A 144179-nucleotide genomic window follows, 5' to 3' on the forward strand; every position below is an offset into this window, starting at 1 on the left:
ATCGTCAGATTCCCGTCTTTTTCACATTTAGCTTTGCGGCTGGACTCTGGGCCTCAGTGTCCTCATCTGCAATGTGAAGGAGTCAGGTGAAGTTATCTATCCCTAAGGTCCTTTCAAGCATGAATTTTGCATGACTAATTCATTGTAGAACACAACTAAAAGTTCTTTTGGAGCTTTTACTATATTGTTAGGAGTCATGCTGGGCAGCGAAGGCATCACATAGAAAGTTCAAGGAAGCACAACTGAGTAATGCCCATGTTTTGAGGTAGTGACCTCAATGAGTGGGAAAATGGCCTTTAGAGGTGTTTTAAGGAGAAACAGCCTGAAACATATTCTTGAATATTTTGGGATAGAGAAATACAAAATGGATGTGTCCTTTTAAATATTAAAGTACTTCAAGCACTTTTGCTGTGCATACCCACGGTGCAAGCTAGTTTGGACAGAGTCTCTGGCCTAGCCCTGCAAAATGTGGGGTTTGAGGTCGAAGCAGGTTTGGCTGCTAAGCCTGGACCCGAGCACCAGACCCTTACCTGGGAGGGCTGCGGTGAGACTGCCGCGAGTTCACCTGCACGCGGGCGGGCGCAGCGCGGCAGGCGGCGAGCACCTGCTCTTTCTCCGGCAGGTCTGGCCCGGCCTAGTGCGGAGGCCTCGGAGACCGCCCCTTCGCTTACTAGGGCAGCGCCCAGGAGAGGTGGCAGCCCAGGTGGCTCGGATGAGGGGCCAGGGGCCGGGACAGTACAGTGACGAGCTCTCTTAAGCCTTCTTCGAACTTCGGGGAGGTCTAATTCCTGCTGGCAGGCGGCAGCACTCTGGATGGTGCCTTGGGGTGGGCGTGAGGGCGGTGGCCTTCCCCAGCGGTGCCCACCGCCCAGCTCCGCCCCGCCCCGCCTCCCACCGGACTGCGTGCCTCAGCCGCCGATGCTCGCGTGCGGCCCGCAGTGGGCGCGCCTGGAGCAGAGCGCCCCGCGCCTGCCACCTGCGGGACCCGGCGGGGCGCGAACCCGTGAGGCGCGCGCGGCGGGCGCGGCAGCGGCGGCGACGGCGGCAGGAGGAGGGGCCCCGAGAGCGGCCGAAGGACGCCCCGTCCTCCAGCTGCTGCCACTTGACTGAGCCGGGCGCTGGCGAGGAGGCGGCGCCGCTGCCCTGGCGCTGGACAGCACTTGGCTCCTGACCTGGCCTCGGCTCGCGCTCGCCCTGTCGCCGCCCAGCGCCCGGAGCGCCCCGGGGACCGCCCGGCCATGTGTTGGGTAAGTGAACATCTGGGAGGGGGCAACCGCTGTGTGTCTGCGCGTACCAGTACCTGCTCGTCAGCTTTGTCCGCTGGATTTTTCGCTGGCAGACACCTGTGAGTTACAGGAGGCGTCTATTAAAGCAGACCCTTGTCGGCCAGCTGCCTCGGGATGGAGCCGCACGTCTCCGTTCCCTGATTGAGGAGAGCTAGCCCCCGCCCCTTCCACCTTGTTCTGAGCCCTCAGTGAAAAGCATTATGAGTTGCATTTCCACCCTCCATCCTACCTGGGGAGTGAATGAAGATTTTCAAGTAAAGATTTGCTTATGAACAGTTAATTGTATGCCAAGCTGTCAGGCTTATGCTCTGAATGGCATATGATGAGCAAAGTATTAGTTCTTGTGCTCTTAAGAGCTGTGGGAGGCTGAATCTTGAGGTGTATTCTGATGCAAATGGTAAAATAGTCGGAGTGTATGGATAAAATCCTTCAGCCATTAGCGAAGGGACCTGAGAAACAAGGCAGAACAACTGGAGTTGTTTCTCTTATGTTTCCAGTCTGCCCCCGCCCCATCCTTCACGGAAGTAAATGAACATTGAATTACAAACTAGTAAATGTTCTCATCAAACACTCCATCTTTTAAGATCTGGTGTATAGGGTATTTATCTTAAAGAAAGAAAATTTTAGTTAAGGATTCAGAGGAATAAGGAATCTACCTTTATTATAACAAAGTATAGAACACATCAAGATCAACACTTGAGTATACCTTTTTTTTCTTTGGTTGAGGTTGTGTTTCAAGTACCTGATAACAGCTATCATGTATAGATGGGAATTAACATTGCTTAGGTATTCTGCTTGACATATTCAGCAGAACGGTCTGGGAAAACGGTAACTTTAATTTTTAACTTCCTTGTTTTGCCATCAAACAAAAATTATTTAGGCCCACAAGCTTAAAGCAAAAGGGTACCTTAAAATCATAAGGCAACCTCCAATCCACTTTAGTATCCCTTCCATTGCACTCCTGACAAAACAGCCACATTTTGATGGACACTTCAGTGACAGGAAGCTCACTACATTTTGAGGTATCTCTCCTTTCTGTTATTGTTAGCAAAGCCTTGTTTACATTGAATTGGCACTGCTTCCTTGAACCTGTTTCTCATTAGTCTTACTTTTGCCAGTAGCCCCCCAACTTGTGAAATTACATGCAGATTTTTCAGAGGAGAAGATCTAAAGCTTTCATCCATCTAAAGAGAGTTCACGACTAAAAAACAGTTAAGAAATGAAAAGTCTAAAGTGGTACCACATGTACAGGACTTTTGTCTCCTTTACTTGACAGCCTTTCAGATCCCTGAGCCTGAGCGTCCTCATCTGTAAAATGGGATGATAATATATATACTCTACCCATAGGATTATTGTGAGGATGAAATGAGATAATCTTCATAAAGTACTTAGTGTAGTTGTCTAGAAGTCAGTAAATGTTATCTTCACTAAATAGTAATCACTTTTATGTTTCTTTCCTTACCTAAGAACCTCCTTATGTTAAAGATTCTTAGCCCCAAATCGAATTCAATAATTCAATCTAATCTGAACACTGCAGACTGCAGTGGGTTCTTATCTCCAGACGAAATCATCTAATAATTATACAATTAAAAATGTCTTGAATTTGAACATATTTTTTCTTTTGTCTTGTATTACTTTAAGCCTCTCTCCAGTTTCTAGTTTGCTAGCTATGTTTTAATCTTGATTGTGGTATTCATCATGTTAATTCTACCTTCTGGTTTTGTGTCACCTGCACATTTAGTGAGTTTGTTGACTAGACATCCAAGTCATTGATAATATATGAGATAAGTCCTTTTGCTGGTTGACACATCTGGAAGCCTGTGGCACAATAGAAATGGTCCTGGACTTTTGGAGCTTGGTTTTGGAGCCTGACCCTGACACCACTAGCTTTGTGGCCTTGAGGAACTTCTATGTTAATAACATGAGATTAGTAACCTCTGCCTTTGAGGGTGCTTGTTAGAAGTGAGTGTACTGAAAGTGCCAAGTATAGTACTGGCTGGCAGTCTAGTTAGCTCCAGTCAATATTGCTGAGGCAAATGAATGAACTGCTGAACTCAGCACTGTCCTTCTTATTTATCAATTCTAGCCCATAGATCAGTCTTCTTCATAAGGACATTATGAGAAATTTTTTAATAAAACACCTTAGTAAAAGATATTGAGTATTCTCTGATCTATCACAAAAGTAAATGATGTTAGCATTAAAATGACTGATTCCTAGTGAACTGCTAGTTTCTAGAAATCCCCAATATTTTTCCCCCGTATGTTCCCTGTTTCTACTGATTAAATCTTGAATTTTGCCAGATATTGGTATTAAACTAACTTGTCTGTAATGCCTAGGAATTGTAATTCCATCCTTCAGTTTTGATTTTTTTAAAAAAAAAATTGGGAGAAAAATGTGTTTGCATCCTTAGCCTCTTGAGACCACAGTCCTTTTCCATGTTTTTCCAAAGATTGTCAGAATATTTCTATGCTCACAACTGTGGGTTTTTCCTAGAATATAATTCACCAGAATTTGAAGACATGAATTTTTTTAAAGTGACCTCTTCTGCTTGTTACAACTGGTTCTCTCTTAATGAGGTTTCTTCTGTCCTTTCAGCTAAAGATCATTTGCTTTTAGGAAAGCAAAACAGTTGCTGAGCAGTTCTGTTTTCTGTCTCTGATTAATTAATATACCATCTGCCCTTGCATTTGGGATTTTTTTTTTTTTTTAACTGGAGTGTGTTTTCCATAGCAAGGTATACTATGAACCACATAGCAGCCGTCAGTGGTGGAGAAATAAAACCAACCACGGCATTATAATATTGAAAGGTTGGGGAGTAATAACCCCAGTCAGTATCTGATCTGGGAAGAGCCTGTACTTTAAGAATTAATTTATTCTTTATAAATTAAGAGTGCGAAATTAAGGATGTTTCACAAGGGGCTGAAGGTAACAAATCAGTGAAGCCGGATGGGTGTCAGGTGCAAGGGAGTGACAATCTTGTGAACAGGACAGTGAATGCCCAGCTTACAACTAGTCCAATTCAGGACAGTTTAAACCTTGCATTGGCCAAATGAAACACTGGCCCAAATGAAACACAGGGCCTTTGCTTGTAAGTGCCCTGAAAGAGGTAGAACTATGTATAGTTTACTGTTTTATTTCCAACATCTAACACACATGAATATTTGATAAGTAGCCAAACTTTAATTAGCATTCATTAAGTGCCTCGAAGTGGGGAACTGTTCTGTGCCAAATAACAAAAGGAGAAATGACTACTGCCCTTGACGAATATTTAATCTCATTTCGGGGAGACAACATTTATAAATTGAATAGACTGGACATCAGTTCAAGAAGAGAATTCTGAGCAAGGTTTGGAGGAATTCCAGGAAGTCTGTACCAAGACGGGGCTTCCCCTCGCCTGGAAGATAGTACAGATTTGGTTTAAGCAGGGGAGGGGGGAAAGGTGCTGCATGGAGAAAAGGATGGCGGGGGGGCGGGGCAGGGGACGCAGGCGGCGTTTCACCATAAAGGAAAGCTAAGAGGAGAAAATGGGCGTGGGGAAGTGTGGCAAGGATAACAGCTTGATGGGAGAGAAAATTTCCTTGGATTAGTGAGAAATCCAATAGGTAAAAAAAAATGGGACTCTAAAACATGTATTAATTAAATGTACCTGTGCTCCCCCTCACTGCCCCTCCTCCAAGATAATGTACCCAGATTCTCTCAACCAGAGAGAAGAGGAACCCTATGACTCCTTAGGAGTATGGAGTGTGTATCATGAAAGAATTATTAAATTTTAAATAGCAAAACTTTCTGAATTCTCAGTCTTTCGACCTAGAATCTAGATGGATTTGGACACTGTTTTCCCATCACCACATAAAGATGTTTTTTTTTTTTTTAAGTAATCAAAATGACTTCTACTATTGCCTGTAATTTAATTCAGTGCATAGCACTTAACACCCTTAATTTATTATTTATGCCTCCTTGTTCTAAAATATTTGAAGTGGTTTCACTACATAACATAAAAACTAATCTAGAATTTGTAGGAAAGGAATAAAACTCTTCCTCTACCCTTTTAGATTCATTGGCTGGATCTGTTAATCAAACTAATAATAAATTAACAGGGAAAAAAACATTTAATTACCTATGTGTGCATCGGAGTTCACAAAGAAATGTTCAAGGAGACAGTTAGAATCGGGACCTTATATACTATCTTAACAAACGGTGATCAAGAGTGGAAGTGACTAGGAATAGGGGGTCTGCGGCTCCTGGCCTCAGGTTACATTATGGGGAGGTGACTAGGAAATGTATAATAAATAGGGTTGTTTAGTAAGGTTTGTCGCCAGGTGGTAAGAGTTGTCCCTGGAGTAGTTCTCTTCCTGGTATGGAAGAGGGAGAGACCTCTAGGAAGGGAAATTTATGCCCTTTTTTTTGGACAAAAAGAGGGAGGGAAGAGGGCTAATTAATCGCCTTAAGCTCAAAACAATCCTTATGCCAACGTGGCATATTTTGGGGTGGCAAACTCTGATCCCCTTCAAATTCCTTAATGACACTTGAGGTAAAGTTTAGTGACTCAGAAAAACATCAGTTAAGATAATTTGATCAATTAAAATGACTTAGTTTAGGTATTTTGGACCAACCTTGAGTTAGAAACTACTTATTAAAGTTTGGTTTGAGTAAGGCCTATGGTCACATCGCTGATTAAATCCCTGTATTCTTATCTAGTCGAAAGTCAATCAAAAAACTCCTTATGTCGAATCTACTGGTTTTTCTGACTTTTGAGCTCTAAATGACACAAGTTTGCTGTATGAGATATATTTCTATTCCTAGGCCCAGTGAAGTTCAAAGAAAACACAGTGAGTAAAGATTTTATGCACTGATTTTGAGTATAAAGTCATTTTGCTTAGTGGAGCCTTTTAAGCTTGTTTTTTTGTTTTGTTTTTTTTTTTAATGATATCAAGGTATTATTTTTTGTAAGAACCTTGGTCAGGTTCTTGGATGAACTACCAGTCTGCATTCAGAGAAATAAGAAAATGCTTGACAAAAAATAAGTTTACCAAATTCTAAAATCTGAAACAACTTTTCCTTTCTGGTACATATAGCTTTAGGATTAATAAAAAGCACACTACTCTGTATGTATAAAATGCTGCCTCCAAAGTGGATTTAAACTAGAATGTAAGATTCAAGAATATTTAGGTAAACCACAGATAATAAATATTGAGTTTATGATAGATATAGTAGTTGCTCAGCTTTTTAATATTTCTAATTTATTTGTAAACACTGACATTTTGGAGGCTATCTCCCATATCCCCTTATATATTTGTTCTTGGTTCTGATAGAATCCTGCATTAGTTCAACCCATCTAACTCAGCATTATGGTGGCTTCTTTTTTAATTCAGATATAACACAGTCTTGCTGACTATTTTTAGTTGCTAATTGAGTGTTATCACCTAGACTGTGATATGGGCCCAATGCTGTTCTCTCTCTTCACAAAATGGTTGAGTCTCATATTAGCATTAAATCTGGCCTTGAGGCAGCTGTGTATTGCACCAAATTACCAATTTGGCTTTTTAAAAGAGATATATTCTGATGATAAAAATAATATGTGCATTCGAAAAAATTTGGGAGAGAAAAACGTAGAGAAGAAATTTAAAGTATCTGTAATCACACCACCCAAAGAGAATCTCTATTGATGTTTTCCTATATTTTATTCTAATCTTTTAAAAATGTATATATTTTAAAAATTGGAATCATACATGTATATTATAGTTTCCTGCTTTTAAAAGTTAACTATCAATTCCGAAGACTTGGGTGAGTCTTCTAATCTTTTTCCAACTTTTCTACTGTATTTTTAGGAAGCAGACTCTAACATTTTCAATGTTTGGTGTAATTTCTTTAGCTAATGATAATTATACTTAAAATTATATTACAAGGCAGGTCGATAACAGTCTTAAAAATATTTTCAGTGAATGGAAATGTTGCAAGAAATTACTAGTTCAAATAAAAAAATATGTGAGTACACAGTACATGTTTTTAAACAGTTTTTTTTGTTACTAAAAGCCTGAGGTTTTGGTATGGATAAATAAACCATTTCATTAGTAATTTAAATAGTTAACATATGAGCATTTTCTCATGTTATTTAATATATTTTTTAAAACTTACTCATTTTTTTTTATCATCAACTACCCTAAAATTTAGTGGATTAAAATATTAAACATTAATTTCACAGTTTCTGTGGATCAGGAATCCAGGTACAGCTTAGCTGAATGCTGTGCTGCAAAACCTCTCACAATCAAGTTGTCAGTTGGCGCTGCAATCTTATCTAGAGACTTTACTGGGGGATGGTCTCATTCCTTGCAGTGTTGTACAGAGATCTGCCTCAATTTGCCACAGGGCTGCTAACAACATAGTAGTTGGCTCCTAGCAGAGTGAGAGGAGTGCAAGACGGAAGTCACAGTCTCTTCAAAACCTAATCTTGGAAGTGACATCCCATCGCTTTTGCTATACTCTATTGTTACAACTGAGTCATTAGTCCTACACTCCGGAAGAGAGTATTAAACAAGGATGGGGATTCCAGGAGGCAGGATTTATTGGAGGCCATTTCACAGGCTATCCACCATAGTTATTTAACAGTTCTATAATATTCCAGGACATAGATGTATGAGAAATCCTATTGTTGGCCATTTAGTTTATTTTCAGTTTTTATTATAAGACTTTCATGAAAATTTCTACATATAAATTTTGGTTTGCAACCCTGACCATTTCTTTATGATACGTTTCTGAAAATGGAATATTTGAGTTAGGGCTTTTAATATGAATTGCACTACTTTTGAACCAATTTGCACTAATATCTGTGTTAGAGAGTGGTCATTGCACCCCATCCCCTTTAAGACAATTATTCACGAATGAGTGTGAAGAACACATTTGTTCCATGATTAGGCAGCTTATTTGAATTAGCATATGTCATGAAATCTGAAAGGGAGGCAGTGTGATATAGCAGCAGGATCCCTAAAACCAGGGTCAAGAGATGTGCAACACTCAGTGCGGCTGGTTCTCATACCATGTCATCCAGGCCGCATGTTTCTCCAGGCTGGATATTTAACCTGCTTAAGTATACAGTTATATATCATTGTATGTTGTAAAGCAGTGGTCCCCAACATTTTTGGCACCAGGGCCCTGTGCTCCCATGAGAATCTAATGCCTGATGATCTGAGGTGGAGCCAAGGAGGTGATGCTAGTGCTTGGGAGCGGCTGCAAATACAAATGAAGCTTGCTTCCTCGCCTGCTGCTCACCCGTTGTGTGGCCAGGTTCCTAAGAGGCCACGGGCCTTACAGGTCCACGGCCTCGGGGTTGGGGATCCCTATTGTTGAGAAAAAATAATTCCTTTCTGTTGTATAAAATAATGAATATACTAGGGAAAAAGGAAAGGGAAAAATGGAAGTCAGAAGATATTCTAGATATAGATTATTTACTCTGAAAGCTCCAGACACTTGGTTAACATATGATTGCTCTCTTTGTAAGAATACAGGAATTTCTTTCTAATATCTAAACAAATTCTTTAAATCAATTAACATTTACTGAGGCCCTTCATTATGCTAGGCATATAGAAGTGAGATACAAAGATGAATAACAATTACTTACTACCCATCTTCTTTCAGAAAGAAAGTGGTATGGGCATGTTTCTGCCTGCAAGTCTATTGTGTTTGGGCACAGACTTGTGAACAAGGCAGAATGGGAAAAGTACAGTGACGGAGATAAATATGTTATAGAAACCAAGGGAGTGATAAAGGTAGAGAGAAGGCCTTTACACAGGAAGTGTACTTGAGATAGACACTTAAGAATCGGGAAGAACACGAGGGAGAAGGGAAAATTAGAAGCCCTTTTGAGGGAGAAAGCATTTTATGAAGTGGGAATCTATGGAATAAATAACTGGCTTAGCATATAAGGATGATTCGATCATGTCTTTCAGATTGCAGTGAGCTGAGACTGGGCATTCATTTTTGCATCAGTTTTGCTTTCATGTTCTGATTCAAGCTCAGATTCCTAGTTTCAACTACAGGATCTAAAGAATAGTCCAGTTGTAACAATCTAAAGACAATATTCTGGCATTGTTACCCAGTTCTCTCCCCCTACCCCCACCCTCCATTTAACAATAGTTGCTTAAGGAACTGGTTTCAGAATTTCAAAGAGCTTAATTCATGTGTCACGAGTACAGCTGTCATTTAGTTAGGACATGACATGACTAAGTGAGTATAGCGTATAAAGTTTAAATGTTTTTCAGTCTTAGTGGTTGGTAATGTGATCACGTTGATAAAAATTAATAGTTCCCGCCTCAACTTGTTGGTCAGAAGCTACTCTTCATTTTCCTGCAAGGATTTATATTACATTTATATTTATATTTCCTGCAAGGAGTTACTGCAGACTGAAGTTCAATATTCATAGTCATAAATAGGAGTGGTCAGGTGAGGCCAGACACGTACCCAGAGGAAAGCCCAGAAGGGCTGAGAACTGCTTGCTTGTTTCTCTTCTGGAGACCTGGCGGATGTAATAAATGGAATGAAGCATTGACACCTGACTAGATCTATCACCTGATTCTCACTGTTCAAAATCCTGTGACCATCAGAATTCTCAGATTATGATCCTTAATTACAATCTTAAAATATTCTAACTAAAGCACTTAAAATAATAATTTGATGTTAGTAGGTTTAGGGAGCAATCGAAGAGAAGGAAGGGAATAGCACTTACTGAACAGCATCCGTGTTCCAAGGCAGTTCTAGATGCTTAAATATAGAAGCTCACTTAATTTTTATGACCCATCTGAGGTAGATTCCCAGTTTACAGATGAAGTCATACCACACAGCTCTAATCAGGTTTATTAGAATCTCAAACATCCCTTCTCTTAATGTTATTTTCTTCACCTCTCTATTGAGAAAATTTGGCCCCCAGTGTGACCTGATGGTCATCCCGAGACTGCCCTGTTGGTGAGCCGCTGTGCACTGCCTGTGTTCTCTGTGCCTGAGGACGGAACTGCGTACTGTTTCCAGAGACTATACAGTAGTGCTCTTTAGTGGCACTTATTATTCATTTATTAAATAATTACTAAATATTTAATGTATATTTATATAACAGTTATTTAAATTAATTATTAAGTGCTCAACTAACCAAAATCATACTTACTGTATTTTGTAGCTTTTACTTTTTGGTGAGAGTATTAAATTTGAGTTCATTTCTGTTTGCCAGTTTAATGGGTATAACTTGATCCTGTTATGAATTTATTATAGTCTAAGTCACTGATTCTCAGTATTACCGGTACCAGACCTCTATTTAATGTCCAATCTTCATGGGTGCCCCCCTCCAGAAGAAAATATACTCCTAGTATCCATGATTAGAGAATAATGACAAACAAGCTATTAGGAACCATTATTTTTTTAAATGAATTGTTATATTTTTAATGAAATGGCATTTTTATTAATTGCATCTACATTGAACATTGAAAGATTATATATATGCATAAGGCTTTTTGAAAGACTACAACACGGTTGTTATTTAGAGATTTGCATTGATTCAGGGCTAAGGTCCATTTGAAGGCATAAATTGAGATATAAAACAACAGAATCCTATTTAAAGGCTTAGATTATGATATAAAGTAGGGCAACAGTAATAACCATTTCTGTTAATCTAGTACCTGAGACAGACTTTCAGGGATTTAGTGGACTGTTTATTTCCAGAGCACATTTTAGTCTTTTTTTTTTTAACTAGAGTTTTATGTTTGGATCTGACTCATATTCAAGTTATGGCTTTTTTTTTGTGGCACCTTTTTCTTGTGACACCTTCCCTGGCTTACTCACCAGACTCAATGTGATGACACCACATCCAGGATGGAGGACCACAGCTCCAAAATGAATTATATGGGCTGCAGTAAATTGCATCTTCTGTTTGAAGGCCCCAGTAGAAGACCCAGTAGTTGCCAGATCCATTTTTGAGGGAAGTGCCAGGACCTTGGCCTGACACTATATATTATATTTAGTGCTTTGAGGCTTCAAAGGAACATAATAAAAGGGGCTTTCTTTTCTTTTCTTTACGTATGACTGTGCTGTGTATGTATGTGTGTGTTGGGATTTGGGGAAACGGGAAAGTAGTGGTGGGAGGAAAAGCATCCTTATATTTAATTTTAGTTGGCAGTGGCATGAACAAATAGACACTTCACCTACTAGGACAAGGATGAAACAAATTAAGGACCCACTCTGGGCATCTACACTACTTATAGCCTAAGTTGTCATCTCATTCTCTATCTCCCTTTGATTTTATTTTGTTAAATACATTTCGAAAGCTCTTATGTTGATGGATGTTGGTCCTGAACACACAGTAGAGACTCAATAAAGACTGGCTGGATGGCTGTCACTGATAGCTATTTATGTATCTTAAGATTATATACGGAAGTATAAAAGGAATTAATTTTTAATATTTTTGAAAATTGTATTTTTAAACATTTTATATTTCTGTATTCGGCCAGTTAAAATGAAAAATGAGCCAAAATATTTTTTTTTTGGATTAAGATCCACCATTTAATGTATTATGCCTTCAACTGATAGTCACAGTAGCTTCCCAACCTGACAGGCGAATAATAGTTAAAGAACTAACTCAGTATAGCTAATTGCACGGTCCTAAGAAGGTCGGCCAATCATATAATCTGCTGAACTACTGACTTACAGTAATAGCGAACACTGTTGAAATTTTATTTCTTCATTATGAATCAGCTATCTTATTAGGGGAGACTGAAATTATAAAGCTTATTCTTCAGTGGTGTTCAAGCTGGAACTGCAGTCGCCTTTTAAGATGTCTACGAAGTATCTGAATAGCTGCTACTATGAACAGTGGTATCATAAGCTTTTTGTTTTGGGCTCTGACTTTCCTTTATGGATCACACTTCTTTATTCATGATAAATCTCAAAAGGCTTCTGTGGGATAGAAACCACAGAACTAAAATCTGATTAACAAAAATGTGGGGCAGTTTACTAGTCCTGTTCTGTCGAGGCAACTGCATCTTCTCTGAGCATGTGGTGAAGCAATTCCATTAGTTACCACATCAGTCAATTACCTAATGACATTAATATATCAACATCATTTTGCCTAAGATTGGGCCTGAAGGCCAGAGCTGACAGGTAGTCCTAGGACAGTGATCTATTTGGGAGTCTGGGAAGCTCTGGGCCATGATGTCCCTGCTGATGGAGACACCTCAAGGACTGGGGCAATGAGCAGAGAGTAGCAAGGGACCCTGGGTAGGAGCTACTTGGTTTTTATTGGTAAGAATTAACTTCATAACTATGAGTGGAGAGGGGGAAGTTTTGTAAATTCAGGAGGGGAGGAGGATGTTTAACACATAAGAACATAAGCTATGATTGGATAAAGGATTTTGGGAGAACCTGTTATTCCAAGAAGAGCCTAGAATTGGAGTAAGAGCTCCATGCTTGTCATGTGACCTCTCTGGATCAGTTGCCTCTGCAACTGGAAACAGCAGGCCTATCTGCCTATTTCCTCTATTTGTTGGAAGGAAGGAGATGGTAAACATAAATTCGTAAACTGAAGTGAGGAACAACTATAGAACAGTAGTCTTTTTATCCTTAATAAAAGGACTATGGCTAAACTAGATGAAGGTTGACAGTATAAATATTTTACTATCTAGATACTTTGAAGTCCTACAGACAAATATAGAGATGTGCTCAAACTAAACAAAGTGTGTAGGGGATGGAGTATTACAAATCTAGTTCTTTGGGTAAGATTGTATAGCCCTCTCCCCACTCCACTCCGCTTAGCTACTGTTAAGGACAAAGGATTCTCCCATTTAATTTCCAAATAGATTTCTCTTTTATTGTCATTCCAAATCAAAGCACTCTATAAGTTCCCAGAGGAAGTGAGAAATAAATAGTTAAAGCCCTTGAACTGGAAGTTATGGGTAGGAGGCGGCTTCTTGCTCTTCTGTAGGTCCAGAAGAATATGACCACCAAGTTGGGGCTGCTTTCTGGCCAGTGTAAGAACAAAGGAAAACAACATACTTATCACAGGAGGCATACGGGAGCTGGTCTGTGCTCTGTCTGGATGCTGCCCCGCCACTTAAGAGCTGGAATTTTAGACTGATTTTGAAATTTGCTGTGACAAATTCAAGAGGCAGCCTTTTTTAGGTATAACATTTCCTGGACTTACGTCTCCCAAAATGTTCTCAAAAACTGTATATTTTCATACACAGATGTTAAGGGTACAATTTGATGAGTTTTGACAAATGTATACACTCATGTAATCATTCCAATCAAGGTATAGAACATTTCCACTGCCCAGTAAGTTCTTTCATGTCCCCTTCCAAGCAGCCCTTACCACCTCCCACCCAAAGACAACCACTGTTATGATTTCCATCCATGAGTTAGTATTGTCTCTTCTTGAAATTCATATAAATATGATCAATCTTTAGTTTCTGGCTCAACATGTTTCTGAGAGTCATCCATGTTGCTGCACATATCAACAGTTCATTCTTATTGTCAAGTAGTATTCCATTTTATGGATATCCTCAATTTGTTTACTGATTTGCCTGTTGATGGACATTTGGGCTATTTCCACCTTCTGTGAAGAAAAGACATTAGTATACAAATTTTTTGCAGACATGTTTCCATTTGTCTTAGACAAATACCTAGAAATAAAAGCTTGGTCCACAGGGTTAAGTTCATGGTTAACTTTGTAAGAAACTGCCAAATTCTTTAAAGTGGTTGCACCATTTTCCACTGCCACCAGCAATATATGCAATCCACATCCTGACCAACACTAGGCATTGCTAGGCTTTTTAATTTTAGCAATCTTAGTGGGTGTGTGATGGTGTTGTTTTGTGGTTTTGAAAATATCTTTTTCATTTTTGATTTACATACAGTAAAACTGACTTTATTTCGGTGAACAGTTACATGAGTTTTAATATGTTACAGATTCACATAGCCACCACCAGTCAGGATGCAGAACAGTTCTGTCACCCAAAAGGGTTCCCTCCTGATCTGCTCTTTTGTAGTCACAATGTCCTGCCCTTAACCCCTGGTGGCCACACCTGTTGTCTGCTCATATAGTTTTGCCTTTTCCATAATGTTATATAGATAGAATCATGCAGTCTGTAAACTTTTGAAACCAGCATCTTTCAATCAGCATAATGCCTCTAAGAGTATCCGTATTGGTATCAATATCTTTGTTGTTTTCAACTTTTGGCAGTTATGAAACTGTGATAAACAAATGTACAAAGGTTATGTGAATACAAATTGTGTTGCTCTAGGGTAAATACCTAGGAGTCGGATTGTTGGGTCATGTGGCAAGTGGACGTTCTTACTTTATAAGAAACTGATCAACTGTTGTTCAGAGTGGCTGTGCTATTTTGCACTCACACTAGCAATGTATGAAAGTTCCAGTTGCTCTGCATACTCTCCAGCACTCTGTATTTTTTCTATTTTGCTCATTCTAGTAGATGTGTAGAGGTATCTCACCGTGGTTTTATTTTCCATTTCTCTAATGGCTGGCTAGTGATGTTGAATATCTTTTCATATACTTAGTTGCTATCCATAGGTGGTCTTGGGTGAAAAGTCTGTACAAATCATTTGTCCATTTAAAAACTTGGGTTGTTTTCTTACTGTTGAGTTTTGCTAGTCATTTATATATTCTAAATTTAGGTCATTTGTTGGATAAATGATTTACAAATATTTTCTCCCAATCTAGGGCTGGTTTTTTCATTTCCTTAACTGTGTTCTTCTCAAAGCAAAAGTTCTCAATTTTGATTTAGTCCATTTTTTTTTATGGTTCATGTTTTTAGTGTCATATCTGAGAACTCTTCACCTAACCCAAGATCATGACAATTTTGTCTTTTGAAAGTTTTATATAGTTTACATTTAGATTCATAATCACCTATGAGTTTTGTAAGGTATATAGGTCAATTTGAAGGGTGGGGGGCAGTATATGCACGTCCAATTGTTCCAATTCCATTTGATAAAAAAAAGACTATCCTTTTTGCATTGAATTATTTTTGCATGTTTGTCAAAAATTAGTTCACCATATTTTAGGGGTCTATTTCTGAATTCTATTCTGTTCTGTAGATTTGTGTGTCTAGGCTTTTGCCAGTATAGCACCATCTTGATTACCGTAGCTTTATAATCATTCTTAAAACTGGGTAATGCAAGCTTTGAACTTTGTTCTTTCTCAACATTGTTTTGGCCCTTCTAGTTTCTTTGCTTTTCATATATACAGTTTGGAATCTGCATGTCTACATAACAAATCCTGCTGGGATTTTTATGGGAATTTTAGAATCAGTTTTTTCAGTGTCTACAAAAAAGTTTCCTGGAATTGTGCTGAATATATATATAAATTTGGGCAAAAATGACATCTTAATAATATTGTCTTCCAGATCATGGACATTGTTTAGTTTCTTTTTCTCAGTAACAGTTTGTATTTTTCATGTACTGCATACACAACATACAATGTAGTTTTCGTTCATATATTTTGTTAAATTTATCCTTAAGTGTTCATATTTTTCTTGCTATTTCAAATGGCATTAATTTCATCTTCCAGTTACTGCCTAAGTATACAGAAATATACTTAGGCAGTAACTGGAAGATACTGCCTAAGTATACAGAAATATACTTAAGTATAGTTGATTTTGCTAAATTACTTCTAGTAATTTATATAACCCTTAGAATTTTCTACAGTCATGTCATCTGCAAATAAAGGCAGTTTTTTCTTCCTGACAGACTTTATGCTTTGTATTTCTTCCCTCCTTTCAGTACAATATTAAATTGAAATAGTGAAAATGAACTCTGTTGCCTCGTTCCCGTCACAGGGAGAGTTTTCAGTCTTTCACCGGGCGAAAGTTTTCAGTCTTTCACCATTAACATTAGCTTGAGTAAATCCCTCCCTGCTGCTAGTTTGCCACGTGATTTTATAATGATTTTTTTTTTAATCAAATGCTTTTTTCTGCATAAATTGAGAAGATCTCCTGGCTCTTTTTAATGTTAAAATAGTGAATTATAAATATTGATTTTTAAATGTTACATTGCATTTCTTGCATTCCTGGTATAAATCCCACTTCGTTATGCATTAACCATTTTATATTGCTGGATTCAGGTTGGCATTCTAAAAATTGATATCTGGGTCTATGTTCATGAGGGATATTGGCTTGTAAAGTTTCTTGAACTATCTGCTTGTTTTAACGGGATAACCTGACCTCATGTAGAATGAATAAGCAAGTGTTTCCTCTTTATTTTCTGTAGAGTTTGGAAGGGTATATTTTCCTAAAGTGTTTGAAAGAATTTAGAACTCTAATTGCAGCTATTTGGGCCTGGATGTTTTCGTTGTTTGTTTTGGAAAGGTTTAAGTGACAAATTCAATTCTTTAGTATAAGGCTATCAGACTTTCTATTTTTTTTTATGTACCAGTTCTGGTAATTTGGTATTGGTATAGAATTGTTCATAATATTCCTTTGTCTTTTAATGTATTAGGAAAAATGGAAAAATGTTCCATTTTTCACGTACATTTTGGTAATGTGTCCTCTCATTTTTCTTGATCAGACTAGATGGAGACTTAGGTATTTTATTAGATGTTTAAAGAACCAGCATTTGTTTCATTAATATTTCTCAATTGTTTGGCCCTTTTCTTTGCTTCATTGATTTCTGTTCATATCTTTATTATTTCCTTTCTTCTTCTGTGAGTCTAATTTACTTTTTCTAGCTTCTTAAAGTGAAAGCTAGATCACTGAATTAAACCTTCTATTACAAGCATTTAAATCTATAAATATTCCTCTAAGGTTTAACGATGCATTTCAAAAAATCTTAATATTTTGTGGTTTCTATTTAGTTGACAATGTATTTTAATTTCCTTGTGATTTCTTCATGGGTTATTTATAAATGGAATATTTAGTTTCCAAATAGTTGAGGTTTTTCTTGATATTTTATTATCATTTATTTCTAATTTAATCCTGTAGTGGCTGGGAAATATACACTAAGATTTCAAACCTTTGAAATCTGTTGAGACCATGTAGTTTTACCCCAGTGAGTGTTCTATAAGCACTTGACAAGAATATGTACCCTAGAGTTGTTGGGTGTAGTCTTCTATAATGTGAATTATCTCAGTTTGAATCAAAGTGTTGTTCAAAACTCGAATTCCTTGTTTTTTCCTTTGGATACTCTGTGACAGAGAATAATATTTGTATTTCTGCTTTTAGTTCTGTCAGCTTTTCCTTCATGTATGTTGAAGCTGTCATTTGTTATGTACACATTTATGACTGTCACGTCTTTCTCATTAACATATAAAATGCCCGTTTTTATTTCTGGTTTAATACTCCTAGTGTTGAAGTCTGCCTTGTCTGATATTCATATAATCACTGCAACCTTTTTGTTTCCTGTTTGCATGGTGTATCCTTTCTTTCTTGCATGCAAACTGTATATTTGTATTTAAAATACATCTCTTAGTTGGATCTTTTTAGCTAGATTTTACTTTTTAGAGCAGTTTTAGATTCACAGCAAAATTGAGCAGTAAGTACTTATCCCCTGCCCACCTACCTTTACCTCTCAGCCTCATCCACCATCAGCTTCACACCCAAGTGGTACCTTGTTACAGTCAGTGAACCTAACACTGACATATGATCAAAGTCTAGTTTACATTAGGGTTTACTCTTGGTCTTGTACATTGTGTGGGTTTTGACAAATGTAGAATGACATGCACCTACCAGTATAGTATCATACAGATTAATTCACTGCCCTAAAAATCCTGTGCTCCACCTATTCAATCCTCCCTAACCCGTGACAACCACTGAGCTTTTTACTGTCTCTAAAGTTTACCTTTTCCAGAATGTCATATAGCTGGCTTTTAAACTTGGTAATATGCATTTAAAGTCCCTCCTGTTCTTTTCAGTATTGAATAATATTCCATTGTCTAGACGTACCACTTTCCCTATTCACCTACTGAAGGACATTTTGGTTCTTCCAAGTTTTAGCAATTATATAATAAAAGTGCTATAAATGTCCATGTGTAGGTTTTTGTGTGGATATTTTTCAGCTTATTTGGGTAAATACCAAGGAGCATGATTGCTGGATCGTATGGTGAGAGTATGGTTAATTATATAAGAAACTGCCAAATTGTCTTCCAAAGTGGCTTTACCAGTTTGCATTCTCAATAGCAATGAATGAGAGTTCTGTTGTTCTATATCCTCATTAGCATTTGGTGTTTTGAATTTTCACCATTCTAATAGTTTGTAGTGGTATCTCACTGTTTTAATATGCAGTTCTTTATTATATAATGTTGAACATCTATGCTTTTTACCTTCTATGTCTTTGGTGAAGTGTCTGTTCAGATCTGTTGCCTGTTTTTTAATCAGTGTGTTTTCTTATTGAGTTTTAAGAGGTCTTTGTATATTTTGGATAACAGTCCTTTATTGAATGTGCTTTTGCAAATATTTTCTCCCAGTGTGTGGCTTGTCTTCTCATTTTCTTGACAGTGTCTACACTAAGCATAAGTTTTTAATTTTGATTAAGTCCAATTTATGAGTTCTTTCATGGATGCTTTTGGTGTTGTATTGAAAAGGTCATTGCCAAACTGAAGGTCATTTATATTTACCTAGACTTAACTCCCACATGTTATCTTCTAGGAGTCTTATAGTTTCATGATTTATATTTAGGTCTGTAATCCACTTTGAGTTAATTTTTGTGAAGGGTGTAAGGCTTGGGTTTTTAACATGTGGATGTCCAGTTGCTCTAGCACATGTTGAAAAGATTCTTTGCTCCATTGTATTACCTTTGGTCCTTTGTCAGAGATCAGGTGCCTATGTTTGTGTGGGTTGGATCTTATTTTTAACCAGTCTGCCTTTTAACTGAAATTTTTAGACTATTTCCTTTCAAATAATTTTTGATATGTATGGGTTTAAGTCAGCCACTTTGCCGTTTGTTTTCTAACCCTTTTTTTTTTTCCTTCCTTTTCTGCTGCCTTCTGGGTTAAATGTGTCTCACTCCTCATTGTTTTTGTCATATTTATCTTTTTTAGTGGTTTCTCTTCAATTTTGAAAAAATCTCTCATTTTTAAGATTACACATATCTAAGAATTTATGTTCAAGTTCACTAATCATTTCTTCTGCATGTCTAATAGCTAATACAGTGAGTTTTGCATTTTAGTTCTTGAATTTACTTTTTTGGGTGTTTTTGCAATTTCCATTTCTCTAATAAGATTCTCTATTCACACTTTGTGATCATTTTTCCTTTATGTTCATGAATATATTTAGTTGACTTAAAAATTACTATTAATTACCAAATGCTGGATCATTCTGGGTCTTTTTCTAATAACTGTTTTTTGTTTTGTTTTTGTTTTTGTTTTTGTTTTTGTTTTTTTGATCGTAGTGCACATTTTCCTGCTCCTTTGCATGGCTAGTAAATTTTGATCCTATGATAAGACATTGTGGATAATACCTTGTAGGAGTCTGGATTATGTCATCTTCCTTTCAATATACTTTTATTCTTTATTAGAATGAGCCTATTTGTTTGAACTTAGTCCAGTATGGCCCATGGAGCTAGCTGCCTGTTTTTATAAAGTTTTATTAGCATGTAGCCATTGCTCATTTGTTTACATATTGTCTATGGCTGGTTCTGCACAACAGCAGAGCTAAGTAGTTGTGACATAGTTCATACAGTTCACAAATCTAAATTCTGTACTCTGTAGCCCTTTAAGAAGTTTGCCAAGGCCTGCCAATACACTCCTGACTCCTAAGATGTCACATTTCTAGAGTAGCAGCTGGTTTTGAACTCCAAAGATTTCCCAGCACTAACTTCTGGTGACACCGTTCAGTTCTGATTCCCAAAGTAGGTCATCTTTTGCTAGGTCTTGCAGATCCTTTTCCTGTATATGAACATCTCAGACCTCAGAGAAGTACTCTGGATGAGACTCCATGCTAATTTCTGCCTCCCTCTCCACAGCTTTTTCTCTTGAACTCTTTTTAAATTCCTTCTGCTTCAGTAACCCAACCTCACCCTCTTCAGCTCAGCAAAACTGCTACTCTGCTTGGGCTCAACCTCCCCATGATAAAGCTGGAAGATACCCCGAGGCAGAAACTCAGGATGAGCAACTGTGGTGTCAACAGTCTGTGCTGCCTTCCTCTTGGGGATCTGTTGTGCTGTCTGTTGTGCAATGTCTGAAAATACATGCCAAAAGAGGAGGTCCTATGCAAAGTAACCTCACAGGGTGATCTGATCACAAATTCCTAACTGGGCAGGTCTTAGTGAGTAGTCAGGCCCTAGGTCTATAACTTTACAGAAAAGCTTATCTTTGCCTTAAGCTAGCCCATCCATTGTTTCTGTGCATCTAGGTTAACATACCTTTGAAATGCCCGCTTTCAGACCCCCTCCTTCTAAAGTGATCGAGAGCTCATCCAATCCTTGCTTCGCTTTCTCCCACCCTCGTGTCATCTTCCTTATGTTCCCTTCTTAATTTTAAATGCATAAAAGAAACTACAAAACTGTTATGGAGGGAGCATTTTAGATCTTGCTCCCTGGCATATGTCATTAGTTTGGTATAAACTCTAAGAAAAATTCTCTTACGGCAACACTGCCCACTTGTTTTGTCCAGGCTTAAAGTCGCTTTTGGTGAGAGGGCAAATCTGGCACTAGTTACTTCGTTATGGTAAGATAAAACTGCTTTTGCAAAATCAAAGATCCTAGAAAAGATTCTATTCATGGCTTTTTATATATCTGACACTCACTGAATTTTCTAAGTAATCATTTTCAGGTTAACTATGTCCAGTTTCCTTAATTATCCCTCATAGTACAAAACGGATACCATTTAAGTCATTACATGGTAGAGATGCACAACCAGGACAGTTCCTATCCTCAAAAAGTTCGGTCTAATAAACCAAACATCACACTCATCCCTTGTTTTTTGAAATCTCTGGATTACGGAACTAAAGGTAATTAAAAGCAGAAGGCTGGATTTCCTTTCTACTCCCCCGTATGCTTATTAGGAGTTGAAGAGGGGAACCAATGTAGTATTTAGGTAGAAATTGTAGAATTTACAGAAATCTAAAAAATATATAGCAGTTAAGAGCTGGGCAAAGGTCACCTTTTCTGAACTTCTTTAATTAGAAACTATTAAATAAATTAAATGGATGCTAGTTTTTACCTTCTTAAGATTAGTGATTTCAGAAATGTTATTTTATGAATTTTTAGAGCTTTATCTTTTACCCAAAAACTAATATATAATCAAGGACCATGTTCTCATTCATAGAGACTTTGCCTGTGCTTTCTTATGGCTAAACCTCCTTCCAGTAAACCAGCTCTATGTTCTAGTTAGCCTTAAGTCCTGTCTTAAGAAAAATTCATTCAGTGGTTAACACCCAGCTGGGAAGCTTAGAAGGTACCTCACAGGCACTGCACCCTACTTACCTCAAGAGAGAAACGTCCAAAGTTGACAACTGCCAGGAAGTAAGATCTGAAATGCTCCAGAGAATAACAGTTTGCAGTTTTGTTTGTGCATATGAAATTAAGGAGAGAATGTAAAGAAAATTATATAAGGGTGGGAGAAAGCCAGGTAGGAACTGGATTACAAGATTATGTGCATTCTTAAGGGTGGGCTACGCCTTGGGAGGGGTATTCTATAGTTTCAAAGATATGTTAACCTAGATGCACAAGAAAAATGAACAGGACTTGCTTAAAAACCTTTCACTAAAGAAGTTATAGGCCTGGGGCCTGACTACCCACCAAGTTAGAAATTTATGATTTATTACAGCACCCATTTTTCATCTACAATTCCCCGTTGTAGTTGTAAATCTAAAGGATGCACTGACTACCAACCTTTTCATGGGATAGTATGGTCTCAGCACTAGGAAGGTTCATGCCCAGGAAGTCTCAGTATTGATGTCACCCTCTGTTGAAACAGTGACCATTGGGGATGGAGCAAAACCATAACCATGGTGTCAACATAAGAATATCCAAACCAGTAGAGAATTTTTTAAAAAAATTTATTTGAGCCACATAACAGGATACACTTGAAAGCAAAATCTCAACAGACTGAGCGACTCTGTCAAACCTTGGCTGGAGAATAACTGTAGTTGCTTTTATGCATTTGAGATTAAGAACTAAAGCTTACACTAAGGTAGGAGAGAGCAAAGGGGGGATTGGATTACAGGTTAGTTAAGATTATATGCTCTTTTGAGGGTGGCTGTGCTTCAGAAGGAGGGGTGTGAAAGGCATTTCAAAGGTGTGTTAACCTAAATGCATAGAAACAATGAACAAGGTTTACTTAAACCTTTTAGTAAAGAAGTTATAGGCCTGGAGTGTGACCGTTCACCGTGACTTTTTAGGAATGTATAACTGCATCACCCTGTGAGGTTACTTTCCATAGAGCTAGCCCCTTTATTCATCCACAAAGGGATGTAGGTCGAGGCTGAGTTTTCCCAAAACAAAGGGCAGGTAAATGGAAGGCAGTCAGGTCTTACGGCCTTTATTGTGAAAAAAACATGATGGATCATTTCTATCTTTAACTAACATGATCTGAGTTTTGCCTCTTCTATTTTTCTGTATTTGGCATCTATAGGGTTTGCATAAGCCATGGAAAGAATATTAACAGTTATCTTTATACATGTTCAGTAATCATTAACAGTTGGACTATATAGAAAAAGCCAAAGAACAAGTATATCATGACTACGGTCATTAGCGACAGGTAAAGACAATCAAACAAAATGGATTCTGAGTTCAATATTATTCCATAGGTATGCAGGCCTTGTCAATGTCTTAGGATAGCTGTCTACCTCTGGTGTAAGTGGCTTCTGGTCCTCAAGGAGTCTTTGTAGAGAGGGTGTCCATTTGCAGTTGGGCACCGGATAAGGTCCCTTCCAATGAAGTTGGAGAGTGTCTTTTATTTGAGGTCCTTTCCAATAAAATCTCCAGGTGGCAGTCAATGATCTTTAAAAATCTTTGTCTCCTGGGAGCTTACTGTGAATGGAAGTGGTTACCAACTGGTGATTTCTCTCAAGTGACTATCAAACCTTGGCAGTAGTATAAGATGTCTCTTTTCAATAATGTCAGCTCATAAGTTTATCTAAATTCAGCTTAAATGCACTATGGTGATGCCAGGAAGAACCAAGCAGCCTTCTTGGGTTTTCCCACAGGCCAACTGTAACACTGTTTACCCATGAAATATACCCTAGATGTTTTTTCATCACTTATTTTCCAATGCTTCCCATAAAATATAACATGAAAGACAAATCTTTTGAGGTATTCCAGGGGCCCTTTTGGAACGCCGTAAAGTTATTCCTACATTATTGAGATTTTAATCCTTAAAAATCCCAATTTCTAATGGAAACTAAATAAGCAATTAGCGTTCTTTAGCTTGGCAGATTTATAAAGACATTTTATAATTTCTAGAAACATAGGCTCTTTTACTGGCAAATATATTTAAGACCTTTTATAATAACCTCTAGAAACATTTCATACATGGAAGTCAATTATTAACATGGACTTATTTTTGCAAAACCCAGGTAAAATAGAGATGTCTGTTTTATTTACTAAGGATTAATCTTAGATCACATGAACCTGAAAAGCATTTGAATTAGTTTCTATATTTTTCTGAGAAATTTAGAACACTCAATCCTTACAAGTACTTTCCTTTAAATTTATTTTAACAGTAACATCTGGAGGTAGAAAACTATCCCATATTTATAACACACATATATAGACAGAACAGTCAGATCCAAATTTTGTTTTGGAAGCCTTTTACAATTTATATCTTCCTTTGACAAGTCAAGTTCCAAATGACCTCCCTTTTAAAATAAGGGCAGCTATTTTTAATACCTCAGAGAATTTGGTTGACGCCTAAACGACATCATAAGTTGATCCAATTATTTACTTTTTTTGTAAATCCTTTTACATAGTTTTACTTTAGCTTAAGGGAGAAGGCTTTTTTGAGTTGAAACAGTCTCTAATAGTTTTCTTTCCCCCATTCATTCTAATTTTTAAGCTGGCTCTAATTGTGCACACAAAAAGAGAAGTATCAAAGGAGCCTCATCTAGGCCATCTTAGTATTAATGGGAGGCTGACTGTGGGGCTTGTCAGACTCAGAGACACAATTTCCCCTGTTAATTATGATATCTGTAGAGTCTGAACAAACTTCTGGGGGAAACGACCTTTACATGCACATCTCCAGATGAGCCAAATGTGGTGTGCATCCCTATAGGATTGCTTCGCTCCCTAGAGGAAATTTTTCCTCAGGCAACCCCCTCAAAATTCTAAGTCACCTAAAAATACCCAAGCAAGGGCCAGCGAGAGCTTACCAGATGCTGCCAGAACTGCCATACTATGCTAAGTAAATGTTGACATAAGAAACGTCCAATCTGTAAAAAGAACTTTTATAAGAGTTTGAGCCAAAACTGACGATAGTTGCTGAGGAGCAAGATCTCAGATGCTCTAAATAATAGTTTACAGCTTCTTTCATGCATTTGGAATTAAGGAGGGAACAGCTCAAGATATGTAGGTTCATGAGGTCCCAGGCACACGAAAATCTGGTTATGCTCGTTTCCCTTAACAGTATAGATCAGAGGTTGACAAAAATTTTCTATAAAGAGCCCCATGGTCTGTCACAACTACTTAACTCTGCTGTAAAAGTAGCCATAGATGATATGTAAACGAATGGACATGCCTATGTTCTATTAACTTTATTTTACAAAATAGGCAGCTAGAATATGGCCCAAAGACTAGTTGGCTGACCCCTGGTAACATCAATAAATCTAAGCTAGTAAAAGTTTTACTGTGTTTTCAGTTTGATAAAATTTTTAAGACCTTGAAAAAAAATGTCTATTTTGTAAATTGTTAAAAACTATAGCTACCTCACATTTCCTCCATGTGACCAAAGTGGTAAAAAGGTATGTTTAGGTAGCATGTTTGTACAGTATTTTGCATTCTGGATATTCAAAATAAAACTTCTCTTCTCTTGACAGATAAATACTATGTGTGAAGAGTGGTGAAAGGGAACACTGATTTCTGAAGTGGCTATTAAGTGGACAAATGCTCAGTGTTTACCAAAGATGCTGTTAAGTAGTCATTGCTACTTCTTTGCTTAAACTCAGTTAAAGCTCTTCATAACATGGGCTGCATGAAATCAAAGCAAACTTTCCCATTTCCTACTACAATTGAGAGTGACGACCGGCATGCAAGTGCAGAAAGCTTTATGTCAGAAGAGAGATTTCGACCTAGGATGCCTTCAGTTATCAATGAGGAAGTGAAGGAACCCTCAAAGCCCGAAATCGTGGTCTTCGAATTTGCACACCGCCTGTCCCAGCAAATCTTGAGTGATGCCTTGCAGCAGTGGGCAAACAATAACATCAAATACTATGACATTCCATTCATTGAGAGTGAAGGGCCTTGACACTGTAGGATGATGACACTTACTTGAACTGTGGATATAGCTGGTGCTAGTTTAAATACAGGAAAGAAAAGCAAAAAGTGCTGTGATCAAATGACTTCATCTGAATATAAAAATAAATCTATAATATCAAGAATGCAGGAATACCTAAAATGAAATGTGTTTTAAGCAGTTCTGTGGTAGCAGCAGTTTCTATTTGCTTGGTTTTGGATTTTAGTCATTGAAAGGGCTAAATGTAGGTCCTGTGGCACCACAGTAATCGGCTGTATGTCATACCACTTTCTTCTTGAGATAGCATCACCTATCTCAAAGAAAAAGGCCCCAAGTTTCCAAAGGTTTGAAGATACTCCTTTAAAATAACTATTTGTTCATTTACACCAAAACCCCCCCGAAATACGGAAAAAAATTTTTCTTGAAATGCCTTGGCAATGAATGGCATTCAAGCCATGGTGATTAACAGTGTCTGTCTTATTCACAGGGTCTTATTTATCAAAACTATATGTGTGAAGTATCCCTATTAACACAAATGATCAAAAAGCAAAAGGTCTACCATGAACCCTGTCCTTAAGAGTTATGCTTTTCATCTACAAAAATATCACCTAGAACCACAGGGCCCTAACTAACCACAGCTATTATTGCATGACTCAGACTTTGCGTATAAGGCATTTCACAAGATATAATTTATAGAAGTCATGGCATTAATGTTTATTTCATTGAATTAAGCCTAGTGATATATAACTACACAAGAAAACAGGTTTGGGTACCTTTTATAAACAGCAATCCAGTAAATTTTAAAACAAAAGAAGCCCTAGTTGGCAAGGCAGAAAGCAGAACTTGGCCTCAACGTTGAATGTGTATTAAGCTTTGTTGTCTCACAGATGCGGAAGGCTGGTATATGTATATTCATCCCCACTTTAATGACTAGTGGGGCAGTCACCAAATTACTGTGGGACCAGATGATGCATAAAGATTTATAGCTGTATTACAAAAGCTCAAACACTCCTCCAAGAGAGTACTTACGTTTTTTTATGAAAACAATGCCCTTAGGGCATTTACAGCCATATACAATACTATTTTCATAAATAAGGCTTGGAAGCTTTTTTTTTTTTTTTAAGAATTAAGTACTGTTTAAGATCGATGGTGACAAAATTAGGAGAGAGGAAAGAAGACACTAAGACATAACTTGTAGGAAAATTGGGACTGTCTTTAGAATTACCTTTTCATCAAGATTTGCTACACATTGGGTTTAACTGAAAAGGGAATTATATAAGCCCATGTGCATTAGATCCTGTACTGAGATAAAACAGACCCTTGTCATTGAAATCTAAAGGAAGGCAGAGAAAGGCTCGTGAGCTTTTTAATGAGATAAATATGTATTAGGCCTTTCAAGCAGGCAGAAATGCTACCTCTAATTTTAACAAATACTTTGACACTCACAATCCATTAGAATGAATTCTCCAAGTTACATGGGCAAAGAAAGCTCTTTGAAGTGAGTGATATGCCATCTTTCCATTGCCTTTGGACATGTGGTCATGCAACTTTCAATTCACCTAGACCCAGGATGTGTACTGTTCTTTTGTACTTGCCATCTTTGCAACTTAGAAAATAGAACCACAACCCCTGTTTATATAAAGGACCTGAAGTCATAAAGCTAAGAACAAAATTTCCTGAAACTGCAAAACACATTTCCAACATATGAAGAAAAATTTAGGTTTTTGAATGTACTGAGATAAAAGCCTGGATATTGCTATTTTTCATTCATTTATATCTCACGTTAGGAAACTTTTGCTTCAAAGTCATTTGCTGAAAGATATAATTAGGCATTAATACATATTATGGCAAGAACACAAAGCCATATAAAAGCAACACATCACACTAAAATTTTCAGCACACATAAGGACACAGACTACTGGGTTTTGGTTATATCTAAATATTTTAACTTTAGGTTCCTCCTTTGCCCTGGGCCCCTATTCCCTTGGGGCATAACAGGGATGCCTGCCAGATCCATATCTAGCTAGAAGTCTAAACTGTTGCTACCCTCTGCAGCACTATGGCGTACAGTTCTGCTACCAAGCACCACCCCCTTCACTCCTGAATCATTTAAACATACCTTGTGACATACAGAGACTTATCTTGAAAATGTATGCTGCATTATATGTCAAACCATAGATAAGAAACTACAAAGCTTGTATAATAAATGTGTTAGTGGATAAACCAGCTTAGGAGCAGGCAGGAGAAAGAGCTACAATAAGACTTGTACTGCACATGGTAGTTATCAAGACATAGTTTGGCCTTGATGACGAGATAAATACGAACATCTTTGACAGGATATTTTGGCTTCTTTCATACCTTCATATTTAAATATTAGATTTACTTCACTTTAAAGGTCTTACATGAACAATAAAAGAATAGAAGGACTATTTGAGGGAGGAAAAATATAAAACAAGATTAGCTACTAGAAAAGGAAACATTTGTTCCAACTTCATCACAACTCTGATGAAATAAGAATAATGGCCAAATAGTAAGGGGAAACAGAAAGTGGGGAAAAGAGAGCCCAAGAAACAGCACTAATGTCAAACTCCATCACTGCATCACTCATTGCAATACAAGTTTCCAGTACTTTCAACCGAGGGAGAGGACACGGAAGCCACTTTCTTTACTACACTGACACATCCACAACCACTGGATCGTTTCCTTCAAAAACATCCTGAATCCCTAGGGGCAGATGAGCCACCACCAGCACGACAAAGAACCTGCAGTTGGCAACTGTAGAAGCAGATTATCAGAGGAAATGTGCCAATTCCGCATTTACAAAGACTCACATAACCCCACAAATGTGCTCCCCCACTCTTCCCGCAGTTCAGTGTCTCCTGTACACTATTATCTTTCAGTTTCAGGCCTTTGATATGAGTCCTCCACTTTCGGTTGCCTTACCAGTTCTCTACACACCAACTATGGTTATTATTAGCACTTAAAACACAATTTTGAAGGAGATAAAAATGATCTTAGTTTCAAAGGAATGATTTGTGTCAAACTGCCTTATTAGTATTAATGAATATTGAATGAACAAAGCATGGTACTCAAATATCCTCAATATAAATGACATTTTATGAAATGGAGGAAACCATACTTTTGTATAGTTTTAGAAATCAAAAGTTAGGGACATTATAAATGTCAAGGAATGGTAATTAAAAAAAAAGTTCTAACAAGTATATTGTTTGCTTAATCACGATGCAGTCATCCTGCATTTGTGTGCCCAAACAGGACATGTCTTGGAGGACTGGGCATGAGCTCAGATGCACACCCTGTATCTCACTTTGCAAAACTCAAGTTTTGTTAGCAAATTCTCTTCCCTGTAAGACTTAGCTATGAAATGGTATATTTTTTCCAAATATTTTTGTGAAAACACTTTTTTTGTAACTATATAATAAAAGTCTAGTTGCAACTAGCTGAGTTCTTATTTAATTGAAGTAATAAGCAAATGCTTTTCAACACTATTTTCAAATTTTTTAACATAAAGGACTTAACATCTACATTTCTAACAAATACAAAGCAAATAAAAATTCAGTTATGTAAGTAATTTCCTGGATCATTCAGTTCCAATTTAGAAGTTCTAATAATATAAATGTAAACATGTCCATTATGGCATATTTATTCCAAACTGTTCCTAAATTTTGGGGGCGGGGGGGAAATCCTTCATGTTTAATATATTAAGAACAAAATTTAAAGCAATTCCTTCTGGATTGCAATTTCCTCATCTATGAGAAGGGTACAAGATATAATCTTTGATGTCATTTTCAGTTCTGCTACTTTTTGTTCTTACAAACTTGCTTACAAACCTGAAGTTCTCTTAGTTTCTGAGGGAAGGAAAAACTATACAAGTTATAAAATGATAAATTAACTAAAAAATTCTTCTTACCTAGACTTTAAGGTCACAAGTCTGGAACACTTTAGTTTCTTGCATACCTTGAAAAAAACTCATTTTGTCAACAGTAACAATCACTGAAGATATTTCTATTTTAAATAAAAGTATTGTTTTTGTTTACCTCCTGATTTGAACTGTGTAAGGCCAAATAACTGTTATCACACAGATGTTTGATGTAAATTACAGAAAACAGAGAGCCACTTAGAGATTGGAGTTTCCTAATTCTTCATTCTGCCAAATTAGCAAATATTACAAACAACAAGAAATAATGCTTTCACTTTTACCATAATAAGGGATTGTGGTTAACTTTAGGAATGGCCAAGACTGAGTTAATAATACTGGAAACAACTTCATAAAAACCTTTTCTCTTTGATTGAGAATTCTAAAGTTATAAAAGGAACACTTCTGCAATAGTAACTCAGTTACTGTCAAATAGATTTATATATATATATATACACACACACACATATACATGGAGAAAACTCTATGAAGCATTAACAGTATCCAAAAAAATTTCAGGGTTTTAATTTTTTATTATATATATATATTTATTTAATCAACATATAAACTACTACTCAAAACCAAAAGCCAAAGTTCCCATTTTAATTAGATTACTAACTTGAGAATCTCTAAAGGCCTTCAAATTTCCCATCTTTTAAAATGGGTTGGCAAACTTTTCTGAAAAGAACCAGATAGTAAATATTTTAGGTCTTGCAGGCCTTACAATCTCTGTTGCAACTACTCATGGCAGCTATAAATAATATGTGAACAGATGAGTACAGCTATGTTTTAAAAGCTTTTTTTATGGACATTCATATTTGAATTTCATGTAATTTTCACATCATGAAATATGTCTTTAATTTCTTTCCCCAACCATTTGAAAATGCAGAAACCAATCTCGGTTTGTGGAATATATGAACAACAGACAGCTGGACAGATTCTGGCTATGTGCCATAGTTTGTCAACCCCTGCTCTAAAATAATACTTTCAAAATTCACTTCAAAATTTCAAATCATTGCTTCCCGGAAATTTAAAGTAATTATTCAAATCTTCATCAGTCACTTCTTTTAGATTAGCTGGTTTCCACTTTGGACTCCGGTCTTTATCTATTAAAACTGTCAAGTGAAGATATGAGAAAAGTTAGTTCATTTCTTTCTGGTATTACCAGATTTTAATTACTGAATCAAAACTACCTGGGACTAGGCATATTTTTCTATAGCACATTTTTTTCCCTGCAAAGTCTGAATTTTTGTTTCATTTTTTTCTTATAAATTAAGCCCCCACCAAATTTGGATGGATAGCAATGTACTGATGATGACCGTGCGGTTATTTTCTAACCTACTAAGCTTGATGCCTCTAGCTTGAATACAGCCTACTGAACAAATCCAGCAGTTGAAGGCTTAGAACTCCTTTCCTCTTCAAACAAAAACGTAAATGAAATCTCCCTGCAATAAAGCAGCTAAAACCAGAGCTTGTGTGGTTTAAAGAGAAGGAAGGAGAGGGTGGAGGGCTCAGATCTACCTTCCAATCACCTCCACATTGATTTGAGAGGAAAATTACTTTAAAGGGGACTTTATACATAATTAAATGTGGATACTGGCATTTTGCTGAGCCCTCTAGTTCACACAGCACTGAATTAAAATACCAGACCGCCTTCAGGTTATCATGAGAAACCCTACTTCTCTTATTTCAGTGTAGTCATCATTTAGAGTAGCCACACAGTATCCCCACAGGATTATAACTATGAGGCAATCTGTAACCTCTCCTTCATAAATGAGGGAAACATCAGTTTCCTGGCTGTGACAATATACTACTTATACAAATATTACCATCTGGGAAACTGGGTGGAGGGTATGTAGGCTCTTTCTATATTAATTCTTATGATGGCATGTGAATCTACAATTATCTAAAAAAAAAAAAAAACTAAAGAAACAGAAGGGGGCTACATTTAGTATGGTAGGGAATTTCAATCATGCTTAAAGTGTACAAAATTCTTGTGAAGAATGAAAATATTTAAACATACAAACTCTATAATGAACCTAAAAAACCACATTGAGCATTAAAAGGCTAAATAATTAAAGAAGCAGTCTGGGAACTGAGGAAGAAGCCTGCTTCAGGAGGAAGATGGAAGAGGGCTTTATGCATAATTAAATGTGGACACTGGAAGTTTTTAAGGTTTGGCTGCCTAACTTTGGGATTCCAGTATCATCAGATCAGTGGTGATATTGAAGACTGATGTTACAGTCCCTGCCAACTCGAAAGTTTTAACATTCCCTGGACAGTGTAAATAAAAACAATCCCAGAACATTCTTTCTACAAGAATCTCTTCCCTTTTAAGCCCTCTGGCCAGTGCTATCTACCTGCTTAACAGTACACTGAAGGGCAAAAGGAAAGAGAATTGTAGTAAAATCTGGGTGTTAATTTCGAACTATCAAATTTTTACCTGGCATAAATATAACAAGTTCTTGCCACGTAGGCAGCTTGGATTTTTCAGGTCTCATGAGGCACTCACTCAAATACCATTTGGTAGCTCTCTATCTCTGCTAAGATGATCCATTTTTATTTTCTTCTATAACTAGGAAGTTCTAGATATTAAATGTAAGAATTTGCTAGTTTATTTTATAATCTGCTAGTTTATTTTATCCAATTTGCCAACATTAGTTTATTTTATCTAATTTGCTTACTTTATAATTAGCAAATTATAGCAACATTTGACTATGCAAAAACATGTTTTACCCAGAATAGATACTGCTTTCTGAATAAAAAGGTTATGCCGAAAGATGAAGCAACATACTTTCTATTTATTAAAAGTAGTTTGATAAGCACCTGTGTTATAAATTAGAACTTTAATGCTGCTTGGTTTCAACTTTTTTCTTAAAATAACTGACGGTATATATAAAAACAATATCTTTAAGTTTAAGAAAGGTTGCTATAACATATAATGAATATTTTAGCAATATAACTCAAACACCACACAGGTCCTCCTAAAATCAGAAGTGTTGATCCACATGCAGCAAGAATCTGCCAGGAATTAGTGGGGAAAATGCATATTTTACTTGGTCTCTATAAAACATAGTTGTCTCCTCTGACTCCACTGCATGTGTCCTCTAAAAGGATGTGAACCCTCTGCTTATTTCTGATATTACAGTATGCCATAAATTAAGAAAATTTTACAGCAAAAACCAGTAAAGTTTATTGAAGCTTAAAGCTCAGAGAACATAACCTTTTACTCAGATAAAATATATACACAGTCTGTACTATATTGAAGTGACGAATAAAATTATAAGAAGAGTAGATAAGCAAAATACATGCAGAAGAACTCAAACAAGAGAAATAAGAGCTATTATTTATAGAGATATGGGCATACACATAAAAATAAATTATTCCAAATTTGCTAGGAATTAAAAAAAAACCACTTGCATTTTCTAAATATGCTGACTTTGAAGGTAAGCAAAAAAATTAATAAAAGCATTAGCAGATGTTATGAATTATGTCATATGGTTTTTCTCAATGTCAATGTTTTAACTGTTCAGGTACAGGAAAAGAGGGAGAGGGGAGAGTTTGACACTGCTGGGATTTTGCCAGGCCAGTACAAGAGAGGAGGGTAGGGGGTGTGAAGGTTCTTTGCAAGGGAATAAAGATACCTTTCAAAGGCTTCAGTAGCAAAATGAGTAGCAAAAAAAGCTCACACTGCACTTAGTAGAGACAGTTCATGTGACTGCAGGAGCAGGATTACCTCTTACATATAATTCGGGAGCAGTGACCAGGTGATGTGATTTCAAAGACTTATTTTTCCTTATATGCCAATTGGTAATATTTTTTTAAAAACTGCAATCTTTATAAATGTCTAATTTTCACTAATAAAACAACTATAATATTTGATTAATAGTATATACTCATAAATCCTATTTTCATAATAGCCAGGAAAGAAATAACTCTCACTTACCTGCCCTGACGCCTTCGTGGAAGTCATGGCATACCTGAAAGAAAATCAAGACAAAAGGGAACTCTCTGGGCATCCTTATTCCCAGTGATCTCTCTCCAAGCCTGCTCTGGCCTCCCAGTCCCATGGCCACAACCTGAGCCATGACATCAGAGATTGAACCAACTCTGACAACATACTCTCCTTATGTGCTCAAGTATTTCCATTGCTGCAAATCCCTCAGCTTACTGAGCTCCACTGATCCTATGACTTTCTACCTGTTCACTTCGCTCTTCATCCAGCCCAGTTTCCCGAATTCTATTAATGTGGTCACTTTTCCTTGAAAATGTCCTCCTCTCCCCTCAAGCCCTTTTCTTTATTCTGTCCTGGCAAAATCCCAGCACCAGCTGAACCTTACCATTTACCTGCTGCTGCATTCGAGGAGCTCAATCTTTGGGGCAGAAAAATCATACAACTGTGACTTGTTTAATTTAAAATCCATAATCACAAATCTCAAATAGGCATGGAAAACTGCTCAGTTACCCATGGTTCTCTTCCCTACTCCCCAAGATAATGATTTAAACTGTTTTCTAACTCAAACTTTACCTCTAGCAAACTCTACTCTCACTATATTTTCAGCTAATGACTTAACCTTCTACTTCATTAAAAAAAACAGGAGCCCTAACACGTGAACATTTTCTTTTTCCCACCACTGAAACACCTGCAGCTCAACTACCGCCATCTGTACCATGACTTCCCTTTCCTGACTACAGAAGAAGGGACCATCCTTCTTTCAAAGGCCAGACTGCCCCTGCATAGTAACATCTCTCTTACCTTCTCAAGGACTTTGCTTGAGAAGGTTTTCCATCTCTCTTTCTTCTCCTGGCTTCGTCAATGCAGGCAGTAAAATTTAGTGGCTAAGTACATGCAGTTCAAACCTCAGGGTTCACCTCCTGGCTCTACTGCATAGAAACTATGTGACCTTGGGATAATAATTTCTCTACCTCCCAGTTTCCTGAAATGGCAGTATCAATACATCCATCATAGGATTATCTTGATCCACATCTAGCAGTTTCTGACAGTAAGTGTTCAATAAATGTTAACTATTATTAGTATCATTAACATAATCTTTTTTCTCTATTGGATCATTCTCAATCATTTATTAACATGTTCCAGTATCTCCTACCTTACCAAATAAAAAAGGAAACTCATTTGATTCCGCAGTTCCAGTTTCTACCCTATTTCTGTTTGAAGAAGAGTTGTATATACAGTCTCCACTTCTTCACCTTCCATTTACTCATTTCCTCTCCAACTTACCACACTATATAACTTCTGCCCCAATCTCCTCTGAAACGACTAGCCAAAATCATCCATAACTTCAGTGTTGCCAAATGCATAGGATGCTTTTATCTTCATCTACTAGTGCTTCGGCAGCACTCCCTCTTCCTTGAAACACTCCTCTTGCCTTTATCACACTGCACTCCCCGGGTTCTTCTACTTCTGCCCTTTTCCTCTTCTACTTCTCCTTTGCCCCACTTCAAAATGTTGGTGCTCCTCAGGGCTAAGATCAGAAGTCTCTTATTTTCCTTCTGAATGATCTTATCCATTCTGTACTCAACACATCAGCAGCTATGAATTCTGTTAAAATATAAGATCATGTGACTCCTCTGCTCAAAAATATCCAGTGGCTTTCTACTGTACTCAGAACAAAAGCCAAAGTCTTATAAAGACCTTCAAGGCCACATGTGCTCTGTGCAGCCCTTCCTGCCCTGTTAGCTCTGACTTCATCTCTCTCTCACTCACTGACCATCCCTCCACTCTACTCCATCCACAAGGCCTCCCTGAGGTTCCTAAAACAGGTAGGCATGCACCCATATCTGAGCTTTTACTTGTGGTGCCCTCTGCCTGGATGATCACTCACTCACTTCTTTCAGGATTTTACTTAAATAACACCTTCTCAGTGAGGTCTTCTCTGATCATCCCATCTACAAGTTCAAACCCCCTCTCTCTTCTTCCTGTATCCATCCCCCTTTCCACTTTATTTCTCCTTAGTACTTACTATAGTATATTTTACAAATTTACCTGTTTATAATCTATCTCCCCCATAACAAAGTAAGTTCCACTAGAGTTGAAATTTTGTTTTGTTTTGTTTTGTTTTTTTATGTATTCTTGGTGCCTCTAATAGTGCCCAGCACATGCTGAGTACTCTTATTTGTTAATAAATAAATCTCTACAATGCTATGTCACTTCCTTTTGAATTTAAAGATGCTATTACTAGTGTTCCAACACGTGTGTGACTGGCACCACAACAGCTGCTACAAGAGGTCCCATTACATGCTGTCTAAATCTGATGTTTGTCCTTTCCTCTATAATTGCAGTATGTAGTTTTCAGGCATGTTGCTGGTGCTAATATCTTTCCGATTTAAATCTCTAACCTACAACTCTAAGTTCCAACTCCTAAAGGTATTCTTTCCCTCACTTCTAACATCAAGGTCTATTAATTCTATTGCCTACTTTGATCTCAAATCCATTCACTTCTCTCCATTGCCACCACCCTCATCTAAGCTACTACTATTTTGCACCTGGATTACTGCAATAAACTCATATCTGGTCTATACATCCACTCTTGAACCCCCCCAACCCCGCCTCCATTCAGCAGGCAATAATTACCTTAAACAAAGTGAACCAAATCACTCCGTGCTGAAATCCAAGAGGCTTCTCAATATACTCATTTCTCACCTTCAGGTCACAGGTGAGCTGACATCTCAAAGATGTCTTCCCGGCCCAACTTTTTAAAAGGAGGTTTCCCTTTATCTCCCCACTCCCTCCCATCCCTGCATCATTCTCTTCTATCACCAACCCAGTATATATTGCTTTTAGAGCACTAACCACAATTTGTAATTATTTTACTTATTTTGTTTACTTGTTATTTGTAGTCTAGTAGACTATAAATTCTGTAAGGATGGGACAGTGTCATTCTTTCAACAATGTAACACTTAAGACAGTGCCTGGCACATAGCTAAAATATTTGCTAAGAAAATGAAGGAAGGAGGGAATCAATCGATCTAGGCAGTACACTAAATGTACAGTGAAAAACATGGGCTATGTGAGGTATACCAGGCAGTGGTCAAGTGTGCAGGCCGTGTGGTGAAACTGCCTGGTTTTACATGCCATGCCTCTGTACCATCTCTATACCACAGCTTCTTTATCTGTAAAATGGAAACAATAATAGTACCTATCATTCTAAAGATAATGTAAGATTTAATGGAGAGAATGCATATAAAGTGCCTAGCACAGTATCTACTCAGAACAAGAGACCTCAGCTACCATTTATATCCTACAGGGTGTGACTGTAAGATATGACTAATAGAGTTCTAGTCATGGTTAGAGGAACTACTTTGAATATCTTAATAACTACTTCAAGTCATGAAAGTCCATTAGGGATGTGTTCTTTCTATTAAAATATTTCCTTTAGGTCATAAATTTATTAATCTAAGGGCCCTCTATACACAACACAAAAGGGATGATTTTGCTTTTAAAGAGTTTATCATCTGGAGGAAGAAATCACTATGACTCTGAAATGTTTCATGAAATCAAAAATATGAAATGTTTCATGAAATCAATAATCTTTGGATAATTATCTATTTTACGTGTATTTACAATGGCACTTTCAATGTTAATCTATTGATTAAAACAGGTAACAGACTAATAACTTCCACTTGTACATTTTATATATGTGTGTATACATATATATGTATACAGACACATACACACACACTCATTTTACCAATGATGAATTCAGATTTAGAGAGTTTATGCTTCTTGCCCAAGGTCAGAGACCATGCCTGAAAAGTGGTTAATTTCTATTTTGAATTCCACATGAGGTTAGCAATCTTACACTTATATACAAATGTAACTGCTTTTTCATAAAGGCTTAGTAACAATCTGGAAGCAATACTTCAACACACCCTAAGCTAACTAGCCTGTTAGTAACATTTACAGGTAATTTTAATTTTCTTATAACTTTCTATATTTTATAGGCTATACAATAAACATATATTACATTCATAACTAGAAACTACTGCTTTTTTAAAAATCTTACCACACAAGCTTGAACCAGACGATATTCCATAGTTAACACTTCTTGCAAAGTCTTTGAAGATCCCGCCATGAGTTGCCTTAATGCGATCTTCAGGGATGTTGGAGACATTTTATTAATTACCTATTAGAGAAAAAGGTTTTACTAGTTTTAGACCAATAGTTCCTTTATTGTCTATAATAAAGTAGCTGAGTTTTGATATAAATCATACTCAAATATGCTCAATAGTACTTTCACATGATAGTCTCATAAAAGTGAGATTATGCCTTCTCCTAATCCTGCCAAAGCACTAAAAGTTTTCTAATCCATTACAATAAGAAAGCAGATCATTCCATCAGTGGCATAAGTTTTATACCTACAACTAAAATAATAAATCTACATTTTGTAGCTTGCCTGATATAAATTATGATCCCAACTAGGTACACAGTAATTATACTTAAGTAAACTTAATACACATCTTAGAAACTACTAATATATCAGAGAACATTTCACTTTACAATATAAAGAAGATACAGGAGAAATACCATAGTGCCCCCTTCCCACTCTGTGACTCTAGAGAAGTGTCTTAACTATAGTCTCCACCTATAAATAAATCCACTTACCCTAGAAGTAAGGAGAAAAAATGATTCAAGGCCTATAAAGTAAGAATTATAGGCCTAACTCCTTGGCTACAATGCTATAGTGTTTCCTTTTGAATTTGAAGACGCTATTACTAGTGTTCCAACATGTGGCACCACAACAGCTGCTGCTATTAAATCTGATGTGTGCCCTTTCCTTTATAACTGCAATATATAGTGTTTATGCATGTTGTTTAGTTCTTGTCTCAAAGGTATAAATTATACTTTTTGAGTTGAAAGAATTCCCCACATTAAGATTCAAGGTTCTTTGTAGCATCCTCAAGTCTGGCACACAGATTCAGAGAACAGACAGAATGGATAGGGCAGCATCATACCTAGAGGTTGTCAAAGCATAAACAGATGGTTAGTGTACAGAGAAAGTTCAGGAAAGAGCAGTATACAATCTACAGCCACAATGCTACTGAAGAGTAGATGAGAAAGAGAGAAAACTGATTAAGGTCTTTATGAATCGGGTTCATCTTCATAGGAACTCATTCTTCTGCCCTTGGTGCTGTAGAGTCATGATCCCATATAATGCCCTGAGAGCAATCCTACTCCATGTTGTCTCCCTTTTGTCTGTCAGCCAAAGGAATACTGGCATCCCTGAAACAGTCTGCATACTGGGCTAGGAGCCTCGCCTTCCACAGGCAAGTACAACAATGAGTCCATTTTGCTAACAAAATCACTAATTTTCTCTAGCCAGAGGAATGCCATATTACTCCTGGAAGTACTGCATCACAATGCTAAAAGGTGAAGTTAAAGGAGTAACATTCCCACTTTCTTTTCTAGTCTGCAAAGCCAATGAAGCTACGATTCCTTTCCAGCAGTGATGCATTGTGTGAGCCCACAATCACATATCTGAGTATTACAGTTATCTGCCTTTGTCCTCACATTTCTTGGTTTGGCACTTTTATGTACCATCTAGCATTCCCCAAATACGAAACTCTGTCTCTTGGTATACTTCCTCGGTTGGCTACCAATTAATTTCATTTAAAAAGGCCACTTAAGTGACCCAGTCGTCTGTGCTTGTGTCACACAGAGATACACACACTAGGTAAAATGGGAAGAAAATTTCATTCAAAAAGCTCCGCTGGTTCTGACATCTCATAAGTTGGCCCTTGATCAACATGAGAGTTCAGAGTGCTGAACCACCGTGCAGCTGAAAATCTGCGTGTTAACTTTTGACTCTCCCAGAACTTAACTTCTAATAGCTTCCTGTTGACCAGAAGCCTTACCGACAAATCAGTTAACCTATTTTGCATGTTATATGTATTATATATTATAGTCTTACCATAAAGTAAGCTAAAGAGAATATTAAGAAAATCGTAAGGAAAATACATTTACAGTATTTATGGAAAAAAATCTGTATATAAGTGGACCTATGCAGTTCAAACTCATGTTGTTCAAGGGTCAATTGTACCAATTAAAGATATTTTCATACGACTGACATCATATAAAAAGAAACTGGTGTACTAACACCACAGGGAAGCTGTAGCTGGCAATTTAGCACAGAAACTTAGGGTTTAGACTCTGAAATCAGATAGCGCTGGGGTGGAATCCCAGCTCCACCACTCCTACAATCCCAGCTCCACCACTCCTTAGTTTCCTCATTTGTAAAATGAAGATAACACTACTACCCACCTCATAAATGGTATAGCAATACAGGATAGTGCAATGTGTCAGAAACTAAGCAAAACAGGGAAGGAATATTTATTAAGCACCTTTCCGTCAGGCAAGTACATTCACATGTATGTGCATTTCACAAATAAGGAAAACAGACTCTGATATGAATCTGTCCAAGGTCACACAGAGCAGGAATCCAAACTCGAGCCTGTCAAAGCCAAAACCTACTTTCTTTCTACTATACAAAGCTATAACAGTAGTCAAGAATGTCAAAGGCTCAAAAGTCAAAAAGAACAAAGATGGAAAAGAGGACACTGTGTAAGTGACAGAGAAGTGAATAAAAACTTGTTTGTGTAATTTTGATGGCACGGGGAAAGACAAAGAATGGTAGCTTGAGAAAAAAAGTCAAGGGAAGGAAAGCTTTGACAATAACGGCAGAAGAAAATGTGCCATTAACTCAAGAAGGTAGAAAAATACTGAAAATACTGAAAGAAGGAGATGGCTGATGCAATTAGTTCCTGGAGGAGGCAGAAAAGCATGGAATGAGAGCATAGATGGGGCAGGTTCCCTTGGCAAGGAAGTGAGACACATGTTAGAGGAATCAAAGAGGGGATAATGGAAGATTGTTAAAGGAGATCATATAATATAGCTCGTTCATTAACAAGGGAACGCACAGACTGTTCTGTAATTTTCATAAACGATTAGGACCTGGATCTTTAGCTAGAAATGTGCAGGAGTACAACCCTGCACCTAGTGAACACATTTCTACTTCTTGGTAGAACACTGGTCAGTTTCCTAACCAATTTACCTAATGCTTTAAAGATTAGTTGTCTCCTGTATGTCAAAGAGCCAACTTCTTTTTCCTTTATTTTTGTCGACTGATTTACATTCTCATCTTAATTCAACAACATTACTTAACATCTATTACTGACCATGCATCATACACTTTGGGGAGACAATAAAAAATAAACTTGGTCCTTGCACTCAAAAAGCATTTCAAACTATAGGAAAACTCAAGATACTGCCTGTGCCCCTCCCCTCAAAAATCTATCAGAATGCTAATAAGATACAGTCCGGCTTGCATTATCAAGAGAAAAACAATATTTAACAAGCCTACAGATTAAATTAGAATAATTCTACCATGTAAGCCACAGGGTTGACTGAAGGGTTATACAGACAGATAAGTCTCAACTCTTCTCCGATTCACAATGTAACCTTAGAAAATTTCTAAAAACTTCCATTAAAAAACTGAATTCACTATTTCTTAAAAATATTCTTCAAACTGCTAAAAATACTACTGAGAAAAAAGTTTAAGCAAGCCACACAGGAACCACGTAAGAAGTGCTCAATGTAGTTTTCACGTTATAGTCAAAGAGAAAAGATAAATTATTTGTTCACATTATATTGCAATAATTGCTTAATTTGAATAGAAGATATTTTTAAATATTTGCAAGGCACAAGAGAAATTAGTGCAAAACAAGTCAAAACAAATTATTTGAAAGAGTATAAAAAACAATTTTAGTAGAAACAAGGTTTTCTACAAGGGCAAATGGTGCTTAGAAAATAAAAAATAAACTAAAGGATGATACAGTTAGAAACATTGTATGTCACCGAATTTTTTCATTTTCTAAAGAAAATCTAAAACAGTATGTCCAATCATTTTTTAAGAAGTCCATTAAAAACATAACACAGTTAAATCAATAGATATCAAAAACCAAAAATAATAAACTCCTGTTCTATATTAAAGTTAGAGTAAAAGAGTTTGTAACTAAACCTCTCATTTATGGCTGCCCCCAATATTCTGGACACCACATTTTGATAGTTCCCTTTGATGTTAAGTTCTACCTTTCAAATGGGTAAAATTAAAAAAAGTTTCCGTTTAGGTATCCCAAAGGTCTTGTGACCTATCTATTCTCCTTAATAAATCTTTTTCTGCTCAGAGTACCTGCTGTGGACTCTTGTTTTCCACAACAAGAATTATGACCAGTCAAGAACCCGAAAATATAAAGAATGAAAAAATAAAGTATATGGCGGATGGTGGGTTGGGGAAAGAAAAAAAGAGGTAGTAGCATTAGTTAAAAAGCAATCACTATAGGTACTAAAGACATTAAAAGATCTCATGAACAACAAACAAAAATTTGACAATTTAAATGAAAGTGAATATGCTTTGAAAAATATATATTGCCAAAACTGACTCAAGAAGAAAATATATCTGAATAGTCCTATATCCATTAAGAAAATTTAATCGATAATTACAAACCTCACAAAGAAAATTTAAGGTCCAGATGGCTTCACTGTTAAAAAAATTTACACAAACTCTTCCAAAAAAAAAAAAAAAACAAAAAAAAAAAAACAAAAACAAGGGGAACCCTTCCCAATTTATTTTATGAACCTAGCATAACCTAATTACCAGAACCTGACATGAAAATTACAAGAAAAATTATAGGCCAATTTCTCTCCTAAACATAATGCAAAAATCCTAAACAAATATTAGTAAGTCAAATCCAGCAATATATAAAAGGGATAATACATCATGACCAAATGGGGCTTATCTCAGGAATGCAAAACTAGTTCAATATTCAACCATTACTCATTGTCCCTGAAATAGATCCTGGTCTGTATGATCATTTAATTTTGACAAAAGGCAACAATGCAAGTCAATGTACAAGAAGAAAGTCTTTTCAACAAATTGTGCTGGAACAATTGTGTAACAATATGTGAAAAAATTAACCTGGACCACCCGTTTTTTTTAAATAAAAAATTAACTTGAGATTGATCTAGACCTTAATGAAACAAAACAAAACAAAACTAAGCTTTAGAAGAAAGCACAGGAGGATTTTTCTGAACTTGGGAGTAGGTAAAGGTTTCTTAGGATTCAGAAAACAGTACTCATGAAAGAGAAAATAAATTAACTTAGATTTCTTTAAATTAAAAACTTATTAAAAATTAATTATTGTAATGAACCCATTAATAAAGTTATAAGAAAAATCATATCATCTCAATAGATGCAGGAAAAAAATACAATAAAATCCAAGTCATTCAAAATAATAATTACATAAAACCTCTTAGCTGACCAGGAGAAGAAGAAATTTCCTATACTTATTAAAGAATATCTACAGAAAACCTACAGGAATCAACATTTTTAGTATTCTTAAAACTTTCCTCCTGAGAGTGGGGAACAAGACAAGGATAGTTGCTATGTTAAATTTTTGCTTGGAGGAACTAGCTAGTCTAGGAAGCTGGGTGGGTTGGGAGGGAGGGGTAGGTAGTACAAAGGATAAAGAAGGGAAGGGGGAAGGGGAGGGACAAAAGGAAAGAAGAGAAGGAATGAGAGAAGAAGGAAAGATGACATCATTACATATGTAAAAAATCCAAAAACTATTAGAATAAGTTTAGCAAACAAGGGCAATATACGAAATTTAATTTCAATTATATTTATACAGATCAACAAATAGAAAATAAAATTTTAAACTACACTTAAAACTGCATCGAAACCCATCAACTAGAAATAAATGCAATGAAAAGATGTGCAAATGCAAATCCTCTATAAAGATTAGAAAATATTACTGAGAGAAATTAATGAAGACCTAAATAGAGCAATATACCATATTTATAGAATGAAATATTCAACACCTGCTTTCCTTTGGGGAGGCTGGAATTTCATGTTCTAGGCAGAGTACCTACATAACGAATCCACAATGAAAGCCTTCACATGTGTTGTCTCAACTAGCTGCTGGAGGAATTAACCAAGTCCTATGTGATTCCACCGGGAGAGAACTCTTAGAAACTTGTATCTTGTTTCCTTCAGACTTCATCCCATGTGCTTTTTCTTTAGCTGATTTTGCTTTGTGTTCTTTCATTGTGTTAATTCCTAGCCACGAGTCCTGTGAATCTGTGGATCACCAAATCCGGGGTGATCTTGATGATCCCTGACATAGAACACAATGACCCATTGCCTTTTAGTCAATGTTGTTGAGAAATCTGAAGCCTTAGTATGTGATGTGTTTTACTCTGAGAGTTTGTAGGAGGTATTTCTTAAACTATTAAGGAAAAAGAGATAAGTTTAATTACATTAAAATTAAAATTTCCATTCACTAAATGATGTCATTAAGAGAAAAAAGGCAAGTAACAGGTAGGAAGATACATGTAGTACATATATTGGATATAGGGCTTATATCCAGAAACATAAATAATTCTTATAAATTAACAGTAATAAGAATAATTAACAGGCACTTCACAAGGAAGAGTACCCATATGGCCAATGCATGATGAACTGGTGCTCAACCTCATTATAATCATCATGAAAATGCAAGTTAAAATCATAATGCAATGGTATTTTATATACACTGGAATGACTAAAATGAAAAAAAAAAAAACTGTGTTGGTGAGAATGTGGAGCAACTTAGTATGTGAATGTAAACTGGTACAACCATACTGCAAAACCATTTGACGATAACTACTAACATGAGTATACATACACACTGGTAAACAAAGAAGCTATGAGACTGAGGGGATTTTAATGCTTGAGTAACCTATAAACAAACCAAAACCTAAGCCTGTAATGCCTCAAGGTTAAGAAATCAAAACCTAAGGACAACCAATCATAAACAGCCAACTTGCTCTGCTTCTACACCTTCACTATAAAAGTCTTTCTCCAGCTTCTATCGGTGGAGCCTTCCTAATCACTTCCAGTTTGGTGCTACCTGATTCAAATCAATTTTTGCACAAATAAACTATTAAAAATTTAAACTATTAAAAATTATGCCTCGGTCCATCTTTTTAACAACATATTCTTTGTTCCTGGCTCTGCATTCTCCAAACATTTGTCCTTTGAATATGTGTTTTGTTCTCTCTTGAATATCCTTTGCCACTTAGCAACTCATTCTCATCTTTTATTCTCTGCTCAGATTTGTCTTCTATGAAGCCTTTTAGACTTCTTCCATCACTTTCTGGACACCCACAATAATTTGTGTAAGCCTCTATTTCAGCATCACTGACTAAACTGTACTATAATTGTTTATTCCACTAGACTGTGAACTGCCTGAGAACAGGTGCTGGATTTTCATTCTTGTACCTCAGGAGAGGCATAGCACCATATCCATTCATTCATTCATTCATTCATTCGTTCATCATATCTACCCTGTGAAATGCTCTGTGATAGGTGTCTGAGAATAGAGCAGGAAGCACGCTTCTCAGGAGCTAATGGTCTGCCATAGATAGCACTTTAAAAAGCAAAAAGACATAAGTCATAGAAAGAAAAAGACACATAATGAGACTGGGGACAAGCAGACAGGTGCAGATCTTTATGAAATAACTGCCATTTTTATGGTGTTCTACAACATTGCCAGTAAAGACCTGTGTTCTGTTGTTTTAAAGCTTAAATGGGAAATATGTTTTGGCATTTACCCTTGGGGTTAAATGAAGTAGAAGGTAGAAATTAATACACAATAAGTTATATCATGTGTTATTTTAAAACCAAGCAGCATAAGCCATTTTTATTATCCTATTAACTAGGTCTTTGACTTTTTAAGTAGTTTAAATCAACCATAGTTAAGAGTTCTGTTTTGCTATGAATTGTGAACATTTTTCTAAATAATCAGCTTATACATTATATATCTATATCTGTAAATCTTTTCCAGAAGTGTTCAGATTGACAACAAACCAACAGAAATACAAAATACATAGACCAGAACAAGTCAGTCTATTGCACTGAATACTGCAGTTTCGCAGAAATATTTTTAAAAATATTTTCACCATTCTGAAGGATCATATTATTATATAAAAAATAACACTTTAAAGAAATGGACACTAGTATTGTTTTCTTCTTATCTACAGTAAAAGGTTTAGAGCTAGTCTAAGAAGAGTGCTTTCTGCAACCTTATCTTAAGACTTTTCTGGTAATTTCTTAAAAACATTAACAATTTAAATAAAATGAAAAGATAGTAACTAAAGAAGCAAGTGTGGCTATTTCATGATATCCTAAATGCTCATGATAGTGTTTAAGGTTCACTAACATCCATCGGTCATCTGGGGAACTGTTTTCTTGTCCACATAAACTGACGCATTTCCCTTCAGGTTTATTGTACTCTCCCACAAAGACGCAATGCATCCATCAACACTGCCATTAAATTACTCATTAATAGCAATAAACAGCATAGTATAATGGGTACCTTCAGCAAATATAATGCCCACTTCTGTAAGTCAAGCTGTTTAATATAATTTGATATGCCATTTTATTTTAATTAGCTTTATGAAGGTATAATTTACATATGATAAAATTCACTATTTAAGTGCACAGTTCTACAAGTTTGATCACTATATACAGCTGTATAACTACCTCCTTAATCAAGATACAGAACAAGAGTTCTCTTTCCTTCAACTCTACCCTGGCAACTGATTTGTTTTCTGTCCCAACAGTTTGCCTCTTCAAAAATAAAAGCACACAGTAAGTATTCCTTTGTGTCTACCTTCTTTCACTTGCTTCTGAGCTCATAATGCTTCTGAGATTTATCTATTTTGTTTCATGTATCAACAGCTCATCCTTCTTATAGTTGACTAGTATTCCATTGTATGAATACATCACAATCTGTTATTCATTCAATGGTTAATAAAGTTCAGGCTGTTTCCAGTCTGGAGCTATTACGAATAAAATGAGTACAGATACATTTTTCTTGGGTAAATCCTTAGGAGTGAGATAGCTGGGTCTTACAGTAAGTTTAACAATGTGTGAGTTGTAGGTGCTCCACATGCTTACTGACACTTGGTGTTGGTACTGTCAACCTTCTAAATTTTAGTGATCCTAATGAATACACAGTGACATCTCACTGTGGTTTTAACTTGCATTTTCCTAATGATTAAAGATCCTGAGCATTTTTTCATGTGCTTACTGGTCATTCACCTATCTTCTTTGGTGAAGAATCTAGATTTCTCATTTTTTCACTTGTGTTGTTTATCTTCTCATTAATAAGTTGTAAGAGTTCTCTGTGTATAGCGGATTAAAGTTCTATAATCAGCTTCTGTTTTGCAAATATTTCCTCCTAATTTGTGGCTTCTTCATTTTCTTTATAGTGTCTTTCAAAGAAGAAAAGTGTTTAATTTTAAGAAAGATTAATTTATCAATTCTTCTCTTGAGTTGCTTTTTACATTAAAATAAATCTTGGCTAACCCAAAGTCACAAAGATTTTCTCATTTTCTTTCAGAAATGGTACAGGTTTAGCACTTACATATAGGTGCATAATACATTTTGAATTGCATATGGTGTAAATGAGTTCAGAGGCTTGTCACCCCAAGATATGCTTCTTTGGCATACTGATTATTTTGAGTTAATGCACTTGAGAAACAATAAATATAAGGGCACTCTGACCCTCCTTTTCTTCCTAAAAGCAGGAGATAAAACTCCCAGGTGAAAGGTACCCTCCCTACAGCAGGAGAAAGGAAGACATTCTTACCACTAGACAAAAGGAATGTGGGGTCAAGAAATCTGTAAAAACAAACTTTGTTAAATTAACCCTTATCTCCCTAGTTACTTTACCATTTACTATCCTTAGCCTAAACCCCTCTGTCTTGTCAATTATTCATAAATTTGTTTGTCGAGAAGGTATAAAAGCTTCCAGCTCTGATCATTTCTGCAGATCTCCATTCATTCTCTTGTGCAGGTTCCCAAGTACATGTAAAAATTTAATAAAATTTGTATGCCTTTCTCCTGTTAATCTGTCTTATGTCAGTTTAACTTTCAGACCCAGCCAAAGACTCTAAGAGGGAAGAAGAGAATTTTCTCCTACCCTACAGATGCAAGGTAAGAGTCAAGTCCTTCTTTTTTCTTGCATATGGATGAATATCCAACTGTTCCAGAATTATCTGTTGAAAACACTATCTTCCTCCCACTGAATTACTTTAGATGTGGAGTTCAGAGCAGCCTTTACTCTAGTCAGTGAGGGGAGGGAGCAGTCTGAATCTCTTCTATTCATATTCCTTTGATTATTGATAACATTTGTAATTCTGGAAAAGAAATACTTCTCTCATTGGCCCTAAAGAACCTTCTTTTCTTTGGCAAACATGCTGGTCTCATTACCAGAAAAGGTAGATTGAAACGAGAGGACTTCCTACAAGGCAATAACCAAAAAAACAAAAACCCAGTTAAAAAATGGGCAAAAGACTTAAATAAACATTTCTCCAAAAATATACAAATGGCCAACAAACATATGAAAAGATGTTCAACATCAGTAATCATTAGGGAAATGCAAATCAAAACACAATGAGTTATCACCTCACAGCCATTAGGATGGCTACCATCAAAAACCCAGAAAATAACAAGTGTTGGTGAGGAAGCGGAAAAATTGAAACCTTTGTGCACTGTTGATGGTGGGAATGTAAAATGGTATAGCTGCTATGGAAAACAGTAGGGAAATTATTCAAAAAATTAAAAATAGAATTATGATATGATGCAGCAATTCCACTTCTGGGTATATAATCAAAAGAATTAAAAGGAGGGTCTCGAAGAGGTATTTGTACACCCATGTTCATAGTAGTATTATTCACAAGAAAGGTAGAACCAACTCTAAACACCCACATATGAATGGATGAACAAAATGTGATATATACATACAATGGAATATTATTCAGTCTTAAAAAAGAATGAAATTTTGGTACATGCTACAACGTGGATGAACCTTGAAACATTATGCTAAGTGAAATAAGTCAGTCACAGTAAGACAAATGCTGCATAATTCCACTTATGCGAGGTATCTGGAGTAGTCAAACTCATAGAAACAGAATGGTGGTGCCAGGCACTGAAGAGGGAGAAATGGGAGTTATTGTTTAATGGGTATAAAGTTTTAATTTTGCAAGATGAAAATGTTCTGGAGATTGGTTGCACAACAACGTGAACACTTAATTCTGAAATGTACACTTAAAAATGATTAAGATGGGTCTACGGCCATGCCACCCTGAACGTGCCCGATCTCATCTGATCTTGGAAACTAAGGAGGGTCAGGCCTGCTTAGTACTTGGATGGGAGACCACCTTGGAATACCAGGTGTTGTAGGCATTTTAAAAAATGATTAAGATGGTAAATTTTACGTTATATGCATTTTACCACAATTAAAAACACACACAAAAATGTGAGAGCACTGCAATTGGTGTGTTTGTTTGTTTCCCTAATGTAAGCTACCCACCAGGGCATTTAAATAGCCCATTAGCTTACATGGATTGTTTGGCACAATGAACAACCTACACCAAGATGGATTAAAAGGAGATTTGATGAATTTCAACCTTAAGCATTAAAACTAAAAAAAGCATATTGGAACTTTGGAAGAAAATCTTAGAAAAGATATAAGAAGCCATAAAATAAAATACTACGAAAACTCCATCAGTTACAAAGAATTTCTGACTTCCTCATGTTATAATACAAGGATCACCAGTAAAACTTTAAAAATCTAAAGAAAGGATAAAAAAGAACTCAGTTTTTATTTAATGATTAGCACATATGTTGAAAGCATTGTCTTTCCTACAGACAGTCTTGGAGAGAAATCAGCCTCTAAGACATAGCTGCAACTCAGAACATAAATGAAGACAAAATCCTTGGGACCTGTGGAAGGAAGATAGGAATCCCTGAAGAGCCCACAGGGATTAGGAGCAATCCTAGAGAGTTACTGAAACTAGTATTAAAATCTTCTTAAAATTTTTTTTAAACATTTGATCTGCAAACCTTTCACCTAATCCTTCTTATAAAAATGTCCCTAAATGCTTCTTCCACAGGACAAGGAGGACTACTGGAGATGACGTATGCTGACTAAAGTCCTTCTCTGTTACAAAGGACCTAAAAACAGCTTAGCATTGCCTTCAACATCCAGCAGGTAAATGAGTCATTGAGCTTAGGTAAAGGTTTTGTGAAACCTCTTTCTGAGGCTCAACTGAGTTCAGAAAAATAAAAAAAAATTTTAAGTGGGCTATATTCCACCACAGAGCTGACAGAGGCTTCCCTAACGCAAGAATTCACCATGATCAGGGCAGAAATGATCCATATATTACCTTCAACTGCTCCAAGGCAAAAGGTGAACCATCTTGTTGTAAATTTTCAATGATCTGTTCCACAGTATTGGCTGAGAACCAACTGTAAGGAAGGAAACAAATGATTTCACCAATGCATGATTTCTTTTTCTGACACAACAATGAACCTAAACACAGGCTTCCCCCAAGCTTCATTTCAATAATGAAAAAATTTCCAACCTATTTTACAGGATAATGAAATAAAACACTGCTTCTCTGGGATGGTGTTTGCAGTCCACCTTCACTAATGCAAAATAAAGCCTGAATTTTCTCTTTTGCTTTGTTGCATCTTTTATATGTAAATAAATGATATATTAACTGCTAAAAACTGACGCTTCTAAAATGTAGAGATACTTATTTTCCAATAGCTTTTTTCCTCTTTTGTGTTCCTTAAGCCAGTCTGTCAATCTCTCAAATCACCGCATAAAACCATTTGCTGATCAACTTGCTAAGACCTTCAGAGAAGATGACTTTACAAGATAAAAGATTAATTAATCTAACTGTTATTTTCAAGCCTCTCTTCCCCATTACAAAAAAAATGTATTGCACTAAAATGAATCCCTGTGACAGATTACTAAAATGGATTTATTTGCCCTTGAAAGAGTGGGCAAGAAACTATTTTCAAAGGTAAGTAAAAATAAAAGCACTATCTGATCTCAAGAATTCAGTGCATTATCAAACAAAATTATAATGTTAGCAAATTCAATTTGATACAGCCTTTCCAAAAGAACAGATTTGAGATCTCTAAGTACCTGTTTATTTTGTCCATGTGTTCAAATATATAAGACTTGTCCTGATCAATCCTGGACTGTTTGAAAAGAAAAATGTTTAAATTAATTTGGAGTAACTCAAACCTTTTTAATAATTTCATTTTTAATAATATGTTTTGTGACTTTCAAATAACTACCATTATGTTCAAAATTCAAACAGGATGTATTTTATTTCAGACCAGATCTTAAATGTGTCAAAGGCAAAAAATGTCCTTGCATTTTTATTTTTACGTCATTATATATGATACATTATCATTCAAGTATATCAATAAATTTAAGAACTGTAAGGGACCTACGAAGTCATTCTGCCCAAATTTCCATGTGATACAGAAATTCCTACCACATCCCCAATACTCCCGCAGCACTGACCTTAGGAAGGAACTCACAAGTGTTTGAACAACTAAAATTAAAAATTTTTTAATGCTAGACCAAAAATAAGCCCTCCCATTTTCTAATTCTAGTTAATCTCTCTTCTACCTTAATCTTTTCTCTCATACGGTAGTTTTGTGCCCCCTCACAATCCAGGTCCTTCTAATGAATGCACAGTTCCAGTGTATCAAGGTCATTCTTAAAGTGTGTAATGCAAAACTTAGCTGCAGGTGTGGCTGAGTAATAGCAAAGTACAGGAGGGCTCCATAGATCCTTGTTTGTTTTGGATACAATGCTTTTACTAGAACTAATCCTGGGTTAGTTTGGGGGCAGTCCTATTAGGCTGCTGATTTACACTAAGCAGTTAAAACATTTTTAACTGGTGCCATTGTAAATTATATTTCTCCCATCTTGTATTTATGAATTTTGTATTTTGAACTAAAATTCAAGATTTTTACTTATCTGTACTGTGATATGGTGATTTAAAATAAGAAATATATATTTGGTCTTCCATTACACAGCTGCCAAAACCCTTGGAATATCCTAAACAGAGCACCTTTTATTGTATTTGGTTTTCTGTCCTCTCAGTTCCTGAAACAAAGGTGGAGTGGTTTTTATTATTATTCATAACAAGTCCCCTTCAACCACATAGGTTGTTTATGTTAACAAGGTTAAGTTTTGGAAAGCCCCAAAGGATGGAGGTAGGTTGCCAAGAAAATCAACCAGGTGATTAGAGAGTTGGAACTTTCAGTCCTATCACCCATCTCACCCACCAATTCCTTCCCTTAAGCTCCAGTGAGGGTAAAGGGGCTGGAGATAGAGTCAGATTACCAATAGCCAATGATTTAATCAATCATGCCTATGTAATAATGAAGCCTACACAAGAACCCCCAAAAAGGATGGGTTTGGAGAGCTTCCAGGTTGGTGAACATATCCACATTTGGCGAGATGCACCTCAACATCATGAGGACAGAGAAGCTCCTGCATTTGAGACCCTTCTGGACCTTGCTCTTCATTTATATCCTTTACTGTATTTTTTATAATAAACCGATAAACATTAAGTATTTCCCGGAGTTTTGTGAGACATTCTTAAAAATTATCAAACTCAAGGAGTAGGTTGTGAGAACGTGGATTTACAGCTAGTCAGTCAGAAGTACAAGTGACAACGTGAGACTTATGACTGATGTCTGAAGTGGGGTTAGTATTGTGGGACTGGGTCCTTAAGTTGTGGGATCTGAAGCTAACTCCAGACAGATAGTGTTAGCATTGAAATAAATTACAGGACACACAACTGGTATCACAGAAAATTGCTTGATGCATGGAAAACCCATACATCTGGTGTCAGAAGTACTGTGAATATGGTAGTAATGTGAGAGTAAAGAAAAACACAGGGAGTATTTTCCCCATACATCTATTAAATTTCACATTGTTGCTATTAAACAGATCACTCTAAACTTAAAGGGTTTTTTTACCCATATTCTTTTACTGAATTTATTCTGTTAGTTTGGTATCAATTTGATCAAAATGCTGTCAACATTCTCATCCAAATCACTGAGAAAAATACTGAATAAAACAAGACCAAGACTCATTAACACCTACATATGTAACAGAACTCTGGTAAGGCCCTTCAACTCCCACACACTACAATCCATTCCATATTTACTCAAGTTGACAACATGAGAGATTGTCAAATGCTTTGACAAAATCTGATGAATCTTCGCATGCTCTATGTTCATAGTCACTGCACTGAGTACTCAGGGGCCCTGTATTCATGTTCTTCAGTTCTGGGTAATTTTTTTGCACTGTCTTTCTAAATACTTCCTCCCATCTTCTGTTAGAAATTCCAAATAATTATATACTGGACCTACTGTAATAATGTTCCATTCGAGAGGTCCTCAAATGTCATTGTCTACAGGTTCTTTTTCTTTTAATGTACTGCTTGGAAGTAGAATAATGCTATGGACTCAATGTTATTGATCTCTCCCAAATTCATATTGAATCTTAACCCCCAATGTGATGGTATCTGGAGTTGGGGACTTTGAGAGGTAAATAGGGCAAAAGGGTAGAACCCTCATGATGGAATTAGTGCCCTTCTAAGAAGAGATCTGAGAAAACTCACTTTAATTCTCTCTGCTGTGTGCAGATACAGCAAGGCACCTTCCATCTGCAAACCAGGAAGAATGTCCTCACTGGGAACCTAACTGGTTGGCATTTTGATCTTGAACTTCCCAGCCTCCAGAACTGTGAGAAATAAGTTTCTGTTGTTTAAGCCACCCAGTCTATGGTATTTTTGTTATAGCTGTCCAAACCGATGAAGATAGATGGTATGTAATGATTCTAGAAGCCAACTAGGGAAAGAGGCTAGAGGTTTTCCAATTTAGTTTGTTCTGCCTCTTTTCAGTAGAGCACCTAATCTACCCCTGCTCTCAGTCAGCTGGGCCTATCCGATTTGGTCTTTTCAAGACGTCTCTGCTCTCCTGGCCAGGCTATGAGAGGGTAGTTGCTCCTATAGGAGGAGGACTTTTGGAGGCCTATCTGCTCTTTATAAAAATTTGCAACAGTCTTCCTATTTTTCTGGCCTACTCTACAACCCCATCTTCAGAGGGGCCTGGTACCTTACAATAGGTCTATAACAGCTGGCTTGCTTCTTATTAGCTTTACCCACTGAAGGATAAGATTTCAGTGTTCTCAGGTCTAAAGTAGCTATCCTCATCCTTCTGCTTTCAAGGTTCCAAAATATTGACATCTCATGCCTATCATCATCTTTTCTGTTCTATTTTTCTTTGTGAATTTCTGTCCTTTTTATTCCTTATTACAATTTTAGTGGTGTTTTAGAAGGGAATATATATTTAATCCAACATATTTAACTAGAAGTCATGTAGCATTTTAATAAGATTCTTGGCTCTTAAAATTTAAGACAACAAGGAATAGTAAATACTGCACTATACTTTATTATTATATTTACTTATATACAAGAGTTTCACTTTAGCATCTCCACAAGCAGCATCAACACTGAACCTCCATTAGAGAAATGTCACAATGCCTTATAAAAAGCCCCTGCAAGGGCCAATCATGTGGCTATGCACTGAAATTCACCAGCAATGAGAAGATAAGCTGTGCAGTTGCACAGTAAAGAAATCGTCTTCTTAGATGACTATCCTAACAAGCTTTGAAGTAAATGATTCCCAGTACATTGATTTACATCCACAAACCATAATGTTCACCAACTGCTAATTTTTCAATCATTTTCCCTTCCCCATGAATTAAAATCGGGTTAGAATATTGATAAGATTACCTTTGTATGGTAAGTTTCTAAGATATCTGCAATATTTTCTTCTGAAGGAGATTTCAGAGCTAACAAATCTTCTTCTAACATGACCAACTAAAAGTAAAAAAAAGAAAAAAGAAAATAAGGAAAACAGATTTGAAACCCCATAGAAGCACAAACATAATTTTTTAGAAATCTTATACTCTTTTTAAAAATCCTTGTCTTAAAATGATGATGCTCTCTTCGGCTGAGTCAGTGAAGGGAATTTTCACTGAAGCTGTGCATACACATTCCCACACAGAGAATGTTGCCTTGCAAGGAATGGATAAAAGTGGGAGAAACTAAAGAAAAATAGAGACATCTCTGTTTCCATCTGGCTATCAAGCACTTGAAATGTGGTACTGCGACCAAAGATGTGAATTATAAATTTTAATTAATTTAAACCAAAATTGCCATATGTGATTAATAGCTATTATAGTCAATGCACAGCTAGCTCTAAAATATAGATATGCTTCACTCTCCACTTACACCCCTCACATATCTATCCTATGTTTAGCTAAATGGGACTTTTTATTGTTTTTAAAACATAACTAATGCTTTCTGGCCCCTAGGGGCTTGCTCATTAAATGTTTCCTCTATCCAGAATGCTTTTCCTGACAATATTCATCTTAAAACCCAGCTGAACTGCAACTCCATGAGAAAACTTCCAGTCCTTTCTTATAAGAAAGACCTTCTCCCTTTCAATCCATTGAGTACTTGCTCTGTATTGTTTTTGCACCTACATACTTTACTGTCAGATGAGATAGTTATTTATCTTTTGTACCCATCTCTATCTAGCCCCATCCCCAATGTATATTACTCATTTCTGTTGTCCTCTATAGGCCCTGTGAATGGCAATCTACACACAGCAGATATGACTGGGCAAGCTAATAAAGAAAGGAGAAGATTGTGAATCAGCTTTCTCTCTCATCTTTAACTAAATTCCACTATCGTCAAGAGTGTCCTCTACCCAGAGTAGATAATGGAGTGATCATGTGTGTTTCTTGTTACAGCTCAAGGGGAGAATGAGACAGCCACCTACTCAAGGTACCTGAGGATGGCCTAACATAGAAAACCATCTGAAACTTCAAGCAAATGTGACGGAAAGCCCCCAACAGTATGCAGGGATAGCCTTCAACTTTGTATTCTTCATACATTTTTTTAAATTTTTAAAAAATTTATTTTAATTAGTTTCAAGTATACAGTACATTGGTTAGACATCTATATAGGTCGTAAAATGGTCCCCCATCCCAATTGCTCCCTCCCTCCCCTCACCCTCCACCTAGCCAACGTATTCATTCTAATTGCATTCCCTATGCCGTGCTCCCTATTCCCGTGTCCATTCATCAGCTACTAATTTGTACTTCTTTAACCCTTCACCCCATTCTCCCAGCCCCCCAAAGCTCCCTCCCTCTGTCCATCACCAAACTGTCCACTATATTTGTGAGTCTATTTTTGATTAGTTTGTTCTTTTTATACCTTAGATTCTGCATATAAGTGAAATCACATAGTGTTTATCTTTCTCTGTCTGACTTAAATACCTTCTAGGTCCATCAGAGCAATACATTTTTCCATCCCCTTCCTTTTAGTCTGTCTTTTAATCCGAAGTGAATCTCTTAAAGGCACATGTAGGGGTCTTGTTTTCCTTTACATTCATTCACTCTTTTAGTTGGAGCCCTTAATTCTTTTCCATTTGAGATACTTATTGATAGGAATGTAGTTGTTACCATTCTTTATTCCTGTGTTTGATACATGTTTTTTCTTCTTAAAGAGTCCCTCCAACATTTCCTGTAATACGGGCTTGATGGTGATAAATTCTTTCAGCTTATTTTTGTCTGGAAAGCTCTTTATCTGTCCTTCAACTCTAAATGATAGCTTTGCTGGATAAATTATTCTTGTAGATCCTGGGTCTTCATCCTGTTGAATATTTTTTCCCAAGTCCTTCTGTCCTGCATAGTTTCTTTTGAGAAATCAGCTGCCAGTCTTATGGGTTTTCCGTCATAAGTAACTGTTTTTCTCTTGCTGCTTTTAATATTTTCTTTGTATTTAACCTTTGGTGTTTTAATTATGATGTGTCCCAGTGTGGGCCTCTTTGGATCCCTGATTTTTGGTATTCTCTGAGCTTCTAGGGGTTTTATGTCCACTTCCTTCACCAGGTCAGGGAAGTTTTCCATCATTATTTCTTCAACAGCTGTTCAACATATTTTGATTTTCTTTAGTTACATTGATCAGACAAACATTTGGACCCTTAACAGTGTCCCATATGCTCCTTAAATTATTTTTATAGTCTTGGCATCTTATCTCTTGCCATTCTGATTGAGTGTCCTTGGCTTTCCTATCTTTTTGATAAGGTATTTGATACTTTTCTTTATTCACTCTGTTTATTCCTTTCTTTCTTCCATTTAATATACTTCTCATCTCAAATAATGTGTTCTTCATTTCAGACTGGTTCCCTTTTATATTTTCCATTTTCACTTTTATGTTTTTTATCTCTTTGTTGAAGTTCTCACTGAATTTAACCAAAATTTCATTGAGCATCTTTATACCAGTGTTTTGAACTCTGCATCTGTTAGATTACTTGACTCCATTATATCTGGATCTCTGTTCTGTTTTCTCATATGGTTTCTGTTTCTTTGTCTTCCTATTTTGGCTGCCTTTCTGTGTCTGTTTCTATGTACTAGGCAAAGCTCCTAAGTCTCCTGGTCTTATTAGTATGGATTTGTGAAGTAGGTGTCCAGTGGCACAGTCCTGAGAGGGGCTCAGCTACAGGCCGAATTTAGCTAAAGCCTCTGCCCCTCTAGGGCCACCTGAATTCAGCAAGCAATCCACAGATGCTGTGCTTATATTTGCCTCAAAAGGCCACACCATAAACCGAGGCCAGCTGCCTCCAGTGTGTGTCTAGGCACTGCTCAGCGAGGAGCACCTGACTCGCCGAGGATACACCTGGATGTGGCTTGGGTGAGGCCGTGAGCTGGGGGAGATGGGGTTTCAGGGAATCCTCTGGGCAGAGCAGCTTCTGTTATTCAGTCTGATGACCTCACAGCAATGGAGGCGCTGTGTCTGTGCACTGGGAGCAGGGAGGGCTCAACACGGAACAATGGATACCACCGGCACTTCAGTACAGAGCGAGTCTTGCCTCGGCCCTCATTTCGACAATGTCTTCTTGTAAGTCCCTGGTGCCCCCTGTGCTCAGCCGAATGGGCACTGATGCTGACCGCGAGCAGATCAGCGCGAAATTCTGCTTGCGGACGCAGCCCTTTAAGAGGCATCAGCCGCTGCCACTGCCGCAGCCTACGTCTCACTCAGGGGTTGGGAACCCGGCAGCCCCACGTCCTCGCCCCATCCTACCTTTTGCCGTTGCACGGTGCTTTCTTGGATTTCTTCCTAGTTGTATGGCTTATTCATCAAGATAAGATTCCAGGTGATTTTTCCTTGCTGCTGCTCCTTGTTTCCGTCACAACTTTGATTTGGTTGCCAGAGGGATGAACAGAGCCTCTATCATCTACACCATTTTGGTTGCACCACCTGTTTACTTCATACGTTTTTATACCATTCCTTCCCTTAATCCAAAACTCCTCTCCTTCAAGATCATATATTCATTTGAAGATCTATGTGCTTTCTGGGAAACTCACTTAATCTCACAATTCTAGGGACAAAGCACATTAGTTAAGCTAAGCTATTTGCTCTAGTTCACCCACCCACATGGTTCACCGGTGATATAAACCAGTCCAATCAGAGTAAACTAAGCCAGTTGAAGCAGAATAAATCTCAGATTTCTTGCTGGGAATTCTGAAGCAAAATCACCTTGAACTGGTTTTTCTATTACATTTAACATAAGTAGTTTCAACTAGTCTGGAGACAGGAAAACGGGGAGCTAAAAAGGCTAAATGCAAGCTAGGATTTAAACCCAGGCTGGCTGTCCACATATACTTTGCCACTATCCTAAGAAAATTGGCAAAACTGTTTTAAGAAAAGACAAAGTAACATTGTCACTTGCAACAGATATCCTTTAGTAAAGCTTTTAAGACCATATTTAACAAATGTAACTTTTAAATGCATCAGAGAAACTAACAAGAGAAACTTTCAAAATGTTTTTATAAAATAAGATTCTCTTTATATATAACTTTAGATTTTATATATTTGACTTTCTGAAAGTAGATTTTTTTTACGGAATGTAATTATTCATTAAAAAATATATTCACTGAAGGTGCTAGGCAAAACAGCTCTGACTCTACATAATTATCTCTGCTTCGTGTATAAGGAAACTGAAGATTACAGGATTTAGGAACTTTTCCGAAAGTCACAGAGCTGTAAGCAGTAAGATCTAGGATTCAAATCCTTATTTACCAAAAGCCTGTGATCTCAACCGCTCATATTACCTCTCCTGTAATGTTATCCCAATAGAAGTTGCAATCATCCAAGTAATTAAACTGCAATCATACAATTACCTTTTCAGAATCTACAAAGTGTGTAGCAATTCCTGCTGTGTACACATCTCTTCCTTTCACCCTGAATCCTGTTAATCCAAGAAAGTAACCAAGTTTTCCTTGAAGTCTTGGCAAGAAATAACCTCCACCCACATCAGGGAATAGTCCTGAAATTCAGTAACAAAAAGAGATAACGATTCAAATGAAAGAAATGAATATAACTTTACTTTAGATCAGTCTGACATTTCTCTCTGGAATTTAAATCTATATTAAAATTACACTAAGCACTATACAATGCAGTATCACAAAAGACTTGATATGAAGTGTCCTAACTAAATTTGGGTATTTTTCAAAATTTTCATGTCTCATTTCTATAGAGGTTGATACAGTATTTGATGGCATAATGCTGTGTCTATAAGTACTTGCTAAATATTACCTAAATTTTCTCACTACAAATTACTTTTAAAGAGTCTCTGAAATAGGTAAAAATTGAAATATTCTTCCCAAATGATAATCACAGGAAAAAATATGTATAATCTAAGGTTATTATAGTACTGTGAAAATTCAATATTACCATTTAAATCATTTTCCAAATAGTCAATCATCTAATAGTCAAGATATTTAAAGTGATGCAATAACCATTAGTCCTACTAATTGAACAAGTTTATACCTAATAAAATCACTTGCATTCTACTCTTTTCTTAAGCATTAATATTTTTTAAATTCCCTTATTCTCTCTACTGGTAACAACTAAAAATAGCATATATGCAAATACCTGCCAGTACACTCCTTTCTGGTATTTAAGAGCTCCTTAAACAATTATGACTCTCTAGTTTTAAAATCCATATATCTATTCTAAGATAGCTTCTTTTAATGAAGTTGAGACAAAAACACAAGCGTTCACATTCTTCCTAGTTCTATTTGACAAGAAGTTCCTAGACTTGAAAGAATCAGCAGCATGCTACTATAAATAAAAATATCCCTTACCGCCTCAAACAAGATAGGTCTAAAGTTGAATTCAGGACCTCTCCCCACTCCCATCATCTCCTTCCAGTATCACCTACGCCAATAAAGGATACAACAATCCAACCTCGACACCTACTTCTTTTGTATCACTCCCTTAACTCTCCATCAGTAACCACTGTATTTATTTCTCCACTAAACGGATCTCTACACAATAGCCAGAGTGATCTTTCTAACAACATGCATCTTGATCAGAATCTTGCATTCTACTGCTGAAAACTCTTCCATAACTATTTCTCTTAGATTAAAACCAACACCTATATCAAAGACTTCAAGGCCCCAGACCACTTTTTCAGTTATACCTCTTACTACTTACTAAGTTCATCTTCTTTCAGTTTCTCAACATCCTACATTCCTACCTGCCCCAGAGCCTCAGCAGCTCTCTGCCCAGTAAAAACACCCTCTTATCCCGAAACACTTGCATCTATTCCAAGGCACCACATTTTTTTGCCCTTTGCTTCAATGGCTTCCTTCTAGTCCCCTTTGCTAGCTCGACTTCCTTTGCTTGACCTCTACATGTTGCTTTGCCTAGGCTATATCCTCCTCTCTACACACACATCTCCTTAGCTTTTATGAATTTAGGTAACATCTACATGTGGACTAGTCCCTATTATGGACTGAATTCTGAGGCCCTCAAAATTCTTAAGTGGAAGCCCTAACCCCCAGTGTGACAATTTGAAGACAACACCTCTAAAGAGGTAACTAAGATTAAATGAGGATATAAGGGTGAAGGCCTAATCCAATGACTGATGTCCCTCTGAGACACCAGGGGTGCACACACACAGAGGAAATGTCACGTGAGGACACAGCAAGAAGGCAGCTGTCTATAAGCCAAGGAGAGAGGCCTCAGAGTGAAACCAAACCTGCCAATATCTTGATCTTGGATTTCCAACCTCCAGAACTGTGAGAAACAAATGTTGTTTAAGCCACCCAGTCTGTGGTATTTGTTGTGGCAGCCCTAGCAGACTAATACACTCCCAAATCTATATATCTGGTTATGCTGTTTCCCTTGGATATCAAACTCTTAGATCTGCATCTAGGTATAACTACATGGTCAATAAGCATTTCAGATATAACATGGCAAAAACACAAATCTTGATTCTCATCCCTCCAACTATACTACTCCTTCCCTAATCAATCTCATCCATCTAGCGGCAAAAGCTAAAAACCTTGGACTAATTCCTGATTCATCACATCGGCAAGCCAGTTAACTCCAAAATATTTTTCAAATCTATCCACTCTAACACTATACTTCCACACTACTCCAAGCCCAAATCATCTCTCTCTAGACCTGTGCTATCCAATATAATTTTCTGTGATGAAAATGCTCCATAATCTATGCTGTCCAATAAGGTAGCCACAAGCCATAAGTGGCTATTAAATACTTGAAAAGTGACTGGTGTAACTAAGGAACTAAATTTATTTAAATTTATATTTAAATAACTGTATATGATTAGTAGCTACAGTATTAGACAGCATAGCTCTAGATTAACGTATAATCACGAGCCTCATAATGATGTTTCCATGAACGACCACATACATGACGATGGTCCCATAAAGATTATAATGGACTATAAGCACAAGGTTTGCAATGTTGAAGGAAAAAGGCTGGACCCAAATACATATGATATTGAATTTACCGCTAGCTCTGAGTGGTTTAAATAGATAAAGAGGCTCAGCATACTGGCCATCTGCCCTGTACCCACCCTTATCTGGAGCCAAGAGTTGTCGAGGGAGCCAGAGGAGCTGGGGAGGAAGGAAGCACAGGAGCCTCCTCACCCCACTTCCCCATTCGCCCTCTCCCACCCCTACACACACGCACACGCACACTCATCTCCCTTTCCCTTGTTTCTCTTTCTTTTTCCAGTCTCCTCCCTCCTTCCCCTCTCTTTCCCTTCCATTCTCCCTTTTACTATTTCTCCTCAAGATTTAATTTCTCTGGATCTCTATTCTCAGCTCTCTTTTTCTTTCCTTTTCTTCCTTTCCTCTTCCCCTTCCTCCCTCTCAATATCACCTTCCTCCACAGCCCTCTCTCACTCCCCAAAACACATGTGCACAGACACACAGAAACTTTGCTTTATAGTATATTTTTTACTGTACTTTTTCTATGTTTAGATACTTACCATTGCATTATAACTGCATATAGTATTCAGTACATTAACCTGCTGTACTGGCTTGTAGTCTAGAAGCAATAGGCTATACTACACAGCCTAGGTGTGTAGTAGGCTACAACATCTAGTTTTGTTTATGTGTACTCTATGATGTTCACACAATGAAAAAATCACCTAATGACACATTTCTAAGAATGTATCCCTGTTGTTAAGTGATACATGACTGTAATGACCTTTTAACAAGTCTCACTGCTACTACTCTTGCACCTCTACAATCCATTATCTTCACAGCAGCCAGAATAATGGTATTAAAATGTAAACCAGATCGTGCCACTCACTGCTTTAAACTCTCCTACAGTTTCCCATGATATTTAGGTTTAAATGCAAACTCTTCACCAGAGGTCCCCATGTACCTCTTTCAAGAGTCCCCACGCACCTCTTCAAGAGCATACTATATCACTCCTGCCCTTGACTGAGACAGTTGCCTTTATCTGGTTACCTAAACAGGTGAAGTTCATTCTTACTTTAGGGTCTTTGGACTAACTTTTCTTAATGCCACAGTATTCTGTTGTCTTCTCTTTGTCATTCAAATCTCAGCTTAAAGGGCATGCATCTCTTTGGGAAGACTCTTTAATCATCTAACCTAAAATAGCCATTCAAGAAACTAACTATGGACAATATAGTGAAATAGAGACCAGATTTACCCTACTACCTGAAGCAAGTATAAAAACAGATGCAATATATGAAATAATGGTTTTCAATATACTAGACTATCAAGCAATAGAAGAAGTGATATCTGAAAACAAGTGAAGTAAACCCTACAAGATATCCAGCTTAATACCTTGAGAAAATTCCCAGGCCCAGCATAGTCCAGTCCTTGATTTGAAGGGATGAAATTAAGAGTCCAGGCAGACTAAGGCAGCTATAATTTCCAGAACAGAACACCAGAGAAGAAAGAGCTGAGAGAAAACTCTAGAAACCTGCAGAAGTTCTCCTGTAAGTATTCAGCTTGGTACCAACAATGCTTGTGCAAGAAGAAACTACCTGAGGCTAGGGCAAGAACCATAAAAAAGGATTACAGAGAACAGTACTGGGAACCGATACAAAGCTGGGAATAGTGCATGTTCCCAATGGACAGACAAGAAAAACTCATGATTCATGGAGCACTGAGCAGGATACAGAGGTCCTTCTTTAAGAGTGGGAAGTAATTAGCACTAGCCTGAGCACTCCTCCAATCCTGCATTTAAAAAAAACTCAAAAGGATCAAACTGTTTCCAAGTGACTTACCTTCATCACAGAAGCAAGCTCAAGAACATTTAAAATACGAAACTATCCAATGCCCAGAGTTTACAATGTCTAGAATCCAATAAAAAATTACCAAACATCTAAAAAAGTAGAAAAAAAACTACCCATAATGAAATCAAACAATCAATCAAAACTGATCCAGAACTGACATAAACATAAGAGTTAGTAACCAAGGGCATTAACACATTTATAATACATATATCCTATATGTTCAAAAAGTTAAGTAGAAATAAAAAGTATACATATACATTTTTTTTAAAATGACCTAAATGATACTTCTGTAGATGTAACCTAAGATGAATAGATTGAAAATATCTGAATGGGATTAAGTACAGATTAGTTTTTGCAAAAGAAAAGATTAGTGAACTTAAAGACATTGAAATATAAACTACCTAAAATGAAAAATAAGAAAAAATGTTTAAATGAACAATGCATGAGTGAGCCTAACTTTAAACAGAGTTCCTGAAAAGTGAGACAGAAAAAATATTTGAAGAAATGTCAAACTTCCAAAGTTGACAAAAACTGTAAACCTAAGTAGCTCAATAAACACAAGCATAAGAAATATGAAAACTACACTAAGGCACATCTTAATCATACAGCCCAAAACAAGTAATCAGTAGAAAAATCTTAAAAGCAGCCAGAAAAAATAAAAAGACACTTACTTACAGAGGAAGAGAGATACGAATGGAAGCAGATTTCTCATAGGAAACAACATAAAAGAAGACAGTATAAAAACAACTTTAAAGTACTGAAATTCAAAAATCCGCATAGAACGGAACAGAACACCCAGGTCTCAAATCACTTATCTCAGCTTTCACCTTAGGAGACTAGAAAAAGAAAAGGAAATAAAACCTAAAATAAGTAGAAAGAAGTAATAAAATTGGAACAAAAAAAGAAAATAAATGGAACCGAAAACTCTGATTTTTTAAGATAAAATCTCTAATTAGACTTAACTGAAAAAAAGAAGACAATTGTAATTTGTACTAGTATCAAGAATGACAGGGCCAGATATCACTATAAATTCTACAGATGCTAAAAAGATAATAAGGGAATGTTATGAGCAACTTTATGCTAATAAAGTGGGCAAATTTCTTAAAAGATCTAAACTACCAAAGCTAGTGCAAGAAGAAATAAATAACTTGACTAGTTTGATATGTATTAAAGACTGAATTTGTAGTTAAAAACCTTCCCACAAAGACAACTCCAGGCCTAGATAGCTTTCACTGGTGAATTCTACCAAACAGAAAAAAAAATTGATACCAATTTTAACACAAACTCTTCCAGAAAATGAAGCAAGGATATTACAAGAAAACCACAGATGATAAATATCCTTCATTAAAATAGAAGCAAAAATTCCAAATAAAACTTTAGTATATCAAACCCAAAAACATAAAAAGTATAAAACATCATACCAGAGTGAGATTTATCCTAGCAATTCAGGGTTAGTTTAATGTTGGAAAACCAAAGTACTTCAACATTAACAAGCTAAAAAAGAAAAAGCAATGGTCATCTCATTTGAAAAAAAAAATATGACAAAACTCAAATTCTAATCCTAATAAAAACCCTCAGCAATCTAGGAATAGAAGGAAACTTCCTCATCCTGATAAAGGCATCTATGAAAAAGCTACAATATACTTAATTGCCGAAGAACTGATTGTTTTCCCCAAAGAGCAAGAAAAGGGCAAGAATGTCTACTCTCAACACTCCTGTTCAACACTGTATTGGAGATTCTGCCCAATGTAATAAAGCAAGGAAAAAAATACAGATTGGAAAGGAAAAAGTAAAACTCATTTTATTTGTAAATGACAACTATCTATTTAGGAACTCCAATGCAATCTACAAAAAAATATACTAGAACTAATAAGTGAGCTTCACAAGCATGCAGGATACAAAGTCAATAAAAAAAAAAATCAACTGTATTTCTATATATTGGTAACTAACAATTAGAATTGAATTTTTAAAAATATCACTTACAATAGCATCAAACAATATGAAATGCTTAAGAATAAATCTGAAAAAGGATGTGTAACACCTATACACAGAAAACTACAAAACTTGGCTTAAAGAAATTAAAGACCTAAATAAATATACCATTGCTCACAGGTCCAAAGACTCTATTATGTCAATTCTCCCTAAAAAGACAGATTCTAGACAATCCAAATGAAAATTCTAACAGGCTTTTCTATTTTAATTGACAAATACTCAAATTCATGTAGAAATACAAAGCATCTGCACCGTCAAAAGAAAACAACTTGGGGAAGAACAACATTAGAAGATTGTCACTATCTGATCAAGTCACTATAAAGTCACTATCAAAATTTACTTTAAGGCAACAACAATTAAGACATTGTGGTATTGGCACCAAGATCAACACATATAAAAAAGGTGCAAAAGCAATCAGTGGACAAACAATAGCTTTAAAAAAAATGAGGTGGGAACTATTATATCTCCATACACAAAATAATAAACTTTTGATCTACACCTTTGATCTATACCTCATAGTATATGCAAAAAATTCAAAATAGATATTTGAATCCAAGAATATCTTCCCTTAATAATCTTTTATCTAAAATTAACTACAGTATATTAGCATCTCCAGTTAAACATTCTTGCTTTTGTGTTTTCAGATATACTTACTGAGCTAATACAAATTTTTAGGTATCTTCCTATTCTAATTTCTTTTTAAAAGTTATTTCATTGCTTTATCTCATACAAGATTCCATCATCCTTCAACAATACTATAATCTGATGTGGATCAAAGATGATTCTAAAAGTAATTATGCAAATATTTTTTATTTTTTTACCTATTGCAGTTTCTGGCATTGCAAAAACAGTCTTTTCTGTAGCTACTCGGAATTGTCCGTGAACTGAGAGACCAGCTCCCTAAGGAAATAAGATAAAAAAAAAAATGTTTTTAAATACTGTAATAAATAAAAATTCACACACTCACAAAAGTTACAACCAAGTAAATTATCTTTATGTTCCATAGGAATATCTTTCAGAGGATAGACTGGAGGGAAACCCTCAACAACATAATTTCAGAAGAACTTACTGGGCAAAAGATACACGGGTATCCCTGATAACTAGAATAGATTTGTTTTAGCTGAGATGTTTTCAATCTATTTTGTTATGTTTCATGTCCTCTTCCCCAGTTCCTTCTCATTTCAAACTAGATGCAGCATTATAGAATACCGACTCTTCCTAGAACCATTGAGTGTTGTTAGTGTAACCAATCATCGAAATAGCACAACCAAGCTATTCTAGCAAATTTCAGTAGCATTAAATAGAATATTAACAAATTTATCTATTTCATCAAATAAAATTAGCAACATCATTTTTCTCACATTTAATGGGGCCAACCATATCTCTTAAAAATTGGTTACTAAACACAAGTTTTAGAAAATAAAAAGGTTGGCTGAAAGTCTCTCTCATTTGTTGAATGTCACTGAAAAGGGTAAACAGTCATCTTTGAATAAACAATGTGAATAAACACACATCTGAACAAAAAAAAAAATAAGAGGTATATATGTGCACACATGTAAAATGTGTAGCTATGTACATATACTGAGTATATCTGTTTCACGTTACTGAAAGAAGTTATGTTCAAATTTTCTCTTAAAATGGTGGTTTTCTCTATTTCTCCTTATAGGGCTTCCACTTTTTTGCAAGATCAAACTTTTTTTTAGTATTATTCAGTTTATTGAGGTAACACCGGTTAATACAATTATGTAATTTTCAGGCGTACATTATAATTTGACATCTATATATTCTATTGTTTTTACCACCCAAAGTCCAGTTTCCTTCAGCTACCGTATGTTTGACCCCTTTTACCCCATCCACCTCACCCCTCATCCCTCACCCTCTATCCTCTGATAACCACTATGTTGCTTTTAGGTTTATATCCTGCATATAGGTGATATAATGTGATTTTTTACTTTTTCTGTCTGGCTTATTTTGCTTAGCATGATTATCTCAAGATCCATCCATGTTGTCGCAAATGGCAGTATTTCATCTCTTCTTATGGCTGAGTAATATTCCATTGTATATACGTACCACTGTTTCTTTAGCCAATCATCTATCATAGGATATTCCAGTTGCTTCCACGTCCTGGCCACTGTGAATAATGCTGCTATGAACATCACTGTGCAAATACCTTTTCGGATATGGGTTTTAAAGTCTTTGGGGTAAATACCCAATAAAGGGATTGCTGGATCATATGGTAGATCAATTCTTGAGGAACCTCCATACTGTTTTCCATAGTGGCTGTACCAATTTGCAGTCTCACCAGCAGTGTATGAAGGTTCCTATTTCTCCGCATCCTCTCTAGCATTTATTACTTGTCCTGTTGATTACAGCTATTCTAACGGGTGTGAGATGGTAGCTCATTGTGGTTTTGATTTGCATTTCCCTAATAGCTAGCAGTGTTGAGCATCTTTTCAAATATTTGTTGGCCATTTGTATGTCCTCTAGGGAGAAGTGTCTGTTTAGCTCCTCTGCCCATTTTTTGACTGGATTGTTTTTTTGTTGTTATTGAGTCAGATGAGTTCTTTGTATGTTTTAGATATTAGGTCCTTATCGGAGGCGTTGCTTGCAAATATGTTTTCCCATTCGGACGGTTGTCTCTTTCCCTTGTTGATGGATTCTTTTGTTGAGCAGAAGCTTTTTAGTTTGATGTAGTCTCATTCATTCATTTATTTTTTATTTTAATTCCGTTGCCTTTGAGGTCAAATTCATAAAATCCTCTTTAAGTCCAAGGTCCATGAATTTAGTTCCTCTGTTCTCTTCTATGCATTTTAGTGTTTCAGGTCTTATATTCAGATCCTTAATCCATTTTGAGTTAATTTTGGTGTGTGGTGATAGACAACAGTGTAGTTTCACTCTTTTGCAGGTGGCTTTCCAGTTTTCCCAGCACCATTTATTGAAGAGGCATTCCTTTCTCCACTGAATGTTTTTGGCTTGTCAAAAATTATTTGCCCATATAAATATGAGTTTACTTCTGGATTCTGTTCCACCGGTCTATGTGTGTTTTGCTGCCAATACTATGCCGTTTTGATTACCGTGAATTTGTAGTATAATTTGAAGTTGGGCAGAGTGATGCCTCCAGCCTTGCTTTTTTTTTTTTCAGGATGGCTTTGGCAATTTGGGGTCTTTTGTGCTGATAATTTTTTGTTCTACTTCTTTAAAAAATGCCAATGGAATTTTGATAGAGATTGCATTAAATCTGTATAATGCTTTAGGTAACATGGTCATTTGAACTATATTCAAGAACACGGAATATCTTTCCATTTCTTTGTATCTTCTTCGAGTTATTTTAACAGGGTCTTGCAGTTTTCATTATATAGGTCCTTCATATGTTTCGTTAGATTTATTCCTAGGTATGTTATTTTTTTTGTTGCAATTGCAAAAGGAATTATTTTTTTCCACTTCTTTTTCTGACACTTCATTATTAGAGTATAGGAATGCTTTGGAGTTTTGAACATTGATTTTGTATCCAGAAACTTTACTGTATTTGCCTATTGTTTCTAGCAGTGTTCTTGTGGAGTCTTTAGGGTTTTCAATATAGAGAATCATGTCATCCGCAAATAGTGACAGTTTGAATTCTTTGTTTCCTATGTAGATGCCTTTTATATCTTTCTCTTGTCTGACTGCACTTGCTAGGACCTCCAATGTTATACTGAATAACAGTGGCAATAGTGGACAGCCTTGCCTTGTTCTTGATCTTAGAGAGGTTTTTAGTTTTTCACCATTAAGTATAATGTTGGCTGAGGGTTTGTCATAGATGGCCTTTATTATGTTAAGGTATTTTCCTTCTATACCGGTTTTGTTCAGTGTTTTGATCATAAATGGATACTGTATCTTGTCAAAGGCTTTTCCTGCATCTATTGATAGGATCATATAATTGTTATTTTTTAATTTGTTTATGTGGTGTATCACATTAATCAATTTGCATATGGTGAAAACCATCCCTGTACCCCTGGGATGAAGCCCACTCGATCGTGGTGTATAATCTTTTTAATATGTTGCTGTATTCAGTTTGCTGGTATCTTATTTAAGATTTTTGCATCTTTGTTCATGAGAGATCTTGGTCTGTAGTTTTCTTTTTTTATGTTATCCTTACCAGGTTTTGGTATCAGGGTAACATTGGCCTCATAAAATGTGTTGAGAAGTATTGCCTCTTCTTCGATTTTTTGGAAGAGTTTGAGGAGAAGAGATATTAAATCTTCTTCTAATGTTTGGTAGAATGCACTGGTGAAGCCATCTGGTCCTGGACTTTTACTTTTTGGTAGGTTTTTGATGACTGTTTCGATTTCCATACTGCTGATTGGTCTATTCAGATTTTCCAGTTCTTCTTGATTCAGTCTAGGAAGACTGTATTTTTCTAAATACTGGTCCATTTCTTCTATATTATTAAATTTGGTGTTATATAATTTTTCATAGTATTCTTGCATGATCCTTCATATTTCTGCGATGTCAGTCATAATTTTCTCTTTCATCCCTGATTTTGTTTGTGTCCTTTCTCTTTTTACTTTAGTGAGTCTAGCCAAGGGTTTGTCAATTTTATTAACCTTCTTAAAGAACCAGCTCTTTGTTGTATTTATTTTTTCTATTGTTTTTTTCATTTTCAATTTCATTTATTTCTGTTCTAATTTTGATTATTTCTTACCTTTTGCTGACTTTAGGTCTCCTTTGTTCTTCCTTTTCTAGTTTTTTAAGATGAAGTGTTAGGTTGTTTATTTGGGCTCATTCTTGACCTGTAATGATATGAACTTTCCTCTTATGACTGCCTTTGCCGTGTCCCAAAAGTTTTGATATGTTGTACTATCATTATCATTTGTTTCTATGTATCTCTTGATCTCTCTTTTTATTTCTTCCCCGAGTCAGTTATTCTTCAGTAGCATGTTGTTTTAATCTCCATGTATTTGTGGTTCTTCCTGATTTCTTTTTGCAAGATCAAACATTTTTAAATGTTTGAAAATATCACATCGGTAGAGTTATTTTAAATAGGCAGAGGTTTCTTCCCAGTTTCTCAGTTTTAGTACTAGTGTCATATTGTGTGCTATGAAACTCATTAAGTAATCTCAGCTCAGCTCATATTAAGTTATAAACTGAGAATTTTAGACAAATATTTATAAAATATCTTTCTACAGCTGATGATAGTCAATAAAATTATTTTCAGAATCTAACCTTGGTGATCTTAAGACAGTGAAAAACTGAAGAGAGTTTTCAACAGATTGAGCTAAACCCTATCCGCTAAGGAAACAAAAATTGGAATTTAGAGCTTACCAAATTGGGCCCCTAAATGCTACACCCTAGAAATTACAGTAACTTGAATTCAGACCAGCCCTCAATTGGAGTGAAGTGCGGCTTCAAATTCTCCTATTACTGACTAGATCGTGATGATCTGGGATTACTATGGCCCTTACCCTAGATACCTACTAGAAACAAAAATACATCTTCCTTAGAGGAAAAAATAATTAAAACTAATTAAACTAATTAACACTTAAAACTAATACAATGTTATATGTCAGGAAAAAAAAGGCAGAGGGGACAGGAAATAGAAATATGAATTCTATTGCCCAGCCTAGAAACCTAAAAGCAAACCTTTCCTCTTTCCCCCTGTTATCCCTCATGTTCAATCAATCATCATATCCCACCAAGTCTTTTCCTAAACATCTCTCTTAAATCTGTCTAAATTTCTGCACCTTCATTATCTCTAACCCAATATGGTGGAGATGGAATGGGGCAGGGTAAGAATAGCACAGGGCAGAGAAGCCTGCCACTTGACCAAAAACCTAGGGTGCTTTTACAGTTAAAAACAAAATGAACCAAAATCCTGACTATATGACTACAGGAAATGGCCAAAGAAAAAGGAAAAGAACTCCCTGTAGATCTGAAAATCTGCAAGTCTCTAAAAGTGGCCAAGAACACCCATTCTCCTAGAAAGTCAAAGTTCTATTTCCCAGAATTCAATACCTTATATGGGGGGAAAGGGGAGACAATAAAGCCAAGTTCCTGTTAAGGAAATGGAAGCACTTCCCCATTCTGTACTTACATATCCCTAGGCTAAAAGTCAGTGGGAAAAAAAGTAGAGGAAAATGAAGAATAAAGGACTCTATCCAGTAAGACATAGAAGGGGTGAGATGGAGTTAAACACCGCAGGAACATCTGTTAGAGGATAATTCATTGCATCTTGAAAAATATAACAATACTTACCCATGAAAAAGGCTCACTGAGAAACTAAATGACTCTAAAAATTTACTATGAGAAATTCTGCAACTAAAAGCAACCCTAATGCTCCCTTAGTAAGGTAGAATGAGATCTAAGTAGAGAAAAATCCATGGTTAAAGAAGGAACCTACTCCCTCTATGAAGAAAAAGAAGATATCCATCCACCCTTAAAAAAAGTTCAACAGTGAACAAAGATAAAAATGAATGCATTTAAGTTATTCTCTATGCACTTAGAAATCCAAGGGAAATTTCCTCTCTATTTTATCTTTTTTCATTATTTTAGAGAGTATTTTTACTTATAAAAAAATAGATGAAAAACAGTATGCTGTGTACCTCTGGCATCAGCCTGATACATCTCGTGTTTACTGCATCTCTTGATTGTATCATTTTCTCTTGTGCTTGATTTAATCTCATGGTTTTGTGCAGTAGTACACTCACTATACAGGATTGTAGCCTAGGAGCAATAGGCTATACCATCTAGGTTTATTCAAGTACATGCTATGATGTTCACACAATGACAGAATTACCTAGCATATTTCTCAGAAAATATTCCTTTAAGTGCCTTATGATTACAGATGGAATGTACCTCAACATAACAAAGGCCATATACTACAAGCCCACAGCTGGCATCACACTCATCAGGGAAAAGCTGAAAGCTTTTCCTCTAAGATCAGGAACAAGACAAAGATGTCCACTCCTGCCAATTTTATTTAGCGTAGTACTACAAGTCCTAGTCCAAGCAGTTAGGTAAGAAAAAAAGAAATAAAAGGAATCCAAATCATAAGGGAAAAAGTAAACTGTCTCTGTTTAAAAATGACATAATATTATATATAGAAAACTCTAAAGACTGTTAGGATGAATAAATTCAGTAAAATTGCAGGATACAAAATCAATAAACGAAAATCAGTTGCGCATCTATATAATAATAATGAATCTTCTAAAAGAAAAATTAAGAAAATAATTCCATTTATAATTGCATCAAAAAGAATACAATGCCAGGAACAAATTTAACCAAGGAGGTAAAACCTCTATACACTGAAATAAATAAGACATTGATGAAAGAGCTGAGAAAGACAAATAAATGAAAAGATATTCTGTGCTCATGGATTGGAATATTGTTAAAATGGCCATACTGTCCAAAGCAATGTACAGAGTCAATGCAATACCTATCAAAACTCCAGTGGCATTTTTCACAGAAATAGAACAATCTTAAAATTTGTATGGAACCACAAAAGATCCCAAATAGCCAAAGCAATATTGAGAAAAAACAAAGCTGGAAGTATCACATTTCCTGATTTCAAACTACATTACAAAGCTATAGTAATCAAAACACTACAATATTGACATAAAAACAGATACAAAGATCTATGGAACAGAAAAGAGAGCCCAGAAATAAAGCCACACACATATATGGTTAATTAATTTTCAACAAAGGAGCAGATCCTTATTTTACACCATACATAAAAATCAACTCAAAATAGATTAAAGACTTGAATGTAAAACCTAAAACCATAAAAATCCTAGAAGAAAACAAGGGTAAGTTCCCTGATGTTGGTACTGGTAATGATTTTTTAGATGTCACAGAAAATGCAAAGTCGACAAAAATCAAAACAAAAACTGAATTACCTAAAACTAAAAGGTTCTGCAAAGCAAAGGAAACCATCAGCAAAATGAAAAGGCAACCTATAGAATGGGAGAAAATATGTGCAACCATATATCCGATAAGGAGTTAATATTCAAAATATACAAGGTACTCATACAACTCAATAACAAAAAAACAAACGACGTCCGATTAAAAAGTGGACAACGTATCTGAATAGGCATTTTCCAAAGAGGACATACAAAATGGTCAAGAGGTACATGAAAAGACATTCGACATAGGTAACTACCAGGGAAATGCAAATCAATACCACAATGAGATACCACCTCATAGGATGCCTATTATCAAGAAAAGAGATAATAAATCCTGGCAACGATGTGGAGAAGAGGAAAACCTTGCACGCTGGTGGTAGGAATGCAAACTAGTACAGAGACTATAGAAAACAGAATGGCGGTTCCTCAAGAAACTAAAACAGAACTATTATATCCAATGTCAAAGTACAGCTGAACTCAAAAGTTTCTTTAAAAATCTTAACTTAGCTAATAAAATTATTTCATCTGTTCTTTCATAAGTTCTCAGGTTCTATTAAATAACTAAATGTTAAGAAAAACCCAGAATTTTATACTAAAAAATGGTTTCTTAAAATGTCACCTATTCAATTGTCACTCACAGCAGCAAAAATAGAACACCTTTTAAAACTGAGCAAAGATGTACTTCTTATGTCATACAGACAGACCCTTGTGATACATTAACATAATTCAATCTTGAGGACCTTAATTTTTTTCATAAGAAAAGGACATGTCTCAATCAGTGACTAATCTTAATCTGATTCAGTAGCTACCATTTATTTGATTGAGCACTAGTAAATTTTCCATGTGGTTGGTTTGTATCCCAAGAAAGGCTTTTGGGTATTATATATGTTCATTATTTCTATGCCAATTCCCACTTCTTTAATCATTAGAACATACCCCTTCTAAATATGCCTTAAAACTTTTAATTTTCCATTATGTAAGAATTGATCACAAAACCCTTTTATTAGTAGCATCTTAAAGACACTTTGAGAAACACAGAAATACCATATTGCATCTGTATTTTGAATTGGCTTGGGGGAGCTAACTTTGTTTCTATTATAAAATGCGATGGACAGAGAGAAAAGAAAAGGAAGGAGGGAGAAAGAAACTTAAAAGTTCTTTAAATTCAATTCAGTTAGAAGGGAAATGTGGGTGGTACTAAAGGTACGGAATAAAAATTTAAGGATTTTTCTCTTTTCTATACACATTTATAATTAATTTTAATTTTTAAGCAAATTTGCTTGTTATATATTAACTTGAGAAAACAGAACTTCAGATATCTAAAGGGTAAAGGAAATTAAAAATCTGTCTTCCTAGGAAACAGAATCAACTACTCTTTCAAATTGCTATTCATAAAAAAATTTGTTTCTCTCTTTTGGAAACACTGGAATAATATATTCTTACATAATTTTGATCAACCAACTGGAGAAGCACTCAGAAACATTCATTTTTATCCTACTGTATACCAAAATCTTAAGTAAATGTTCGAATTTCTGAAATCTGAAACATAATAGAATTAACCATCCCCTCTACAAAGTGTTACGCTACTCTTCATGGGGAATAACGAGACAGTAAAAAACTGTCCTTTTCCTTGCTGGAAAAAAATATTTTCTATAGTGAAAAGAAAAGAAAAATCAAGCTCTATGGTGCCATCTTTTGGAATGTTCATGTTTTAACAAAATTCTTTCTTAAATTATAAATTGTTTCATTTACTGAGGAGGGAGGTGATAAAGACAGAGACAATTATTATTTGTATACATTTTCTTAAACTGTATTTGCCTTATCTTATTCTCATATTAGGGTTTAAAAACAATTATTAAAATATAATTAAAATAATATATATTAAAATATAGTATATATTAAATATTCTAAAATAATTATTACATAATTAAGCATAAAACTAAAATTCTACTAAAAATCTGAAAATAAAGGACTTTTGAATAACAAACTCCGTGTTTTCAACACCTTATGGTAGTGGTTCCTAAAGTGAGGTAACTCCACTATCATCAGCATCTTCTGGGAATTGGTACAAATGCAAATTCTCAGGCCACACTTCAAAATGACTAAACTGCAAATTGGAGTAGGAAGAGGCATCTGTTTTAACAATCATCTGGAGATGATTCTGATAGAAGCTAAACTGCAAGAACCACTATCTTAGGAAAGTTCTGAAAAAGATCCACAGGTAACACTGAATCATACACTGGTTAAGAACTGCTAGTAGATCAGCACTTCATAACCCTAACTTCACAATAGGATCACCAGGGAGCTTTAATAATGCCAGGGTCCCACTCCAATATCTGATTAAATGGTTCTGGGAGGTGAGTAAAGTCTGGGCACTAGGATTTTTAAAAGACTCTCAAGTGATTCTAAAATACAACGAAGGTTGAGAGCTGCTGATCTGGCAGATTACATTCAAAAGCTGGAGTTCACTGAACGTCCCAGATTAAGCAAAGTTTGCAAATGAGACATGAAAAATTAGCCTTTGAAGCCAACATACATATAAAATCTCATTACGAAAATAAAGAGCCAGTTCACCTCCCATCAGTAAATTTTTCTCTTTCTAGGCTACACAAGATGTTGATTATTATGTAGAGTAGGACTGTTTTAATAATTTATTAAGTATGTACTGTGCATTCCTAGTTATGGTAAGGTCCTTGCCATACAGACCACAGAATATACTTGGGCATATTTCATAATAACAATCAAGTATGAATGCCAAATTTGGAGTACAGATTGAATGCACTGAGTCAGCAGAAGGAAGAAATCATATCTCATCATAGTAGTATTTAAGATTGTCAAAAAATAGGGTAGAACTTTTGCCTTTAAGGATGAATTACATATAGAGTATATATGGAGCACGTATATGGGCAGATCCAATTGGAGAAAAAAAAATTTAGGTTTTATTAGGGGAGCTGACAATAAAAGAACCTTTCTCTTTGAGGAGTTCCTCATTTGAACCACATATTACTGCAAATGAAATGACTATTTTCTCAATTTTCTCAAGGATGGTATAAAACTGGTACCATTGTTGAAGCATAGGACAGAAATAGGAAAAAAGTTAATTCATTACATATAATAGATATCTTGGGTCACTGGTTCTCACACTTAACATGACTCAAAATCACTAGAAAGGTTGGTTAAAACAGACTACTGGGCTCCACCTCTACAATGTGACTCTGGAGTAGGGCCCAAGAATGTGTATTTCTAACAAAATCCCAAGTGCAGCTGAAACTGTTTGTACAGGAATAACACCTTGAAAACCACTGCCTTAGGACACTAAGATTAATTCCCTGGTAGTATTCTGGTTAAGAAAGGATGACAGAAAGTATATTTTCATTTTCATTTTGAAAGTCATTCATACTCTTTAAAGTCAATACAGAAAACGCAGACCAATAAGGAGAAGCAGCATCACCCTTACTCCTTCCATTCATGCTAATATTATCTTGTTCTGTTTTACTGCAGTCTTTAGAAATAAATGGAGCATTCTTAGCTGTAACATACATAGGAATGTATGCAAACACTGTACGGACCTATATGGGTCATGAAAGCCAAAAGGCATGGCCAATTCATTCAGATGTGGAATGCTACAGCAATAATTCTTCTTCTCAGGCTCCTATAAAAAGAAGTTCTGTCCACTGACAGTACCAAAGGGAGGTTCACCAATACTTTCTTATCAAAACTAGTCTCTGTTACTAAATTTGAGTGATCCCTGGGTCAACTAGATCAAATGTTTAATAAAATATTTTACAAAATGGTAAGTCAACAATATATTTTTCAAGCCCTTTCATTTCTGAGAATATTTTTTCTTTTACATTTATACTAAATGACAACTTGATTGAGTAGGAAACTCTTGGGTCTGAATTACTTTATTTCATAACTTCCTCAATCCATTATACATAACCTGTATTCCCTAACCACCCTTTCACCCCTACTCCCTGGCCTGAACACTTGCAGTTTTTTTTTTTTTCCCCAAAGTTGTAAAGAAACTTAACTGAGCTTTTAACTAGGTATGGATCTCTTTTCACTGATTTTATCTGGAATACTGTGCGTCCTCTAATATTATATACCTCAGGTTAGAGAGTTTTTTTGTTTTTAATTGTCATCTTTATATCTGACAATCATTTCTGTTCCAAGAGTTTGATTTACTTTCTATGTAGTATTTATGATTCCTTTGTTGGGTTCCCAGTTTTTCACATTCACTGCCTGAAAATGTTCATTCTCATCATTTTATCTTTGTCCTTTTTTGATGAGAGCTCTTCCTAAGTTTGTCTTCCACACACACAAATTCAGTATTTATAATATTACATTTGACTCCTTGTAATATATTGCTTTCAAAGTGGAATGTCAGTTCTGCTATAGCATTTTAGTTTCCAGTCATCTTTCTTCATGTTACCTGGCTCCCCTTTTCAACGTGGTAACCTTTCATCTTGTCTCCTTATGGGTTGTTTTTCCTATTTTGCTGGGGCGACATCTTTTTACATGTTATTAAGTATGCCCATGTTTTTTGTTTTCAGTTTCTTCCTGGTTCCTTTCTCATTCAGTTCTTCTCTCATTCACAGAGCAGTTCTTCCTTCAATGCTCCAGACTATTTTCCTTCCCCTTGATGTGCAGTATTTTTTCAGGGAGCTCTTATTTTCCCCATTTTAACACTTCCTTGGCAAAGAAAGAACAATCAAATCATGCTCAGTATCTGTTAACAGTGAGCAGAGAGGTATAGACTGCCCTTGATCCTACTTTCTAACCACAGCTGCTTGTGGAATCCCCTCCCAAAATGATGTGTAAGATCTAAGCAATTCTCAGTGCCCAACAGGCTTCATCTGCTGTGGATCTACTAGAAAAAAGAGGACTTCTATTCCCAATGATTAAATAGCTGAAACATTAGAACAGGTGAAATGTTTAAAATTCTATCCTTTGGCTTCCTACTACCTACCTAAATCCTACCTTTCCCTGCCATGAAGACTCAGTTTGACCTCTCTTCTTTAAAGGTTTGTCTTTGTTTTAGTCAGTGCCATACAATTTACCACTTGTCTGTAATTATTTCATGTTTTCTCCAACTCCATTATCAAGTTATTCAAGGCCAATGACATTTAAAAATTTATTGTAATAGTACAAACTCAAAATAAATTTTGTCAACTGACAAATGCAGTTTCAGAGAACTTCACAAAATATCCAATTACTTTCACTAAGGTGAGATTTCGTGCAACAGATATAATTTAGGCAGCCACATCCCCACTATTCAGTCTAAAAAAAATTCAACATTTCGGTTTCTCTTCTGAAGCTGTTTGAAGTAATCAGTTTATATTTAAGCAGAAAAAAAGGTTATACATTAAAAAAATTCAATGAGTTCTGTTGGTTAAAAAAAGCTTGCTATTTCAAGAAACTAAAATAGCATATAACATAATTAAGAACATATTCTTTAGGGTAGAGAGAGTTTAAAAGTGCAATAAGTAAATATTATATCCCAAACCGGAAAGGTTCCAAAATCCAAACATGATTTTGTTTCAAAAAGTTCTACTGTACTATATTCATCATGTCAATTCCACTTAATAATTAACTTATTTTTAATACAGCTCACATATTAATGATGAGAGTAAAATCATCTACTTACCGCACCCATTGTAATTCCATGAATAAGTGCAACATATGGTTTCTGGAAAGAACCTAAAAGAAATAGAACTGTAATTAGTTGCAATGTTTAAAATACATTCATATTTTCCAAAAATCATATTACGTGAACTCTGAGTATTTTCTCAAGAAAATTCTTGCAAGAAACATCAAGGGAGACTAAATGTATAGCTTGAAAAATATCTTCATTTTCAAATGTCAATCCATAAATAATCCTGTTTATTATCATTTAATTCAACATTTCAATTTGAAACACATGAAAGTCTTAACTAATTCAGCTACTGATAAATATAATCAACCACTGCCTTATAAGCCACTGATGTTTATGTACACAGTTGTATTTTAAAGACCATAATTTGTTTTCTACACATCTATAATATCTGAATACAAAGAGAAGTATAGCATAAAGGAAAAAGCATGGACTGAACTTAGAAGACCCAGATTGTAGCCTCAGCTTTGTCATTAATTGGCAATTTACCAATATTCAATATGTATACTGACATTAGGCATATACAAATTTATGTGTATGCATACAACACATACAATATGGATATCATATATATGTATATCATATATATGATACATAGGTAAGTTTCCTCATCTCTTACATGACAAGACTTAATTTTAATATACGGCCTCGAAGTTCCTTCCAGCTCAAAAATTTTGTCAACTTTTACTGTTCCTGTTTTTCCTGAGTAGGGGAACTGCCCACAACATAAAATGTAAAGTAATGAGTTTCTGTTACAGCTTGTTGCCAATATTACTTTCTTATCAAAGACCAACATAAGACTACAGTTTTGATCCATCTAACAACTCTATAAATATTCCCAATTTTCCAAATGAGCCACCAAAGCACAGACCTAATTTCGCATCCACAAAGACTTCCACAGCCCTCAGTTTTGAACTATAACTCCCTAGAATCTATGGGAAGAAATTTATCGATTGAAAAGCGTGTGCGCGCACACACACACAAACCCCACTTCAGCTACAGATAACATATATATCAGATATGGAATATTAGAAACTAATTGGTACAGGACATAAAGCCAGAATCTGTGAAATTCCTTACTGACTAAAATATGTCATTACAACACAGAGACCAAAATATGTCATTACAATGTATAGAAATTATATCTTGAAAGCTTCCTTTCTGTATATTAACATTTTACCAAACTTTCTTTTCAAACTTCTTAGAGGTTTTTTCCATCTTTTATTTAATATAGAACTACACTAATATAGTAGCCTCTAGCCAAATGTAGTTATTTAAATTAAAATTAATTACAATTAAATAAAATTTAAAATTCAGTTTCTTGATCCACTAGCTTCATTCCAAGTGCTCTTAGCCATATGTGGCTAATGGCTATGAGAATGGATTGCTCAGATACAGAATATTTTCACTCACTGCAGAAAGTCCTAATGGACAATGCTGATATAAATTTTTAGAACATTCTAAATAAATTTGATATATTGGAATTTTAGAGTCAAACGAGTGAGAGATGTCCATTAGATTTGGCTCACTGAGCTAAAGTGGGAAACAGCCTCTTTCTCCCACTCCTACTTCAAAGACATAGACATTATAGAGAAAATAAAATTTAAATGTTATCCAAGCCAAACAAGGGAAATTCCTATGTGCCAGAAACAAATAAGAAACCCAAAGTCAATAGCTGAGTGTAAGCTACAGCCAAAGATTATTACTGAGTGTGTGTGGTGTGCCTCTGTTTTCAGTTGGGAATAAATTCTGGAACCCACATTTTATGCAATGAGCTACCTGCACAAAGCCTCTTATTAGGACAAGCTATTCAACTTGTAAAACATGACTAGAAAAACTCCCTGTTGATCCAGGAACTCAATTAAGTTCCCGCCTAACAGAGGAAAGACAGAGATAGTAGATGTTCAAGTACTGGCTAATAACCACCGCCACTAAAACTGAATAAAATATCCCTAACAAATTTGAAATAGAAGTAACATCCATAACTTGGTAAAAATTGTCTACAAAAAGCTTACACTAAAGAATGAAATTTTTAAAACTTTGCGATGGACATCAAAAATGAGACAAAACTATAATCATACAATATTATAATAGAAGTCCTAGTCAAAATATAACAAGAAAAATCATAAATATAAGAATTGGGAAAAAGATGAAAAAATTATGTGCAGATAATACAACTGCCTAGTAGAAAAGCCAAGAGAAACTGTAGAAATCACACTAGAATTAAAAAATTTCAGCAGAGTATAGGAACAAAATATTAAAATCAAAAGCATTTCTATATGCCAGAAATAGTCGATTAGAAAATGTAACAGGAAAAAATATCATTAAATGTAGTAACAAAAAACAGAAGCTATCTAAGAATGAAATTTTTTAAAAAAAGGAAGCTATGGAGAAAATTACAAAACATTATGAAAGGACATGAAAGTCAATTCAATGAAAATGTTCTAAAATTGGTTTATGGTGATGGTTATTGCACAAGTTTACAAAAATTATTGAATTGTATATTTGACATGGGTGAATTTTATAGTATATAAATTATAATTCCATAAGTTTTTTAAAGTCTATGTGAATAAACAGAGATATGCCACATTAATCAGTGGACTCAACATCAGACATATTAACTGCCCCAAAATTAACCTAAAATTCATTATCATGCCATTCAAACTTTCAACAGAATCTTTTGTGGAATCAGACAAACTAATTCTAAAATTCATATGGAAGATCAAAAGTCCAAGAGCAACCAAGACAATCTAAAAAAAAAACAAGGGCAAGTTTTCCTACCATATAGAGACATATCTTAAAGTTGTAATAATTTTGACACTGTAGTTTCTTCAATATAAGTACAAATAGATCAATGAACAAAGTAGCCCAGAAACGGACATGGTCATATATAAGAACAGAGGAATCATTAAAATCAATGAGAAAGGCATACACTTTTTAAAAATAAAAGGTATGGCAATGTCTCACTTTCTGGCTAGAATATGAGTTAGATGTCACATGCAAAAAAATTTCCAAGTATATTAAATACTTAGAGTACAAAGAAATAAAATATTCCAACTATTAAAAGAAAATATGAGACAATATCTTAATAACCTCAGGGTTAAGTGGAGAGGTTTTTTTTAATACAAAAAAAGCAAAAATCACAAAGGAAAAGAATGAATACATTTTATCTCATCAAATAAAAACATGCATATACCAAAGGATAAAGTAACAGACTGAGAGAAGTGTACTTGTAATATGTGTAATCTACAAAAGGGAAGAATCCAGAATATATAAAGTCCAAAAATATCAGTAAAAAGACAAAAAAAAAATCCCACAGAAAGATGAACAAAGGATAAGACTGGAAAGAAAATCGAAATGATTAACATAAGAAAACACCTTCTACCTCACCGGTGTTCAATGAAATTCAAATTAAAACCACAAACAATACTCAACATGCAAAGATTAACAACAAAAAAAAATGATGCAAAAAACAAGTAGAAAATAAAGTCTTGGACTTAGAGAAGAATTTGGAAACAAAGATGTATAAACTCTATGATCCATTCATTCTGATTTCTAGAGAAACTCTGCACATGGGCATTAACGGGGTATATATAAAGGTGCAACAATCTGTATTAGTAAAAATTCGAAATAACCTAAACTATCCACTAAAGCAGAATAATAAATAATGTGGGATATATTCATAATATTGAGTACTATAGAAGTTTCGTTCCATGCTGTTAAAACAACTTAAAGAATTACACAGTAACATAGTATTTATGTAAATTTCGAATACACAAAGTAATACTATTTTTGTTCATAAACGTGTAGTAAAAATATAGAGTATGGTCTAGAGCGATACACTATAAAGTAATGACAATGGTTGCTTCTCGGGAGAGAAAGAAATGGCACTAAGAAACAAAGTAGGCTGAACTGTAATTTTAAAACTTGTATATTTCTTTGATGCAAATTTTAAAACATCAAGAAAAATAAAACACCGATGTCTGTTCATTCTGGGCTGGTGAGTATACAAGTATTTATTAAATTATTCCCTGTAATTTAATATCAGGAACACATTTCTCGATGAAAGTACTGCTTTACTTCAGTGAAATCTGAAACACTGACCATAAAGAAATTTTCATCCCAAGGTTCAAGAATTAGAGAAAACTAGGACCTAAGTTTGTTTTCCAAGAAAGCCATCAATATGATCAGAATCTATGTTTTCATACCAATTGTAAGATAAATAGTAGTTAAGTATAGCCTACTAATACTAAAGTGTGAATTGTTTTGGAATAAGCAGTCAGAATAGTTTAATCAAATTTAATTAGGCATGGCATGTTGTATATAAAAGATTGAATAAGTGTGTCTATTACATTTTTAATAACTCATACTGTGCCGCTTTTCTTGATTCCATTTTCAAACTCTCAGCAGAGCACACATACCAATGGCATTGTTTAGTATATATTCTCTTCTGAAGAAATCGTGAGCCTTCTTCGGGGCTGACTTTACAGCTTCTATGACAGCTCCAAAAAAAAAAATGACAAAAGAAAGATTGCAAATTAAAATAAGCGTTTTTCAGTAAATATAGTCAAATAAAATAAATCAGAAATATTGTGATATTAAGCAGCACGGGAAAACTCTAGAAGGGTTTGTTAAAGTTTTGAAGTTGCCCATGCCACAAAGTTAGCCCTAGGTCCACAGTCCAACATCAAAACTTCAAGGCAAAAATTCTTAAGAACTTCTATACAAAGAGAGTTACACATAAATTAGAAGTTATTTATTGCTACAAAATGCATTTTCTTTTGACTTTTCTATAGCATCTGAATAAACATTTGCTGGATATACATTTCCTTTGGTAATATATCTTAACACAAAGTATATTATTTATACACACACATGCACACACAGACACAGAGAAATATATATATTCCATCTAGTTAAATATTTCTGCCATATTCGTTTCACCATGGAAAATTTATTGAGCATCTACTAGGCATCAAGCATTGTTTTAGGTGCTATAGATCAGTGGTCCCCAACCTTTTTGTCACCAGGGACCAGTGCTCCTATGAGAATTTAATGCCTGAAGATCTGAGGTGGAGCTGAGACAGTGATGCTAGCTAGCACTGGAGAGCAGCTGCAAATACAGATGAATCTTCGCTCTCTTGCCCACTGCTCGCTCACATCCAGCTGTGCATCCCAGTTCCTAACAGGCCACAGACTGGTACTGGTCCACGGCCTCGAGACTGGGGACTCCTGCTGTAGATACAAAACAGCAATATAGGATGGCTACTCTGAAGTTCTTGTGCTATGCTCACTTAGGTTGGGGTGCTGTGGGAATAGGAGCAGTAATTAAAAGAAAGCTTCAAAGAAGACATAAGTCCGAACCAAGTTTGAAGAATAGATAGGAATTTCCTAGAAAGTGATGGGGAGAAAGCTTTAAAAGAATACCTACAAAGGCTGATAGGCAAAAAAAGAATAAAAACAAGAAATAAGGCAATTTTAAAAGACTGAAGAATGGTAAAAGGTATGGCTAGAGCGGTAAATGGGATAGTAATATCCTTATTAATAATATAAATGGAAATACAACTTCTCAAAGATGTTGCTACATCATATCACTGCCAGGCTTAATAAACAGGTGCTCAATAAATATCTGAATGATAAATACTATCAAATGGTTTCATTTCTACTGTGACTTCCTATTATCCAAAGTTCACATCTACTATATTCTTACTCCAGTCAATGTCAAGACTTTCACTTCCATATGCTGCAAGATCATATGCCTTTTCCTATCTTTAAGTCCTATGAGAATTATCTACTAAATACGCAAATGTATTATATATACATGTTTCTTCTTTTATGGGAGTTACATAAAAATTGAGTATAGACTTTTAGACTAACTCTAGCACTCTAATACATCTTCCTTTAAAATGTTGCAAATGTCAACTTCTTTTTCTGGTTTTTAAAAAATTTAGTATCTAGTTTTGTCATTCTGGGGCTTTCACGAATATATGCCCTCCCCAAACCCCTCATCTACACTCTTTTATTCGGTCCTTATCACTGCTTACCAATTTTGAAAGGAAAGTAGTATAAATTGTATTGCCTTTTGAATGAAACTCTTTTACCTCAAAAATATTTTGATTTTCTTCTAGTCTTACTCTAATCAATTAGTTCCACATAAAGTAAAATTAAATAATGTTTACAATATCATTTAAAAAATTTTTTTGAGTGCCCACTTATTATCTTAAATTATGATCTTTAAAGAAACTTAATTTCCTGGAACTGAAATCCACTGCTTTATACATGTAAACTAGAATAATTCTAGAATCTGTAACTGTATTTCCAATCATCAATATAAAGTTAGGCCTATAAGCAAAAACAGCTCACAGTAAGAAGCTAAAAGCCAATACATAAGGCTCTGCCCATCTGTAAATTGACAAGATCATAGGCCTAACTCCAGAGGAAAGGTTAATACCCGGATGAAAAAACAATGTTTTAAAAATATTCATGTTGTGGGCAAAATAATAAATTCAAAAATAATTCAGTTAAAAAATCAGTCTATCAAAAAATTTAAACTGCGATTTTAAGACTTACTTTAAATTTACTAGGAATGTGAAATTACGTCTTGAATCAAACTTGTTTCTTCCTATTCCAAATGTAATATTTTACATAAACTTGTAAATTTAGTAAACAGATCAACCCAAACATTATTAACACAATACAAAAAAATAAATAAATATACAAAATTAAAAAAAGAAAAAAGGAAAAACCATCTCTGGACTCTACCAACTCTGTAAAAAACAAAATGTAAAAAGTTTTCAGTAGATATAAAATACTGACGACCAGTAGTGATAACGATAAATACGTAATTTTGATCTTGAGAACATTTCTTCTGTCTTTAAAAGTCAAATGTTTAAGACAGACTGACCTGAACAATTAGAAAGATGAGAATTAATCTTATTATCTCAGCACGTTTATTTAAACACATACAAACAAATATTGACAATAGATCAAATGCTATAGTAAGTACATTCTGGCTTTGGGATCATGAACAATAGGAAAGCACAGGCAAAATCATGGAAATATGTGAGAACATGTCATATTTGGAGAATGGGAAGTTACTCAATGTGACCAAATTGTCAGATTATGCAACAAACTAAACTGCTTAATATCAGCTATTCTAAAATAGAAAGTGGACTCACATGTCCATACCATAATGGGACATTTTGCTTGAGATAATTCATGGAGAGAGACAAGATATCTGAAGGGCATATATGCAGTTTAAAAAAAAAAATCACTATTCTCATTTTTTCAATATTAACTACAAAAGTCTTTAAATTTTTCCTTTTTCTAAGTTAACTATATAAGAATATATTAACTTTAAAAAAAATTCTAAAAAGTAAAGCAAATTATGAAGTACTACAAAACTTTGCTAATACTTTATCAGTTCCACTGGGGGAAAAAAACATTTAGGTGAGAGGGAAGTTTTTACCTCTGATATCACCCCCAGCACAGAAAGCCTTTTCACCAGCTCCCTTTATAATGATCAGGAAAATTTCAGGATCTTGCTCCCACTTCTAAAAAGACAGTATAAGCATATTATCAATACAAACTCATTAAAAATATATCTACATGCACATACACGTATGTACATACATATATGTGTATAGATGAATACAGTATATGGATATCCATAAAGCATAAGCTTTATAATGCATATCCAGAAAAATGGATCACAACTTCATTTTATTTTTTGACATAAATTAGAGCTATTCCAACAAAGTTGCTAGGCGAATACATTTTGTGATCCAAATTTCATGATGGCATCTGAAATCTTTGCCATGACAAGTTTTATACCAAGGTAAAAAATATGGGCTTAATAATACATGTTACATAAGCTTATAAACCTGGTGAATGAATTAATCCAAAGATTACTGTTAGAGCAATAACCTTTACACTATGGTGACAGAGTTCTGTCCTATTGACAAATTTATAAGTAACAGAGTGAAAACACTTATATAGGTCAAATCTGGAATTGATTAGGGGTTGATAAGAATAGCAAATAATTAAGTAGGATGAAAGAATCAAGAGCCACTGTAAATTCAAAAGACTAGAACGATGAACCAAATAAAAAATTAGTTGACTAGAGACAGAAAAATTAACAAGGGCTCTATAAAGTCTACACTTGAGGATAAAAATATAAATGCGCAAGGAAAAAATGTAGCTGGACAGATGTGGTTCTCCAGAAGGTTAATGCAATACTGGACTACGTTAAGAGAAACATGGCATTCTAACATGGAAGTTTCTACTTTCTTCTACTCTGGTCCAACTCTAATCTCAAACACTTGGCTTATTTCTCTATATCACATTTAACAACACATTTATAAGGTGTTCTAAACAGCAGAATGGAAAAGAGACCCATCAAATAAAAAATTAAGGAACGGGTGACCAAGGGAGAACTAATATTTGTTTAATGCCTATGTGGCTGACCATATTAGGTACACTATTTCACTTCATCTTCACAACAATCCTATGAAATATTATCATTTCACAGCTGATGAAAATAAGACACCAAGAGATTAGCATTCCCAACCTACAGTTAATAAATAGAAATCCAAGTTTCAAACACAAGCAGTCTGACTGTAAATTATGCTTTTCCATTGTACCATGCAGTTCACTTAAAATAGATCTTATAACCTTCTCTAAGAAAAGGCTAGCCAAGCAGTTAAAATACAGTTGTCTTCAAACCAAAAAGCTGTCATGTGGAAGTAGATTAGATTTGTACACCCATACCCCAAGAGGTAGAATCAGTATTATTGGTTAAAAGGCCAGAGAAATAAAGAATGACAGAACACAAGAAGAAACTTAGAGCTATGTAAAAGTGGAAGGGGCTGTCTTATGAGGCAATGAACACCCTGTCACTAGGGGTGCTTCAGGATAACCACATAGGAAAAGCAATGAAACTGAAAAAGCGATGGGGCTTGGGCACTGATCCAGAGACCAATGACCCTATGGGAGAGAATGCCAGAAATGTACTATTAAGATATATTTTTAAAAGACATTGCTTTAAGAAATTACCAACCTTTAGCTGTGGATAAATGTCCTCAACCATATTAAAATTCAATGCATTTAGGAACCTTGGTCTGTTTAGTGTTATCACTCCTGCACAACCTTTTCTTTCCAATAGTACTTCTGCTGCAGCTGTATGGTTGGACATCCTCTGTGTAAATAATTTTAGAATAAAATTCATTAAGATTTTGTCACAAGGCAACATCAAAACATCTACATCAAACACAAATCTTTCACGCAATGTTGATGGTAACTAATTGAATGGATAATTAAGTACACCTGACAAAGTTATTTAGATTTCATACATGGACAATTTCAAAACAAACCATGTATCTCTTAACCTTTTTAATTCTTATTTCTAAGTGAACTGAGTCAGCTGGTTTAGAACAGAACCCAGTCCTAGGACTACTTGAACTATGAAATACTCTTAAATCATTTAATTTATTACTGTATACCAAGCAATATATTAGGTGCTTATAAAGCAGAGATGAATATAGAGGGCAAATAATTCTGACTATAGTAGCTACCAACAACTTGAAAAAAAGGTGATATTTGAGCTAGGCCTTCACGTATGCCAAGAAAAAGGGGCATGAGAATACTGAAAATAGTACAAGCTAAAGTGCAGCAATGAATATTTGAAAATATTAAGATGTTAAACATGAGCAGAATAAAGGCTGATTAAAGAAATGATGAGGCAGTAGGAAGAACAAGCAGTTTGAGGCCAGATTATAAAATGACAGATTTATATGTCATACAGTTGTGAAAAACTTGCACATATACTTAAGGCTTCACATGTCATAACTTAATCAAGTCTCATTGCTCATGTAATATATTACTGATTAATATAACACCTGGAGGGAACATATTTTAAACTACAGTGTAATATCCCAGGTCTCTTATACACGACTATCAGGGCTAATGGCACCACCATACTTAATACATTCCTTTAAGGACAACACTTTAAACCTCACATGGGAACAATGCTTTTTTTTACAATTCAATTTAAAACTTAAAACTATAACAAGATTTTTTTTTTTAACCAAATTGACAAATATCAAGAAGTCTGATATCCTGTCACATCTAGAGTGTGAGGAAAAGCCATACTGTGGGAGAATGAACTACTACAGAGCCTAGGAAAAACAATCTGATAACACATTTTTAAAAGCATACATGCTGACACAGTAATTCTTGTTTCAGAAATATTTACATACAAGCAAAATGAAATACAGAGGAGAGTCACTGCAGTGTCATTTGTAATGGCAAGAGACTGGAAATGATCAGTGGAAGACTAGTTAAATAAATTATAGTCATTCATACAAATGCATGCTATGGAGCCTTTAAAAAGAATTAGGCAGCTACCTCTCCATACAGTTACAGAGCAATCTCAAGTGCAGACTGTGTGTTTACTATGCTACCCACCTACTGTGTACATGTATACATACAAATTTATATAAAGACTACATATCTCTGGACAGATACATAAGACAATACTAAAATGGTTGCTTCCAAGAAAGAGAACTGGGCATATAAGAGACTGGGATGGGGAGATTTTTTAATGTGAATTATACTGAATTTGAAATATACTGTATATATTTACTACTTATTCAAAACAATACTTTAAATAATTCTTTTAAAGTACTTTATTAGGTTTAAAAGATACTAACCTATGTGACGGAAAAATATACTTTTCATTTTCTTACCTTATTGGTACTAAAGAGAAATTTGTGGCAAAAGAAAACTATACACAAAAATCATAGAACACAGACTTCCAATTTTTGTTTCATTTTTTGTAACGTCGAAGATATACATGAGCCAAGTTTACTGACCAGCTAAAGGAGAGCTAAATAGAGATATAATCTAGGATATAAGAAACTATAATTTATGTCAACAAATTTGACTGCAGTGGCCACACAACAAATAACATATAACTTTTCAAAGTAAAAGCATTTTACAGGGTATAAATTTATAAAAGTATAAATGAAAGCAACTTAGCAATGTGTATGAAGAGTCTTTTAAATGTTCTTACATTGAAGAAATAATTCTACTTAGAAATTTATACTCAAGAAATAAGCAAAAATTTAGTAGAATATTTATATTATAGTATACTATGTGTTAAAATATACACACATACAAAGAAAAAAAAGGATTGGCTATATATACATCAAATTTAAACAATGACTGGAGGTTACCATCTTATTTTCTATATTTTTCAAATTTTCTACCATAAGCATCACAAATATTTGGTTTACTCAAAGAACAAAAAGGAAAACAAGGATATTTGCTGCAATTGTTTTGTAGTACCAAAAATACACAATACTTATGATATTCATATGATTTAATTTATGATACTCATAATACTGTGCAATTATTAGTAAACATGTGTTTGATATTTAATGGTATATATAAAAGCTACATAATATGATGCTATTTGAAAAAGGATCAAAAACAGTTATGCACATAAGATAAAAATCAGAAAAAAATATACCAAAATGTTTAGTAATTAGGCTTGTGTAGGATTACTGGTTATTTTAATTTTCTCCATAGTACTATGCTTTATTTCTACATTTTCAGAATTTTAAAATAATTTTAATGTTTTTAGAAAATAGTCTATAGCCTTGGTCATTATACGATTTTTCAAAATAAGTTCTGGAATATTGATAGATTAGGTTTAAAATGAGTATTGCAAATTATAACGTTTAACTGACTTAGGAAAAGGCTTCAGAATTAACATTGTTCAGAATTAACACTGTTAAGAAAATTAAGTTAAAAGTGAACACCCGCTAGTTAGTTGTGGATGTTTCTAGTCCCTGTTAAGCTGGACAGTGAAAATATTATGAAAATTTCTCATTTCATATTAGTTAACAGGAAAATTCTACTTCAATTAAAGGAAACTGCTATACATGGGTAGTATCAGTCATGACTTTTTTATAGTTATATAAATACGGCAAACGTTTGAAAGACTGCAGAAATTATGTTATCCTAATATCACTCAAACTCATTCCAGATCTATAGGACCAAACCAAAGATCCTCATGCCCCACAGGGACGGGTGCAGTGACAGCCTAGATAGTGTCATAAACTACAACCGAAATGAAGCCTACAAATAAGTGGTGTATCAACAAAAAAAAGTATAGCAAAAAGCCAGCTGGAGCCAGAATGTGAGCTATGATTGTATTGTACTGTAAACACCTCGGAACGTTGAAGCTATATTTCCTGGAATCCCCTTCTCTGGTTATGAGTTTGTTGTTCAAAAAAGAAATTTAAGTGAACTTTGGAAATGGAAGTAGAACAGCAGCCATTACTCAAAGTGTTGGCGAGTTCCAGCTTGTCCCTCCTCCTGCTCTGCTGTCCAGTTCTTTTTGCCCGCCCACCAGCAGACACAGCCTTCCAGACTTCACCCACCATCACCTCTCCTTCACTGTCCCACTCCAGCAGCTGGAAGTGCCAGGCTTCCCACATTTTCTTCCAAGTTCCTACTGGCCTGCCTGTGCCAATAGGTGAGTAGGAAGGACTGTTCATTTTTCTGATCCTCCAATTCCTACTCTAGACCCTTGTACAGCTTTTGTCAGTACTGTGGAAGGTCTTATTCTCATAATCCTTTATTCCACAATACTGTTAGGAAGAAAAATAAATTTCCCTCTACCCTTCTATGTCCTTGGGTAAGACCCCTTGTAATAAAAGGACAGATTAACAGGAGAAAAACAAAGTTAATCTTGTATGTACAAGGGCCACACAAAGATATGACACCTAAAGGCAGTCAGGCAACTGAAGTTTATATACCATCTTTAGAGAAAGAAAAGAATAGGGCTCTGGGACTCCAAAACAGAGGAAAGCAATTCACAAGGTGAGAAGAGCAAACGTTTGGTAAACAAATGCAAGCCCTGTCATGCAGATAAGTTGCACAAATAGAAAAGGTTATCCCTGATAACAGCTCTATTCCTAGTACAGACCCCCTTTCTAATTTTTTAGGCACTTAAGGGAGAGGTAAAAAGCTTTTCCTGAGTCTACTGGGTCTTAATTGCCTTCAGCTGAAAAAAATCCACATGCCATGGAGTGGTATATTCTGCTCCCCTTCAATAGTCAAAGTGGTTCTACTTCCCCTGATTAAACCCTAACTCATACAGGAAGACAGATGATAGGCTAAAAACGATGAATTTTTCAGATATTGACATCATTTTAAATTTCAAAATATACAAAGTTTTCATGTTACAAAAACATGTTACATACAAGTACAGGCATATCTTGGAGATATTGTTGGTTCTACTCCAGACCACAACAAGGTAAATATCACAATAAAGCAAGTCATGTGAATTTTTTGGTTTCCCAGTGCATATAAAAGTTATATTTACACTATACAGTAGTCATTAAATGTGCGATGTCATTATGTCTTAAGACTCATACCTTAATTTTAAAAGACTTTATTGCTAAAGTATGGTAACCATCATCTGAGCCTTCAGTGAGTAGTTATCCTTTTGCCAGTGGAGGGTCTTGCCTCAATGTTGATGGCTGCTGACTGATCAGGGGGTGGTTGCTGAAGGCTGGGATAGCTGTGGCAATTTCTTAAAATAAGACATGCCAGATTGATCGACTCTTCCTTTCATGAATGATCTCTCTGTAGCATGTGATACTGTTTGATAGCATTTTACCCATAGTAGAAATTGTTTCAAATTGGAGTCAATCCTCTCAAACTCTGCTGCTGCTTTATCAATTAAGTTTATGTAATACTCTAAATCCTTTGTTGTCATTTCAACAATCTTCATAGCATCCCTATCAGGAGCAGATTCCATCTCAAGAAACCACTTTCTTTGCTCATCTATAAGAAGCAACTTCTCATCTGTTAAAATTTTATGAGATTGAAGCAAGTCAGTCACATCTTCAGGCTCCATGTCTAATTCTAGTTCTCTTGCTATTTCCACCACATCTGCAATTACTTCCTCCACTAAAGTCTTTAACCACTCAGTCATCCATGAGGGATGGAATCAACTTCTTCCAAATTTCTGTTAATGTTGCTATTTTGACCTCTCCTCATGAATCCCAAGTGTTAACAGCATCTAGAATGGTGAATCCTTTCCAGAAGGTTTTCAATTTACTTATCCAAGATCCTTCAGAGGAATCACTGTTTGGCAACGATAGCTCTAACAAAATGTATTTCTTAAACAATAAGACTTAAAAGCCCAAATTACTCCTTGATCCATGGCCTACAGAATGATGCTGTGTTAGCAGGCTGGAAAACATCCCCATCAGAGCCCTTGGGTGATCAGGTAGGTGCACTGTCAATGAGCAGTAATATTTTGAAAGGAATCTTTTTTTCTGAGGTCTCAATAGTTGGCTTAAGATATTCAGTAAAACATGTTGTAAACAGAGGTGCTGTCATCCAGGCTTTGTAGTTCCATTTATGGAGCTCAGACAGAATAGATTTAGTATAATTCTTTATAGTCCTCGGATTTTTGGAATGGTAAATGAACACTGGCTTTAACTTAAAGTCACCAGCTACATTAGCTCCTTACAAGAGAATCAGCCTGTCCTTTGAGGATTTAAAGCCAGACACTGACTTCTCTCTAGCTGTAAAAGTCTTAGATGGTATCTTCTCCCAATACAGTATAAGGCTGTTTCGTCTACACTGAAAATCTGTTACTGTAACCGCCTTCATTATCTTAACTAGATCTTCTCTATAACTTGCTGCAGCTTCTGCATCAGCACTTGCTGCTTCACCTTACACTTTTACATTATGAAGACAGCTTCTTTCCTTAAATCTCATGAACCAACCTCTGCTAGCTTCAAATTTTTCCTCTGCAGCTTCCTCACCTCTCAGCCTATACAGAATTGAAGAGAGAGCATGCTCTGGATTAGGCTCTGGCATAAGGGAATGTTGTAGCTGGTTTCATCTTCTATCCAAACTACTAAAACTTTCTCCACATCAGTGATAATAATGTAGGGAAAAAGCAAGACAATTGAAATGTTAAATCAAGCTACATTCAGAGACTGCAATATGCTGATCAGCTATGCAGCCAGGCCAGGAGAATTGCGGAACAAAGAAAGATTTCTGCTGGGATTGCTAACAACTCATTTCCCACATCTGTGAAGAGGAAACAGGAAAAACAGCCTTTAAGTGGCTGCCTTATACAAAATAAAATCATTCATTCCCTATGGCTAAAACCACATGGAACCTATGAATTAAAGGCTGGGAACTGCCCTTCATGCTACATATTCTTCCCCTTGCCCTTTCTCACTCACTGTATGTACATATCAAAGGAAATGAGTAAATAAAGTCTTTATATTTAACTCACAGGAACTAAAGAATGATATATAAACTGAATTCCCCAAACATTTGAGGTCCCTTTGTGTCTCTCTCTGGTCTCTCTCATCGCCTTTACTCTCACTGTCCCTCTTACTGTTTTTTTCTCAGTACTCTTTATTTTCTCACTGTCCACGTCTCTCAGGCTCTCTCACTCTCCGCTTCCGAGAAGAGACATACTGTCTGTGGAGAACTTCCCTTTTAACTCTAGCTTTGGCATATATGTTGAATTCTTTCTACACTTTCCGCCAAGGACCCTCTTCTTCTCTCAGTGCAGGGCTTGGTCTCCCACCATTCAGGGAAATTTGCTGCCTTGCGTCATCAAGGCGGTTTCACTTTCTTAACACTCCTGTTCACTGGAGTAGCACTTTTCATTTCTTTCAAGAACTTTCCCTTTGCATTCACAACTTGGGCTGTTAAGCACAAGAAGCATAGCTTTCGGCTTGTTTCGGCTTTCGACATGCCTTCCTCAAGAATTCTTTCACTGTTGGTAGGAATGCAAAATGGTACAGACACTTTGGAAGGCAATTTGGCAAACTCTTGTAAAGTCACACAGACTTACCATACAACCCAGCGATCGCACCCCTAGGTGTTTACTCAAGTGAATGAAAAACGTAATCACGCAAAAACCTGTACACAAATGTTTAGTAACGTGGACCCCCAGAAGGAATTATCTGTTGAGACAGACTCACCATGGTCAATCAAGGGCCCAAGTTTCATGAATAACTACAGTCTAGGGGCCATTTGCTGAAAGTGTTTTCTCAAGTATTCTGTATACTAGGAAGTGCCTCAGACTGAACTCTCGGCTTCCTGCACTATGCCCAGTTTACACCGTCTGAGTCAGGGAAACCCTGGTTTTGTCTTCCATCGAACTGAGATCTGCCTTGTCCAATCAGCAATGCACAATTTGGATACCCTATTCACATATGAGAACCTGGGTGGGAACTTTTCCTATAAAAGGCGGCCTCTTCTTTGTCTGGGGGGAACACAATTTAAATTGCTACCTAAATCTGTGTCTTCCAGGCTGCAGCTCCTTTTGTTCAAATAAATGTTTATTATTCTTTATTATAGTCTGAAATTAATTTTGGTTTATAGTTTTATTCATAATCTCTAAAAACTGAAAGCAATAGCAAGATGCTCTTCAACAGGGAAATGGATAAACTCAGGTACATTCATAGAATGGAATATTATTCATCTCTTCTCAGCCTTCTGGCTAAGATCAAGTGTGGAACACGACTCAGTGATAAAAAGGACCAAGTAATTCATCTAAGAACATAGATAAATCTTAAATGCATTTTGTCAAGTGAAAGAATCCAGTTCCAAAAGCCTATATATTGTATGATTCCAATCATATTAAATTCTATAAGGAACAAAACTAGGGGCATAACACAGATCAGTGGCTGGGGGTAAGAGAAGTAGTTGACTACAAAGGGGAAGTTTTAAGATGATAGAACATCTACTCTGCTGGAACATGGAACTATTCTGGCAAAATCGATAGCAGCAACATTTCTCAAAGTGTGCAAAAGGATGTTTATTGCAGCTTATGTGGAAGGAGAAAATGGCCCGTGGTCAAATCTGTTTGGGAAAATTTAAACCAATAAAAACAAGCTTCATTTCTATAAGACTTTTCTGTCTTTAATATGCAAATCACAATGTAAACTTTTAAAATATAATAAGCAGTATATTTCTTGATTAAAGAGCTTTTATTTCATGGACTACCTCTCTTAAGGTTTATTTTGCAGGCTACATTTTGAAAAACATTTTAGTCTTCATAAACATTCTGACAAATGAACTTTTCCTTTGAGGAAAATCCAGTGCCTAACAGCAAGTATCTCAAAAATGTTTAATAAGTTGAATGAATAATCCATTAGTCTACTGATGCAGTCTGCTGTAACATCAGCCTAGGACAAGCTTCACATGTGAATAACCAAGTCCCAACCTTAAGCATACACCTTTCACTATTTGTAACATACACTGCTACTGAAGAGGGTTGCAACTCAAAAGACATACCAAGGGAAATAGTCTACCTTTAGCAAAACACGACTCTTTTGATATACCTTACTGACTTTCCTCCTTATCCAGTGTCACAATTTTCCCTCTCCTAAAATTTTCATCGATTTCCAGCCAACACTGAAGAATGCCATTAAATTTAAATTATAATGCAAATTTATAATTATTATAATTATAACATGACTCAAAGCACAAGTACAATTCTTAGCATCAAAAACATTTAATAAATGCTGATTACTGAAGCTTCATTTGAATAATTTCAAACTGGATCATTAAATTCCTCCACATGTCAATAATTTAGTCCTTCAAATTGTCTTTAACTGTGCTCTCTCTCTCAACTTTGTGATGATATCTATCTTCCATATACAATTATGACCTCTCAGCAGCTGGCTGAAACCTACATCTAAATCTTTAGCGCTCCAGGGGCCCAGACCCTATACCTAAATAAATGCCTTCTACACAGGATTTTCTTATACAAGAGTCAACTACATGGTACTCCAAATTCAACTTCTTAAAAACCAAATTTACCAACAAATCTCTCTCCAACAAACCTGTCTCTCCTGTCCTACTTCTTATAACTCTGCCTACAGTACTGCTATCAGTGGCATATTTCCATCACTCCAGTATGACATAATAAGCTTTCTCATTCTCTGTTGGCTCTCTTAGAAGGGCTGCTTGAGATACAGCCTATCTCTGAAGCACACATTAAAGCCAACATTGTGACCAAGAACCATTCAGCCCTCAGGCCTTGATGAGAGTCCAGTTTATCTTCCTTCTCAACGTGGTTTATGCCCCAAGTCACCATAGCCCCATGAATCTGGATTCTGTCATGTCTTTTTATTCCACCTGTGTACATATATCTAAATATGAGACACCGACATTGCTTTAAATTTTTTCCAGGAATCTCCTCCACTCCCATGTATATCAACTGACTAAAATAAGGGTAAAAAGGAATATTCCAGTCTTCATATGCCATCTCCACTTAGGCTTAAGTGAGAAACACTGCACCAGTTACTCTCCTAGAGGCTGTAGAGTCCAGTCAGTCAGTCTATGGAGCCAGATCGCCTGGACTCAAATCTCATCTATTTACTAGCTATGTGACATTAGGGCACATTACTTAGCCTCTCTGTCCCTCAACTTCTAATCCATTAAACAGGGATAAGACCATAATCTCTTAATCAAAAACCGTTTGTTCTAGATGCATTTTAGAATCCAGAAAATTTTCTAAGTTTTGTAAAGGTAACAAAGTACATATTACATGCTATATAAAACACCCCAAATGGAGTCTGGGTCAGTCAAATGCTTTAATACTTCCGTAGCAAACCATGAATATTTGCACTAGTTAGGATAAAGACAAAAAGAGCTTCAAGTACATTCAAGTCATATTTTGCCACCAAATGCATTTACCACCAACTAATCACAAACTTTTGGTTTTGAGGTTTCAGAACTGCAGATAAATTATCTGTAGTATCTACTCCACAGGACTATAAAGAGAATCTACTGAGCTAATACACACCAAGTACTTAAAATAGCACCTGGCATACAGAAGTAACTATATCAGAGTTACCTGTCATTTTTATATGCAAAGTACTTCTCAGGGTGTATGAGGGTGTCTTTGTCTGGGCTGCGTAACAAAAATATCACAGACTGGCTGGCTACACAACAAAACTTTTATTTCTCACAGTTTTAGAGGCTGGAAATTCTAAGAAAAAGGCACCTGCAGACTCAGTGTCTGGTGGGGTACTATTTCCTGGTTCATAGATGGCTGTCTTTGCACTGTGTCATCCTCCAAAAGGCACAAGAGGTGAAGAACCTCTCTAGAGTCTCTTTTGTAAGGGTACTGGTATCATTCATGAGCATTCCACCCTCTTGACATACTCACTTCCCAAAGGCCCCCCTCCATTTACCATCACACCAGGAATAAATTTCAACATAAATTTTAGGGTGACACATTCAGTCTACAGCAGAGAAATACCAAAATGAATTCAGAAAAATTATTTCTTCATCACAAGATGATAAACTAAGAACATCTAAGCTCTAGAAGGGAACTATTAGTATAATAGTAGCTAATGTGTATAAAATTAATATTATATGCCAAGAACTATGTCAGATTTTTAAATGAATTATCTTATGTATTATTCATAAGTACTCTAAGGTGGATATCATTATCTCCATTTTATATACGTCAAAAAGGAGACTGGGAGAACAAAGTAATGTGCCCAAAATTAAGCAGTGGATCCATTATTTAAACCCAGGCATTACAATCTGAAGATCCATGCTTTTATCTATAACCTTATGCCACCTCTTACAAGTTACATTTGTTAAGGCTTAACACTATAAAATTGGGAACCATGGTATATTAAGGTCAACGATACTTGCCAGTATTTCTCTACTTCCCTAATAACAACATTTTAAGTTACACATCATATTGTAATAAGGCCAGCAAAACGAAGTCCAAACTTACCAAATGTTGCAGTGTGATAGTCAACCTTTTGAATGAATTACACCTAAAACAAATGTAGAATACAATGAACACGGTATTGTGAGTAGTTATGTCAGTGTATAAATACTATATTCCCTTCTGCTTTAGCTTTTTCTAAAACATACTAGACACAATGCAATATATATATATATGCCTTACAGTTGAATTGTACACCTGAAACTTACTGGATTTTGTTAGCCAATGTCACCATAATAAAAATAAATTTAAAAAAATAAATAAAACTACTAGAACAAAAAGTTTTAAAAGAAAGGTTTAACTCTCATTCATTTCTAGTAGAAACAAATGGTACAGCCACTTTGTAAGAGTCTGGCAGTGTCTTACAAAATTAAATATACTTTTACCATATAATTCAGCAATTGCAGTCCTTCATGTTTACCTAAATGAGTTGAAAACTTATGTCCACAACAAAACCTGCACATGAATATTTATGGTAGCTTTATTCATAATAGCCAAAACACGGAGGTAACCAAGAGATCCTTCAATAGATGAATGGACAAACAAACTGTGGTATATCTGTATAATGGAATATTACTCAGCAATAAAAAGAAATCAGCTATCATTCCACAAAAAGACAAATGAAACTCAAATGCATACTGCTAAGCAAAAAAAAAAAAAAGCCAATCTGAAAAGCTATATACTGCATGATTCAACTACAGGACATTCTGGAAAAGGTAAAACTATGTAGACAGTAAAAAGATCAGTGGTTGCCAGAAAGAGGGAATAGGTAAAATACATAGGATGTTTAGGACAGTAAAACTAGTCTGTGTAATTGTAATGGTAGAGACACGTCATTATACATTTGTCAAAATTTTCTGCTCAATTTTTCTGTAAACGTAAAACTGCTCTAAAAAAAGTATATTGATTTTCTAAAAGATTGATAAGAATGCAATAGGTGTTATCAGACATAGCTGTCAGATATATAAATTGGTATTGCTGCCTTTCCAGTAGGCAATCTGGAAATATATATCTACAGCCTTTAAATGGATCATACCCTTAGACCTAGTAGTTCCACAAGCATTTGTATTAAGGAAATTTCAGATATGATGAAAGTTTCATTTATAAAGATGTTCATATCAATTACTTACATAAAGAAAAACTGAAGCAAAGTAAGTATATAACAATATAGTAATATTTTTAAAACTCAACTATATGAAAATATCAGACAGTAAAAATATTTTAAAATATTAAATAATACATGACATGGAAAAATAGTCATGACAGAAGTTACAGAAAGAATGCAGGCTACAAAACAGTAAGTATAATACACTTCTAAATTTGTTGTTCTAAAAGTGGTTGTTAGTTTAGGAATACAAAGCTTAAGGCACAACTTGGCAAAAGTGATTAGTAATAAGAGAAGTCAGGAAGGATGGTGGGGGAAGCTGGGAAGGGCATGAAGAAACAGTGAGTGTGGGAAATTGTCTCAGTCCAGATGACAGTTACAGGACTGTTTATGTAAGAGGTCACTGAGCTACAGACGTCAGAATAGCACATTTAAGAACTTTAAAATTAAATAAGAAAGTAAAAGCAACCTGGGAGAGGGAAGTGACTAGAAAGGAAATGAAATGAGGAAGGCTTCTGGGATGCTGGTACTAGCTTGTTTTTTGATCCAGGTGCCACTGAAATGGGTATGCTCAGTTTGTGAAAACTCATTAAATTGTATCTTTAAGTTTTGGGCCTTTTAAAAAAGTTCCCCTAAAGGCATCGCTCTTGCCTTTGAGAAACTCAGTACAGTAATGCATATAAAAATACTGTAGTTAGAATACACTGGGATGCATGCTAAACAAGAAGTGAAATTTAAGACACACGGTGAGGTCAAAGCTGGGATCAGTAGCAGCAGCACTTGATAACGACTGTGCACATGTGTAGATACATATACTATGACAGGAATACAAAATTCCAATTTATTAATTTTTCAAAGATACCTGAGATATTTTGAGGGGTGATAGTTTAGCTGAGGTACTCAAAAAACAAGGCAATATGGCCATTGTTACCACTTGTAACCACATCTTAAATGACTGAATTTACAAAAATATTCGTAATCCAACTTTTCAGAATTTATATTACTTTCCTTTTACATTATATTTAAATTGATCAACACTACAAAAAGGGGCAGGGAAATCACTAAATCAGTCACACTTCACATTCCTGGACTAGCATATTTTGAATGTGCCTTGCTACAAATATTTTTATCCTAGTCCAGTGATTCCACAACTTGTCTGCCCATCGCCTGGAGACTCTTGTAAACATTCCAAGGCCCAGATCACATCCAAGACCAATTAAATCATAAACTCTGGAGATGGGACACAGGCATTATGTTTGAAGCTCCTCCAAATGATTCCAAACTGCAGACAAGCTGTCATTAGAATTAATACTTTATAAAAATTAAACTGAAGAGACAGATGCTAGCTTGTTGAGGGATGTTTTCTAAATAGGATTTTCATACAGATTTTTGAAATCTGAACTATGCTTACTTACCCTGCAGCATTTTTAAAATTTTCATCTTAACTCAGCTTTATCTTTTTGGAAGGTTTGTTGTTCTTTTTTTTTTGAAGTTTCAAAAAATGTATGCATTATTTTCTTTAGATCAGAATAAATGAATTCTTGAGGCTAGGATCAAATGCCAGGTCAGGGTTAAAGACAGTGCTTCTAGATTGGCAAGTTTTACGTAATAATTTAAGTACTACCTGCAACATAGAGAGTAAACTGCGAGAAACACAGGACAAGGTTCAAGTCCCAGTTTTGAGAGACAGAATTTTATTTCAAAGAAAGTTAACAAATATCTAATAAAAATGCAGATGGAAAGCACTGAGCATGGCAGTCATAGGTCGCAAAAATCTCTGGACTAATTACCATAAAACAGAAAACAAACCTAAGTACAACTAAGTTCCTTGCCAGATTTTACATAATCATATTGTTTCTATTTGTTCTGATTCATACTCAGCTGTTATTTAAAATCTGATATTAACTTTTATATCTCAAAAATGTATTTGAGTATTCAGAGTCCCCAATTCTGAATTTATACTCTTCTCTTTCCTTCTTTTTGACTCCAAAACTGCCATCTGGTAGAGGGGAAGAGGGTATGCACATCCCAGCTACTGCTAGTTTACTAATTCACTTTATCAGGCTCATTCTTTCAAGTTGAGATCAAACTGGCTGCTTGAGGCAATTGTTCTCACATTGTAGCTCCTAAACCAGCATCATCAGCATCCCCTGGGAACTTGTTAGAAATGCAAATTATTGCTACTGAATCAGAAACTGTGGGGTGAGGCCCAGAAATCTGTTTAACAAACCTTCCAGGTGATTCTGATACATGCTAAAATTAAAAATAACTCTTAGAAGGATGAGAACCCTATCATAGGAGATTTTTACAATTACCCAACGAAACACACACGGGCTCAAAAAATTAAACAACTTTTCATGAAACTGTTTAAGAAAATGATATAATGAAGACAGTGCTTAATAAAGCTTACTGCAGAAGTAGGCAAGGTATAATAGAGCAGAAAATCAAGTACAAGGCCAACTAATTCAGGCATGAACTGATGAAGAGCAGCAGCTGCGGAAACAGAAAAAATGATTTGATTAAGAGCTATTATGAAGTAAAAACGCAATGGAAAAAGAATTATGCCAAAAACATCTCCCAGATTTCAAGCCAAGACAGCTTGGAGAATATAGGTACTGAAAAGGTTGGGGAAGAAACTGGCTGGTTTACAGGATGAAATATGAAATTTCGTTTTAAATTTCTTGAGGTTGTACTGACATAAGTAGAAATATTCAACATCAAGTGTAGAGAAGAGACTGGAGCTTGAAAGAAAGTTAGAATTAAGAGACATATTAAGAAGTCACATGCACAATTACTGAGACAGCCCTCTATTAGGAATAAGTGAGAAATAATCTATAGTTGAAACAAGTGGCCTGAAGTCGGCCGGGGTCTACAAATGCATTTTGTTTGGTCGGCAGGACTCAACTAATCAGTTTGCACTTTCAAATGTAGGGTGGAATGAAACCAACTGCAACTCTGGGAATGACAGATTCTTTTCCAGGTCAGTTAATTTTGTTAATAAATATCTTCCCCATTTGTTTCTTATTATTTAAGATTTGCTCACAATTTCAAAAAAAAGAGCAGCAATGATTACATGTACTGATTTTCTTAGTATTTACCAAGTCTCTGTGGGAGCTAGTTAGAGGCACAGGGACAACTAATTTCAAGGTTTTTTTTTTTTTTAGAAAAGGAAATTTTGAGAATCAGGCCTGTGGATACATTAAACAATTAGACACCTTCCCCTAAAACAATAACTATTCTCAATTCAAAGAGACACTCCTACCCCTTCCCCACCAGGCAAACTCAAAGGCTGAAGAACCCAGGGATTTAAGTTGCCCAAGAAATGGGATGGTTCTCCCTTCAAGTGGTCACAGCTGCTACCTGGTAATGTATAGGTGCAGGCGGTAGACTTCAAGACTGATTATGCTGCCTAACTTCCTAACGTGATAGCGCCCAGATTTCCTGAGCTGAGCTCAAGTTGCACTGAGTAGCACTTTCAATATTTGCATACATATTCCACCAAGCCCCGTTATGTATCCGCAACACTAGCCTAGAATTTTCAGAGACCTGTATTAATGCTGGAACCACATGACAGAGCTGAAAAATAAAAATCACACCACATGCACAGGTGCAACCACTGGCAAAGCACAGTACGAGCGTTAGTGAATAAAACATGCCACAAAATTCTTCCAAGTTGAAACCTTGCGTGTCCTCCAGACAATACTCAACTGTTTAAAAAGGAAAGAAACTGGGGTCAAAAGAAAAGCAAGTCATGCGGGGTCAAGGCTGATTAAGGCCTACAGTGGCAGAAAACGATGGTGATGCTTCAAAGAAGGTGCTAGGAGTAAGATGAGACACGCAGGAGGACCTGCGGTGCTACGGCCCCGCTGGGGCTCGCACCTGAGGGTTCCGCCTCCAAGGGCGACTCGAAACTTCCAGGCCAGGCTGTTTCCACTCTCGACCTTGTCTCACCTCGGCGAGCACAGCTAAAGAGCCTACCCTAGGCCGCTCCCTCGTTCACTCACTCACCTCGACATCATGCCGCGCATAACAAGGAGCCTCACTGACCGAAATACTATAAGCCAACGTAGCCAGGGCGCCGCCGGCCACAGAGAGCAAGTCCTCCAGAGAGCCAGAGCGGCCCATGGCGTTATATTACGCCACGCGGCGCTGAGGGGCGGGGCGACAGCTGCTTGAGAGTAAGGGTTGAGGGCGGGAGAAGGGGGCTGAGATGGGGCGGGACCTAGACGAGGGCAGGACGAAGGAGGAGGGGCAGGAGGAGGGGCAGGGGTGAAGCTGCAGGCACAGAGCAGACACCGCTGATTGAAGGGAAAGATTTTTCTTTAGAGGCTCTGTTGGGGAAAGCCCAAGTGGTCTAAGCTTGGCCTGCTTATTTTGACTAGCAAGAATTGACATGAAAGACTTTGCTGATTGTCACAAGCAGGTCCCACCAGCAGGAGTTCACAGTTCTTTCCTCACAAATGGTGTTTTAGAAATTTCCTAAGTTCACGCTTGCCTTCAATCCACTCTGGCATCTTCAGTTTGGAGTCAAGGTTAGAGTAGGCACTGCCCACCTTGCGAACACAGATCCAGTGTTGCCTTTTAAGAGGAAACTTTAGAGGACCCCAGCACAAGTTGGAGGGTAGATTCATGATAAGCCCACAACATTAGTGAGACCAATGGCACTGACATCCCTGAGCTTGTCCCACCAAACAGCTTCATAGCCTTTGGTTTAAAGTGCTGCCATAATCATGTTCACATTGTAGTTCATATTTCCTAGCATGCTCTTGTGGCAGCAGGAGGGGTCACCATGGTGTTTGGAGACAATCTGCGCGAAATCTCTTGCAGCATTTCCCAGATGAGTACACTGCTGTCCTGGAAGATGCTAGTGACGGCATGCAGGGCATGAAGCTCCCTGCGCTGTTCCTCATGGTTGATTTGTGGGGGTGCTGCCTAGGACAGCTTCAATGATTCAGTTTTGGTCATGTCTCCTTTCCAGGGCATGCAACTCATGTTTTTTGTTTTAGTTTCCAGAGAGGGCTAAAAACACCCCACTCTTTCCTCCAGAGGAAAAATGTAAGCTTCTCGGTTGTTTCAGGATTCCTGAAGTCCACCTGATTTCCTGGTATCCATCATTTATGCTTTGTCATGGGGAGAAAAGGTTAAAATCAAAAGGAAAAACAATCCATCTCTTCTCTCTTCTCAACAAAAAATAACTTTTGAACTAATGTATTTCACATTATGTGTTACACATAAAATGTAAGACCTTGTTCCTATCTCCCACCCTCCCTCTATTGCCCTCCTCCAAAAAAACACTATTTTCTTGCTGTTTTTTTCTCTCTACAAAAGCCAACCAGGCCTCAATGCAGGAGAACCAAACAGAATCATCACATCGCTCTTTTCTTCCTTTTCTTCCAAAACACAGCACCACTGACTCAGGAAACAAGGCCTAGGTCAGGAGTCCCCAACCCCCAGCCTGCTGACTGGTACCGTGGCCTGTTATGAGCTGGGCCACACAGCAGGAGGTGAGTGGCAGGCAAGCAAGCAAAGCTTCATCTGTATTTGCAGCTACTTCCCAGTGCTAACATCAACGCCTCAGCTCCACCTCAGATTATCAGGCATTAGATTCTCATAGAGGAGCACTGGTCCCTGGTGGCAAAAATGTTGGGGACCACTGGCCTGGGTGGTGAATAAACTGCAAAATTCAAGCAGATAGCAAGCGTTGGCCAGCTTGTGATCCTAGGCTATTGCTGAGGCAACAGAGGTAGAAAATGGCCATCCCCTCGGGTACAGTGGGGCCTCGTGAAAGGGGCAGTCCTCCCTCTGAAAGCACAGACTCTCACCTTGTTGCTATACCAGCCATAGGCTGTCATCTAGAGCTACAGGCCACTGCCTGAGTCCCGCTTTAGAGAGGCGAGCAAGCACTTGTAGAATTTTAACCTTTCTAAATAAAAACGTAAATTTAGTATTCTTTTCTTTGAGGATTCAAACATGAAATATACTTTATAAAAGGAGGACATTGGTGTAGTTTATTTCTAATCCAATGTAGCAGAACTTCTTTCACATTAGGATCGAGATATTTTTAGTTTGGGGGAAAAGTTATAGATCCCCCTCTTTCTCAATGACAGACAAGAATTGTTTCATTAAAAGGTAATATAGTATATGTCTTCACCAATTAAAACTAAAAGTTACTGTTATTGGTAATAGTATAATTATTCAGAAAGTAGTTTTTTGGCAATTTAATATTATTTATTTTCAATTACAGTTGATATACAATATTATATTAGTTTCAGGTGTACAACAGAGTGATTAAACATTTATGTAACTTATGAATTATCACCCAAATAAATCCAGTAACCATCTGACACCATATATAATTACAATACTACTGACTATATTCCCCATGCTATACTCTACATCCCCATGACTATTTTGTAACTGCCAATTTGTACCTCTTAATCCCCTCCCCACTTCACCTATCTCCCAACTCCACCCCCAACCCAATTTGGCAACCATCAGAATGCTCTCTGTATCAATGACTTGTTTCTGCTTTGTTTGTTCATTTATCCTGTTCTCCAGATTCCACATATAAGTGAAATTATGTGACATTTGTCTTTCTCTGTCTGACTCACTCCAGTCAGCACAATACTCTCTAGGTCTATCCATGTTGTTACAGATGGCAAAATTTCATCTTTTTTTTTTTTTGAGTAATATTCCACTGTATATATGTAACATCTTTTCTTTATCCATTTATCCATTAATAGACACCCAGGTTGCTTCCACAGCTTGGCTATTGTAAATATTGCAGCATTCTACAATGAATATATGGATTCATATGTTCCTTCAAAGTAGTATTTTGGGTTTCTTCAAGATAAATACCCAGAAGTGGGATTACTGGGTCCTTCCTTATCTCTTGTTAGCCTTTGTTTTAAAGTCTATTTTGTCTGGTATAAGTATTGCTACACCAGCTTTTTTTTCTTTTTGATTTTCATGAAATATCTTTCTCCATCCCTTTATTTTCAGTCTGTGTGTGTCTTTCAATCTGAAGTGAGTCTCTTGTAGGCAGCATATGTAAGGGTTTTGTTTTCTTATCCATTCAGCTACCCTATGTCATTTAATCTGTTTATATTTAAAGTAATTGTTGATAGATATGTAGTTATTACCATTTTATTATTCATATTTATTATCTTTCCTTCTTCTTCTTAAAGAACTCTAACATTTCTTGTCACACTGGTTTGGTGGTGATGAACTCCTTTAGCTTTTTCTTATCTGGGAAGCTCTTTATCTGTCCTTTGATTCTAAACAATAGCTTTGTTGGGTAATCTTGGTTGTCCGTCTTTGCTTTTCATCACTTTGAATATTTCATGCCAATACCTTCTGGCCTGTAAGTTTCTGTTGAAAAATCAGCTGACAGTCTTATGGAAACTCTCTTGTAGATAACTGCTTTTCTCCTGCCACCTTTAAGATTCTTTATCTTTAACCTTTGGTATTTAATTATGATGTGCCTTGGTATGGGCCTCTTTGGGTTCATCTTGTTTGGGACACTCTGCTCTTCTTTGGGCTTGCAAGTCTATTTTTTTTTGCCAGGTTGTGGAAGTTTTCCATTATTATTTCTTTAAATTGGTTTTCAATTCCTTGATCTCTCTTTTCCTTCTGGTACTCCTATTATGTGAATGTTGGTACACCCCATGTTGTCTCAGAGGCCCCTTAAACTTTCCTCATATTTTTGTATTCTTTTTTCTTTTTGCTATTCCGATTAGGTGTTTTCTGTGACCTTATATTCCAAATCACTGATTTGATCCTCTACTTCATCTAACTACTGTTGATATCTTCTAATGTAACTTTATTTCAGTTATTGTAGTTTTCATTCCTGACTGGTTCTTTTTCATGTTTGCTGTCTCCATTTTTGTTTCCTAGCTCTTTGTTGAAGTTCTCACTGAGATCATGGATACTTATAACCAGTATTTTGAACTCTGCCTCTGGTAGATTGCTTATCTCAATTTTGTTTAGTTCTTTTTCTGGAGCTTTGTTCTGTTCTTTTATGTGGGACATGTTTCTTTGTTTCCGCATTTTAGCTGCCTGTTTGTATGTTAGGTAGAGCTCCTAAGCCTCTCAGTCTTAGTAGAGTGGCCTTATATAGTAGGTGTCCTGTGGGGCCCAGTGGTGCAATCTCCCTTGTCACCTGAGCCAGGTGCTCCAGCTGTGTCCCTTGTATGGGTTGTGTATGCTCCTGTTGTAGTTGAGCCTTGGTTGCTGTTTGCACATCAGTGAGAGGGATTGTCCCTCAGACTGATTGGTTGTGAGAACTGGCTATGATTACAGTGGAGGAGCTGTTGTGCTGGGACTGACACTACGGAGCAGGATTCACTTTAGCAGGGTTCATTGTCACTTGTGCTGGGCTTGGAGGTGCTGGAAGAGGTTAAGCTCTGAACTGAGGATGTCTGCCACTAGTGCCAGCTTAGGGATGCTTAGTAAGAGGTACGGGACACACTGGGGCCAGATGCTGCTTGTTTGGGGTTTGTGAACCTTTGAGAGATTTAAGGAAAGTCCACAGCATGAGCCAAGACAGGCCATTTGTATAGAAAAGCCACTGAAAGCAGCTTGAGTGAGCCTGCAAGTTGGGAGGGGCAGGGTCTCAGGGAATTACTAGGGCAAGACAAATAGTGTTAACTAGACTGATGAAGATTCATATATGATGCCTGCCTGTGTCTTCACACTGGGTGAGGGGAGGGTTCAACACAGGAACAATGGCTTCTGCCAGCATTTCTGTCTGGGAGAAAGTTGCCCCTATAGCCCTTGCCCCGAAGCCAGACAATTTAGTTCCTTTCCATATGTCCCTGGCACCTTTTGCACTACTGTCCCAGAGTTGGAACTCAGAGTAGGTGAGTCCATCAGCGAGTAGGCCTGCGAGCAGCCCCTTTAAGAGGAAAGCCTGGGACTCCAGCAGCCCTCTGTCTCACTCAGCCATAATCTCCACTGGTTTTCACAGCTGTAAGTTGAGGGGACTTCTCTTCCTGGTGCTGAAACCCTGGGGAGCCTGGCATGGGGGGCTGCGACCCCTTGCTTCTCAGTAGGGACCTCTGCAGCCAAGATTTCCCTCCTGAGTTTTAATTGCCACATGTGAGTGTGGGACCAGCCTGTTTCACATCGCTGTCCCCCCCTACTAGCCTTGATGTGACTTCATCTGTATATCTTAGTTATAGGACTTCTGTTCAGCTAGACTTTAGGCGATTCTCAGTGATGGTTGTTCTGTAGTTTAATTGTAATTTTGATGTGGTCATGAGAGGAGGCAAGCACAGTGTTTATTTACACTGCCATCTTGACTGGAACTCTTAAAAGTAGCTTACTTTTAGATGAAACCAAGATTTAACTCATCCACTGTTAAATTGATTCAGAAAAATATTCCTCTGCATTCAGATACACACAGATGTCCAGCAGCAAACATTTCATCACCACGAAAATACTGACATATTCATCAGAAAGAATTCAGTGAAGAATTTCAGAGAAAGGGAAGTTAAAAGAGTCTTAGCTCCTTGACATTTAAGAAGATACTGTCGTCTTTGATAAAAAATTACTTTTCTAACTTAGATCAAATATAATTCTCGAATACACATTGAACAGAGGACAAACAACAAGCATCGCAGAAGGAACTCCTAACCTGCAATTCAGTTTTGTTTTTTTGTAACTTATGCTAGGAACTATGAGGGGCTAGAAATATCAGAAGGAACAAAAAGTAAATGATGCTACCTTTTTGAACTTTATATTCCACAATAACATCCTATCTTTATCTCTATCTGATATTGAAAAGAGGTAGCATGGAAATGACTGGGAATGCTACCTTAGATAGGATGGTCAGGAAATGCCCTTCTGGGACACATTTATGAGTGATAACTTGAATAAAGTGAATGTGATGATTGAGATAGTCCTAGCCTATGGTCTGGTAGAAAAGATAGGCATGCATAATGATAAATCACTCTCTCTGAAATAATTACTGTGACAGGATGTTAAATTTAAGGTTTTGACTGAGCATCCAAGATATGATAAATATCAGCTATTAAATGAGTTGGAAGATGGACTACAATGCAATTTTCAAGGAAAATATATACTAAGAAGTTTGATAAGTCCTTAAACTTCTGACTCATTTCAAAGATGAGAAATTTAAAAAATGTTATAAGGATGATTTTAGGAAGAGGAATTTCATGGAATAAACTCAGCTAAGAACTTTGGATAAAGTATCACCAACTGGGCTTCGAAGGATAAATAATTGTTTTTATTTGCAATTCAGTTTTTAAACAGCTATGGAACATCACTATTTGACATCACCATCTGACATTGCCAGGATATCTCATTCAGTGTGCACAATAAACAAGTGAGTCATCTGGCCCAGCATGTTTTACTGGAAATAGCTTGGCCCAAGATTCAAATTGTCCCTATCTCCCTAACATTATGTGTGTGCAACCTGTGTCACATAAGGCCCCATGCTCAGAAGGGCCTTGTGTTTGATTTAATGGTCTGCTCTTAATAATTTTTGAACAAGTGGCCCCACATTTTCATTTTGCAGTAGGCCCTGCAAATTATGTAGTTGGTTCTGTTGTGCCCCTAACACACTAATAGTTTAGTGACTTTGGGCAAACAATGTAACTCAAGACCTTTATCAAAAATGTTTGTACTACTTTGAACTAAGATTTCTAGTTACAGATGACCCACAGAATGGAAAACATTTCTGCAATGACATATATGATAAGGAGCTTGTATCTAATATATGTAAAGAACTATCACAATAATAAAAGAAATGAATTTCTCATCTGAATAGACAGCTCTCTGAAGACATGCAAATGATCAATAATCACATGAAAAGACGCTCAACATGATTAGCCATCAAGGAAATACAAATAAAAACCATAATAAAATCTGACTTCATACCCAGTAGGATGGCTGTAATCAAAAAGATAGATAATAAGGGTTGGTGAAGAAGTGGAGAAATTGGAATCTTCATACACTGCTGGTAGGAGTGTAAAGAGGTGTGGCCATTTCAGGAAAAAAACCTGGTAGTGTCTCAAATGGTTAAACATAAAATTACCATGAGACCTAGCAATTCCACTTCTGGATACATACCCGGGAAAAAATGAAAACATAATCTATACAAATGTTTATAGTAGCATTATTCTTAATAGCTAAAAAATGGAAATAACCCAAATGTCTATTGAATGTTGATTTTTTAAAAGTGATATGTTCATACAATGAAGTATTATTTGGCAAAAAAAAAGAAATGAAATACTGATTCATGCTAGATGAACCTTGGATGAACCTTGAAATTCATGGATAAACCTTGAAAATGCTATGCTAAGCAAAAGAAGCCAGTCACAAAACATCACATATTGTATTATTTCATTAATATGAGTATCTAGAATAAGCAAATGTATAGAGATGGAAAGTAGACTAGTGGTGACCTTGCATTTGGGAGGAGTGGTGGGACAATTGGAGGGTGACAGTTAAGGGGTATAGGGCTTCTTTTTGGAGTAATAAAGATATTCTAAAATGTATTGGGGTGATGGTTGCACTATACTAAAATCCATTTAATTATGTACTGTAAATGGGTGAAGTGTATGGCATGTGAATTGTATCTCAATTTTTTTAAAAAAAGAAATCTTATTGCTCTACATTTTCACCAACATTTTGTGTTGTCAGTCTTTTTCATTTTAGCCTCCTGGTTTGTATTTTAATTTGCATTTCCCCAGTGTCTAATGATTTGGAGTACTTTTTCATGTGCTTATTACCTTCTTTTGTAAGATTATTCAACTCTCTTGCTCATAAATTGGGTTAGCATTTTATTATTGCTTGATGCAGTCATTATCAATTGCTGTTACAAATTAACCCCAGAATTTAGCATCTTAAAACAACAAAACACTTATTATCTCTCACAGATCCTGAGGCTCAGGAATCAGGGTGATGCTTAGCTGATCTTTTGGCTCAGAGTCTGTCCTGAGGTTGTAAGACATCACTCGCTATTATTAACAAGAAGTCTAGAAAACATATCTTGCTCCAGGGACTCCAGACGACAATGACGATCTCAACTCACAGATTCCCAAAGGATATCAACACATTTTCTTATATGAAACAAGGTGGGCAGAATGGGATACTATGGGCCTGTGACAAAGCAGCATTTCTTTTAAGGCATTTACCATTTTCTCCCTTATACTATAGGCATGGACCTTAAGGTTTGGAGATGCCAAAGTTTGGGTGATAAAATTTGGATACTTTCCCTTCTCTTTTGTTCAATACCCACAGCAAGTTACATAAGCCCTTCTGCAATCTGAATAAGCATCAGTATGGCCTTATGATTAAGGCATTGAAAAATTAATTTAATAAACACTCACTGCCCACTGTCAGTCAACCCAGTTACTCTAGCCCTATGCAGCCCCACATAGGCACTGCTGAGGAAACCAGCTTGGTACCTCTATCCAGCTGGCTACAGCATCTACACTAGTCCACATCTCCATGTGTTCCTAGGAGGCCAGATCCCTTCAGGGGAGTTGGTACTAGAGTCATCCATCCGGTGCCCATTAGGCTGCTCCTCCTTTGGCTGAGACTGCCTGCTGCAGGCTGGCATGCCCCAGAGTTGCCCTACAGCACTGTGGTATACCATAGCTATTGAATATTTTGAATATCACCCTTGCCCTTTTGTTTGCTTTGTGCTAATCACTGTGTGCAACTGAATGAACAATACTGGATCATATGCATTATAGTGGAGTTATTGAAAGGATCACATTGAACCAAATTGGATCTGAAAAACCTTAGAAGTTAAGCTATATCTGGATGTCCTTTCTTCTCAATCTCCCTCTTTCCTTGGCCATGTGGAATCTCATGCAGACTAGTGGAATGCCTGCTTTTTTCTAGTTTAATCATCTGTTTGGATACTGGAGGTGTTAATGGGTTCCAAGATTATGTGGGTTTGACAGGTAATGATGGCTTATTTTTCGGATCATCAACCACTATCCACGCCCAGTGTACTGACTCAAATAGCAGCTGATAGAGATAGGAACATTAATAAAATAGAATAATTTAAAAACAAATATAGTTTCTTTTAGAAAAAAACGTTTGTATATATGTACAGAAACATTCTGGAAGAATAATACTCAAAATATTATCAGTGGTTATCCTTGGGCGATGGTGGAAATACTGGTAACTCAGTACTTCTCTATAAGTATTTATATATTCTATTGTTGTTCTTGAGAAAAGTTGCTTTATAACAAAAATAAAAGTGGTTTTAAGGGAATAGAAAACATTAAGCAAGACATACTATATTTTTCTTTAAAAGTAATTCATAAAATGCCTTTTAGACGAGTTTTTTCTTTATTACATGCACTGGGTTTCTAGTGAGTTGCCAGGTAGTGAATATACCACATCAAAGAAGATTGAAACACTTATGTTTTTCCATAAGGTGGTCCCTCCAAATCAGATTTCTTAGAATAAAGCTTTAATACATTTCATGATTTTGATATATTGCATGCTAAATTATGTCCCTAATAATTATAATACAGACATAATAATAATTAAAATACAGACATAACACATACATGACATAAAATATAACACTGACATTATAAAAACTTTGCACTGTATTTTCAATAACATAAACCCTGGGACATAGTAATAGTATAACGTCTGTTTGTATATTTTAATAATTGGTATTTCTAATATGCAATGTAAAATTATCTTCATTATTAAGAATATGCATATTATATAGATACAGTCTTGAGGGCCTCAGTGTAGCAGTTAAAATTACCCCTAAAACATCCCAAAATGAGTGAATGAGTAAATTGCCTGCCCTATCAAGTTTGGTAAGTCAGGTTACAAATTTTGTGATGCGTTAGCAAGTCCTACAGGGAACTATGTAATCAGGAAGATCTTTTGTAATGATTATTACCTTTAAACTCTTCTGGTTTCCCTAGAATTGTTTGTATGTATGTACACATAGGATAATAATATATAATTAGATCAAAACTTTTTTAAAAGTGTACATATATTCCCCTTGATGAACATTAGGTTCCTTAATATTTGATATTGCTTTTGGGGAGAAAAAAAATCAAATGAGTGTCAAAATAGTATATACTTTTACTCATGTGGGAAAACTTTGAGTTCTTTCGAGAGTCACTTTTACATGGTTCTATTGTTTGGTTGGTGAGGCTTTCTACTATTCTTAATGCTATATTTGCTTTCCCTATAATAAGAAAGTGGTAAGGAAAGAAAAAATTGTAAATATCAGTATTCTGTGTGGCTATTATGCTCAGAAACTCTACTTTGAGATTCTTGCCTCCAAATCCTAAATTAGAAAAGAAAAATGACTCATCCCATGATATTATTGGTAAACTCAGTTGAAATTTATATAACTTCTGCTTATATTTAGGAGCAAAAGATAGTAGAAGACAAGAAATCAATGTTTGTTATATATCTTTAAGACTCAGCTTGGATGAGGTAGGTAATAATTTGCAGTTGATAAAAGATTTATGGTAAAATCAAAATTTCTTTAACTTTGATTTCAACAACAAGTTAGCGACTGCTACTGCTATATGCTGATCTTCTAGATTCTGGTGTATGTTGAGGACAAACTCACCCAGAAGATAAGACCATATTAAGAGATGGAAAGCGGGAGACCAGAAATGGCAGTGGAAAAGTGAATAGAATGGTGATTGGGAATTAGCTTCCTTTCCCTCATCTTCATGTCAAGCAATAGTCTGCGACTTTTATTTAACTTATTGGTCCTTAACAGCAGTATCTGCTGAACTGCATTTGGTGCTATTTCCAAGATAAAATTTAACTGTGTATGTCAGGTAATATATTTAACTTTTCCTGTGGAAAAATAAGGGGAGATATGTGTGTCAAGAAGAAACTGTGAAGGACCAAAAAACAAAAACAGGAGACAAGTGTATGTTCTTTCTAATTTTCCAATGTTTTTTCATTTATTACTTTTCATTGGTGGAAACATGATTAATCACAATAAGCAAACATTTCAGTGTCAGTACATTCTATTAAAAAAACTTGTGAAAAGCATTTAGGATCAAAGATAAAATATGTGTGAAGGCATTTTGAAAGCTAAAATCTGTAAGTTTTAAGGTAGTAGTAGTAATAGTACAGTCCCATGTGCCCAATATATTTACTATGTCTCCAAATATTACCAAAATAATGAGGTACTTTATATATCACAGAAAGATGTTAACAAATTAAAAGCATAGCATAATCAGCATATGAGACATCTACTTATCTCCTCTTGCCTTTCCATTCTCTTGTTGGCTTAAGTTTTCACCAGAATGATTTGGTAATAAGAGGTGTGGAAGAGATACAATGGATGTGGTTTTAGAAAGGAATTTGATTTTGTGTATTAGATATTTTAAAGAAGCCTCTTAAAGTTCCATTTTTGAATGCTTAAAAAATTAAAAGACTTTTAATACACTATTCTCTATGAAATTAATTTCATTTTCATATTTGCCATGTAATATCTGAAAGATAGATTATGAAATTGTTAACAGTTCTAAAAATAAAGCTAGGCAAATGTATTCCAAAGCAAAATACACAAAAAGAATAAGCAATCGGGATGTATTATTCAAGATAACAATTATGCAAAAAAAGTGATTTTACAAACTAAAGAGTATCAGGGAGGGTCCAATAATAAGTTGATTTTAGGGTCTTCCACTGATAAAGAAAACAAGAATATACTCAGGAAAGTTTAAGAATTGAAGGAAATGTCTCATTGATAATAAGCTTGCTCTAGAGGATAACCTTTGTACTGAACAGAAGAACAGAGTTCTACACCTAATCAGTAGGTGCTAGGCTAGGCAGTTTTCTTAGGACTATTCAGATGAAGCACAGGGGAAGGCAATACCATGTCCCTTCCCTGAACTTTTTTCTCTCAGATTCCAGCCTTTAATTCTCACGAGTCAGAGGGGAACTCAGATCCCAAGGATCCATACACTTCCAGGCTTTTATTACATCTTACATCTGGGAATTCAGTAAGCAACACTTCATGGAAAGATAAGTGGGAAAAAAAGATAATTCACATTTAATGAAGCTTAACATATATACTGTGTGTGTGTGTATTGTATTGTGTATTGTGTGTGTGGACTGTGATAGAATAAAATTACTAAGGCTTAGTGAAACCTTGGTAGAGAGAAGCCTATATTCCCATGCATGTGAAGTGACTATAAATATATCTGTATGACTTGTTCTAGAAATTTAACCTTTGCTTTAGATATCTTAGCTACTTGTAGACCTCAATATCACACTTAACTCCCCCTAGTTTATAGTTTAGTTAACTTGCACTGTAACAAAAGTCAAAGACTTCTAAATATTTTATTACAAATATTAAGAATTCCTTCCCAAAATCTTTTTAAAAATCATAGATTGCTTTATTTTCATGAGAGTTACTTAATCTCTTCTAAGTCAAGTATAAATGATTTACATTAGTTAATGATTTAAAATGAACACAAAAATAAAATTGTGCAATATTGTACTAGGAATCTCTTAGCACCATATTGTGCGGGTGACCTATATTTCCCCCTATTTGTTAACTATCTAATATCCTTTGGTCAAGTCATTTTTACATATGCCTAACAAAAGAGATGTAGGTGGCAAATGTTGCAAAACTCATTTTAATCCAGTGAACTATAATCAAAACCAATTTCAAGTTTCCAACAGCTGATGTCAGTGGCAGCCATGCAATATTGATCTTCGTGACAACTGGTGACTTCAATTCTAGTTTGATATAACAGTTAAGGATATGACTTTTGTCTTGAGTCTAAAAAGACTGTGAGAGCTGCCTGCTGACATTACTACTATTGATCCTTGTAGAGGCCTTGGCTAATGTGTCATTAAAAATCATATTTCAAATGAATATTTAATAACATGGTGAAATGTTCACATATGATTAAACAACTGTTTACAAAACAATATACTTAGTAATATATGTAAAAACAATACATATGTACACAGACAGAGAAGATGGAAATTTATACTAAAAAATGTTAACAGCTATAGTATTTGGAGTGAGTTTCCTTTTTTATGTTTTCTCACATTTTTTTCAAAATTTCCACAAACTTTTTCTTCATAATGTATTACTTTTGTAACTAGAAAAAATCAGTTAAAAATAAATAAATTTCTGAAATCATAAGTGAATTTTGGGAAAGAGTTATCCCATTGCTATTAAAAAGCTATTCCATTGGCACAATAATGCAAAGAAGGATGAAAGAAGAAAAGAGAGGACCTAGAAATACAGCCTACTGCATAAATGAACTTAATACATGTTATGTTGGTCATTAAGAATTAGTAGAAAAAGGATTTTGTTCAATAATGATGTCAAAAAAACCTGACTCAATATCTGAGGGAGAAATCAATTTAGAGCTTCTCAAAATAACTTCCAGATTATTAAAGACTTAAATCTTAAAAATCAAATAGTAAAAATATTAGGAGAAATATAAGTGAATATTGATCTGATATTTGGTTTAAAAAGGATCTAGGTGTAAAAACAAAGATCTATAGATTTGACTATAAAAACATTTTAATTTTGTTAATAATCTTTCAGTAAAATTAAAAGAAAATGAAGAAAATTATTCAAAACAAATTGACAAAGGGTTGCCACACTTACTATATTGTTAATTGAATTAAACAAGGTAAATAATAATTATAGTACTGCTAGTCTATGAGCTCTGTGAAGGCAGAGGCATAATTGTATTGTTTACCATTTACATCCATTAGCATAATGTCCAGATACAATTTAAGGAATTAATACGTATGAATAGAGAAATGGTCAAACATGAAAAAGCAGCTAGGGGGGAAAGAGAAGGAGAAAAGGAAATACGAGTATCAAATAGACGTGATAAAAATTATTTTACTACTAATAAAAATACAATTAAAACTATAATGAGAAATTAGAAAGAGTTTTGTGTTGTGTGTATATTTATAGTAGATGCAATAAAGGGATAGGCAACATCAGAGTGTGGAGTGTTTTGAAGGGCAATTGGCAAAATCATGTTGTTGACCATGTAATTCTAGAATCTAACCTAAAGAAACACAACAAACACTTGATATTTATGAAGGATAAATCTTCTAGACTCCTGGACTCTCCAAATCTGTTTTCAAACTGTTTCAAGGAGCCCTGGAGTTCTGTCAGGGTGTCCCAAACTTTCATGTGACTTTTATCTCATTTATAGACTCGATATAGGAATATTTTCTTAGATTCCACTGAAAACATCAAAATTTGAACACACTGTACTATAGTATATAATTTCTTCAATAAAATGCAATGGAGTGTTACTTCTCAAAAACTACCAGAGAGTGGAGAATATGGTATTACATTCCCAAACATTAGCCTCGCGGTAATTCAAATTCCTGCTGCAAGAAACTTGTAGTCACTCTACATTTATCTTGCAAATAGACAGAAGCCCAGATGTAAAAATAAGAGAATATCCAGGGCCTGTTGAATAATAAATAAAATATTTGTGTTCTACGATGTTCACCAGTGTTTCTTAATATATTAGTCAGTCCTAACAGGAACCACCTCCCCCGCAGATGTTTCAACAGAAGAGATTTTATTGAAGGAACTATTTACGGAAATTTCAGTTAGGTTTAGAGTTAGAGTTGGGTGAAGGGAAATAACACCGCATGGAGATGACAAGAGACATGGAGGTACTCAAGCTCTTCAAACAATAGTAAGAAGCTGTTACCACCACTATGACTGAAGAGATAAAGGGAGGAGATCAAATGAGAGCAGTGGAGAGGACTGCTTTGCAGGAGCCTTAGAGGCCCAAAGCCATGAAAAGAGGTGGGAAGAAATATTTCCAACCTTTCTCCTCTTCCACCCGCTAATCTATTATTGGTGTTACCCATTGGCGAATCCTACCTGAAAGCTAGCTGGCAAGAAAGCCCAGAAAAAAGTCTATGAAAGTTCTGCTTTCAGAGGCACAGTCTAGCAGAGAAGGATGGAAAATGGATCTGACGGAGAGCAAATAGAAAATAGCAAACATAGAGTAGTGGAATATTGGGAACCCAGATGCCCAATAATAGAGAAACGCTTAACTAAATGATGATATTAACCATTCTCCAATTAGGTAAATAATGGTACTCAAAGAACGTTATGTGTGTTCAGAGAGCACAGAAGAGAGCGTGACCAACTAGATTGGGGGCTGTAGATTCAGAGAAGATTTTCTTAAATTGAAAACTAAGGTGCATTGTTGTCATCCAAGCACAGTTTCTTGTATTTTTGTTTAATATAAAAACAATACATATTCACTCTAAGAAACACACAACAAAAAAACACCCCCGTCCCAAGACCACTATCTACATCTCAGTGTGTTTACAGTTTTGGATCTTTTTCTATGCATATATACACATATGATTATGTTGTATTTGGGAAGATTACACAGTTATTCTTTTGTAAACTGTATTTTTCCACTTGATAAATCACAAATACTTTCTCGTGCAATAAATAGCATTATGAAACTTTTAAAAACACTTAAAACTTCTTTAAAAACTTGTTTCCTCCTCTCTTGTAACTAATTTCTATCCTCTGACATTTAGTTTGCTTTCTTTTTTGGCAATTACCAAATGCACTGCGTGATGAGCTGTCTTATAGTCTATTCTTTGTACACATTACTGCCCTTAGGCCAATTTCAGGCCACAGCTTGTTTTTCTACAGCCTTCAAGCGAATAGCTTTCATATTTTTTAAGGGTAAAAAAAAAAAAAAGGACACACACAAAGAAGAAAAGCAACATAGACATATGTGGCCTGCAAAGCCTAAAGTATTTACTATCTGGACTTTTATAGAAAACATTTGTCAATCCCTGTATTATGAATTCCAAGAAATGTTATTTTTGAGTCAAAGGGTGTGAACATTTTTGAAGCTTTTACTGCATGCAGTCTGCCAAACTGCCCACCAGAAACATTGAAGCAATTTATGTCCTTCTCAGTACTGAGCTTGGTTATTTGCCATTCATCCTGCCTCAAAGGTCACTGTCCCAAATTGTTAGTTATGAGTATTCTTTTAGTCCCAGTAAACTTGATGGTGCATTATCAAGTTTTCACTTTCCTTAAAAATAGGTGGGGCCATTTAATTTTTCTTACATGACTTAACTAAATTACATTTTTGCCCATTAAAAAGAACAGGATATTTATATATCTTTGTAAGAACTCTTTATTAAATAAGGCTTTACTCTCTTATCTTTCATATATATTATAAACATTTTGATAATTTTTACTTGTGTTTCAATTTTAGTCTAGGTATTTTTGATGAAAGTTAAAAATTCTTTAGTCAAATTTGTCACTTTTGTAATTTTAAACTTTAATCCATGTTTATTTTGAGATTAAAAGCAAGTCACTTGTGAGTTCTGATGTCATATTGCTGGGTTCGAATTTGGCCTTATCACATACCATATACTTGTCTAAATTACTTGGCCTCCTAAAGTCACAGTTTTATTCTTTATTAAATAGAGATAATTGTAATACCACAGGGTTGATGTAAGAATGAACAGCTATAAAACACAAAAAGCATTTAGCATAGAGCCATTAGCTATTATAGTAGCAACGGAACACTCCAGGCAAAAGAAATAACATGTATAACGGTACAGAGATATAAAAACAAGTTTGTGCATTTAGAAAATTAGATGCGATGTCATAAAATGGGGTGTCAAGTGTGAGGGGCAAGGTTGTCAGATGGAAGGGGGAGGTGGGCCTTCAAAGCCATGCCCAGGATCTTGCTCTTAATATTACCAGAGTTTGAGAGCCAAGGAAGGCTTTTAAGCAATCAAGAAACCCATTGAGGTATGTGATGTACGATGATCGGTAGTAGCAAAGTGAGAAATGGACTAGATTCACAAAAACAGCAGTGTCCTGCTCCACCCTGCCCTCCCCAAATTCCTGATATCTAGAGGCAAATTCTTTCACCTTGTAACTATTCTGGTATTTGCCTCTTCTAAATATTGTTTAAACTATTTCTTTTTTAACTTTTAAACTATTTCTATTTTGTCAACATAGATATAATTATGAGACTAATAAATAAACAATACCAGTGGGGATATACCTAAGGAGTCCTAAAAGTGGATGGAACTAAAATATGAATCTGAGAGAGAAGAGAGAATCAACTTGACTCACTAGTGAGTGAAAGGGGAACAAGATAGCAGAGAGGGAAAGAACAGGAGGCATTGTATGAAGTTAGAGGCCACGGAAGCAGGCTGGGAGAAAAAAGATGCGTTCAGTTTGGGAGATGTAAAGTTTTAAGCACCATTTTCTGGAGTATGAATAAATTGAGTATTGCCCCAGGCTTCTGTCTTGGTAGTTTCTCACTGCTCTGAGGACCAAGTATTGATAATTCAAGAGGCAGTCTTGGGCGGTTTGGGAAAATGTAGGTAAGAAAATCTGCCACCTAGAACTTTAAACCAAAGCTGACCAATTTCATGCCATGGAATGAGTACAGGTATGTAGATATATACTAACTTCTTCCAGGTGTAAGTTAATCCTGCATGAGCAGCTGCTTCTTCTGTTTGCATCACTTTGGGCCTTGCAGACATTACCATTTCCTGGGTGTGCCGGTGAAGTAAGTGTATGAAGCACTGCTCTTTTAGAAAGCCTAAAGCACTCACAATCAGCCTGCTGGATCGGCTGCCAGGCCCCTTTTGTGCTGCCTTTTAAAAACTTTCTACTCCCCCTCCATCATCACCCATTCCTGTCCCCACCCACCATTCAAAACCATCTTTAAGGTACACTGAGTATCAGCTAAAAGGGTTTGAGAGAGGAGTTCCCTCCCCGTGAAGTGCTTCCTGTCAAGGTGATACTAGGCCCACACTTTATAAGGCAAGCACACAGGAGACACTGCTGTGGTTTGAAGAACATCCAGCACACTTGACATTTCTCTTAAACCCATAACCCCCAAAATAGAGTACAGAAGAATGGAGGAGGATTTTAAAAGCGAATTTGTGAGCAGCTACAAGAACAAAACCAGTGGATTAGGTGACCCTGGAGCCCTTTTCTTCCTGGCACTCCCCTTTGAATCATCAAACTCCACTTGTGACGTCGCAGACGCCTCGCTCCTGCAGGCGTGGGATACCCTCGCCCGCCCTGGGAGCCTCGAGGCGTCACCGCACGGTTCCGCGCCTCGGTCCCTGGAAGAACCGAGGGGTGGCGGCCTGGCGAATGCAGAGGTCGGAGCCAGGGCGGAGCGAGGCAGCCCGCAGCCCAGCTTCGCCTTCGCCTCCGGTGACTCCGCTGTGCTCCCCGCCCCTCGCCCTCTGAGCTTGTGGCCAGACGCCTGGCGCCCCTCTGCTAGCCTCCCGCGCCGGGCCACCTCCTCCTGCTCCGCATTTTCCTCCTCCCCCTCCCCCGCCTCTTCCGTTTCTGAAGGGAAAGGCAGTAGCCTCCTTTAGAGCTCCGCATCCCGGGCTTAGGTAATACGGGTTCCTCCTTACGCCCCCCTAGCCCCGGCGCCACAACTCCCTCCTCCTGGGATCTGGTCCCCGGTCTGGGCGAACAGCACGTCCCGGATCGCCCCTCCCGACGCCAGGTGAGTAAATCTGGGCCGGGAGGGCTCCTCGCCTCTCTGCCCGGCCTGTGATGACCTCGGTCTGCTGTAGCGAGGCTGCCGCCCGGCCCGGCCCGGCCCACCCCGCACCATTGCTGGAACCAACCGGGCGGAGGAGCTCGAGGGTCGTGCGGCTCCCTTGGCTCTGCGGCAGCGACCAGAAAGAAGTAGAGGGTGGGAAGAAAGATTAGCAAACAACTTCAAAAAAAAAAAAATCAATCATTAGCATTTCTAAGTCTTAGAAGCTGATCTGACAGTTGAGGGCAGTGGCCCAGGTTCAACAGGTAGATGGTATAGCTGTCAAGCGCCCCTGGGTTTTGCTTTGGGAGATGCTTCTAACTGTCCATAGCTGCTGGCTGCTGCTATTGACCTACTAGATGAGTGTAAAATAAACATTATGGGACTATATTTAGAAAAATCTTTACCTCCTTGCTTTTAATTCTCTGCATTTTGAAAGGTGGTTTTGTGAGATGTGCATAGTTGGTGTGGCCAGAGTAGTAGGTGAGAGAAAATATTTAACATGGATTTGGCTGACGCAAAAAGCACGAAAGTCCCTAGATTATTTAGTACACCCATAAAGAATACAAATAAACAATCAAGGTGTATATCTTGTGGATTTCCAGTTTAAAGCTAATTTTAAGGCACTGAATAACAAGACAGTTTGCACACTGTTTGAATGGCGTTCACTTCAAAAGAGCAGTGGTTAAGGCCGTATGAACATTTCACTTACATGCATCCTGAACATGTTGAATAAAACTTTTTTTTTTTTTTGGTACCTTTTCCTGTGATGCCTAACTTTGAAACCAAAGAAATCGATAAGGATCAGTCCTGCTCAGCGTGACAATAGTCTAATGATGAAAACAATCCACTGAACTACCATTGAATGATGAATTAGCTAGGTGACCTCATTTTTTCATTTTTAAATTAGGACTATAAGGGGAAAAGGCAATGGAATAGTTCATTTTTTCATTTTTGCAAGTATTTGCATTCTTATTTAGAACCTACTTTTAAGTTTTTGTCGATTTTTATACTACTCTTGAAGTTAGTTCTTACTCATGAAGAGGATTATGTAAAATACTTAACACTTCTTGCATAGAATAAGCTACCATTTCTTTTCAAGCTTTTGGACTAAAATACCACTTGCTTGGAAATTGCAGCTTGGACTCATGCCATTTAATGTGAACTATCTTATTACAGATTTAAATTAGAGCCATACTTGGGGTAGTTCTGGAAAAAAAAGAAACTATGTTTTATTTGACATATAAGGCCTTTGAAAAGTTATAAACTTGTTTATTATATATGTATTTCCCTTTATTTGTCTCTAAGTACAATTAGAAAATGTCCTATTCTATTTCATGTTGTAGATAAATTGCGTAAAAGGTAATTATGTTTATATAAAGTGATTAATAAAAACAAGTGTCTTCTTATTAAAGGTAAGGATGGTATATGTGAGAACATTTTCTGGATGTGTGTCTTTATAAATGTCCTTGTTAAAATATTTTGAATCTTGTAATAAAACTCTCTCCATTGATTTATTTTTTGGTTTAGAGTTTAGAAATAAAAGAGTTGACAGCGTTTTGCCTCCCATCTCTCTCTCATGATTAATGTAGTGTTTCCCAAACTTGTCTAATTTTATAATTTACCGGGTGGTGGATAATAGTTGCTTAAAAAGACTCCCAGGTTGCAACTTGAGACTTCAGAATTAGAATTCTAAGGGAAAAAGGCCCAAACGATAAAATTTTTTAATTTTAAAATACGCCCAAATGATAAAATTTTAAAAGGGTAAAGAAAATAAAAAAGGCAAGACTGCAAAACACTGGTGGGGAAAACTGTTTCTGGAATGAATTACTGACGTAACCTATTACCATTCTTATACACAAAATGTTCTTACATGGAAGCTAAGGTTTTACTAATATGATGATGTCATCGGTTTAGGAAATCCGAAACTTTTATATCCTTTTGTTGTCAGGACTGCTGGTGATTGAATTTAGCAAACATTTTTGCATGTTTAGTCTCTTTTGTGGTATCCAATGTTAATTCAAGTTCTTTAATATTATGAGAGCATTTTATTAATGGATTTTTAATGTAGATTACTGTGACTAGTAATCCATACCACAATATTGTGCCTGATCATTTTTGTTTCATACAGCACATTTATTTGTTACCTCTTCTTTGTTCTTAATTAGGGAAGACAAACATGCATATAGCTTATTTATAGCTTCTATTAAAATGATCTGACTCCATCCAAAAAAGAAAAAAACTTTTTGGGCATAAAACATGGTTATTTTTTATAAAAACAAATTAACAAAATGGAGTACTAAACATCTATAAAGGAATTCATTAAGATAAATTACCACAATGAAGTGTCCGTTTCCTTCTCTTTCCATTCCTTCTCCTTTTTTTTTTGAGGGGATGGAGAAGGGTTGTTTGCTTGCTTGTTTTGACTCTTAATCAAGTTAATATTTAAAATTTAAACTACCCAAGTTTAAGTTAATGTAAATATTTGCTAACTTTATCCACAGATACTAAACTTGTCTTTCTGTACAGATTGATGGTGGTAGGTTTCTCTCAATGCTAATAAGAGTTACAATTGATATATAGGAGTTAAATTCAAATGACCAAAGGAAACTGTTCTTTTACTATTGCTTAAGGAAAACCTAATTTAATTAAAGTGATGCCATAATTTTTCATTATCAATAGTTTTTAAGTAGGATCTGATCTTCCAACTCCTGGAAAACCCCTCTAGTTAATTCCTGGGAATGTGCAAGAATCAAATATACTCCCAGGTTGATCTGGGAATAATGAAAGGTGTGATTTACAAATATGGCTGATTATAAGCTTCATGAATAGCAAAGAATGAGGGAAACAAATAAGAATCAGATCAAGAAGATAAAAATTAACCAGCGTAGACATTTATCTATGGTTGCAGAATCAGCAAGAATACAAGAGCGTTTAGTACATTTATATGCTGGTGTGGCTTTAATGAGCCATTTATATCATTTTAGTACTTTGACTTTTTCAAGCAGAAGGTATTACAAATATTATTTTATCAGTTTGTGTTCCTTTAAAGTTAAATGTTACATTCAATATTCTGTATTGTTCTACTCAACACTTGTAAATATCTGTTAAAAATAATGATTTGCCTCTACAAAGTAGGAGTAAGAAATATGCTGCCCACGTGATACATAATGTGATCTATGATCTGCTTTCTCACTATATTTGGGGAATATATTTTAGATCATGTAATTTATCACTGCAGAAATAAATAGTAATAACCACTTTTATAAAGCTCTGTAAAGAACTCCTTTGAATCATATTTTCTAACAGTTATAATCCTAAAATTTACATAATAAATAAATCCCTTACAGATTAATTTTGGTACAAGAAAATCCTTTTAAACATGTTTATCTCTAATGGAATGAAAATCAATCAATTTACATAACTCCCACTGTGTGTCATAAGGAGATTGAAAAATATGTATCTTTCTCTCAAGGAACTTAGAGCCTATTAGAGAAAACCATGGTACCCCAAGGAGTGGCTTGGGTGGGGGGCTTTAGGCAATCCTCATAATGTCCACGAATCCCTCTACCTATACCCTAACACTGCATATAAACATACAATCTAAGTAATAAAACCCAGTGCGACTGCTGTGCAAATCAACTTTAAGATAAATCTCCTAGTACCTTCTTTCAACCTAATTTTCATGCCCCTACCCTAATCTCTTTTTTTTTTCATTTAATCAACAAATATTTATTATGCCCAAATTAGGACGATAAATATCAACAGCCCTTAAAATGTACAATTTTTGAACGTATACTTTTGTTTTTTACTCTTGAAAAATTATAGTAAAATTTATATAACATAAAATTTACCATTTAAACCATTTTCATGTGTACAATTCACTGGCATTAAGTACATTTCCATTGTTATGCAAGCATCACGATTATCCATCTCCGGAACTTTTTCTTCATCCCAAACTGAAACTCTGTACACATTAAGCCCTAACTCCCTAGTACCCCCTCTGCTTAGTCCCAGTAACCACCATTCTTCTTTCTGTCTCTATGAATTTGACTATTTTGGGTACCTCACATAAGTGGAATCATACAATATTTGTTCGAGTCTGACTTAAGTTCGAGTCTTAGCAGAAAGTTTTCGAGATTTATCCATGTTGTAGCATGTGTCAGACTTATATTCTTTTTTTTAAGGCTGAATGATATACTCTAACCTCTTTTATATGGAAAGTAGATACCAAAAACAGGAAAGTTTTGAACCGGAACAGACCATAGAAAAACCATTCGACCTCTATGCCTCCTCTTTATTTTCCTTTTCTATGTTTATAAAAATGAAGAAAACAAGTCTCTGATAGTTTAAGCCACGTGGCCAAGGTTTCACACCTGGTTGGCTAATGGCAAAGCAGAGCCTAAGGACCAGCTCTCCTATGGCCCAAACAGGGGCTCTTTCTACCACACATCCACGTGGCCCGTGTAGACAAGGGAAGGCAAGTGTTACATGAGTTGCTGTCAAAAGTAAGTGTTGCAAGACCAGAAGGAAAGATAATTTGATCTGGGAATCTTCCTGAATGACTGAAAAATGTTCCATTAAAAAAAAATTCAAAATGGACTTGAGGATTAATAAGACTACATCTTGATTAACAGTGATCAAAACTATAAATAATATTCTACTGAAAAAGATCCTTGCTGCAAGCTATACATTTGTGTCTTTTCTTTCTACCTGGAATTGTGCATTAAATTTGTATTTTAAAAAATATGTATTATTTCCTACAATTAAGATAGTTACAGTGAATCTGCATTTTTAAAAAAATTCTATGTGGTTTCATTTGTGACACCACAGTTTTTCTAAAAACATCTAGCATACAAATGTTTAAACATAGTTGGAACCTAGCAGATAGACAACTTATCAAAATGAATACAGTTCATATTTAGTGAAAATGTTACTAACTATGGAGAAGAGAGCAAAAAAAAGTCACTATCAAATTTTAAAGTATTTCTAAATGGAAAAGTTCTTCATAGTTTTCAGATGAGTTCTGAGAAGTCTCTGATAAGCATACTTTATACAAGTATTATGCCAGTGTGGAATACTTCTTATGTAGATCAGCTTACCTTTTTCCAGAATTTTTGTTACAAAAAAACAACACTATAAGTTGATCTTTAGATGACCACAGCCATCATTCTTAGTTGCAGTAGCTATAGGGTTCCCTGTTCTGCTCCTAAGTAACCAATGAGAGACAGAGCTGACTGTTGCACCTGTCGGCTTATATTTCCTTAAAATTTTATATAAAAATCAGCTGAGTGACATTCCCTGTATATTTACCCAGATCTACTAATTCAATATCTCCAGGACAAAAGTCCAAAAATCTATATTTTTAACAAGTGCGCCAAATAATTTTTGATCTTACTAATTTGGAAAACATTGCTTTAGCCCAAGCTCTCATTTACAACCTACCAGAAGAGCATTGATAACAGAAGACATCTTTGTGGTCTATTGCTTTGAGCTGAATTAGTGAGCAAAAATGCAGGCTAATGTGGCCTTTAAAGAGCTAGGGTCGGGTAGACCAATCAGCTTAGAAATGGTGTGTATGTCAACATTATTTGAAGGTTAGGAAGGAGGGAGGGAGAAATGTTGAGGTAAAATAGATAGATTTACATATTCCATATTTAATGTCTTTTCTAACAAATCAAATTAAACTTACTATTTTAATCAACTAAATTAATCTTGCCAACATAGCTCACCTCTAGATGACAGAGCATAATTTCAGATTCTGACTTGGTGCTTTAAAAATGTGCTTCAGTAGCTAGTCATCTACAGAATGTATAGAGACTTTTATGTAAATAAATATAGTCCCACATGCCTAATGCCACCTGGATAATGCTGATAAGATCCATGTGCAATAAACAATATGACTAGGATGAATTCTGTATTTACGAAGAGGAAATTTATCAGCCAAGATTTATTGAACACCTCTGAGGTATGTGCTAAGAGTCCTATGAAACCACGCACATTTAAATCTGTCAGACAGAGCATAGATAAGCAATCTGATGTACATTGTGTTAGAAAGCTGCCTCATTCTCCCACGGCCCAGGTGCCCAAGTTGAAGGAAGGTCAGCAATGGCTTCTGGAGGAGCCAACTGTTGAACTGACTCTCTACGCATGCAAGCATGTGTACGCACATGTGTGTGTGCGCACACACATACTTTTTATCGAATTAGAAATACATACAGAAAATATGCAAGTCCTAAGTGTATGGCTTGATGCATTTTCAGTCAACCCATTCATTAACAATCACTCATATCCAGAACATTATCAGTGTCTAAAAACCCCTTCATATTCTCCAATAACTCCTCGTCCTTCTCCAAGGATAACCACCACTGTGACTTCTAATACCTTAACGTTAGTTTTGCCTGTTTTTGAACATCATATTAAATTGTACAGCACATGTCTTTTATCTGACTTCTTTCACTTAGCAGTATGTTTTTTGAGAGATGCATCTATGTTGTTGCCTATAGCAGCAATTCTTTCATTTTCATGGCTGCATAGTGTTTTCTTATGTGAATCTCACAATTTGTTTATTTTATTATTGATAGTTATTTGGGTTATTTCTAGTGTTAGGTTATTGAAAAGTTTGCTGCTCATATCCTTGTACTTTTAATGCATATGTGTATCAGTTTCTTTCAAGTATATGTCTATAAGAGAAATTGCTAGATCAGAGGTTATGCTTATAGTCAACAAATTCCAAATAGTTTTCCAAACTGGTGTACCAATTTCATTCACACCAGAACTACATAATGAGTTCTCATTGCTCCATATCCTCACCAAAACTTGAAAATTTCAGTCTTTAATTTTAGCTATTTCATTGGATATGCAGTGGTGTACTGTTGTGATTTTAAGTTGCATTTTCCTGATTACTAATGAGGTAGATTATCTTTCCATATGTTTATTGGTCATTTGAATATCCTCCTTTATGAATTATCTGGTTGAGTTTCTTGCCCTTGAACTGATTCTAAGAGGGTGAGTAGATATTAGGTATAGAAGGCAGAAGGCATGTCAACCACACAGAACAATATGTGCAAATAAATGGTTTGTCCAGAGCATAGGAGTAAATGGACAGATGGTGGAAAATCGGCTACTAAATGCTAAACTTAAATGAGAGCCTATGAAATGATGATAGCAATATCAAGCAGATTAAAGTAAAATAACAATGAAAAAGTACAGGCAGTGCCATACTGTACTACTTAATGGATTCTGAGAAATGTCTGATAGTCAAATATCTGAAAGCTGAAAAAGGCTTATACATTGGAAGAAAAATTTTGGTTCCAATGAGCTACATGGTAGCATTTGTAAATCCCTAGGAATACTTGTGGTACAGTTTCCCTCTGGCCTAGGTAACCAGATGGGCAGGTGAGCATCTCATATGGATATCAGGGGAAGCTACTGTTAGCAAGTTGCACTTCATGCATCCCTGGTTGCTCCAGAGTTGAGCAAATTGAGCTTCCCGACATACTTTGCATGTGCCCACTTATGTTTCCCCTTCCCTTCTGCCAGGGCAGCAGCCTCCATTCTTTAAACTACTCCCTAAAGCAGCCCCGAGTATGGAGCAAAAACAAGAAGAATGAGGTCTTTGTTTCCCCTACAACAGCAATGTGAGCTAAATACAGCTTTGGGCCAGCCCTTCAGCATGTGCCCACTTAGGGAGACTCTTGGACAACTGCACTCCTTTGAGAGAGGTCTCCACAAATACCTTCTTGTAAAACACCCAGGTACTTAATGGAAATCTGGCATTTTCCCCCAACAGCAATAGCTGTTAGTCAGGGCTACCATACATCAGCTTCAAATTGCCACTCCTTAGATGATGAGTGAAAGACTGAATTCAGAATATGAATGGCGGGGGTGGGGTGGAGTCACTGTAAAACAGGCAAAAATGTGGGCTCTGTAGAAGTAGTGGATTATCTTTAGGAAGAGGGGAATGTCAACGGAAATGCTTTGACCCACTTGCCTATTCATTAGAGAGCAGCTCTGTTTTGTTGCGGGGGCTTATCTACATGGTCACACTCTGCCACTGTGAACAACAAAAGGGTATGGCCAGCTCCTGCTACAACTAGGCTCTTCACATAAGAATAGACTCCCTTGGCCCTAGAATCCTCATAAAATATCCTGACAGAATATTCCCTTAACAGAATAATGACTCTTGGAAGCCATCCATAGATGGTCCACCATGAAGCTGGAGCAGTCTTGCAGCCTCCAGGAGCCAAAGTTTCCACCCAGACGCCCAGAAACTGAAGTAATCAGATCTGGCCTGCATAAAGAAACTTTATTCTAGGTCATTCACAGAATCAGAAGTAGTTTCCAGCCGTTTGGATTTAATGGACTAGTAAATATTCAGAAAAGATTTCAGTGACCCATATAAAGTTGCCAACCTCTTCTTTTCTTAAGTAAGGACATGTGACTGTGGTTTCTGTGAAGTTCTGTTTAATAGTCATAGCTATCATTTGTTGACTACTATATGCAAGGCTCTGTGTTAGGTCCTTTTCCAGAAATATCTCATTTGATCTCCACAATGCCCATGCAAGGTAAATGTCTTCATGTTACAGATAAGGAGAGAGGCTCAGAGAGGGGAAGTAAATTACCTGATGCTACACAGCTAAAGTTAATGGCAGAGCTAGGTTTGAGCCTAAGTTTGATCCCAAAGCCTATGTCTTTCCCATTATATTATTTATCACATCTGAAATATGTAAATTATTCAGATATGACTTTTAAACTTCTGGTGTTCTGATGAGATGATAGAATGGTGAGAAATTAAAATTGAGTTTTGTCTTTGTAGAGAGATTTGGGCTTCCAGGAAAAGTCTTAAGAGCTCTTTTTTTTTTTTATCTGACCCACTTCAATGTAGTCAATATTTCTCCAATGGGATATGAAAATCACACAAAAGCTAAAGGGACTATTTCTGTCTGACATTGTGGTATAGTCTTATGTTAACATAGAGATAATAAGGAATATAATTTTTTAAAACCTGTTCTGCTCAAATGTATTTTGAAATAGGTTGTCACAAAGTAAGACTTATGAGGTTATTATTTCATTGTTCACTGCATCATTAATGATTTGGCTGTTAAAATGACTGGTTCCATGTAGGAAAGATTGCTTCACATTAAACTTTTGACCACATAAGGGAGAAAGAGAACCCTACCCAGTTTTGTTTTACCAGGAAATGAAAGACGAATGGACTGTGTTGCATTTGCTAAGGTTTATCAAGATCCCTCTTTCAAGAGATGTGGGCTGAGTTGTAGTCCCCTAAAATTTATATGTTGAAACCCTAACCCCCAGTACTTAAGAATGTGACTATATTTTGACAGAGGGCCTTTAAGGAGGTAATTAAGGTCAAATGGGGTCGTATGGGTGAGCCCTAATCCAACCTGACTAGTGTCTTTATAAGAGGGAGACACACCAGGAATGCCCCCACACAGAGGAAAGGCCATACAAGGTCACAGCAAGCAAGTGGCTATCCGCAAGCTAAGGAGAGAGAGGCTTCAGGAGAAACCAAACCTGCCATCACCTTGGTCCTAGACTTCTGGCATCTGGAACTGTGAGATTTAAATTTCTGTTATTTAAGCCATCCAGTTGGTGGTATTTTGTCATGACAGCCCTAGGAACTAAAGTAAGAGGAATTAAGTATTCTGCATGAGCTGAGCCACTCCCCCTACTGATGACTTGACAGCCAGTAAGAGAGATATCAATAGAACAGGACAGATGAGTTTTTACTATCCGGCACAGGTGGTTTGCAGTGAGACTGATAATCAGTTGGGGAAAATGTTTTCCTGAGGATAGAAGGGAGTCAGGTGTCAATTAAATAGTGATTTATAATAGTTAAACTAGCAACAGCTATTAGGTGTGTGTTTCTCTACGCTGCTATATAACTTATAACAGTAACATGCTTATGATTATTTATCCAATAATTACTCATTTCTTTCCTTAGTTAACTGCTAACAATTCATGAAAGATTTTATTGGCCAGAATACTGCCAATAAAAAGCTTCTGCTTTTTCTTGTCCTAAACACTTCCTAGCTATGTGATTTTGGGCAAATTACATAACCTCCTGTGCCTTGGTTTATCTGTAAAATGGAAAGAAAGTACCTTCTTCATAGGGTTATGTGAGAATTAAATGAGTTAATATAGGTAGAGTGCTTAGGAAGATATAGTAAGCACCTAATTAATGTTAGCTATTATTATTTTAATTTGGTCCTGTCTCTGCACACAGATAAGTGATAGCAGAACTATTGGACTTACATGGTTCTACCAAGATATATGCCACTAGCTGCCAGCCCCCCACCTCCCACTGAAATTGCCAGCATAGTGTTAAATTAGAATAAGCAACATGAAGAACAGTAGCTATTAAATCTCAGTATCTAGCATCATTAGGAGGCTGACAAAAATACAGATTTCTGGGCCCTGTGTTCAGAGATTCTGATTCACTATGTTGGGATGGAGCCCAGGAATCTTTATAGTAGGTGCCTTGGGTAATTCTGATACAGGTGGTTCTCAGAACACCCACTAAGAAATACTAATCAAAAGGAATTCCTTCTATATTTAAAACTACTAAATTACAGTAAATGTCATAATTTACTACTTGTGAGTTGGTAATTTTCATTTAAGGTATTTGAAATGTTTAACTAAAACTAATTTAGGTCAACAATGAGTGTATAAACTTGCCTTTAAAAATCATCTAAAAGATCATTTCCACTAGTATTAATAAGATCTATTGATAAACCTGAAGAAATTCTGTATTGGATGTAGCCCTCAGTTTCTCTGCAGATAATTAATCTCAAGTTGAGTCATTCAAGGTGAGGATGAACTATCCAATACTCCTCTCAGAGTTGTGGCCTGCCTGAGTGAACCGAGTTGAGGAAAGATGGAGAGATATAGAGTATAAGGAGCAGCTTACAGAGAAGCACAGAATGGTGGTTCAATTCGTTTTGGGAAAATGATCCATTCAGCCAGAAGGTAGCAGGCTAGTTATGCAAATTAATTAGAAAGTCTTACATGTAGATAATGCTATGAGAGAGTTTTTTTTAGGGAGCTGGGACCCTGGAGAAAGGTAAATAGCTGAAAAAGTGCTGGGTTCTTATAGGATAAAATTCTTTTAGGACGGCTAGAGAAAGCTTAGTCCCAAGCTGACACTGGGCGTTCAAGCTGGAGCTTAACAAAATATGATAGTGTTGTGGAGGGTCGGAATAAAGAGTGATTAAGTTTGAGCTCTGTGATAACTTTGGAACTGAAAAACTTGATTATTGTTACAACAAATTCCTAAAATCTGTGTACCTATTACTTATGGGACTGCAGTTTAAAGCTGGTATTTCTTTCCCAGTGGTCAAATTGCTGTGCTGAAGTGGGGTAAGAATGGTTATTTTTGAGGAAATCAAAGAGGAGAAACTCCAAACCCGTGGGGCAGCTATGTAGAAACTTACCAGGGCTAAGGCATGGAGCTTTCTGTGTGAGGGAAGAGGTGGGGTGGTTCCTGCGCCTTGCAGCCTGGGTCAGCAGCTCACCTGCGTGTTCTCAGGGCACCACAGGGAGTTTCTTGGTGATCCAATGGTATTTCTTGGTAATCCAACGGTGCTTCTTTTAGAAAAAGGAAATTGGTTTTAACAAAGTTGAGTAAACTAGACAATACTGATATTGTTTACATAGAAAGCTTTCAAATTAAACTCCTTAAAATCTTCATGCTGCTTTTAAGATAAAGAGCTATTTAGATAATTATTAGCTCATTCTTTTTCCTTTATACTAACCTCAGAACATTTACTAAGAAATCAACATTAATCAAGTTGAATTCTTACTCTTGGGATTTGTGTATTCTACTAATATATGTAGCTCTGTGTATGTATATATTTTATATAACTTATAATTTATAGCATACAGATAATCATAAATTATTTCTAAATCAAAGTGCTTCAGCCATATTAAGGTAATTGTTTTTCTTAAGTAAACCAAAGTAAATCTTTGAACAAATCACTGATTCCTGAAAGAAAAATGCATTTAGTAGGCAGGTGTTTTTATTTAATTTTTAACTCCATCCTCTCTACCATCTGAAAGGTTTTGTGGGTATTAACATAGCACCACTTTGGACAATTGTCTCCAGGAGTTGAGGAAGTCTTATGTTTCATGCTTAAATGTCCCAAGATATTTTAAAATGCCATTTCTTATAATAGAAGCATGTATTTATTGTACAATATTTGAAAATTATAGGAAAGCATAATGGAAAAAAAAGTCATCCACAGTTCCAGTACTCAATTGATAATTACCATTAAATATCTATGTAACTACCATTAAAACATCACCTATGAGTCTTTCAATCTTTTTCTCTATGTATGAATGTATTATATATATGTGTATTACTTGTATTACATATATATGTGTATGTTTACATATAAGCACAAATTAGTAACATATAGCCATAGGTTGTTTTTCCACTTAACATTATAGCATTAATATATTCTCATATTAAATATTCTTCAAAACATGATTTTAAGTATCAGATAGTAGTCCCTTACATTTTACCAATGTTTAAGATTATTTTCAATTTTTTTCTACTCTAATATTAATCTTTCTTGCACAGAAATATTTTAACTTTTAACACAAATTAAAGTAGGACTGGAATTACTGGTTAAAAGGGTAGTGACATCGCTAGAGAACTTGATGCTTCTCAATCCCCCTGTGGAAGCCCACTTGTTTGCATGCCCTTTAGTGGAATATCAGCACTCGTTAACCATACCCTCTTCAAGAATGAATGTTAACTTGAAAAACAGCTTTGTCTAATAGTGAAGAAGAATGTCTCATTTTGATTCATTTTCCTTTTATTGCTATTGAGATTGGACATATTTTTCATATTTCCCATAATCTTAATAGCATTTTTTTTTATTAGCAAACTTGTTTAATTCAAACCAGCTATGACAATTCACAATTGACCTCATTGCATTGACAGCTTCATTGTGGTACTAATTCTGTCTCCTAGAGTCCATTAAGGGAAATTTTTTTTAAAGTGTTTATTATGATAATAAAGAACATAGACTTATGTGTAAGACTGCTGCCGATCCCTGCCATTTAGTCTTGTGTAATCTTGAAGTTACTTATCCTCTCTAAGCTCCAGTTTCCTTAAGACAGAACTGATAATTTTCACAATGAGACAGCGATTAGTAAAGCTTTCAACAAAATGTAGCTACTACTGCAAAATGAGAAATGTTTTTCTCCTAATTACCCAATAGGTATATCAAGGTGTGATAGCATAGTTCTAGAAGCAAGAACTTTTCAAGTCCCAACAAGTTGCATGTTTTACTTCATTTTATTATTTAAACTTCTTCTTGCTATAAGAACAGCACAAATAGTGGGACTTTTTTATGGGAAAAAAAAAAAAAAGGTCACCAGGAGATCACTTGGGTTGCTAGCCCAAGAGCAGCCCCAGTCTTGCAGGATACAACAGTTCCTGCTGGTGTGGTGCTTAGTATTTTAGGAATTTGCCCCAGATCTGACAAGATAAATCCTCTCACTTCTCCCTTCTCCTATAGGATGGAAGAGAGGACACTACTTCAACATAGCCACTAAGCCTGTATGATCATTCTAAGGTCATTGTAAGAATCTGGCTTTCCTTTCAACATCATGCTTCAACATCTATCTTTCTAGGGATTTATAATATAATGTAGATTCTCATTCTCAATTCTTTGTCTAATGGATTTTTTAGACTATAAATATTTTTAAATGATTTAAAAAAATAAGTTTCAAATTTTGGATGATATCTAGACTTCCACACTGAGGATGTGACTATGATACATACTAGCTGTTGAGCTCTGCTGACCAGCTTGACTGCCAGACAGGTTGTTACTAGTGCCAGAGGCACCCTGACATCACTCTCTGAACTGCTTTCTCTTTCACATTCTTGTACTTTTCCAGTTGACAGCTGAGGGTGGGTGCCGATTCCATTCACAGCTGCAACTGAAAAGCAAGGTTCAGAAATGTCAGATATCCTCCGAGAGCTACTCTGTGTTTCTGAGAAAGCTGCCAGCATCGCCCGGGCATGCAGGCAGCAGGAAGCTCTCTTCCAGCTGCTCATAGAAGAAAAGAAAGAAGGAGAAAAGAACAAGAAGTTTGCAGTTGATTTCAAGACCCTGGCTGATGTACTGGTACAGGAAGTTATAAAACAAAATATGGAAAACAAGGTAAGAAAGGTCATATCCAAGGTAACTGCAAAATATTTGCCCTTGTGGCTGTGTCCCCTGTTAGAATAGCATGCCTTTTTTTTTTTTATCGCCCACTCAGAATGAGAGCACTTTGGATTCAAATAAACAACTTAGTTTTTTTTACCCCCTTGTTTTCACTACAATGTATTCATTACAGAAAAAAATTTAAATACAGAACAGCAAATAAGGAAATACAAATCACTCACAATACTAACAGCTAGAGAGAAACATTTAGGTACAGAACTTTTCATTTATTAATGTGTATGTGTGTGTGAGGCATTTATAATTTATTCCAACAGAAATAAAAACATTGTTTTATAGCTTTTTTTTACTTGATAATATATTTTAAGTCCCACCTTCTTGATGTAATCATTTATCTAATGGTTGCCTTGGTTATAGGCTTGTAGAATCCTGGAGACTTAAAGTCTCCCTTATTCTAGTAGAAAAACATAGTTTATAACTAACAATGATTGGGTTTCTAGGTATATTAAGCTGCTTGGGTGGAAAAACTATTTATAAATAGTAATAATAAACAGTTAACACTAACAGACTTATAAATGCTTACTGTGTGTCAGGCACTGTTCTAAAGGCTTATTTAACTTTTTAAATCATAACAATTTTATAAAGAACTATTATTCCTATGTAATAGATGAGAAAAGATTGGCACAGATAGGTTAAATGATTTGCTTGAGGTTACACAGCAAATGAATGGTAGGGCCAGTTTTTTAACATAGGCCACCCGGCTCCAGAGTCTGTGCTCTTTGCAATACAATATTGGCTTTTATATAATAAACTAATAATTATATATATTTTTTTAAATCTGAGAAGATAGAACTTTATGACAGAAGGTACTATAAAACATTGGAATAGTTTTCTATGAAATTCTCTAAATAAGAATTATTTAAGTGAATTCTTGATCACAGGCAGGAAGAGAGAATAAACAACCGCTTGAAATCTCTATAAGCTATACTTTTTCATGCCCTATAAAATCTGGCTCCAATAAACTAAATGAAGTAAGTTTATGTTATTGATCAAGATAGTTGGGTACAAGAAGAGATGGTTGAGCAACTAACTGGATTAGAAATCAATATTAATTTTATGGGCTAATATTTGCTCCAAAGCATTATAACAAGTTCAGGCAATTGTTCATTGATGAAGTATATGCCAGGATTTATGAACAAATACATGATGATTATATCTTTGTTTCATGACTCTTAAATCCTGTAGCCTCAGAAACAGGTCTGTCTATAAGCAGGCTTGAGAACTGAACTTCAGCCCTTGATGAACTGGCTCATTGCCAGCCCCTGTTGACTTGCATTGTTCTTCAAAATTGAAAAAAGTAACAAGTGGTTGTGGGCACTATTAAAGCTATTAGCCATCTGTAAATGACTGAATTCAAATATCTGAAGCATTCTAGTGCTTTTGTTCCCTAAGAACATAACGTATATCATAATTTAGCACATATTTTGAGAAAAATTATCTTTACTGTAGAGAGGATCAGTGGCAAAATGTATCTGAAAGCTTCCTGGTCATACAAAGATGAGAGAAGATTCTTACTTAGCTACAAATTTTCCATTCTATATTGATGCATAAATTATCGGTCAATAAAATATCTCCGTTTTTCTTTTTGCTGTATCACCTTCCTAGCCTGAAGGTGAATGATACTTCCAACAGGTGCAGAAAATACACCTGAAAATGAAAACAAAATGTAACATCCGCTAATCCCTTCTATCTAGTCTCAAGTAACAATTTTAGGTATTTGATCAATAATAGTAACTTGTATAAGCTACTAGGGTGCTATTTAAGAGCAACAGTTTAAATATCCCCTTTGCAAATTTTCTAGTTCCGTGGCCCTTAAGTAGAAGAATAAAATTTCTAGAACTACTTCTGTAAACTCAACAGAGCATAAGGAAAACAGACTTCTACCATGATTTGGACTTTGTAGAAGGGCAAAGGAACAGGAAAATGTTAAAAACCTAAGTATTAAACTAAGCTGACTTCACTTTTTTATACTTAGATTTTTGGAACTGCAAATTTCTAAATTTCAGATCTAATTATGATACTTAATTTGAAATATAAAATGGAAATCTGTTCAGAACTGAACATGTATGTGGTTTTTATGTTTTATTGTTATTGTTTGGATTTGTTGTCACACTCTGAATCATTCAGTTTCCAGGCCTGGCAAAAAAAATTTTTGGAGAAGAATCCAATGAGTTTACTAATGAATTGGGTAAGTATACAAATCTTAATGTAAATGTGTAACTTATTATCATATTTTCTAATTTTCAATATACATTATAAAATAAATAAATGGAAGCTTTTTGTGTAAACAGCATATCTGAATTATAAGCTTCATTCAATACTTCAGAATATCATGCCATTTAAGTTAGGGAAATGGGCTTTCTTAGAATTATTTAGCAAATCCGTATGTGTTATTTTAGATATAAATCTGTAGCATTTAAATAATGTATGACAACCTTTCAGAAATTTGCATGGTCCTTTGGGAATCTAATGGAAGCTACTGATGCCCCAGCAAGATATGCATTATACAACTGTGCAGACGATTTCAGATCCAAGGTTTAAACCCACTTGTGGACTTCGTGGGATTCCATGGACCTTGGCTGAGAATGTTAAGAAAGCCCTGTGTCTGACTACTGTGTGATCTTGAGCAAATCACCTCCTCCCTTCTCTGGTTTCAGAACCTCTGTAAAGGGAGTTTGACTAACGAAAAACGTTCCTTTTAGTACCAAGTTTTAAGTCTCATTTAATTAGTTTTCTGTGTGCCAGTTTCTCCTTTGATGATGGACCTCCGTGTTCCCTGCCATATAGAGAATATCAAAATCTCCATCTAATTCTTTCCAGATAAATTATTTTTAGATTGAATTTTTTGTTTGCTTAATAGTAGAAGATTAAGAATGGTGAACTTTAAACACTGATCTTGTGACAAAATGTTAAACATCTAGAGGCACATTTTCAAAGGAAAAAACTGATGCCCCAGCAAGGTATGCATTGCACAACTGGATTAACTCTGGAAAAATTTTTGTCTCTTTCATGGGCTATGTATTAAGATACAGTTAGTTTTGTGATACACAATAAGAAAAATCTCATTTAAACTTCTTATGCTTATGCTTAAAAAATCCTGTGACTCATTCATAAGAAATTCTATGCTTAAAATCTTATTTGACTGCTTCACAAAGTTATTTTAATATTTCATTTATCTAGAATTATAGAGGCAGAAAGCCATTCCACATAGATTTCCTGAGAACTGAAGGAGATAATGGGCTTAGTATGTTGGACGGGCCGATATGTGGAAAAGTGGAAGGACTAGTAGATGAGGCCGGAACACATCATGGAAGTTTGTAGGAAAGAGTTTGGGTTTTCCTCTAAGTACAGTGGGAATTCACTGGAGAATATTAAGCAAAGGAAGTGATGTGATATGACTTGCTCCTTTGAATGGCCCCATGACTTTCACTGAGCCCAGAGTAGACCCTTAGTAAGTGGCAGTGATTAGCATTATTATTCCTCAACTTTAACAATCTAATGTAACTTGAATTTAACTTAAATTAACCAAATTTAAGTGAAAGTTTCTTGCTGATTCAGTCATCATTGTAATATTCATACTGTGCTTCCCAAATTTTAATGATTATGTGAATCACCTGGGGATTTTGTTAAAACTCAGTAAGTCTGGGATGGGGCCTGAAGTTCTGAGTTTCTAACAAGCTCCCAGGTGGTGCAGATGCTGCTAGTCCTTGGAATAGCTCAGGTAGTTAGATTTGTCTATGTATCTAAAAAGCCCCAAAGTGTCATGTTTTATTTCTGTTTAAAAGTTTATATCCTCCATTGTTGTCCCTTTTTGTTGCTATTAATTTCCCTATTTTTTGCCAGCCTCTTTCTTTACTTTGGTTGGGAGCTGGAAACTAAATTAACCAAGGGTCTAAGTAGAAGCATGTTTAAGGCGATGGCAAAGCACCTGGACTTGGTAATTATGGTTTCATTTGGAGAAGCAGCTTTGCTTACATACTAATTCCCAGAGAGTTTCACAGAGGAGAGTTATTCTTTGTATATCATTTAGTCGTATAGTTTTAATACATTAAAGATTAGTATACTTCATCTTACTTTACTGAGCATAAACAATTTTTAGTTAAAAGCAGCATCAGAGAAGAAGTAGATGTGCTTTGGAGTGCTGATAAAGCCTTCATTCTTTTCAATAACATCCAAACACAACAGGGTAACCTATGCATATTAAAAGTCAAAAGGCAAAAAACATGAATAAAAGATTATCAAAGGACTCAGGATTCAGGGGTTCTTAAACCCGTCCATGAGCTCCCTTAAACTGGATACAAAATTGTGTGCATGTGCCCATGTGGACATTTTTCTGGGGAGAAGGTTTGATTTCTGGACCCATCCCTTACTATTAAGTGCATGAGTGATCAGTTGGCGTCTGTGACTTTATGACAACCCTTCATGCCCCACCCCACCGGCTCCTGTGATTCTGGCAATGGGCCAGGCTAGGAACCACTGCTATGGATATATTGCCCTCGCCTAATCTAAGTGCATAGCTTTTGCTTCTCCCCAGCTCTCTGTTGTTCTTTCTGCACTGAGACTCTTGAAATGTAATGACTTTTAGTTTGTCTTTATTCTAGGAGAAAAGGTTATCTTGAGACTGTGTCCGACAGAGGAAGAAACTGTAGAGCTTCTTAGCAAAGTCCTTAACGGTAACAAGGTGGCATCTGAAGCATTAGCCAAGGTTGTTCATCAGGATGTCGCCTTTACTGACCCAACTCTGGATTCAATAGATATCACCATTCCACAGGACATTTTGGGAATCTGGGTGGATCCCATAGGTAAGTAGAAGATAGTGTGTTTGCTTTTGTTCATTTGTTCTTATTAGTAATCCTTTGGTGAGGGGAAGCTTAGAAAAATAAAAATTGAGTGTAGTTTAATTCTCCTGGAAGTTTTAAAATTTTTGAAGTTTTAAAATAATAAATGAAGAGTTTAGATGTGTGTTATGTATTGTGTTATAAATAAATATATATCACATATAACAGATATGCTTAAGTGTTTGTGTCTGTATGTGTGTATGTACACACAGGCACACTGATGATTGTGATAGAACCATAATCTGTAGCTCATTGTTTTAAAAGTATAGGCTTCACTTCAATGATGCTATTAATACAGTACCCTCGGTATTAATTGTCAGAAGTCCCTTTCTTTTCTTTCCCACCTGCCTGGTACATTCCACCCAACACAACTGGCACCGTTCATTATGCCGTGCAGCAAACTCCCCGACCCTTCACATCTGACAAGCACATTAACACCACGTTAGAGAAATGACTTCTGTCATCAAGGAATTATTGAATGTTTAGCCAATGGATTACATATGCAGACTAAGGCTCTTCCCCAAAATCTATTATCATTCGTAAGGGTAAACCAGCATTAATTAAGATTTCTGAGGCACAGAGATCTCCTGCTACTTGGTTCTATCCTGAATTGTTAGCTCTCTCCATCTTTTTGCCCAGCACATCCTTAACTGGGTGTTAACTCACTCGATGTTGGCAGTCAGCTACTGGCATGTACATCTCTTAAGGGGAAACCTAGCTCCTCAGTTTCTTTTGCACAGGAGCTCCATTCATTCTTTCCTTTTGTGTCACCATAATTGTCACTTTCTTCTTGATTTTAGCAATAACAACAACAAAAAGGTAATTGCCAAAGAATTGTAGACATGTCTTTTCCCTTCAAGAGTTCCTATACAGTCAGGAAAATGAAACACAAGCAGCTTAAAAATAAGATACAAGAGGTCAAATAACTATTCACTACAAGTGACATCCAAAGGTAAAACCTGATTGGTTACTGTCTGTGTCCATTCAGGCTGTTATAACGAAATGTTATGGACTGGGTAGCTTATAAAACAACAGAAATTTACATTTCAGAGTTCTGGGGCTTGGACGTCCAAGATCAAGGTGCCAACATAGTTAGGTGAGGGCCATCTTCTTGGTTCATCACCAGCACCTCATCTTGTCCTCACAGAGGAAGGGACTAGGGACCTGTCTGGAGCCTCTTTTATAAGGGCACTAATCCCATTCATGGGTTCCACCTTCATGACTTAAGTACCTCTCAAAGGCCCCATTTACTAATACCATCTTTTTTGGGAGTGGGGAGGGGTTAGGATTTTGGAGGGGAGACACAAACATTCAGGCCATAGCAGTAAATTAGTGGAAGAAATGGTATAGGACAGTTTATAGATGTGTTCATTATTTTCTAAATATTCATTACCTGAATCCAAACAAATTTGCTTCGTTTTTCAGATTCGACTTATCAGTATATAAAAGGTTCTGCTGATGTTAAATCCAACCAAGGAATCTTCCCCAGTGGACTTCAGTGTGTCACCATTTTAATTGGTGTCTATGACATACAGACAGGGGTGCCCCTGATGGGGGTCATCAACCAACCTTTTGTATCACAAGACCTAAACACTCTCAGGTAAAAGATGAATACTTGGTACATTATGTGTTTTAGTATTTACAACCTTAGCTTTGCTTATTGTCAAGATTATCACTCCATGTGACATTCCTATGATTTGACTGGGGTGTTCCTACTAAAATCTGCATGTTTGAATTAAAGTTCTATTTTTAAGCCTGGGTTTGGCATAATTTTATTTGGGGCATGCTGGTAGAAATTTTTAAAAGAAATAGTATCTTGGAGAAATCATAGTTTTGCATTTGAAATATAGCAATCCTGTTCCCTCTTCCTGGAATCCATTCAAAGCCAGATTAATAGAATAGCGGTAACACTTTTCTAATAATTTGGACCAAGATAGACGCTGTTGCCAGATACATAGCCAGTTAAACTTTTACACTATTTTAGAAGCAATTCAGAACAAAATGTGAAAATTATCCAATGAAAAGCTGAGCAGTTATGGCCAGGATTAGAACCTATGGGGTGCTCTCCCTGTAAGTGTGTCAGTATCACCTTTTCTGCCTCCTCCCTCTTCACCCTTCTGTGGACTCTTCTTACCTGGAGCATAGCCAGCTGCCAGTCAGTTCCCTCTGATCCATGGCCTGCGCTTTGGGGTTGACTCTAGGCAGAGTCCAAGGGGAAGCAAGCAGCTTTTCTCTTGTGGTCTGTTTTTTTATTGAAGTCAGTCATATTGTTCTATTCGTACTGAACTTTGAGTTGCTTCAAGCAACTAAAAATTGTATACTCTTTAATAATCATAAACTACACCACTGGAATTTTGACATTTTCCTCTACCCCTGCCTTCTTCCAAACGGAAAATGTGTTTGTTATCTTTAAAAGGTCACTGAGAAATTAAAAAGAATTGAGACTGGATGCAGACATAATCATGGCCTAGAAATGGTTGACAAAAGTAGTGGCACAGATTCTGGAGTGAGACTTCCCGGGTTTGAATGCAGATTCTACCACTGTCTTACATTCTTACACTTCTATTCCCTAAGCGTCAGTTTCCTCTTCTGTAAATAGAATAAGTTAAACATTGAGAAATGATAGGGCTATTATTTTTGTGGACAAAAATAATGAGTCCACCTCTCTTGATGCTAAAGCCAAAGTGGAGCTTATGAATAGGACAATGAAAAGGAGTTCACCAAATGAAGAGCAACTTATAAGGACTGCTTTGCAGATTGAAAAGATAGATGATTGTGTCTGTTCATCTTTTTCCCTATTAAACTATAAATGCCAAAAGTGGCAATGAAATTTAATGGTGTTTCTACAGGCCAGGATTTTAGTATCACCCTAGATTGATGTGATAACA

General features: G+C 36.0%; 3 protein-coding genes, 1 long non-coding RNA gene and 2 pseudogenes across 13 annotated transcripts in view; 3 read left to right on the plus strand and 3 right to left on the minus strand.

The window, feature by feature from the left end:
• Positions 1 to 22248: 22248 nt before the first annotated feature.
• On the minus strand, positions 22249 to 103793 carry HIBCH (3-hydroxyisobutyryl-CoA hydrolase). Of its 10 annotated transcripts, none has more exons than XM_039844261.1 (14): positions 103642 to 103793; positions 87780 to 87917; positions 86190 to 86274; positions 83143 to 83226; positions 78716 to 78768; positions 66013 to 66091; positions 58791 to 58936; positions 54331 to 54417; positions 50649 to 50704; positions 49879 to 49960; positions 37618 to 37732; positions 34259 to 34263; positions 24576 to 24635; positions 22259 to 23238 (listed from the first exon to the last, which is right to left on the minus strand). In XM_039844261.1, exons 1-14 carry the CDS (start codon positions 103756 to 103758, stop codon positions 23236 to 23238), a joined length of 1110 nt encoding a protein of 369 aa, XP_039700195.1. In that variant the 5' UTR covers positions 103759 to 103793; the 3' UTR covers positions 22259 to 23235. The 10 variants fall into 10 exon arrangements, with proteins under 10 accessions (XP_039700194.1, XP_039700196.1, XP_039700195.1 ...); XM_039844254.1 differs by lacking the exons at positions 22259 to 23238; positions 24576 to 24635 and adding exons at positions 30083 to 30703; positions 33535 to 33563 and having other exon boundaries at positions 34254 to 34263; XM_039844259.1 differs by lacking the exons at positions 22259 to 23238; positions 24576 to 24635 and adding exons at positions 30087 to 30703; positions 33535 to 33563 and having other exon boundaries at positions 34254 to 34263; positions 83143 to 83214.
• AKAP19 (A-kinase anchoring protein 19) lies at positions 25358 to 25965 on the plus strand. The gene has a single exon (XM_039844265.1). The coding sequence runs from the start codon at positions 25385 to 25387 to the stop codon at positions 25664 to 25666; it is 282 nt and encodes a 93-aa protein (XP_039700199.1). The 5' UTR covers positions 25358 to 25384; the 3' UTR covers positions 25667 to 25965.
• Positions 48777 to 48895, plus strand: LOC120587947 (uncharacterized; annotated as a pseudogene).
• Positions 103794 to 103955: 162 nt separating the features above from the next.
• On the minus strand, positions 103956 to 104625 carry LOC120587717 (josephin-1-like; annotated as a pseudogene).
• A 17376-nt stretch (positions 104626 to 122001) lies between these two features.
• Positions 122002 to 144179, plus strand: part of INPP1 (inositol polyphosphate-1-phosphatase) — a 23493-nt gene continuing 1315 nt past the window's right edge. Inside the window, exons 1-5 of the mRNA XM_039844275.1 lie at positions 122002 to 122156; positions 136125 to 136390; positions 138581 to 138641; positions 141055 to 141255; positions 142717 to 142891. Of these exons, the coding sequence (XP_039700209.1) occupies positions 136187 to 136390; positions 138581 to 138641; positions 141055 to 141255; positions 142717 to 142891 (641 nt within the window). The 5' untranslated portion in view covers positions 122002 to 122156; positions 136125 to 136186. The remainder of the gene's footprint in view (positions 122157 to 136124; positions 136391 to 138580; positions 138642 to 141054; positions 141256 to 142716; positions 142892 to 144179) is intronic.
• LOC120587470 (uncharacterized) overlaps positions 129138 to 144179 on the minus strand; it is a 40664-nt gene continuing 25622 nt past the window's right edge. The window contains exons 3-4 of the long non-coding RNA XR_005648970.1: positions 133649 to 133802; positions 129138 to 131836 (exon numbers count right to left, since the gene is read on the minus strand). This is a non-coding gene — a long non-coding RNA (uncharacterized LOC120587470). The remainder of the gene's footprint in view (positions 131837 to 133648; positions 133803 to 144179) is intronic.

This window comes from Pteropus medius, unplaced genomic scaffold, assembly GCF_902729225.1.
Source record: "Pteropus medius unplaced genomic scaffold, Ma_sr-lr_union100, whole genome shotgun sequence".
Taxonomy (NCBI): Eukaryota; Metazoa; Chordata; class Mammalia; order Chiroptera; family Pteropodidae; genus Pteropus; species Pteropus medius.

Bases quoted from the DNA above. Each gene is read 5' to 3' on its own strand.
- HIBCH (XM_039844254.1), bottom strand. From the start codon at position 103,758: ATGGGCCGCTCTGGCTCTCTGGAGGACTTGCTCTCTGTGGCCGGCGGC. The intron at 78,769-83,142 runs GTATGTGTGCTC...TATTTCTTTTAG, and splicing joins TATACTAAACAATGCCATTG to GTTCTTTCCAGAAACCATAT. The intron at 30,704-33,534 runs GTAAGTGAGAGT...TTCACTTGACAG, and splicing joins CCACGAAGGCGTCAGGGCAG to TTTTAATAGATAAAGACCGG.
- AKAP19 (XM_039844265.1), top strand. From the start codon at position 25,385: ATGGGCTGCATGAAATCAAAGCAAACTTTCCCATTTCCTACTACAATT.